This window comes from Tamandua tetradactyla, chromosome 19 (assembly GCF_023851605.1).
Source record: "Tamandua tetradactyla isolate mTamTet1 chromosome 19, mTamTet1.pri, whole genome shotgun sequence".
In the NCBI taxonomy this organism is placed as follows: Eukaryota; Metazoa; Chordata; class Mammalia; order Pilosa; family Myrmecophagidae; genus Tamandua; species Tamandua tetradactyla.
The window spans coordinates 68,655,104-68,794,919 of NC_135345.1; the positions used below are offsets into that span (position 1 = coordinate 68,655,104).

Consider the following 139,816-nt stretch of genomic DNA (forward strand, 5'->3'; position numbering starts at 1 on the left):
TTTGTACATCTTCTTTTGCTAATTTGAAGGATTACTTTATATACTCTGGTTCTTAAACCATTATCAAATATGTGGTTTGCAAATATTTTCTCCAATTGTTTAAGTTGTCATTTCACTTTCATAGTAAAGTCCTTTGAGGTATGAAAGTCTGTAATTTTCATGAGGTTCTATTTTTTCCTTTGTTGCTTATGCTTTGGGTGCCCCAGCAATCCCACTACTTTATATAACCAAAAGAATTGAAACGGCACTCGAACGAGATATTTGTACACCACTGTTCTCAGAGGCATTATTCATAATTGCCAAGAGATGGAAGCAAACCATGTGTCTGTCAACCAATGAATGGATAAATAAAATGTGTTATATACATACAATGGAATATTATTCAGTTCTAAAAGGGAATGAAGTTCTGATCCATGCAACATGGATGAATCTCAAAGATGTGATGTTGAGCAAATTAAACTAAATACAAAAGGATAGATATTATAGGATCTCACTGATCTGATATAATTAGAATAAGCAAACTCACAGAATCAGAATCTAGAATATAATTACCAGGGGCTGGGGTGAAAGTCGGGAATGGGAAGTTAAGACTTAAAATGTACAGAGCTCCTATTTGGAATGATGGAAATTCTTTGGTAATGAATGGGGGTGAGGGTAACACAAGATTTTGAACTAATCAACAGAACTGAAATATATATCTGAATGTGATTAAAATGGAAAATGTTAGATTATATATATGATAACAGAATAAAATTATTTTCAAAAATCCACGGAATAACACTACATAAATAACTGAACTCTAAGTTAAACAATGGACTATAGTTAATAGTACAATTATAAAAATGTCCTTTCATCAATTGTAACAAATATTCCACACCAGTGCAAGGTTTAATAATAAGGTGGTATACTGGAATCCTGCATCTTGTGTGTAATTGTTCTGTAAAACCAGACCTTCTCTAATAAAGTCAAAAATGTTATTGAAAAGATAAGATCATGTACATAGAACAAAAACAGGAGAATAAAAAGCATAACTATTAAAATTAAAAGATAAAAATTGATAAGATGAGGTAGCAACATGATATAAAAATACTATGCAAAAAATCAGCACCAGTAACTGCTAATCAGAGAATAATGTATCAGTCACAATAACAATAAAATCTATTGTTCTATAGAACAATTAAAGTTCTATAGAATCAGAACTTTACTTAAGAAAAGCTTCACAAAACTTTACCTAAGAAATGTAAACGTTATTAAATAAAATAGATTTTCAAAGATAAAATAAGTGAAAAGATATGAATGAATTGACGGGTAAGAAAATTTTTTTTCATTCAATCACTTATTCAACAATTATTTATTGGGTTTTGCCAAGTGTCAGACATTCATCTAGATTATGGTATTATAGAACTAAAAAAGAAAACAAAACAAAAGTCCTTGCCCTTAGACAGCATATATATTTACATGATGTTTATAATTGAATTATATATATCTCAATTTCCTCCAAATTAGTCTATACTTTCTATAACAGATTCAGTCAAAATATTATGAGTTGTGAGGAATTTATCAAGGGGCCTTAATGCTGCAGTTTGTATTTTAAGTTAATGGTGCCCCTTGGACTTGCGCAATGTGGCAGTCCTAATTTGGCAAATTTTAAAATTAATACAGAAGAATGAAATTTTAAAACTAGCTGCAATCAATGTGAAAGAGAAAAACAAATATTCAACCAGATATTAATATACTTTACAAAGCCATAATAATTAAGGTATGGTTGTAGTAGTAGAAAAGGAAGCCAGATTGGATGGTCTAGAAACAAATCTATGTATACAACGAAATCTATGTATATAAACAGGTCTATGTATATACAACTGTTTAGAACACACCCGCTTTATACCTATGTGATCTACAATTATAATAATCCAGGTAATACAAAATATTGACAAGGAGGTAAGGTTATAAATTAGTGGAACCATTTTGGAGTACCTTTTGGTAGAATCTAGTGAAATTAAGTATATGTTTATGTATAGCAGATTCTGCTTTTGGCTTTAATCTCAGAGAAACATACATACGTGAACAGAAGAAGATGGGTACATATATGTTCATTGTAATGTTATTTGTAATAACAATGAATTGTAAGCCTCTAAATATCCATCTAGGCAAAAGAATGAAAAGTTCTTTATTTATATGATTGATTGAATGCTAAATTACATTTGTCAATGTGGATGGATCTTAGAAAAATTCATAAAACAATGAATGTCAGGAGTAGAATGAAAGATATATAAAAACAATGTATAAATGCTTTAAGTAAACACAATACATATATAAAACATACATTATAAACACAGTGTATGATGTGTTTATATAAAAATAAAAATATAGAAGATAGGTGTACAAGGAAGGTAGACGTAAGTAAGAAATGGTACTGGTGACAGGATTAAAAAAATTCAAAGAATAAATAAAACTAAAGTTCATAACATTCATGAATCCTTGCTGAGTGATGTTTTGGATTCCAAAGATGGATTTCACATTGGAGGACGCACACAATGCAGAAGCAAAATAAAACGAAGCCAAAACTAAAAGGCATAGAATGCCAGCTTACTTAAGTCCCCCATCACCTTCTGTAACAAATGGAATAAAGAAAAAATATCGATGGAGCCCCTGGATTTTCAAAAACATGCAATTGGAGAATTCAAGTCATTCTTATCTTGGTAATACAGAGCTGTAGGGCTCCCAGCTGGCATTTCAATGACATTTATCACAATGAAGATTTTATTGAAGGTAAGAACCATGTCTTAATTTAGTTGATATCACCATAATTGCCATATGCTTCTTATGCATAAGATATTGTTCTAGAAGTGCTGCAGCTATGGGATAAAAGGAAGGGCAGAAAAGATGTCTGCTAAAGTGTATTATATAATGTCCAAATTAACTCCATACATGCAATGTCCTCATCATGCTCAGAGATATTAAATAACTTGCCCAATATCACACAGTTAGTAAATGAATTGAAAATGAGAAACTGGGATAGTGGATAATTTGGACAAATTGTAAAATAGGATCAGAGGAATAAATTCCTAGCAATATTCTACTCATACAATAACAAAAATATGAATGATGTGGAAACATGGAAATATGATTTTGAATGGGGACCAAAGATACATTTAGACCAACAAGTAAAGAAAAGCTATGAATTATAGGAACAACATGTTACTTATACTGAGTGACCTATTTTGTTCCACCTCTAATGAAAACGGTTTGATCCCACTTGCTTATACCCAAACTATCATCTCCTGCAAATTCTTATAAAAGACCCACAGACTGGTTTCTTTCTAAGTCAGGCAGCAACACTGCTCTAAAATCTTGATCCAAGCTTTGAGGTCGCTGTGATGACCTTGTTTGGACAGTAGTATTACATTATCAATCAGCACACATGACAATTGTTTAATTTATCATCTAATTGCTTAAGTAAGCGACCCACAATTGGGATGAATAATCTAGAAATGTGTTATTATTTTTAGCTTTCCTTCAGTAATTTGGAAACAGGATTTATTGTTGAATACATGAACACCCTTTGAGAATGAGCAGCCAGTTCAACTTTAAGCATAAGCAGACTCTAGGGCAGCATTTTCATTTTTTGAACAGAAAATAGAAAATTTTATTCTCATTGCCAGGACTGCATAGGGCCACAGGAAGAAATGTGAGGCTTACCGTTCTCCAATAAAAGAGAAATGAATATAACCACAAACCAACAACAACATCAGCCACCCATTCAATACTCCAATAATGACTGATATGAAAAAGGAAGTTTTACTCTTCTGGGATTGTCCAGAATGGAACTTGACAGTAACAGCATTATGACATCAGCCATAATCATCAATGCTGCTGCACATCTCTTAAATAGCTCTATGCACATGGCCTCAAGAGTTTGCACAGAGAGTCTGCATCATATATTAAATGTTTCTTTTCTCATTAACTCCCTGAAAGAGGTTCATTAGAATAAGAATTAAAAGTTTATTTTAAATTACTTATCCATAATACATAACTCACCTTGATGTCCTTAAAAGGTTTAATTATTCTAAGTCAGGATTTATCAGTTTTACTTTTTAAAATATATTTTCATTGGAATAGTTGTAGGTCTATAGAAAAATAATGCAGAAAATACACCACTCATGCACAGTTTTCCTGATTATTAATATTTATCATAGTGTGGTAATTTTGTTACAATTGATGAAACATTGTTATAATTATACTATTAACTATAGTCCATAGACAATGTTAAAGTTCACTGCTTGCACTATACAGTCTTACGGTATTTTTTGTTGTTTAATTCTAATCATCTATATACAACCTAAAATTTTCCCTTTTAACCACATTCAACTATATAATTCAATGCTGTTCATTACATTCACAATGTTGCATTACCAACACCACCGCCCATTACCCAAACTTTTTCCCATCACCCCAAACAGAAACTCTGTACCACTTAGGCATTAAAACCCTATTTCTTACCCCTACTCCAAATCCTGGTAAGTTGTATCCTAGTTTCTGACTCCATGAATTTTCTTATTCTAATTATTTTACGTCAACAAGATCATACAATATTTTCCCTTTTGTGTCTGGCTTTTCAATCAACATAATGTGTTCAAGGTTCATCTATGTTGTTGTATTTATGAGACATTTTTTCTTTTATGGCTAAATAATATTCCATCACATGTATAGACCACATTTTGCTTATCCATTCAGCTATTGATGGGCACTTGGGTTACTTCTACTATTGGCAGTTGTGAATAACGCCCCTATGAATATCAGTGTAAAGACGTGTGTCCTTGCTTTCAATCCATATGGAAATATACCTGGAAGGTAGAATTGCCAAATTATATGGCAATTCTATACTTAACTTTGTGAAGAAGCAGCAAACTATTTTCCACAGTTGCTGTACCAAATACAATTAAAAAGCAGTGAATATGAATTCTTATTTTTCCATATCCTCTCCAACATTACCTACTATTCTTTAATAGTCATTCTGCTGTGTGTGAAATGGTACCTCATTGTGATTTTGATTTGCATCTCCCTAATGGTTAGTATCTTTTCATGTGATTATTGACCATTTGTATATCTTCTTTGGACAAATGTCTATTCAAGTCTTTGCCCATATTTTAATTGGGTTGTTATAGTTCTGGTTTTTGTATTTAGGTCTTTGATCCATTTTGAGTAGATTTTGGCATGTGCTGTGAAGTAGCGTCACCCTCATTCTTTTGCATATGGATTATTCAGTTTTTCCAGCACTATTTATTGAAGACACTATTCTTTCCCAATTGAGTGGATTTGGCAGCCTTCTCAAAAATCAGTTGGCCATAGATACATGGCTCTGAGTAATAGTCCTTTATTTCACATGAATTAATCATAGCCAATTCTCATATTTTAAAAAAATCTATCATATATTCTTTTGGGGGGTATTTAAAAAATATTTTTATTGAGAAATATCCACACAATACAGTCCAACCATATTATATAATTAGTGGTTCACAACATCATCACAAAGTTGTGTATTCTTCACCATGATCATTTTTAGAACATTTGCCTCACTCCAGAAAAAGTAATAAAAAGAAAAAGAGAGTTCATGCATCCGATAACCCTTATCCCTCCCTCTCACTGACCCACAGTATTCCAATCCCCCCAATGTTTACCCTTTTTCTCCCCCTATTATTTAGTTACTAATTTTTTTTACATTTTTTTGCTCACATGTCCTACTCTGGATTAAAGGAGCATCAGGCACAAGGTTTTCACAGTCACACAGCCACGTTGTAAAATCTATATAGTTATATAGTCTCCTTCAAGAATCGAGGCTACTGGGACACAGTTCAACAGTTTCAGATACTTCAGTCTAGCCACTTCAACACACCATAAGCTAAAAAGGAATATCTACCTGATGCATAAAAATAACCTCCAGGATAACTTCTTTTTTTTTTTTTTTTTTTAACATGGGCAGGCACCAGGAATCGAATCTGGGTCCTCTGGCATGGCAGGCAAGCATTCTTGCCTGCTGAGCCACCGTGGCCTGCCCCAGGATAACTTCTTGACTCTATTTGAAATCTCTCAGCCACTGAGACTGTATTTTGTCTCATTTCTCTCTTCCTTTTTTGTCAAGAAGGCTTTCTCATTCCACTATCATATATTCTAAGAATTGGCATGTGACAGGAAATTTTATGGGTTAAAAATTATATTTTATTTAAATTCTTCAGAAAATGTTTCATAATAAGATCCCATTTTATAAAATATAATAAATAATAATGTATTTCTAAGTATGAATGCGCATATGTTAAGTATGTGTGTGTGTGCATCTATTAATTCATCCTAGTAAATAATTTCTCCCTCAGTTACTTCATTCACATTCTCTTGTGGATTTATGTAGGACCAAATTGTAGTTCAAATCTCTATATAAGGACAAGGGAAGAAGAACTAATAGGTAAGAATTTGTATTGGTAAAATTGCCCACAAGCTTGTTACAAAGCTACAGTAGTCAAAACAGCTTGGTCCTGGCACAAATACAGATATATAGACCAGATTGAGGATTCATAAGTAAGCCCTCACATCTGAGATACATATTTCTGTTAAACTCAGGGCAAACTAACAAAAATGCTACTTTTTAAGTAAAAGAATATTTAAAATGTCAAAGGAATATTAATATGAAAGGCAAAATAGCTGAGAAGGTCTGTAACATGGTAAAGAATCTAAGTAATCTCTAAACTAGAGACAAGAAAGACTTAAAGAAAGTAGAAAGAAAGAGAAATCACTATACAAAATGCTTTCCAGTGTTGGAAATGGCTATGTAGTCCAAAATCTGAACTTGAAATTGTGTAGATGTCAGTCATTTTGGTAATAAAATATATTTGTCCTAGGCATTCTATATATCTTAGGAGATATCTGGTACCTCTTCTCTTATCAATTTCGTCATTTTGGGTTTTTGTTGGTGTTTCTTAGAAATAATCATAATTACATATAGCAAAATGTATAGGTGAAGTGAGGGGCCAAAGTCAATCCCTGAGGCTTATCCTAAGTATACAGTAATGGTAACAATAATAATAATAACTGACATTGTTCGATTATTCTAAGCACATTCATTAGCTTATATAGTCCTTATAACACTGCTTTGAGGTATGACTATCCTCATCTTACAGATAAGAAAATTGAGGCACAAAGAGATTAAATCGCTTGCCCCGTGATGCTCAGAACAAATAGGAGCCAGTACTAATCCTGAGGCCAGCTCTAACTGCATACAACTAAACAAAGAAATTGGCTCACTCCTTGCAGCAAGGTGAATGGAGAACCATGGGAAAGTAAAAGGGAGGCTTGGTTTTCAATTTCCCACTTGTAGCTGAGGAATCTGAGGATCAGAGAGCATAGATGATTTGTTCTATCATACCAGAATCAGGACTTAATCTTGTTTTCTAATCTAGATCCTATGCTCTTTCTCTATTTCAAGATGAATTTCTATTTTTTGAAAAAGGAGCACGTCTTTAATGCTTACCTTTGTTCAAGAAATTCCAAGAAGAAGGGTAGAATTATTTTATTTGTTGGTATTATATTTTCTCTTTCATTCTTGGTAACATGCTCCATTCTAACTTTAACCAATCTGATGCATGTAAAATAGTATCTCAGTGTTCTGCCAATTTCCATTACTTGCATTACAATTCGATATACTAATTAGTCAATCAGACCACCAATTCTCTGAATTGCTAACTCACATCCTTTGCCTATTTACCCATTTTATTTCCTACCTTTTTCTTGTTATTTTTAAATAATTCACTTTATATTATAAAAATTAATCTATTATTGGTTTTAGAAAATGCAAATATTATCTCCCAAACGCATATTTACACATTTATTGTCTTAGAATTTATGTTTTTGGAGTCTTACTAAAAAGTTTCCTCCCCTAAGTTATAGCATATTCCCTAGGTTTTCTTCTTTCAGCAGTACTTAACATTTCACAATAATGCCTCTAATGCATCAGGAGCCTACTGCTGAACTGGTAAAATAGAAATTAGCTCTTTTTTTCACTCTATTTAAAAGTTAGAGTTTTCCAATGCCATTGTTCTAGCTTTCTAGCTGCTGGAATGCAACACACAAGAGATGGATTGGCTTTTAATAAAAGGAGATTTATTTAGTTAAAAATGTATAGTTCTTCAGAGCAAAGGCAGCTAACATTCAACTGAGGTTCTTTCTTACATGGGAAGACACAGGGTAATCTCTGCTGGCCTTCTCTCCAGGCTTCTGGGTTCCAAAAACTTTCCCCAGGGTGATTCCTTTCTGCATCTCCAAAGGCCTGGGCTGAGCTACAAGTACTGAGATGAAGTATGCTGAGCTTCTTGGGTTGTGCTACGTTGAGCGCTCTCATTTAAGCATCCAACCAATTACATCAAACATCATTTATTGCAGCAGGTACACCTCCTAGCCAACTGCGGATATAATCAGCAACAGATGAGGTTCACATGCCATTGGCTCATGTCTACAGCAATAGAACTAGGCACATTCACCTGGCCAAGTTGACACCTGAACCTAACTACCACAGCCATCAACTAAACTGTCCCTTTCCATTGCTTTGTGGGCCGTTTTTGTTTTGTATTGGGTGTACTGAGGAGGACTCTATAATGGTAAAAGGTTTGGAAATAGGAGCAATTTTTCATTGAAACTCTAGATATGGTTATTGAATCATACATAAAGGACATGAATTAGCCTATGTTCCCCTTTCATTGTTTGGGATCCAAATTTTACTTAAGTTACTAAAACTACATTTTATCTCATGATGTCTAATTAGTACTTACCTGTCCCTCTGTTCAATTTCATATACTTCTTTAAACCTCCAAGCTTCTTCTACTTCATTGTTAGCATTTCTCCTTTGAAAACAGTATTCTGCCCAGCCTCTCCTTCAGGGTTTCCTAAAACCCTATACATTTCTTGGAAGAATTGGCAGCTAAACTTGTTCTATCTATGCAAGTTAAGGATCTTACTGAATGAATTTGTGAGAGTCTGTTTTTAAGAACTGCACAATGTGACAGTCAAAAATATTACAGAGCATATATAATAATATACAGGTAATTGTGATGGTTAGGTTCAGGTGTCAGCTTGGCCAAGTGATTATGCCCAGTTGTCTGGACAGTCAAGCACTGGCCTGACCATTGTTGCAAGCATGTTTCATGGCTGGATGATAAACCAGAGGGCTGTGGGGTATTAAATTATTAGTCAGTTTAATTGCATCTGTGGCTGATTATATCGGCAATCAACTAAGGCAAGTCTTCCACTGATGAGATAATCCAATCAGTCGAAGGCTTATGAAGAAGAAGAGAGAATTTTTCACTGCTTCTTCAGTCAGTGAGACTCTTTTGTGGAGTTCATCCAGTCCCTTCAGAGTTGCCAGCTTCACAGCCTGCCCTATGGGTTTTGGACTCTTCCATTCCCACGGTTGTGTGAGACACTTTATAAATTTCGTATTTACAGATACCTACTGTTGATTCTGTGTCTCTAGAGAACTCTGATTAATACAGTAATCAAATCTCACTCTTCAAGAAATAAATTAATTATTGCAAGAAATTAGTAACCAAAGCCTACATCCTCCATAAACAGCATTGGGCAAATCATTTAAGGCTTTGTATACAAATGTGTATGTGCTTAAATATATGGGTTTATGTGTGCTTATGTGTGAAAGAAAGACAAATCATGTACATTAATGGAAATCTAGGAGTGTTACACCATATGCTTCTTCCACCTAAAAATTCTGGTATCAGTCAGTAGAAGAAATCAGAACCTAAAATGCATAGAGTTAATTCTGCATAAGAAAAATAAATCCTAGATTTTCATTGTTTATCTATCCTGCTTTGCTCACTACAGGATCTCTCCAGAGACCATTCTCAGCTCAAATTATATATACATATATATATATCAATTAGCACTCATAAAAGAGATTGCTTCTAGAATTCCTCTTGCAACGGCATATTTTTTTCTTCTTGTAATTTGAGTAAACTCAGGCTAGAAGCAAATCTGATTTTTCCATTATATATTACCACTTCATAAGTTACTATAGAAAAAAAAATAGTCTTTGCCAGTATTTTCCCCATAATGCAAACCTGCTTCATTTAAAGCTAATTCAGCTATATATAAGAATCACTTAAATAGGAAAAACACTTTTTGGTAGAGTTTTCTAAGCTCAAATCCTACTATCTGTCAATGCCTTCTACCATCACAGCTTGTGCTAAAAATAACCCACTAGAAAGTAGGTATGAAGTTCCTTGACCTAATTTTTAAAAGTTTAATGAATATCATAGATTTATCAAATGGAAGGTTGTAAGACAGTCTAGAAATTAAATGGGTTTTCCTTGATTGGGGATTATATTATATGAAATCAGCATACATTGATGCGTATCTTTCCCACTAGGCTATAAACTCATTTAAGGCCTGGCCTATGGGCCACCCTACTTCACGTCCTCAGTGCCTGCCTAACATGTTATAGGCACTCAATAAATTAAACCGTTACTGAATTCAATAAGTAACATTGATCAGATGCTTTGTCAGTTTGATATTCTACTGATGATTTAAAATATGAGCATAACAAATTAATTATTTCTTATTAAAAGGAAGGTAGTCTGAAGATAGTGTTTCTTAAAATGCAGATTCCATGGAAGGGGGATAAATTTTTTTTTTTAATTGTTGCAAGTCACATGTGTGCTGGTTTGAAAGGATGCATGTCCCCTGGAAAAGCCATATTTTAATCAAAATCTCATTTTGTGAAGGCAGAATAATTCCTATTATGTTTGAATGTGTAATTCGATCAACTCCCTGGAGATGTAACCCAATCAAGAGCAGTTGTTAAACTGGATTAGGTGGAGACATGTCTCCACCCATTTCGGTGGGTCTTGATTAGTTTACTGGAATCCTATAACAAAGGAAACAATTTGGAGAATGCGGGAGATTCAGAGAGAGCAGAGAATGCTGCAGCACCACGAAGCAGAAAGTCCATCATTCAGTGACTTTTGGAGATGAAGGAAAGCACCTCCCGGGGAGCTTCATGAAACAGGAAGCCAGGAGAAAAAGCTGGCAGATGACGCTGTGTTCACGATGTGCCCTTCCACTTGAGAGAGAAACCCTGAACTTCATTGGCCTTCTTGAACGGAGGTATCTTTCTCTGGATGCCTTTGATTGGACATTTCTATAGACTTGCTTTAATTGGGACATTTTCTTGGCCTTAGAAGTGTAAACTAGCAACTTATTAAATTTCCTTTTTAAAAGCCATTCTGTTTCTGGTATATTGTGTTCTGGCAGCTAGCAAACTAGAACATGTTATGCTAATCACTGCATCTACTCAACTTTGAATTTCTTTAGTCTGGAGGTGAGTGCTAAATGCCTAATCCATAAGAACATAAAATTTACTTCAGTAAAAATATAAGAAAGGTGATAGTCTTAATTTCTTAGTAATTCATCTTTAAAGTAGTTTAAAAAATATTTTTGTAGAAATTGAGAGGGGATGATGCAAAAAGAAAATAATACGCATTTCTTGGGCAGACTATTTGTACCCAAAATTATTCCGGTAGGAATTAAGTCTGTTTCCTACCATTGCTAATGTGCTCCTAAGTTTTTTTATTACTAGCTGGAATGCTGGAACATCTTGATTATTTTTGGAAGTGGTCTGCTTCATTAGTCTCAAAAAAAATAGCACAATAACTAGCACAAGAAAGCAGGTCAACAAGCATTTATTGAATGAGTGATTAAAATAAGATCAAAATTTCCAAAGCTCTTATCTTCTAGCAGGGTGTCCTCACTATATCTGGACTCCTATTTTCCAAATAGAGAACAAAATGGGGGGTATAGATGAGTAAGAAGATGGAACACCCTGTCCCCCAAATTATGACAACTCTCTCCTGCTTTCTTTTAGCAAATTACATCTAGAAAGTTTCCTCAAGGCTCAGAATAGTTAAAGGCCTAATTGAAGATATTGCTATATAAAAGTAATTCTTATATTGGTGAAAGCATACTGACTGCCAACGAGTATTCAAAGATTACAAATGGGCAACTTCCTTTAAACTTTCAAACTCATGCCTTACATGGACACAGAGGTCTTAGTTCCCTTGTACATTAGAATCAAAACATAACTGACTCAGAAAGTTTGTATAGCTTCCTGATGGCATAGGCAGTATAGTAAATGTTATTTGGAAGCCTATAACATTTCAGTGATTTGTGAAACTGCAGGGAGGAATTGGGATATATAGTCTTTATAACTATGGGAAATTACAAAGTATGAGGCCAGGGCAAGGAGAAGCAAAAGAAAAAAGAAAATTCAAGAGTCAGACAAATTGCCTACAAAAAGTGATTTTTTTAAACAGAGAGCTTTTGAACATCAAGATTTAGATACAGAAAGTCCTCTTAAAGTGCTGAAAAATATATCACCTTGCAATTGACCAAATCAATTATTAAGCTGTCACCTATGTGCCACAAACCGACAGAGGGTATTTTTATCTAGAAGCACTAACATAGATTTTATGGATGAAGCATTTGTCTAACTAATCCACTGTTTCACCTAGAGAAAGAAAGAAAATGGGTTTCGTCAGAGAATGTAAACTAGGTAAAACAAGGTTTAAAATGGAATTTGCACCTCCCCAAATTAAATATAACATTTCCTCCCTGTAAAATATAAGCAAATATATAACTGTGTGAACAGTCTGAGATCTACTGGCTGTCAATGTCATTTCAGTCATTCTGTCAATGTATGCTCTTTTTTTTTTTTAACCTCAAACTGATCTGAGGGGTTTTCTAATTTCAGTCACCAGTTAGTCTGCTCATTCAGGCATCCTTCTTCCATACACAAATTCTTCTTATTACAAGGTCACTTTCACCTAACATCTCTGCCTTCTATTTGGATGTGAAATATCCAGGTGTTCTGGATTATTAAAACATACAAACAGCTTATCCTGCTTGAGAAAGATTATATTCATTTTTCATGGGGTTTTACATCTCATAATAAGCTATTTGTGTGATGATCCATTTTCATTTTTAATTAGGATGTCCTCTGAATTTCCTTTTGCTACTGCAGACAAAAAAAATAATCAAGAATTATCTTTGTGAGCTCAGAAACAATTAGACTGCAATTCCTATAGGGGTGTTATCAAATCAAGAAAATCTGGAATTGGTTGTTTGGTGCTATCATTATCAAAGACAAACTTTCACTCTAAATGTAAAATATGTCTGATAAGCCCCGTTACATAAAGTTAAAATAGTGTATTTTATAAAGAAAATGAATCCCTGAATGCCCTGCTCTGGGTATCTTGTATCAACATAAAAGGGTGTCTGTTATCAACGAGTGATTATGATAAGTCCTGTCTTAGAAGGGAGCAAATCCTGAGAAGTAATTGGATTTGCTAAATCCAGCCTTGCTTTGGCTTTGGTTCTGGCACCTGCAACAGAAAGGACAGCTGTTCTGGACACCCACCAAGTAAATACTATTAAGTCCATTAACACAAACCTTTTGGCTATGATCAAGTGAAATATCAGTTTAATCCATTACATGTCTTTTGTCGAGGGATACAGTCTTACCCTGCTACTCTAGAGAGAGTGGAGGGTGGGATTTGGCAAGTCAACAAAATATTTTTTTAGCCTTTAACAGCCATGAGTTTTATTTATGATCCAAGTGGAATGTCATGATAATGATATGATAATGATACCTAGGATGGATAAACACCTCAAAGCGAAGGAGCTCAGAGGGCTCTGCTGATATTTATCTATTTAATCCTCACCACATGCTTGGAAAGCAGTCATGTGACATTGTTCCTGGTTTACAAATGAGAAAATAGGACAGAGTGATTAGCCTGTGATTACTAAATAAGCTAATTTGGAGAAAATAATATACCAATAACTCAATGCAGTGCTGTGATTAAAATAGCAATTGTCACACTTTTGAGACTTTTAGTTTAAAAAAAGCTATATATGTAACTGAAATATTACTACTTGGTAATTGTGGGAGATTGCTTAGGGAGCATTAATCAATTAGAATCAGCTAACTAATATTCAAGATAATGGCAAATGTGGATGTGTTATATCTTCAAAAGATCTATAAATCCCCTCTGTTCCACAAATATTGACCAATGTTTTTGAACCAAATTCGACTGAATCAAAGTAAGAAATATGCCAACAAGTTAGAAGACCTTTTGGGCATTACCCCAAAAGAATTCACTACCACAAATATACACAACTTGTTTCACTCTTACTGTTAAGCCCATACTTGGAATAAGACCATGATTTGTTCATACTATATAAAAAATAAAATAATTTGGCATATGGTCTCTGATCTTAAGATTTTTATATCTCAACTTAAGGAAAAGTGACCACATAGATTTAGCTCTGAGAAATCAAATATCAAAAGTGTCATGGCCTCAATTCTATGAATCAACCTTTCCTTGTCCCTGTAGGGTCAATTGAACATTCAGTAACAGCCATTAGAGCAAATCAACTGAACAGTCAACATGATACTGACAGCCTTTGAAATGATTTCACCAATTGTAAACTAAGAAACTTCTGGGTAGTTTTCTGGAGAGTTGTGTTTGTTCTTTCCTTTTAAAGCAATGAGGATATTTTAGTTTTGCCTTTTTATAGCCAGCCCATCTCTCTAACAAGCCCACAAAATAAGCAGGGAGAGTAGAAATGGGTTGACATTCAGAAAAAGGACTTTGATCACTATCCAAAAGCCAAATGGCCCACAATTTGACTTCGTTGGGGGCCTTTGCTCCTGAGAAAAAGACGGTAAACGAAAGATGAAATGCAAAAGAAGATGTAGTATCTGGCAAAAGGCCAGTGACTAATTCATCTTTTTGAAGACTATTTTTAGTTTCTATACTTTGAAGTTCTAGATACCCAGGACTGTCACTCTGGGTACATTTCAATCATAGAAAAAGAACTCTAGTTTTATAATTGTTAGTTAGATCAATCATTTTAGCCTGCTAACACCATTCAAATATATGTACATCATTTTTCATATGCCAGGCATTTTGTTAGGCACTTTTACATTCCTGATTTATTTCAATCTCACAACAAAGCTTGTTCTTTTCATAAGGTAAGCTTTCAATGAATGTTAGTAGAATAAATAAACAAGAGAGATAGATGTTATTACCTCTATTATGCAGATAAGGAAACTGAGGAGAGCTAATGTGATTTGTTTGGTGTCACACTACTATTATATGTCCAGGTTGGTGTTCAAATCCTGACTCTCCTACAAGTACAGAATTTTGTTCTACCATACAACTATCTACTGAAACAAGCAACTAGTTATAAAAGGTGCTTTTATTTAAAGTAACTCTGAGACTTCCTGGGATGTTACCTGAGTGTCAATCCTGAGCCCCTAACCATTATACATAGGAAATAAGTGCAATGCAACCTCATAAAGACATAACTAAGTCCCAGAAAAGGAGTTTAAGTTAATTTATTCTCTTATCTTCTTTCTTCCTTTTAAAATAGATATTTGTTCAATTGCATTAAACCTTAGGAGGACAAAGAAGATGATATCTATTCCCCACCCTCCACCTCCATGGCCATTAAAATACCACTAGTGCTTCATGCCTCCTCTTGTAAAGATCTGGAAATATAACCGCTTTCTACAGCTAACCTCCAAAGCAGGCTGGCAAACTGGAGAACTACTTTTAAAAGTCACCAAAGCAAATGCATAAAGAAAAAGACTGCAGATGTAGGAAGGAGAAAAAAGACCTACAAAAGTGAATTAGGGAGTGAAGTCATCAAGATGGTACCATGAGACATCCCTACAAATGTTACCCCTTAGAGACAGCTAAATAAAAGGGGAGATTAAGCTGTCTAGGAAATCTAGAGGATTATTGAGACTAGAGAACAACTCTAAAAATGCTGAATTGTGGGGACAAAGCACACCACCTTAAAAAGGTAGGATAGCAGAGAGGTAGATTTGTCTGTCTGGATCCTGCCCCATGATCGAATCCACAGAGTTTAAGAGGTACAAAGCAACAGTTCTCCAACCTTGGCACCTTCTGCTATGGTTGCTGACCACAAAGTCACCCTTAGCAGTGGCTTAGAGCTCCACACATAATCAGACATAGGAATCTGAGGCCACATAGGTCCATGGTAGGGTCCTAATGGTTGGTGTACACTACCATTCAAACCAGTCCCCAGAAACCAGAGCAAAGCAATCCACAACAGAACATTGGGCAAGCTGTGCACACTCCCAGCCCAGAGCCTAATTGCTGACGTACCTAACATAAAAAAATTGTGTGCCTTTGAATGTTGACCCCATATGGCTCCATGCGTTAGGATCCCCTAATGGAGAAGTTACCAGATGCAGAAAGTGGAAACTGAGCTGCTGTATAGTAGTTCAGCCTCACGGATCAGAGCTGGAGTGAAAGTGTGACACAGAACAAAGGAAAGGAGTTGAACAAATCATAACCACCAGGAGGAAATATTGTATTAAAACAAAGAGAACAACCCAGGATTCTCAGAGAAGGGAGAGAGGAAACCATTCTTCCCTATAGGGAAAAAATCACACATACTGGGGTAATGATAAACATTACTGCACATACCGAGGGTAAGAAAAAAAAAGACCTGAAAAGCCAAACTGTTAGCCCCAGGCTGCTCTAACTGTTCTATATAGCCTGAACCAAGCATTGAAGAAGAGCCTTAATATGTAGCCAATCCACACTAAAACTTTAGGCAAGAAAGAATAACTGACTGCCAGAGTTAGTTCATCAAAGTGATCAAATGCCCAGCCATCAACAAAAGATCATGAGTCAGACTAGGGTAGCAGGAAGAGATGCCAGAAAGCAAGAGAACAAATGAAACCAATGGAGGAAGCACAGACATTGGAGCAACCAATCAAAGACGTTCAGCTAAATCTCCTAAAACAGTTCAATGAGCTAAAGGAAAATATGGATATAGAAGTAAAGGGTTTCAAGAAGACTAGGCTTGAACAAAAAGAAGAATTAGAAAACTTTATAAGGACCATAACAGCACTTTCAGAGATGAAAAACAGAATAATAAAGAGCAAAAATGTGCCTGAGGCATTTGGCAACAGATTTGAGTAAGGATAAAAAAGAACCAGTGAACTAGAAGAAAGGACAAGCAAAATAATTTGGTCTGAAAAGCAGATTTAGAGAAAATAAGGAGAAAAAGTGAACAGAGCCTAAAGGAAATGTGAAACAACGTGAAATATACCAAATATACCTTATGGGAATACCAGAAGGAGAAGAGAAAGAGAAAGGGGCAGAAAGGATATTTTGGAAAATAATTCCCAAATCTGATAAAAGGTAAGAATATATAAGCCCAGAAAGCACAACTTCAAATGGGATAAACCCTAATAAAACTATTCCAAAATATATACTAATCAAAATGTCAAATGACAAAGATAAAGAGAAGATTCTGAAAGCAACAAGAGAAAAGTAATTCAACACAAAGGATCCTCAATATGGCTAAGAACCAATTTCTCATCAGACACCACAGAGGCAGAAGGCAGTATGACATACTTAAGATACTGAAAGAGAAAAACTGCCAACCAAGAATTCTATATCCAGTAAAACTGTTCATGAAAGTTGAGATAAAGTTTAAGACATTCACAAGTAAACAAAAACTGAGATAGTTTACCAACAAGATACCTTCTCTAAAAGAGATGCTAAATTCTTCAGATTGAAAGGAAAGGAGACAGTAGCTTGGAGCAGTGTCAAAAAATGAAAATCTTAGTAAAGGTAACTACATGAGTAAATCCAAAACCCAGTAGTATGATATCTTTGGTATATCATTCTACTCTTTATTTGTTATATGATCTAGAATATAATTGAATATGAACTAATCATATTTATCTATTACAGATAGGCAAATAAAAAGGTAATAAGTGAGAAAAACAATACAAAGAAGGGAAATACAAGGGTATAGGGGCAGAAATTATGTGTGTTATGGAAGTTAAGTTGGTAACACTTTGCACTAATATTTTACAGACATAGGTTGTCAAATAGAAACTGCAAGATAACCAAAAAGAAAGTATTTAAAATAAGTACAAAAATGGAAATCAGAATGAGATCAATCAGTTACATAACAAAAGATTAACTGTAAACAAAATAAGGCCACAATTAAGAAAATGAGGGGCAAAAAATGATATGACATATAAGTAACAAAGGACAAAATGGCAGAAGTAAATTCAGCCATATCAGTAATTACAATGAATATAAATGAAGTAAACTCTCCAATCAAAAGATACATATTGGCAGAATGGATGCATAGCATGATTCAACCAGACATTGTTTACAAGAGACTCACCTTAAAGCCAAAGACACAAATAGGAGGAAACTGAAAGGATCAAAAAAATATTCCATGCAAATAGTTACAAAAGAAACCCAGGATAACTATATTAACACCATAAAAAATAGACTTTAACTCAAAAACTGTTATAAGAGGCAAAGAAGGACACCATATCTTAATAGGAGGGTTGATCCGCCAGGAAAGTATAAAAATCATAAGCATTTATGCACCTACTCACATTGCCTTAAAATAGAAGAGGCAAATAGACAAAAATGAAAGAAAAACTAGACACCTTTCTGTAATAATAGCTGGACACTTTAGTTCACCATTTTCTTTCATGGATAGAACATCTAGACAGACGATCAATAAGGAAGTGGAGAATGTGAAAAATACTATAAATAAACTAGACTTAACAGACTTATGAAGCACACCGCACCTCAAAACAACTGAATATACTTTTTTCTCAAGTGAACATGGATCATTCTCCAATGTAAACAACATTTTGGGTCATAAAAAAAATCTCAAAACTTTTAAAAAGACTGAAATTATACAAAGCATCTTTTAGACAAAAATGCAATGAAGCTACAAATCAATGACAGAAGGAGAACTGGAAAATTCACAAATATAAGGAAGTCAAAACACACTCAACTAACCATATTTCAGGAAGAAAACATACAGTTAATCAGGAAATATCTTGAGGCAAATGAGAATAAAAACTGCATACCAAAACTATGGGTCTTAGTGAAATCAGTGCTAAAAGGAAAATTTGTGTTTCTAGATGCTGACATTAAGAAAAAAAAGATCTCAAATCAGAGACCTAACCTCAAAATTGGAGGAACCACAAAAAGAAAGTGAACTAAATCCAAAGCAACAGAAAGAAGGAAATAACAAAGATTAGAGTGGAGATAAATGAGCCAGAAAATTTTAAAAATAGAATCAACAAAACCAAAATTTAGTTCTTTTAAAAGATCAACTAAATTGACAAAACTTTATCTAAAGTGACATATAAAATAGAAGACACAAATAACTGAAATCAGAAATGAAAGGGTGGCCACAACTACCAATTCCACAGATATATAGAGAATTATGGAGGATACCATGAACAATTTGTTCCAATAAATTAGATAACCTAGATGAAATGGACAAATCCCTAAAAGCACACAGACTGCCGATACTGACTCACAAAGAAATAGTTCTCAACAACCCAATAAAAAATAAGGAGATTGAATTAGTAATCAAAAATCTTCCAAGAAAGTAATTCCTAGGAATTTCACTAATGAATTCACTTGTGAATTTTTCCAAACATCCAAAGAATTAACACCAACCCTGCTCAAATTTCTGAAAAATTAAAGAGGACGTAACACTTCTGTGCTGGTTTGAAAGGAAGTATGCCCCCTAAGAAAAGCCATGTTTTAATATAAATCCCATTTCATAAAGGTAGAATAATCTCTATTCAATACTGTATGTTTGAAACTGTAATGAGATCATCTCCCTGGGTGATGTGATTTAGTCAAGAGTGGTTGTTAAATTGGATTAGGTGATGACATGTCTCCACCCCGTTTGGGTGGGTCTTGACTGGTTTATTGGAGTTCTATAAAACAGGAAATATTTTGGAGAATGAGAGATTCAGAGAGAGCAGAACGATGTAGCCCTGAGATGCCAAGAGTCCATGAGCCAGCAACCTTTAGAGATGAAGAAGGAAAATGCCTCCCGGGGAACTTCATGAAACCAGAAACCAGGAGAGAAAGCTAGCAGATGACGCTGTACTCAACATGTGCCCCTCCAGCCAAGAGAGAAGCCCTTGACTGTGTTTGCCATGTACCTTCTCACTTGAGAGAGAAACCCTGAACTTCATCAGCCTTCTCGAACCAAGGTATCTTTCCCTGGATGGCTTTGATCGGACATTTCTATAGACTTGTTTTAATTGGGACATTTTCTCAGCCTTAGAACTGTAAACTAGCAACTCATTAAATTCCCCTTGTTAGAAGCCATTCCGTTTCTGGTATATTGCATTCCAGCAGCTAGCAAACTAGAACAACTTCCTAATTCATACTATAAGACCAACATCACCCTAATATCAAAGCCAGATAAAGATGTCAAAAGCAAAGAAAATTACAGACCAATATCCCTTATGAAATTAGATAAAAATCCTCAACAAAATACTAGCAATAGCACATTAAAAAATTATAAGCCATGACCAAGTGGAACGCATCCCAGGAATGTAAGGGTGGATCAACATAAGGAAATCAATTAATGTAATACACAACATTAAAAGTACAAAGGAAAAAAAAAACACCATATTAAAAGTGCAAAGGAAAAAAGTCAGCACAGGAAAGACATTTGTCAAAATATGACCCTTCTTGATAAAAATGCTCAGAAAATGATGAAGAGAAGAAAACTTCCTCAACATGACAAAGGGCAAATATGAAAAACACATTGCTAACATCACATTCAATTGTTAAAGACTGAAAATCCTCCCCCTAAGATTAGAAACAAGACAAGGATGTCGACTATAATAAGCAGTGATATTCAAAAATGTATTGGAAGTTCTAGTCAGAATAATTAGGCAAGAAAAAGAAGTAAGACATTTAAAACGGGAAGAAGTAGAACTACCCTATTCACAGATAGCATGATCCTATATATAGATAATCCTGAAATATACACAGCAAATGTCCTAAAACTAATAAATGAGTTCAACAAAGTAGTGGGGTAGAAGATCTTTGTGCAAAACTCAGTAGTGTGTCTTTACACTAGTAATGAATAGTTTGAAAAAGAAATAAATAAGAGTGTTTTATTTACAATAGCAACTAAAAGAATCAAATATTGAAGAATAAATCTAAGCAAGGATGCATAGGATTTGACCAAGGAAAACTGAAAAATATTGCTGAAAGAAATTTTAAAAGACCTAATTAAACACAGGGACATTCTGTGTTCATGAACTGGAACCCTAAACAATGTTAAGATATCAATTCTACCCAAAACTATTTACAGATGCAATGCAATGCCAGTCAATGTTCCAACAGCCTTCTTTGCAGAAATGAAAAAGCCAGTCATCAAATTTATGTGGAAGGATTAGGGGCTTCAAATAGCCAAAACCATCTTGAAAAAGAAAAAGAAAGCTGGAGAACTCACACATCCCAATTTTAAAACTTATTACAAATCATCTGTAATAAAAAACACCATGGTATTGGCACAAGGACACACATATATACCAATGAAATCTAATTGAGAGTTCAGAAATAAACCCTCATACCTGTGGCCAATGATTTTTGACAAAGATGCCAATGTCACTAGATAGAGAAAGAATAATTTCTTCAATAAATAGTGCTTGGAGAACTGGAAAGTTATATGCAAAAGAATGATGATGGATTCCTACCTTACACTTGTGCAAAAATTAAAATGCATTTAAAAAGTTAAAATGAATTAAAGACCTAAATATAAGAACCAAAGTTCTAAAACTCCTAAAAGAAAACATAGGGAAACATCTCTAGGACCTAGTGTTAGACAATGGTTTGTTAGGGTTACACCAAAAACACAAGGAACAAAAGAAAAGGCAGATTAAAATTAAAATTAAAACTGTCATGTATCAAAAATTTTCATCAAAGAAGTAAAAACAGCTTACAATATGGAGAAAATACTTAGAAAATATATCTGATCTGGACTTAATATCCAGAATATATAAAGAATGCCCAAACTCAACCACAAAAAAGACAACCCAGTTTAAAAATGGGTGAAAGGCTTGAATAAAAATGACTCCAAAGAAAATATATAAATCACCAATAACACATGAAAAGATATTTAATGGCATTGGTCATCAGGAAAATGCAAATCTAAACCACAATTAGATAACATTTCACACCAACTAGAATGGCTACTATAAAAAACAAACAGGAAATTAGTGTTATTTTAGAGAAATGGGAACTAGGAACACTCAGTCACTTTTGGTGGGAATGTAAAATAGTGCAGCTGCACTTCTAGGTACACACCCAAAAGAATTGAAAGCAGGGATTGGAACAGCTATTTGCACACCAATTCTCATAGCAGCATTATTCACAACTAACAAAAGATGGAAGCAATATGTGGACATTATTCAGTCTTACAAAAGAATGAAGTTCTGACATATGCAACAACATGGATGCAACTTGAAGACATAATGTTGAGTGAAATAAGCCAGACACAAAAGGACGAATATTATATTACCTTACTTATATGAAATAAGCAAAATATGCAAATTCATACTTGCAGAATATAGAATGCAAGTTACCAGTGTGAGGGTGATGGGGAGTTAATATATTAATTGTTCAGGGTGATGGAAAAGTTTGACAATGGATAATGGTGATGGAGCACAGCTCTGTGAAAGTAATTAACACCACTGAATTGTGTATTTGAATGTGGATATAATGGGAAATTTTAGATTGTATATAAGTGACCAAGAAGAAAAATCATAGAACTGCACAATACAAAGAGTGAACTTTTACTTAAACCATGACCTGTAGTTAATAGCATAATAATTATACTATTGTTTCATCAATTGTAACACAGTTACCACACTAGTGCAAGATATTAATAGGGAAAACTGAGTGTTTGGGAAAGGTATATTGGGACTCTGTAATTCCTGCAGGATTTTCTGTAAACCTACAACTGCTTTACTAAAAAATTTTAAATGTGTATATTCATACAATATTTTAAGAAGTGAATGAGGAATGTTTGTTTTGCTTTAAACCACTACCAATGGGACATCTCTTTCAGAAATGGTCTTTTAAAAATCAAAATAAAAAATTTGAGTGGGAGACAATGCAGAATGTTTAAGACTTGGCATGAGCACTTATTTTATCAACACACCATATGCAAGTGATTACAAATGCAAACCTCAGTACATTTTGCTTTTTGCTAGTGAAACAATTAATTTAAAAATACACAAATTTGGGCCAGGGTGGCTCAGCAGGCCAGAACGCTTGCCAGCCATGCCAGAGGACCCGGGTTCATTTCCCGGTGCCTGCCCATGTGGAAAAAAAAAATACACAAATTTTACAATACATTGAACTGAAAAAGATACCTGTGGCGGTTTGTAGCTGTTAGGTACCCCAGAAAAGGTGATGTTCTTTCAATCCATTCCTGTGAATGCAGACATGTTGTGGGTGGGACCTTTTGACTAGGTGATTTTGATTGAGTCATAACCATCTCATTCAAGGTGGTCTTCATCCTCTGACTGGAGCCCTTTATAAGAGGACAAAACTCATACAGAAGCTAAGAGATGAAATTAAGAGAAGCTTATAGAGAAGAGTCCCAGAGAAGCTAAGAGAGAAGTCATAGAAACTCAGAGAGGAAGCCACTGAAGCCAGAAGTGAAAGTAACAAAACCTAGAGTGAAGGACCGACAGATGCCAGTCATACGCCTTCCCACATGAAAGAGGTCCTGGATGCCAGCAGCTTGTCTTCAATGTCCAGTTATCATCGTGTTGATGCCTTTAATTAGATATTTTCATGGCCTAAGAACTGTACATTGTAAGTTAATAAATCCCCACCGTTAAAGGGCAAACCATTTCTGGCATATTGCATTTCTACAGTTTTAGCAAACCAAAAAAATAACAAATATGGATTTTGAATAAATACGATGATCTGCTTTTACATGGTTATAGACTCACTATACATGACCACTAAATAATGTTAATATAATGGATACAGAAACATTACTAGTTGAATAAATCTATGTTCAATCTCTCATTATTTTATGCAACAAATTTATGCTCAGTCTCTTACTTCTTTTGGTACAATACAGTATTGACATGACAGCATCATATGTAATGTGAAAAATCTCCATGAACTAATGCTACAGCCCTGGAAGCTGGTCAGAGCTCCACAGCAATGTCTTCATGTCCGTAAGTAGACCCCTTGGGTATAAGAGTCTTCACTTTTAATAGACCTCTCAGTGCCAACCAAGGACCCAACAGAATATCAGAACTAAATCTTTACAAGCTCTTTTAATGTCCCAGAGAACAACAGAGGAAAGGGTAATGTGACATTGATATGCATTATTATACCGTGCATTTTATTTTATTTAACATTTCTTATTTTGAAATATGTATACAAAAAAGTGACAAATTTCAAAGTGTATTTTAACAAGTAATTTTAGAACAAATTTCAAAATATGGTATGGGTTACAATTTCACCATTTCAGGTTTTTCTTTCTAGCTGCTCTAAGACACTGGAGACTAAAAAGAAATATCAGTATAATGATTCAGTATTCATACTCATTTGTTAAATCCTATGTTCTCTGGTATAACTCCTTCTCCTTTAATCCTTCACTCACTCTTTAGGGATATTTGGGCAATGGCCATTCTAAATTCTTCATGTTGAAAAAGGGTGCCAACATTATTGGGTAGGGGGATGCAACTGGTTGGTACTTTTGGAGAGACTGGTAACTCTGGGTTTCAGAGCTTATCTGGCCTAGGAACTATCTGGAGGTTATAAGTTTCTGAATAACAAACAAAAAAAATTGTTTTTCAGAACTTAAATATGTCATACCACCGCCTTCCACCTCCACGATTCCTGTTGTGTAGTCTGAACTTAATCTTATGTTGCTTCCCTTATGTGTAGTGAATCTTCTCTTGCTGCTTTTAATATTTTTCTGCTTATTTTAAGCATTTAATTAGCATGTGTCTTGGAGTGGATCTATTTGGATTTATTCTATTTGGAGTTCATTGGACATCTTTGATTTGCATATTTATATCTTTTATAAGGGTTGGGATGTTTTCCCCAATTATCTCCTCAAATAATCCTGCTAGATTTTTACTCTTCTTATCCTTCTGGGATACCAGTAATTCTTATATTTCTGTGCTTCATGTTTTCCATCATTCCCCCGAGATCAAATTCAATTTTTTCTATCTTTTCCACCATTTGCTCTTTTTCGAGTCTAATTCAGGCGCACTGCCCTCTAGTTCACGTATTCATTTTTCTGTCTCTTCAAATCTGCTATTGTGTTTCCCTAGTATATTTTTAATTTGATCTAATATCTTTAATTTCTGTAAGGTCTACTATTTTTCTATTTATTCTTCAAATTCTTCTGTATGCTCTTCTAGTGTCTTCTTGATATCTTTTATGTCTTCAGCCAACCCATTGAACATATTTAGGAAACTTTTATAGACATCTTTGATTAGTTGTTACAAATTCTGTGTCTCCTCTGGTGTTTTAATTTGGTCATTTAGCTGGGCCATGTTTTCTGGCATGTCCATGTGCTGTATGATTTTCTGCTGCCTTCTAGGTATTTGATTATCTTGACAGGGTTATTTGAAAGTTGATACCCTCACTCATGTAGGACTTTGTAGTTGGTTGGGTTTGCATTGAAGGTCTCCACTTTCACTTGGTTTGTCAGTAATTCCCCCCCGCCCCCAAACCAAGGCCAGAGCCTCATACTGGAGGCTCAACTCTAACTGGCTGTCTGTGAAAGCTATGCAGAAAGGCAGTTTGCCAGATTGTACTTTCCACGCCTTCCCAGCAGATGGTGCTCCTACACTCAGGCCTGACTTTTCCCGACTAAGAGAGCCAGCAGAACCCAACCAGGTGCAAAGCCAGTCGCGGCTGCAAGTCTTTGTACATGCTGAAAGCTGCCAACCCCGGGCTGGGGCTGGGTAGTATGCACCTCAGTGGAAAATCTGCTTTTGGGAACAATGGATCTGGTGGTCCCCAGGCCCCCACAAATAACTTTAGGCTGTGGGACTGAGTACTTCAACTACTGCTGCCCACAGCCAGCCCTAGAGTGCCTGGAGGTGTGGTGTGGCTCACTCCTGTGTCCCTGCTTCTCCACCCATGCATGCTATGAATGCTGTGTCCCTGCTTCTCCACCCATGCATGCTATGAATGCTCCAGAGGTTGGAGCAGGACCCAGGGAGTCTCTTCCCTTGACCAATTGTCATATCAGATCAGTTCCATGTCCCCTCTCCTCCCAAGGGGAGAACCCCTCAGTCTCAACCAAAACCAGGCATCCACAGCAGCCTTCTTCAGGAATAAGAAATAGGCACTATGCTCCACAAGGTCTCTGTGCATAGGTAAACAAAGTCTGTTGACTTCTGGGTTCCCCACAAGAGCTCTGGCTGCAGAGCTGAGAGGGAAATTCTCTCAATCTGGTATGGTGGTAGGAGTGAGGGAATACAGTGCTCCTTTGGCACCTGCTCCAGGTTGCATATTGCAGCCTGTACCAGGTGCAGATAAACTCAATCCATCCTCTTGATCATAATTTCTCCACTTTTTCATCCAGGTCCTCCCTGTAGAAGATAGAAGTCCCTCTCTAGTCACTCGCTCCAAGCTACTGCAGTCCCAGACATTTTCTGCTCCTTCTCTCCCTTTTCCACAAGGCAGGTGAACTCAGCCTCTCCTGTTCTGCCATCTTCTGTACCATGCATTTTAAATTTTCTCTAAACAGAATCCTTGCTTAAAGCTGAAAACAGCTATTCAACCTTGCATAGCTAGTTCCATTATGAAAATTTCTCACTCCAAATTTTCTCCCTCTTCTTCACATCAGAGGAATGCTTGGGCAAACCCTTGCAGAGTGGGACCCTGATGCACTTTCTCTCACCTGGCCCACATAGAGCTTATATTTATATTATATTTACTCCTTCATCTTGTTTATTTGGGTACATGCATGTTCAGCCCAGTTAAATATGACCTAAAGCATCACCTCTCCTTCTGACTGTCAATGTCTTTTCTTCTGTTCCACTCAGCATTTCATCGATCACCTTCTAAGTAGCATACTTCTGGGAACACAATATCCCTGACTGCAGATCTGCCTCAATCCCACTCCCATCCCTCCACTCTGTTCATATTCCAGTCATATTTTAACATTTTCATTTTTAATCTTCCATTTATTCAGTAAATATTTGTTGAAAACCCATCAGATTGCAGACACAGTTTTAAGTACATGGGAAACAGAAGTAAACCAGAAAGACCCAGCACTCATAGTTTTCATTTTAGAGGGCACAGAGGGTACACCACTATTTAGTTTCCTAGGCTGCTTAAAGCACTAGCAAGAAATGGGTAGGCTTAAGCAATGGGAATTTATTTGCTTACATTTAGAGTTTGAGAAAAGTGTACAAATCAAAGCATCATCAAGGCAATGCTTTCTTCCTAAAAACCAGCTGCTGGTGGTCCTTGGCTGCTCTGCCACATGGTAAGGCACATGATGGCATCTGCTGGTCTTTTCTTTCTTTTCTAGGTTTCATTGATTACATCTTCTTGCTTCCATGGCTTTTTCTTTCTGTGTGTTTATTACATTTATAAAGGAATCCAGTAGTCAGATTAAGACCCTTCCTGAATGAGGTGGGTCACCCATCAACTGAAGTAGCCCCATCAAAACATCCTACTTACAGTGGGTTTTCACCCATGGATTTGGATTAGATTTAAGAACATGTTTTTCTGGTAAACACATGGCTTCAAATCTCTACAACAAATAAAAATAATGCATAACACAATTTAAAAGTTGGTGCTAAGAATAAAATGAAAAGTTAAATGGGGGTACGGAAGAATCTTTTAGATAGGATAGTCAGGTAACACCTCTCTGGTAAGTGAAAGAGAGAGTTCTATAATAGCAATGAGTGAAGAGCTGGTCCAGTAAGTATTCCAGGGACAAGGCAGAGTGTGTGAAAATGTCATTAAGCAAAGATCAGCATGGAGTGTCTGAAGGACAAGAATGCCAGTATAGCTAAAACAGATGGAAGAGTGACAGAAATGAGGTTGGAGACATAGATGGGAGCCAGATCATTTAAGATATTACAGGAATAATTAGGAGATTAGAATTTATTCTGAAAATAATGGAAAGAAATGTGGTTACAATAATCACTCCAGCTGTTATGTGGAGAAAAGACTGAAGTGGCAACAAAAATGAAAGCCACAAGACTAGTTTGGAGGCTCTTGAAGAGGTATAAATGGGAGGTTACAATTTGGAGACAGAAATGAAAGCTTACTCCTAAATTTTGACCTTGAAACTACATGAATCCTGATACCACTTACTGATATTGAAATTATAAAAGTTTAATTTGGGAGCCATCAACAGAGACATTGTATCTAAAGTTATGGACTGAATGATATTACCTAGGAATGAGTCTAGGCGAAGAAGAAAAGAATGCCAAGGGCTGAACTATGGCACTCCACATTCAGAGACTGGTAACAGGAGAAAAAGTCACCAAAGATGATGAGGAATGGCTGACAGAGCTCCAGAAAGAAAACCTAGGTGAATATGCTCCTATGTATTCTGTGGAAAAAAGGTTTCAACCAAACATATTGTGTTGAGAATTTATACAAGAAGATAACAGAAAATGGATCAAACCACAAGTATTCTATTGAGAACTTACAGAGGAAAATAACAGAAAATGAATCAGTGGAATTGAGAAGATAGAAGTCAGTGGTTACTTCCATTTTTAGTGGCATTTTAATGGAGCAATGGATACACAAGATTAACTGGGATGGCTTAAAAAGAATTTAAGGTGAAGTAGAAAGCATGTAAAGAAGACTCTTTAAAGGAGTTTTGTTCTGAGAGACCAGAGAAATATAGAAACAGATGAAGAAAGATGATGGGTCAAAAAGAGTCAAAGATAGAGAATAAAGCTCTTGATTGGGGAAGAGCTGATAAAATCCCGTGCCTAAGTGGAGAGGCTTGCCACATGCAATAGCAGAGAGTTCATTGAACCCAATAGGAGTAAAGTTATGGTCTATATAGGTTCACGTGTAGGTACATTTTAGGTATTTATTGGATGGAAGATGAAGTAGTTCTCTTTTGACTGAAGAGAGAACAGATGAAATCTGAGGTCTGAAGAGAGAGTGAGTATGAATAAATTATTACAGAGAATGATAAAGCAAAATTACATTTTAAGATATAATAAAAGTCACTTTTTTTGGTTTCTCGTGGAACTTAATTCCCATTTGCAATGTTGTTTGCATGGATAATTATTTCAGATAATGCAAATTTTAATACAGCACACATTTCCAGGAAATATAACCCTGGTGTTATTAAAATAAGTGGAATAGTCCCTTGTCACAGAACTAATAATACTACAATAATTAAATTTTGCTAACAAAGTCCACCAAATAGCTCATTGTCTCCTATTAAGACAGTTTTTATATTCAATCTCTTCTTTATTAAGAAACTAAAACTAATACCCTATTAACCATATTTGGTTTCTATTTTGGATGAAGAATGTCCTAATTTTTCTAACAAAAAGCAGTTTCTTCATAGGAAATAAATTGGCAAAGAAAGATGCCAATAAGGTAAAAAAAAGATGGTATTGTCACTGTATTTTCTGGAAAGCACATTCAATTTGAGTGATAGAGAACAAAGTACCTTGTGTGGCTTTTCCTGAAAGCTTTAATTAAAAGAATCAGATATACATATGAAAGTTCAATTTATGTTTAGAAAGTTACTACTTCTTTTTAAATATTATAATAATATAACTTTATCAATAAATAAAAACAAAATGAACTCAACATAGAATATTTCATAAATAGATGTAGATGTTTTGTGATGGTTATATTATAATCTCATTTATTTAGAAGCTATCTGTTCTAGTTTGCTAGCTGCCGGAATGCAACACACCAGAGACGGATTGGCTTTTAATAAAAGGGGATTTATTTTGTTGGTTCTTCAGAGGAAAGGCAGCTAACTTTCCACTGAGGCTCTTTTCTTACGTGGAAGGCACAGGATGGTCTCTGCTGGTCTTCTCTCCAGGCCCCTGGGTTCCAACAACTTTCCCCGGGGTGATTTCTTTCTCCACCTCCAAGGGCCCGGGCTGAGCTGCAAGTGCTGAGATGAGGAATGCCAAGCTGCTAGCAGTGCTACGTTGCAATCTCTCATTTAAGCACAAGCCAATTAAGTTAAACGTCACTCATTGCAGCAGACACGCCTCCTAGCCGACTGCGGATGTAATTAGCAACAAATGAGATTCACCTACAATTGGCTCATGTCCACAGCAACAGAACTAGGTGCTTTCACCTGGCCAAGTTGACAACTGAATCTAACTACCACACTATCTTATTCATAACTCTAGTTTAGTCATTTCCTATAAATGCTATTGTTCTATTCTTTTTGTATTTTCATAATGTGCTTTAGTTCCTGTGCCAGTTTGAAAGGATGTATGCACCTTAGAAAAGCCATGTTTTAATTCTAATCCCATTTTGTAAAGGCAACCATTCTTCTAATCTCCATTCAGTACTGTATGCTGGAAACTTTAATTAGATTATCTCCATGGAGATGTGACTCACTCAAGAGTGGGTGTTGAACTTGATTTGACACATCTCCACCCATTCCATGTGGGTCTTGATTACTTCACTGGAGTATAAAAGGGGAAACATTTTGGAGAAAGCTGGAGATTCAGAGAGAGCAGAGAAGAAAGACACAGCCATGAGAAAGCCACAACAGAGAACACCACAGAACCATGAAGTAGAGAGTCCGCTAGCCAGTGACTTTTGGAGATGAAGAAGGAAAATGCCTCCCAGGGAGCTGGAGAGGATGCTAGCAGATGATGCCTTGTTCACCAGGTTTTTCTCTTCCAACTGAGAAAAACCCTAATCATGTTTCCCATGTGCCTTTCCACTTGAGAAAGAAACACTGAACTTCATCGGCCTTCTTGAATCAAGGTGTCTTTCCCTGGATGCCTTAGATTGGACATTTTTATAGACTTGCTCTAATTGGAACATTTCCACAGCCTAAAAACTGTTAGCTTGCAACTTATTAAATTCCCCTGTTTAAAAGCCACTCCATTTCTGGTATATTGCATGCTGTCAGCTAGCAAACTAGAACAGTTCCTAATAAAGTACCACATTAGGCGGCTTAAAATAACAAAACTTTATGGTCTCACAGTTCTGGAGTCTTGAAGGTGGATATTACTGTGTCATCAGGACCATGCTCAATCTAAAGTTAGTGAGGGAGAATTTTTCCTTTCTTCTTCTAACTTCTGGAATTTGCCAGCAATCCTTGGCATTCTTTGGGTTGTAGATACATATCAGCCTCTGTCTCTACACCCCCTTCTTTCTAGTCTCCATCGTCACACAGAGATCCCCTGTGTTGCTGTGTTTCATCTCCACTTCTTATAATGCTAGCTGTCATGTTGAATTTGGGTCCCTCCAATCCTGTTTGGCCTATTTAATAACATCTTCAAAGACCCTATTTCCAAAGAAAGTCATGTTCGCAGGACAGAGAGTGAGAACTGTAACACATCTTTTGTGTGAAACAATTCAGTCCTTAAAACTATGGAATTGCTTGAACTAGGAAATGTCTAAGTAAACTCTAGATTATATGTATATTTGGAATATGAAAAATTTAGCTTAATCCATAAATTACAACTGAGACTCTTAAGGGCAAACAGTTGCTGCTGCTCCAATTCCTTGGGTGGCAAACTCAGAGACAATGAATTATTAGGATGTGCCACAGATATTAGTACCTATAGGGGAAGGAAGCTTTACTGCTAATAAAGAGCAAAACCAAAATTTGAGCATCTATCTAACTCCAAAATAGTCTCTTCATTACATAAATAAATTTCTAAAAAAAGTTACAATTTCAAATGTCTAGAAAAGTCACAGAGATAAAAATGAATGAGACAGAGTACTCATAATTACAAAGCATTTAGAGTTTTGAATACTGGAGACTTTGGTGAATTGGAGAAAGGGGACAATTAATACCCAATTTCCATCAAATATTACCATTTGCCTATGTGAATTTGATATGGCCAGATACATTTCAACAGATGTCAACAATCCCTGGTGTTGTGTCAATTTCTCTAATGTTTTAATTTTTAAAAATAAATAAATGATGTCCTATGAGTAAAAAAAAATATATATCCAGCCCAAGATTCAGCAACTTCTGGACTAGAAAGGGTTTGTTTTTTTGTATCAATCTATTCTTGATTAAATTGGTAGAATTATAGCCCTAAAGCAAAAATGTTGCAAATCTACTTGTATGCATGACAACAGAATGAAGGCAAAAGGAAAAGAGGACAGACGGAGCTTCCATGGTAAATCTGGAGTGAAAACAAAACCACTGAGGAGAACTCAAGCAAGTAACATTAATAGTCAAGCAGCATAAACATAGATTAACTTGGCTAAAAGTGAGGACTGAGTGACCATTAGTTTGGAGCATAATGAAAACTGGATAGGTAATGTCTTGGGTTGGAAGACTCTCAGTTTCTATCAACAAAGATTATTGTCCATAAGGAGGAAAAAGATTCAAAAATAGACCAGGCCACATGAAGATTTGGTAGCTTTGAATATGGCCCCAGAAATTGGTAGTAATAAGGCTGGGTTGATTCCCTTTGCATTAAAATAATGAGGCGGAGCAAATCTTGGAGCTGTTGTCACTTGGAAATTTCACTGAATAATCTGACATAGGAGGAAAGCCTTAGTTTTGAAGTGAGATGAATATCAGACTGGTCAACCTAACTTTCAGGGTAGTTAGAGGGTTAAAAACAAGTGTGTGAAAAGCTGTTTGAATGAAGTTTGAATATAGGATAGCCCTTGGGCAAAATTGAGTAAGTGACATGATAAGTGGGAAAAAGAAACAGCATCCTGAGCCAGAGCAGAAGGCTAAAATATTTCTACCAATTCCTACCTCAAGACCTGAAATGATAAATTCTAATCATTAGCATCAAAAAAGTCTAAGCATTATTGGAAAGGAAAACAAAAGTTAAGCTGGTTATAATGTTAGCAGAGGTTAGTGCAAATTATCTGTTAATTATCCTCTGCTACAAACTGTGAGGAGCTTCCAGAAAGGATGAGACAAGAATCAGATACATTCTAAATGAGCAAGATGGTAAAAAGAAGTAGGATTTTTTCTCCAGCAAAAGATCCTAACCATTTTAAATAAATTGAGGACATTCTAAAAACATGAGGACATTAGGGAGCATGGGTTTGGTGATTGGATAAACAGAAGTTAAAAATTGAATGAAGTCAGGGCACTAGCATCCAACTTTTCATATTTACCACATTGCTCAGGTCTCCTCTAAATCAAATAATCCCTTTCAATGGCCATACCCAGTAGAGTCAAAGAATGCACGAATCACCCAGAAAGATTTCATTACTTTTATGTTCTACTTCTAAACAATGTGTTGAAGTATAATGGAGAGAGCCTTGCACTGAATATGAGGATTCCTAGATTCTACTTTCTAGAGACTATTCACTGGTCGTGCGACCTTGATTCTCACTTGACCCTCAGTATCTTTCTCTGTCAAATGGAGATAAGTATAGCTTGTCTTTCTTACAGAGTTATCAATGAGGACTTATTAACTAATAAGCTCAATGTCCACACGGATTGATTATTGGGATACTTATCTCCCTTGAATTATAAAATTGGTGAAATATGCTCAGAAACTTATTTTTTAAATATGGACTAAATCATTGACCAAATTATAGACAGTGGGGAAATTCGGGCAGAAGTTGGCCAAAACAGAATCCAAATTGGGTCAGCCAAGAGTATAATAACAGCAAAAAAACAATTAGAAACAACTGTCAGGGTCACAGTGCAACTAAAATTTAAATAGGCATAGATTCACATAATCCCCAAAGCACTGTATCACAAACATTTACCTAAACAATGAATAAAAATTATTCATTCCTCATAGTTTCCCATTTCATTCCTGGAGGAATTTTTCCAAGCAATTCAAAGTCTTGCCCAATCCTTCATCAGAGTAGCAGGGAAAGAACTGAGATATTTTTTGAATGTGAAGAATTGCTCCACAGGAGGCTACTTGCTTAAAACTTGAATTTAAGCTCACTGTACATTAATTTCTGCACCTTGCCAGCTCTCAAACTGCCTTTAGAAAATAACTCATGGCAATAATATCCAACCACATTCAATGATGCTGCTTCAGGGACACATCAGCATCTAGAAATGGCATATGATCCTGTCATCTATCTTTTAATCTAAATATTTTTTCTCTACAACAATGAAAAGGTAAATGTAAGGCTGATAAATGAGACTGTCTGTGTAGTTCATTGTCATGACCTTGGCAGTGTTAAATTTCTAGGCGTATTTAACCTGAATAAATAGTCCAACAGTGTCTGAAACTCTAGATCTAAGCTTTGTAAATTATAGATCAGCACCAACAAGGGACCAAAGAAATTTCCCTGAGCTTAACCTTTTTTCCAACTACAAATATGCACACACAAACACATATACATATTTGCATGTATTATCTTTGCATATACATTTACCTTTACTTATATAATATGTAGTTTGTACCTTTCATTAGGACAAAAATATTTCTATGGAATGAATCAGATTGTTATTTAAAATCAGGTTGCATTTTAATTTATGTAGTGGCACAAGATGAGACAGGATCTCCTTAGCTACCTAGAACTGTAAAATATAAGAAGTTGCTCCTAACTCTTTCAATGGATTGGCAATGGTTTCCAAATGGTTTCCTGGAATCTGAAGTATACCCACCCAGATATCTGGTCCATGTCCCCTTTCCAAATGGCCCTTTTCTTAACTAGTTGTCAATTAAAGTGTAAGTCAAATATATAGTTAAGGTACATCCCTCACAGAAGTTATTTACATTTTGATTAGAAATGCTCCTAGCTTGAAAAGATTTTTCACCCTTGGGAATAAATATGTAACAGCACAAATCTGAGACAGACAGGTATTTTCAGCAGGAAAAGTACTGAAACAGATCTATTTCCCTCTTACATCGTGCCTTTTTGGCTGCCACCCACTCACAGTATCAGTCTTGCTTTTATGAATGCCACTTGGAAATTTACCTGGAAGGTTTAGTATTCCAATCAATTTTTCCTTCTACTTTTCTTATTTACTTCCTTCAACAAATATTTCTTGAGAATGCCGAATATTTAATCACATGTATCAGGGTTTAGATGATGTGTATGCACTTAAGAAACAATCAGAACAGGCTGACTTTAAGCCCTTTGAAAATCGTGACAGAAACAGAAAATTAGATGCCAAACCTTTCCTCTCTGAGAGTTTCCCAAATATCACTGACCTGAAGCTGGAATTTTGCAGCTCTCTTTGAAGCCACTGCTGGCTGTTTTGCTCCTGCAGCCTTCTCCAGCTGCCGTCACATCTGTCTGAGATCATAGCCGGTTGGCTACTTTAATACCTTGGTATCTGTTATGTTAACTCCTGCTGGAACCTGGCACCTCAACTCTTCTGTCAGCTCAGATCATCATCATTTCCATCCAGGCTGACCTCAGTCTCCACCAGTTTCTCTTGTGTGGACTCTGTTAGATGCCACCTCAGGCAGCAGTCAGTTACACACTACTCCCCATGGCTATGGGAATAGGTTTACAAGCTGCTAAGCTCAGTCATATTTTATCAAAGCCTTTGATCTCTGGTTTGATGTTTGCCAAGATCTGTGACAAACAGGTCTCTGCTCACATGGCAGCTGATGCGTACTAACTCAGTTCCCCCTTTTCTTCTGGCTTTGAGCTTCTGCCACCTATATATCAATGCTGTCTAATACAAAGTGAAAGGTCATAATAGAAATAGACACTGTGTAATAGAGGACATGTTTTCATTCATCCTATGGGCTCATTCCAAAGCCCCACACTTTTGTAAGGATTTGTTTTGTACCTGCTGAATGGCACCATTAGATAATTTCCCATCCATTCCTTTTTGGCTTGGAACATGTAAGTTTTAGAGGGATCATGAGGTATAGCTCTATATGTGATACACACTAAATTTATTAAATAAACATTCAACATTTTAGACCTACATCATAATTCATTGAACTTCAGCATGAAATGACAAAGAGTCTTGCTTTTTGAATGGCCTTAAAAAGATTGATTCTTTCTAAAGGAATAATTGAAAAATTGTGATGAAGAAAATTCTGAAAACTGAGGAGTAGTTAAAGAAACTGGACATGTAGGATAAAATGAAATCATTCAGAAGCGTAAAAGCCTGACATGGGTAAGGATTGTGAACTTGACTCTTTAGGGAATGGGAAGCTCATGTGGAATTTAAGAGTAGGAAGGGAAATGCCAGTACCACAGAAAGGATCATTTGAACAGCGGCAGTAGGCAGAAATGGAACAGATGGACTGCTTAGAGGAAAAGTGTTTCAATGAAAAGAATCATTCAGGTAAGGACTAGGGCAGTGCTGAGGGGAGAGGGAAAAAAGCTGCAAATATAAAATGAAGCCCTGAGATTTACCAATCGATGCCACAAGTAAAGGGCAGAAATATATAAAGCATCACTGAGGCTTGAGGTTTAGAGAACAGAGAGGACTAAAACATGAAGCTGTGCCTCCTGTGAAATGTTATTGGAGATAATTGCAGTGGGGAGGGCACGGACTAGAAAAGAAATAGCAGCTTATCCTGTGCTCCAAATATCATGCAGCCTAACTATCATCAGGCCTTAACAGACAAATCAGGAAAGGACCAAGAGGCATTCCAAATTCAGAAAATCTACAACTTCAAATACATAACGAAAATGTTGACTTAAGTTTGATCAAAGCAAACAAGCATATTAGGCAACAGAATAGGGTGAGTAAGGGATCATATTAAAGATTTGGCCACTAATTGACTCAGCTTTTCATTTTTTTTATTTTGCAATAATATAATGTGCCATAAAAAATAATTGGGAAGGAGAGCAGGATGCATCAAGACATTCTAAACCCAATTAGTCAAAGCGTTGGGTAACCTGGGATTTCATGTCATCTCGGTAATGAACCAGCTATGGAACGCTTGGTTTCTTTAGCATCACTTCACCTGGTTCTCCTTCTACTTCTGTGGCTATTCCTCCTCAGTCTAACACATTCCACTAATAGATAATCTTCTTGACTCTCATCACTACCTGAAAGTAGCTTTTTTTTCTTAATTATTTATTTTCTCACTCTCTATTCTTGGATGTACGCTCCATGAGAGAAGGTATACTGGGTTGAATATTGTCCCTTCAAAACTCAAGTCCACCTGGAACTTCAAAATGTGACCTTATTTAGAAATAGGGTCTTTGTAGATGTAAGTAGTTAAGATGAAGTCAAACTAGATTTGAGTAGTAGATGATTGCCATGTGAAAACGAAGGCAGAGATTGGAGTTATGTTGCCTCAATCAAAGGAAAACTTGAAACCACCAGAAGATTGGAAGATGCAAGGAAGTATTCTAACCTAGAATCTTTGGTCCTACTGTCAACTTCATTAAGGACTTGTCACCTACAGGTCTCTGAGAGATTAAATTTTTGTTGTTTTAAGCTACCCAGTTTGTGATAATTTCTTACAGCAGCCCTAGGAACTAATACAGGAGGGTTTGTTGTATTTTGTATGTTCACCACTCTATCCACAGCACCTAGAAAAGTGCTTGGCACATAGTAGATGCCCAATAAATATTTATTACTTACTAAGTCTGGATTTCATTTCCCATACCTGTAAGTTAAAAGGTTATATTAGATGAGCCTCAAATTTCTTTCCAGCTCTATCATTTATTTTAAATAAAATTGAGTCACGTAATTGGAAAGATTTAATCACTGGACTCCCAAATTAATGCAATGAAGCATTTAAAAAGAGTTTACTAAATAAACAAAATGATACACAAGCTGCTCCTTTGCACACATGCAAAGATGTAGCCACCATAGATTTTGGCATGCTGCTCTTCCGTATGCAAACGGGAAGTTTGATTTGCCTCCCATTAATCTAATCTCTTCTAGTTCTCCTGAGTAAATGTCACCTCAGACAATGAAAGCTGACAGCCAGGTTATACACAAACACTGCCTTATATTCATTGTTTACAGTGAGCATCTATTTTAATCAGTCTATGCCCATACCATGTGGGTTGTTAAATATTTGACTCACACACCTCTTACTCTCCTCTACCCAAAGGTTTTCTATCAGGAAATCTAATCATGGCAGGCCAGATCCTTTTCAGATATTCAAATTTCCATTGCTTGTGTTGTCTCTTGACTTTTTTTCTGGCTCATGAGCTACAGTGAAATATTTAAGCATTTCAGTTCCTAGGAGTTTCAAATAAGGGTCTCAGATAAGGACTTTCGATTAAAACTATACTAAGCAATACTGCCTTTAGCCAATTTATTGTTCTAAATCAATGACAGAAAGTGTGCAAGTGGAATATTGCTTATATCTGTGTGTAGCCTGCTAAACATAATAAAAACAGCACATGGTGTTTCCTAAAATTTGTTTGATTTCATGATTTGGTTTAGATTTTGTGCGTTCCCATTTTGTTTTGTGTTCTTCTAAAATGAATTTTGATGAGGCTGTTCTGACTCCTGGAAATACTTTCCTCAATTATTACAAAGTCGGTGTGTAACCTGTGTAAGTCGGAGCTGCAGCTGAGAAGCATTTGAGAACGTAACTGTTGAGGCCCAGGACCCAGGTACCCAGCCCCTACCCCGCCCCAATAAGATACTGTACCTGGTGACCTGCAATGACTCAGACAGGAATTAAAGGTCGTCAGACCTCGTCAGGGGGTGGGGTGGAGGAATGTACAGATGGTATTGTAAACAAAGCATCACAACTCCCCTCCCTTGATCACTGTTGATATCAAACCTCCAAACTCCTATGTCATGAGACACTGCTGAAACTCTATTTTCACACCCTTGTCCTAAATCCTTTAAGCCCTTGCACTCCTTCTCCGCCTTGTGATGCATTAATTTCCTTTTCCTGACCAGCCACCATTGCGAAGAATCTTCTCCTGTTTGTTAGTCCCAATAAAATTCATGTCTAACATCGTGCCTGATGTGTCCTTTCATCTTTGGGCTTCAGTGACCCAAGCTCCCCTAGTGGTGAGCTGGAACAGTGACTTAAAGACTTTATTGTGACCAATTATTTATGTTTATCTTGGTATTATAAGGAAGCCCTTGGTATCATATGGATCTCTGCCATATCAAGAACTGCTTTGTCTTTAGAAAGTTCAAATGATGTTGTTGCACAATAGGTCATGTTTGTGATCTGTTTTCAGTCTCCTCAGAAGATACTAGTAATAAATAAAATCTAACTAGAACAGAAAAAGATTGATCAATACTTAGGCCCAGCATTTCAGTACAGCAATGATCAGCCTTATAATTATTTTAAAGTGTTAGAAAAATTTGTATTAATTTTATTACAATAATTTAGCCATTAATTAGTGTTCAGTGGCCACTTTTTAACCTCCCTAAAAACCTCATTATCTGTAAAACTCTGTTTCACAATAAAATTTCCTATTAAATATGTGAATTTATTAAAATAAAAAATGAATACATAATAGATAAAATAACAGAAACTGTTGACCTTTTAAAATAAAGCTTAATGATTTAAGTTCTCAGCACATTATTTCTGTTAAAGTTCTGAAAAATGTTGAATATATTTTCAAAATCTCTCCTAAAACATAATTTCATTTGATGCTATTTCCTGATGAACAAGAGAAATGTAAAGACATCTACTTCTACTGTAATCTTTTTTGTGCATGGTAAATTGTGAGTTTCTTGAGAGAATGGCTTGTGCTGTACTGTTTTCTGTATTCCCACAATGGACAGTAATTTGCGCAGGTTGGACACTCAATTAGAATGAAAGTAAGAACTTCCCAATACTCTCCTTTTGCTTATGAAAAATCAAGTTGCTTTAGTTAAGTTTTTTTCAGCCTAACATCCAAGAGATATTAGTTAAACAAATCCATTTCTCAAAATGGATATTCATATTCCTAATAACGGAATTCTTGCCATTATAAGAAACAACTTCAGAAATTTCAAGAGCAAACTGCATCAAGACCAAACACTTGGATTCGGCAAGTTCTCTGCTTGGTCTGAAAAAGTTTCCTTAAATTAAAAAAAAATAACCCATTGAGAAGCCCCCGCATCAACAATTCACCTAGTACCTTCTCTGTTTGGAGACAGATCAAGCTATACCTCAGGACATCTGCAGACAAATGTTGAAATCTTGACTGCGTTATAGATCCAACAGGTTCCTCTATCATGAAGCCTGAACAAAGGCTGCTCTCAGTTCTCATTTTAGTGTTCATTTTACAACGTTAAGTGAATAAAGCAGGATACATGACAAATAAAATATATCATTTGAACTCAGTTTGTGAAACCAAACGTGTGTATTTATATGCATGGCATTCTGGAAAGATATGTGCCAATTTGTGAAGAATAATTATTTCTACATGGAAAGAATAGCAATAATTTTAATTTTTATATTTGTGTTTTTCTATATTTTCTTTAAAAATTAAATGAACATATGCCTTTCATAAAAATTAAAATGCATGTACAAATCATCTGTAATTTGATAGCTAACTAAAATAAGTGTGTTATATGCATATCTATATTTGCATAATCTATATAATAAGTTTGAAGAAAATACTTCCAAAATAACAAATCATGTTCTAGAACTCTTTTCCAAGCACTTTACAGTAAATCTCAGCCCGAAAATAGCCTCCATAACTCTAGTCTACATTATAGCCTTATCAGGTAAGCATTTATTACCCTAATTTACAGATAAAACTAATGTCTTGCCCAATTTCAAACACATATTAATGGAAAAAGTCATTTTAAAAATCCAAAAACTTTGTCTTCCAAATCCTTCCCTCCCTCTTCTCTAGGACCTGTTATCCATTACACTGTTGGGTGTTCATCACTTGAATGAAACAAAACCCCAAAATGATTTCAAACAGCAATTTCACCTGTCACTTTTCCTACCGCTTATTTTAACATTTTGCTCATCTCCTATAGAGGCTTTACTTTTAGGATTATGGACTATTCAATTTACCAATTTACCAATTTACTCCTTCCCCAGCAATCCCACTCCTACATGTTTACCCAAGATAAATAAAAAAGTAAGACCACCCAAAGACTTGTACATGAGTATTCATAGCCGCTTTATAAATGATAGCCAAAATCTGAAAATAATCCAAATTTCCGTACACTGATGATTGTGATATAACCACACAATGGAATACTTCTCAATAATTAAAAGGAACAAAATACTGGTAAATGCAGCAAAAGGCTAAATCTCAAAAACATTATGCTTATACCTGACACTGAAGATTATAAACTGCATGATTCCACAGGAAACTAGGGAAATCTGTGGGGAGATAGAAATGTTCTATATCTTGATTGTAGATATCTTGAATGTGGTCTATCTTGATCATTATATAATGATAGTTACATAAATGTGTACATTTGTCAGGGGTCATCAAACACTACACTTGAAATGAGAAAATTTATTGAGTAAAAATTATACCTTAATAAAACTGATGAAAATTTCGTAAGCTAACTGATTTAGATTATGATGCATGGAGTTACAACCTAGAAAAAGAAAATTTCAATCCATATCTCCAAAAAGAAGTGTAAGCCTGCATTTTATAACCCAAATTAACATTAATAAAGATCAACAGTAACCTGATTTTTTTAACTTGAAGAGATTGAAAAAGGAAACACACAGTACTGGTACACAAAGAAAAGTATACTCTCTACAGCATAACCAAATATCACACAACAAGTTCATACTTAAACATCACAAAGTAGCAAAATAAGATTAGATTTCATTTGAATGCATTTAAATTACATATTACTGTAAGATTTATCTGAAACAGAAATTTATCATTAAAAAATCACTGAAAATAAAAGCATATATTTCTGATGATAATGGAGATTTTTTAACTACTAGTTACATCATCACTGCCTGATGTAAAATCTATTTTGGGGCAAGGGAGGAAGTGGCTATTCTTTATGGCTGGCTATTATTACTAAGTCTACCAATTAAATAAGCATCTATAAATAACTACTTGAGGAAGCACACGAAAAGAAGTCTTTGGTTTATTAGATTTAAATGTTATTAAGGTGCTAATGATGGTGGATGTTAATGGTCACTGATAAGAAGAGATCTGGAACACCCTTTATTCAATTTCAAGCACCTCATTACTAGAAATTTGCAGACTTCTATAAAAAGCAGTCAGAACCTCTGAGAGCTAAAGTGACTCATTCATATGAAAAAGCTAAAAAGAACATGGAGGAAGACACACAATTCAATAATTTGGCTTCAGAATATTGAAAACCAGGACTTTGTGGAGGTGGGGGTAAACCTAGGATCTCTTTACACATGAATGACTTTGCATTAAATGATGCTCAGGGTTCCTGGGTATGGTTAAAACAGATAATCTAACAAAGGTAGGATTGTCCATTCTGGATAACATGGAGACAGAACAACAAAGTAATTACGTCTTGGTAGGTTCATTCTTCAATTTTATACATACAAAAAAAATCCATTTTAACACTTCAATCAGAGATAACGTGATGTATAAGAAACTAGTTAATGCTAAATGCATTCAGAAGTGGCTAATATGCAAAGCAGAATGCTAAATTCTACATTCACAATAAGAAGGAGATTTTTGGAGATTTTCCAAAACATTGAAAAATCCAGGGAACGCTTCTCCTGGATTAAAAGAACAGCATGAAAACCGGATTCATAATCAAATGACTAGGTAGAAAATAAAGTTAGAACAAAGGTAGTAAGATTGTACTTTGTTAAACTAAAGATAACCTGACCTGAATTGTAATGAGTCAGGTTACAATTAGTTCCATCCATTAGCCATTGATTCTTGTTAGCTTCAGTTAAGGTCACTTTCTCACCTTGGCTCTAGTTGTTGAGATAAAGGGCTTACTCTGGGACATATAATCACCTATTCAAATACCACATTGAGCAAGGATATCCTTTAACCAATAAAACATTCCTTATTAACATGTGATCTCCATCTTCAGTAGCATAATATATTGTTTACTATCAGGTAGCTATACACAGACTTGAGTGAGACTTTAAAATAGTGGTTACATAATTTCTAGGAAGGACTAATAAAAATGGAGTAGATTTACTTTTTAATGAAACAACTTCCCCAGTTTATTTCTGTATAGAGTAATTAAGTAATTTATTCTTCCAACTCTGCTACATGTCAAGGCACTGAGGATTTTACAGTAAACACACAGAAGTGGTTCTTGCCTTCATAGAACATTCTGCATCTAATAGAACTTATAGAGCCTACATTTGTTAAAACAGTATCTCTATAAAGTTTTTCCAGTTAGTGAATTTCTCTGAATACCTGACATAGATCATGTGGTTAGTCAAACATGCAAGTCTCACAAAATTGGTGAGAATTCCCAAGGAAATGAGAATTGTATGTTGTGATTTTATATATGGGTGTTTAAAGAACATGCAAATTAATTGTCTGCTTGATTATTTTCTTGCCATATGGAAAAATAATTACCCAATGATTGTGTATTGCCAGTAGCAGAAATTTCTTTGAAATGGATATTAGTCGTTCTTAACCATGTCTTAGAGCCAAACATTTTGATAGGAATACTTCTGTGAAATGATGATAAAAGTCAATGGGGAAATAAAAATTTATAATTAAATTCTACTTTACATATCTCTCAAATATATATCTTAAACATAGAACACACTTCAAATATAGTCGTAATGATAAAAGCAAAAGAGAAAAGACTGAAAAGGTAGGAATAAAAATCATATGAAAAAGACAAACATGGAAGTAAGACAAGTGACAAGAAGAGGCATGATTATTAGTAGTTGAGAGGAGGAGATATGGTTTCCATTCAGTGTCACCAACATTTAGCTAGATCCCCTAGGTGCAAGGCACTGTGCTAGGTTGGAAAGAAATACCAAATTAGAAATAGCTGTGCTTCCCAGGGTTGCACAGTTTCGTAGGGATTTATCTTCTTACCCTAATTTCTTGGAGTATCTGAATTCTAAATAAGAATCTGGCCCTCCCTGCATATTACTGGATTGTTTGAGAGCTAATGAGAGGTTTAAGAGGTGAAATTAAAACACTTACAAGAGTCCTCCTTTGGTCCAAAGCGCTTGCACAGTGATAGAGCTTTTACTTTGCATTTTCATGGCAATATCTCTTTGGTTTGTTTATGAGTTTGTCTCATCAGTAAGAAGAATCTTATTGTGCCACCCACCAAGTATGCACTTGCTAATCACTGTTAATTGCCTACATTTGAGATCAGCAGGCTGTTCACTGAGTACAGCAATAGGCACTTAACTCATTGGCACTGAGACTTCCTGTGTGCCCATTTCCACTAATGGATCATTTGTCCCGGAAATCAGAAGTCTCAGCATCAATCACATAAACCAGACTCAGGAGGTGGAAATGTTTACCTTCCTCTTCATCTCCAGAGGGAGGGTAATGCAGACAGGCACATACATCTGGTCAGAAGGTCAGCAACATTGGTCTTCTTCATTCCACCAACAGAGTTTAAGAAAAGGGAATGCCCAGAGCCAACGCAAATGATTCCGAAGCAGAGAGATGATAGAAGACAGAATCTTTCACTCTCTTCCTTTTGTTTTCAGACTCTTTGTCAACATGTCACAGCACTACCGGAAAAGTCAAAGGATGCCTCCAGAGATTTTTGAAGTGATAGGGCTTCTTCATAAACTGCCTCAAAAACTGCTTCCTCTTCGGAGGGCACTATCATCGTAAATATGGCAACAAAAATCACAGTGCTAAGAGAGCAACCATTAACAACCCATGACCCTGATACAGAAGTGAGGAAATGTTACAGGAATGAGGAAATGTTGTCTTCATGACCAATAGCTGTGCTTAGGCATCTTCCTCCAGAAATCAGAAGAGATACAATTGAACCCATGGTTGATAATGTAATTTATATTTCTGTAAAGTCCAGGAATAGGTGTCTAATACTGACTCCCTTTCAAGAAGGACATTTTCTGGGAGTTTCTTAGATTTCATGTACACAGTTAACAGTATAGCCTTATAGCCTATAATCCCAAGCCTTTCTATTGCCACCTCCCATGATTATTGTCTATTATTAAAGCTTCTTATTTCAAGGGAGGCAGTAACTCTTACAACACAGTATGCTGTGTTCAGAGGTTACAAAATTTTAAAGCAGATTCCTTAAAAGTAACTCCCATTTTGCTGTTTTCTAAATCAATAAGCCAGCTGACAAGAATCCCCACTCAAACTGGCTTCAGTTTCGGCTTACAAAAATAGGTTATCTATTTTTATAGGTTTCATATCTTTATATTTCTTCTCCCTTTCTTCCTCAATTTATCCCATTTGATCAATATGCAGGAGTTTCTCTCCGTCCAACTTTTGCCACAAACCCCTCCGTATCCCAGCCTGTCCCCTATTCCTACTTACAGTTTCCATGATTTCCAAATGTATTTATTTCACCACCTAAGCTCTCACTCTGTACGCCTCTTGCCCCAATCATTTAGGTTTGCGTTTATATCAACTTTAAACATTTCTGTATCCAGTCTACTTCTTATAATTGGACCTGAAATATTACTCTCTCTTTTTGAATTCTGTTCTTCTGTTCTTAAACTAAATAATGTGGAACTGTTCTAAATCCCTATACTTAGAATCCTTCCTCCAAGATAAAGTCCTCCAAGATTATTTCTAGGTTCCATTCTTCTGTTTTCTCAATTCCAGGTAGCTGGGAGCTTTGAAACCAAACTCTTGCATGGTTGCAGGGTTACAGAAAAGAAAAAGGATTCCTTTATAAAATGAGGTTGTAGTGCCTAAAAAAAACATCTCATAGACAGTATGCTCTATAAGGGTTTCTGTTTTCTTTTTGTAGGCTTCAGATTTGTAAGAAATCAGTTTGTGTCTCATTATTTTTGATGAAGTATGAGTAATTCTGCCTTTATTTTGTTTTAATTCCCTTCAACTTTACAACCTCAATATACCATCTAATCCTTTTCTCATATCTAAGCACCCAAACTTGAGGTTTAAATTTATGCAAATAGTAAATACGTGTGATTCTGCTCACATTTTCCACTAAACATTATGCCTTTTAGGTCAATTTATATTGATACCTGTAGATATAGTTCCTTCCTTTTAATTGCTATATACTACTATAATCTTTGTGTGTATAACAATGCTGTTTAATTAATGGGCTTTTCTAAATCTTCACCATTACAAATGGTGCTGTGATATATATCCATATCCAGGCTTATTTGGGTCCTCATCTGAAAATTTCTCTGGGATTTATACCAAGGAGTAGTTCTTCCAGGTAGTGGGATAGGTGCAAGTTAATTTCACTAAATATTCACATGGGTTCTCTGGATGGTTGCTCCACTATCCTTTCCCTCCAGTAACGAATGAGACCTTCTATTTCTTCATCTAGTCCCTAGCTCTGGATACTACTGACTTTTTTAGTTCTGCCTTTCTTACGTGTGTACAAAATAATGTCTTGTCTTAGTTTTTAACTCTCTTGTTACTGGTAGTGTTGACCACTTCCCCAGATATTTATTAGTATTAAAGTTTTTCCTGTGAATTGTCCATTCATGCCTTCTGTTCACTTTTATATTCTTCTCGATTTGCAGGAGTTTTCTTTATGCTTTTAAACTATTGATACTGTTTCATTTACATGTTTTACAAACATAATCTTCCAGTTATTTTCCTTCTCTTTCCTGTTGCACTTTACTATAAGCTGTGAGGAGAAACCAGGCTGCACAAATTTGGAGATCTCTTCTGCTAAATATTCAAACTCATGGCTTTTAAAATCTGCCTTCCAGCCAAAGCCACTAGTCAACTTTGCCAGATTATCTGCCATTTTAAAACCAGGTTCATCTTCCTTCCAGTCTGTAATAACACAGGTCTTGTTTCTGTCTAAGGACTTAGCAGAAGTGTCTTTAGAGTCCACGTTCCTACCAACAGTCTCTTCAAAGCATTCCAGGCCTTCTCTATCAAGCTTCTCACAACTCCTCCTGAATCTTCCCCTTATCCATTTAAAAAGTCATTCCAACATGTTTGGTATTTGCAAGCAACAGGAGCACCCCACTCTTCAGTACCAAAATCTGTTCTAGTTTGCTAGCTGCTGGAATGCAATATACCAGAAACAAAATGGCTTTTAAAAAGGGGAATTTATTAAGTTGCTAGTTTTCAGTTCTAAGGTTGAGAAAATATTCTATTTAAAACATGCTCATAGAAATGTCCAATCTAAGGCATCCAGGGAAAGATACCTTGGTTCAAGAAGGCCGATGACATACAATATCTTTCTCTCAGCTGGAAGGGCACATGGCAAACATGGCAGCATCTGCTGGCTTTCTCATGGCTCTATCAAAAAAGGACTCTCTGTTTCCTCTTTTAAAGGATTCTAGAAAGCAGCTCTACCTTCAATGGGTGGAAACACACCTCCATGGAAATCATCTAATCAGATCAAGAGTTACCACCCACAATTGGGTGGGTCACATCTCCATGAGAGCAATCAAATGATCCCACTCAACAATATATAATGAGGATTAAAGGACATGGCTTTTGTGGGGTCCACCATAGATTCAAACCAGCACATTCCACCCTTTGGACCCCCAAAAAGACATGCTCTTTCCAAATGCAAAATACATTAATTCCATAACAATATCAGAAAGACTTAAACCATTTCAATAACAATACAAATAAAACACAAAGTTAGAAACAGTATAAAATCTCAAGTCAGTTATAGGCATGGTCTGTCCTGAGGCAAAATTCTCCCCTGGCTCTGGACCTGTAAAACTCAGAACACGTTATTTACTGCCAACATATAAAAGAGAAATGTTCACAGGATACATATACCCATTTCCATAGGAAGGAAGGAACACAGGGGTCACTGGACCCATATAGTTTCGAAAACCCGGAGGGCAAAGTCCATTGGATTTCAAAATCTGAGAGTCATTTATCTTTGGGGCTTTAGAAAGCAGCAGTTCCGCCCTTTCAAAAGGCCTATGTAGAGACCTGCCTCTCTCCAAATGCAACCTTGGAGGATATTGGGAGACCACCTTTTCCTTGGTTCCACCCTCTCCAAGTATCAGGGCTGCACCCAAGCCCTCTGCCATCTCAGGGGCACACTCTCAACCCCTCTATGTGGTGACAGCCAGGCTCTCCTCAAACCCCAAGGAATGTGCTTCACCCCCTCCAAGGCCTGAGGCTGCACGACTCTTCCACGCAAGAGGTGGAAGGCCCATCCTCTGCCTTTGGGGCAAACTTACCTTCTCCACAGGCTTGGGTGGGTCCGCACTCCTGGCCCAAGGCTTCCTGACTTCAGACCTCAGCCTCCATTGTGTTTTGCCTCTGAAGTTATTTTTCCTCCAATGTGTCCCTTCTCTGAACCCCCCAGTCCAGACTGGCAGTGACTCTGTTTATAGAGGTCCCACAGCACTCTCGTTGGCTTTCTATGCAGTAGTCTTGGATCATGCCCATCAGACATAAGGACTTTCCACAAATCCTTCCTGGATAACTCCATGTTCAATCCTGGCTTTCTCTGAAATGGCTGACTGGTTCCATATTTGGTTAAATCCATACACAGGGCACTATTTTCTAGGGTCTCCCTTTCTGGAGGCCCAGAATTTTCTAGAACTTCAATTTCTGGTTTCTTTGTACCCAAGAGTTCAGTTTTAAGCTTATCTCTTTTTCTGTCAATTTCACTATAAGCTGTGAGGAGAAACAAGGCTGCACTTTCCACATTTTAAGAGTTCAATCAAGATTTGTGTTAACTTTTATTGAAAGTTTTGGTAAAATTCATCAATGAAGCCATTGGGTTCTGGGCTTTGCTTTGTCCAGAATTTCTGATTACAAATTCAATATCTTTACCTGATGTTGGTCTGCTGAGAACTTCTATTCCCTCTAGAGTTAGTGTAGGTAATTTGTGTGTTTCCAGGAATTTCTTTATTGATATTCTGTCTAGATATTCTATCCATTATTGAAAATGGTATAATAAAGTCTCTTACTATTGATATAAAACTGTCTATCCCTTCAAATCTGTCAATATTTGCTTCTTATATTTGGGGTTCTGTCAGTATCTGCATATATTTATAGTTATTTTTTCTTATTGAATTGACCCCTTTATTTAGTGTCCTTCTTCATCCCTCATAACAATTTTTAAATTAAAGTCTCTTTTATCTTATATAATATAAGCTACCCAAATCTATTTTTGTTACTGTTTGCATGGTATATTTTTTCCATCCTTTTTGTCTGTGTATAAAGTAAGTCTTTTGGAAATAGCATAAGTTGGGTCCAATTTTTATCCATTCCTCCAATCTCTGTATTTTGACTGGAGAGCTTAATCAATTTACATGTAAAATGGCTAGTGCTACGGTGTGCTAGTGGCTCAGTGGAAGAATGCTCACCTGGCATACGGGAAACCCAGGTTCAATTCCTGGCCCATACAACCAAAAAAATTTAAAAAAATAACTACTGATTATGCAGGAATTTCTTCTGCCATTTTGCTATTTGGTCTTTTGTATCCCTCAATTCTTCCATTAATGCCTACTTTCATATTCATTAGATTTTTGTGGAACTCCATTTTGAGTCCCTTCTCATTTTTTTCTGTATATATTTTTTCAGATTTTTTCTTTGTGGTTACCATAGGTCTTAAGTTTAATATTCTAAATCTATAACAGTCAAATTTGATTTGAGGTAAACTTAACTTCAATAGTGTATAAAAAACTGTTCCTACACCCACCATTGCCATACTTTTTTTTGTACTTGTTACAAATTATATCATAATACATTGCATGTCTAAAACCATACATTTATCTTTACTTTTTATGCCCTTACATTTTAGCACCTATAAAATGTAAGTACAGAGTTACATGCCAAAAATTCAAGACAATAGTACTGGAATTTATAATTGCTCATATAGTTACCTTAACCACAGATTTTATTTCTTTATGCTGCTTTGACCTACTGTCTAATGTCCATCCCTTTCAGGCTGAATAACTCCCTTTAGCATTGCTTGTAAGGTAGGTATAATGGTAAAAATTTTCCTTCAGCTTTTGTTTATCTGGAATTGTCTTCATCTCTCCCTCTTTTGAAAAAATTCTTACCTGACATAAAATTCTTGGTTAACAATTGTTTTCTTTCAGCACTTTAAATATTTTTTCCCACTGCCTTCCTTCTGTGGTTTCTGATGAGAAGTCAACACAATCAAATGTAAGGATGCCATAAGAGACAAAGAAGGATGCTGCATATTAATAAAAGAGACTATTCACTATGAAGAAATAATCATAAATGCTATGCTCCCAATCAAGGAGTACCAAAGTACATGAGGTAAACATTGGCAAAACTGAAGGGAGCACTATATTATACAACAATAATAGTGGGAGACTTCAATGTAACACTCTCCTCTATAGATAGAACAACCAGACAGAGAACCGAAAAGAGAACATAAACAATGTGATAAAGAAATTAGAACTGATAGACATATTTAGATTATTATATCCCATGGATATAGATTCTGCTCCAGTGCTTATGGAATGTTCTCCAAGACAGATCTTACACTGAGACACAAAACATGTCTTAACAAATTTTAAAAGATTGTAATTATTCAAAGCACTTTCTTTGTCCACAATGGAATGAAGTTGAAAATTAATAACCACCAAAGAACCAGAACTTTCACAAATGGTTGGAGATTAAACAACATTCTTAAATAATCAGTGGGTCAGATAAGAAGCTAGAGAAATTGGCAAATATCTGGATATGAATGAAAATGAGAATACAACATATCAGAACTTATGGGGTACTACAAAGGCAAAACTGAGAGGGAAATTTATTGTCCCCAATGCCTTTATTTAAAAAGAAAGAGCAAAAATTGAGCCTTAACTACTTACCTGGCAGAACTATAGAAAGAACAGCAAACTAATAAACAACCAGAACTGTCTTGAGAAGAAATAGAAAATCTCAGCAAACCAATTACAAGTAAAGAGATTCAATCAGTTATCAAAAATTTTCCGACAAAGAAAAGCCAAGGGCCAGTTGGCTTCACAGGGGAATTTTATCAAACATTCCAAAAGAATTAATACAAATCCTGCTCAAACGTCTTCCAAAAAATTGAAGAAAAAGGAACATTACTTAACTCATTTTATGTAATATCACTCTAATGCCAAAACTGGAAAAAGACATTTCAAGAAAGGAAAACTGTAGATCAACCTCCCTAATGAACATAGATGCAAAAATTCCCAATAAAATCCAACAACACATTAAAGGAATTATACACCACAACCAAGTAAGGTTTATATCAGGAATACAGGGTGGTTCAACACAAGAAAATCAGTCAATGTAATGCAAAACATTAAGAAATAGAAAAGGAAAATCACATGATTATCTCAATTGATGTTGAAAAAGCATTCAGCAAAATTCAGCATTGCTTTCTGATAAAAGCATTTCAAAAGGTGGGAATTAAGGGAAACTTCCTCAATATCATAAATGACATGTGTGAAAAACCCATAGCCAGCATCATACTTAATGGTGATAGATCAAAAGCCTTCCCCCTAAGATCAATAATGAGAGAAGGATGCTCATTGTCACCACTATTATATAACATTGCACTGAAAGTTTGGTGGTTATTAATTTTCAACTTCATTCCATAGAGTGATCAGGAAGGAGAAAGGAATAAAAGGCATCCAATTCAGAAAGGAAGAAGTAAAACTTTCGTCATTTGCAGATGACATGATCTTGTACTTGGAAAATCCTAGAAAATCTATAACAGAACTTCTTGAGCTAATACGGAATTTCAGCAAGTGGTAGGATATAAGATTAATGTACAAAAATCAGTAATATGTCTATACAAAAGTGATGACCTAACTAAGGAGACAATTAAGAAAAAATTTCATTCAAAATAGCAACTAAAAGAATCAAGTGGCTAGGAATAAACTGAGCCTGAGATGTTAAGGACCTGTACACATAAAATTGCAAAACATTGCTAGAAGAAATGAAAGATCTAAATAAATGGAAAAATATTCCTTTCTCATGGATAGGAAGGTTAAACATAGTTAAGATGTTAATTCTACCCAAACTAATCTACAGATTCAATGCAATACCAAACAATATTCCAACAACCTACTTTGATGACTTGGAAAAGCTAATTGTCAAATTTATCTGGAACAGAAAGAGATCCCAAATAGCTAAAAATATCCTAAGAATTAAAAAAAGAGCAAAGTTAATCAGATGATTAACACATCCTGACTTCAAAGCTTATTATAACACCACAGTGGTCAAAACAGCATATACTGGCAAAAAGATAGAAATAGTGACCAATGGAATCAAATCAAGAGTGTAAAGATAGACCACTAAATCTATTGTCAGTTGATCTTTGATAAGGCTCCCAAATCCACTGAACTGGACAGAATAGTGTTTTCAACAAATGGACATGGAAGAACTGGATATCAATAGCCAAAAGAACAAAAGATCCCACCTTACACCCTATACAATAATTAATTCAAAATGAATCAGAGACCTAAATGTAAGACACAGTACCAGAAAACTTTCAGAACAAGATGTAGGGAAACATCTTCAAAACATAGTTATAGAAGGTAATTCTTAAACTTTATATCTAAAGCATGAGCAATGAAAAAAAAAGTTAATTGGGAACTCCTTAAAATCAAAAACTTTTGTGCCTCAAAAGACTTTGTGAAAAAGATGAAGAGGCAACCAACTCAATGAGAGGAAATATTTGGAAACCGCATATTGGGCAAAGGTTTGGTATCCTGTGTAACTAAAAAAATTATACAACTCAGAAACAAAAGAATGAGCAACCCAACCATAAAATGGGCAAAGGATATGAATAGACATCTTTCCAAAGAACAAATATGAATGGTTGAAAAAGCACATGAAAACATGCTCATCTTCATTAACTATAAGGGAAATACAAGCTAAGACTACAATGAGCTATCACCTCATGCTTATGAGAACAGCTGCTTTTAAACAAACAGAAAACTACAAATGTTGGAGAGGATATGGAGAAACTGGAACACTTAATCATTGCTGGTGGGAATGTATAATGGTACAGCCAGCCACTATGGAAGACAGTTTGTTTACTCAGTGTGTTAGTTAGATTCACTTGTCAACTTGGCCAGGTGAGCATACCTAATCTTGTTGCTGCGGACATAAGCCAATGGTACGTGAACCTCATCTGTTGCTAATTACATCTGCGGTCAGCTAGGGGGCATGTCTGCTGCAATGAGTGACCTTTGACTTAATTGGCTGGTGCTTAAATGAGAGATCACAACATAGCACAGCTAAGCAGCTCGGCATTCCTCATCTCAGCACTTGCAGCTCAGCCCAGGCCTTTGGAGATGCAGAAAGAAGTCATCCCCGGGAAAGTTGTTGGAACCCAGGGGCCTGGAGAGAAGACAAGCAGAGACCATCCTGTGCCTTCCACGTAAGAAAGAACCTCAGTGGAAAGTTAGCTAGCTGCCTTTCCTCTGAAGAACCAACAAAATAAATCCCCTTTTATTAAAAGCCAATCCATCTCTGGTGTGTTGCATTCCGGCAGCTAGCAAACTAGAACACTCAGAAAAAAATTAAGTTGCCCTGAAACCTGGCAATACCAACACTCGGTATATACCAAGAAGAGTTGAAACATGAACAGACATTGTCACACCACTGTTTATAGTGGTACTATTTACAACTGCCAAAAAATGGAAACAATCAAAGTGTTCATCAGCAGATAAGTGGATAAACAAAATGTGGTATATACATATATACACACAATGGAATATTATGCCACAGTAAGATGAAATGAGGTGCTTCTTTTGTTGCTCTGATGTGGCCTCACTCTTTCTAAACCCAGCTCTGCAAGTGAAATGATTCCCCTTCCCCCTACATGGGGCATGACATCCAGGGGTGAAAGTCTCCCTGGTGACGTTGGAGATGACTCCCAGGGATGAATCTGACCCTGGCATCATGGGATCAACAATTCCATCCTGACCAAAAAGGGGAAAAGAAGTGCAACTAATAAAGCATCAGCGGCAGAGGGAGTTCAAATAGAGTCAGAGGCTACTCTGGAAGTTGCTCTTACCCAAGCTTCAGTTAGATATTGGTACTTAACAAATCTTGCCAACCCCCAACCAGGACCACATCAGCCAATCCTAAAGAACACCTAGTGCAATATATAAGATTCCATAAGGGTCCTATGCACTAGAGTAACTTTCCTGCAACCTACAACCTCCAGAAGGGTCCCTGGACCAGATAAATCCTGAAACCTAGAGGACCCAGCCTTTCCAGAACATCAGCTAGTTTCATCTCCCTACCACATGTTGGTGACAGACCCTTCCAACATGAAAAAGTTAGAATGGCCATATCCCAAACACCCCTAAAGAGAAGCATGGAAAGATCAAAGGTGATGGTGGAGTTATATAGAGAAGATAGGATTTAACAAATAAATATGAATGCTGAATCATTAAATTGATATCTGTTTTAGTCTCCAGTATCTCAGAGCAGCTAGAAGTAAAAACCTTAAATTGTGGAATTGTAACTGATGTCAAACTCTGAAATATGCTGTAAAACTAATTGTGGTGCTGTACTTTGAAATGTATTGCTTTTTTGTATATATATGTTATGTTTCACAAAAAAAGAGAAGGACAAAAATCAATTCTGATGATAAAAGTATTTATGCCTCCTAACCTCCTATATTCTGGAGCAGCTAGAAGGAAACACCTGTGAGGATTGTGTGGTAGCCCATGACAAACTCTAGGATCTTTCCTGTTAACTACTTGTTGAAAAGTTCTTTGGAAACTATTGCTTTTTTATTTCTTTGCTTTGTATATATGTTATACTACACAAGTAAAAAAAAAAAAGAACATGGCATTTTGAAACAACTTCAAATCAGCACAGCATCTCAGAAATTTCAAAGAATGAAGCCCTAATGTCCATTGCGGGTTTGAATAATACACGCTGACACATATATACCCTATGTCCCTATTCCTGTTCCCTCATTCTTGCATCCTTATAGTGCCACCCAAATAAATAAACCTAATCACTGCCACAGACTCTGCTTTTGGAAGAGCCCAAACTAATTTATTCAGGATGAAACAGAGAAATATGTGGTGGTGATGAGAGGAGAAGAGCAGATACTCTTTAAACCAAAAAGAGGTTTGCATGCCATGCTAAAAGTTTGAATTTTATAATTTGAGTAGATTGAAATACAAGTGTTCAATGAGACAGAGGGGTAAGGGGTATGGCATGCATGAGTTTTTTCTTTTTTCTTTTTTATTTCTTATGCTGGAGAGATGCAAATATTCAAAAAAATGATCATGGTGATGAATACACAACTATGTGATGATACTGTGAGCCACTGGTTGTAACCATGTTAAGAATGCTTACATGTTTACAATATGTTTATTGTTGTTTACAATAAAAATATTTTTTTAAAAAAGATGAAATGAGGTTCTGAAACATAATATGGATGAAACTTGAGGACATAATACTGTGTGAAGTAAGTGAGACACAAAATGATAGCTACTGTATGATTTCACTATTGTGACTCTGATAAAGATAAACTCAGAGGTTTACAATGTAAAATATATAGGACCTAGAGGTACACAAAAGCTAGAGATGCGTGAAAGGTTACTCACTGAGGCTGAACTTAAATGTAAGGGAACGGACTGAAGTAAAGGTAGTTCATTAATGGGGTTATAAGTAACATTGCTATACTGAAAGTGAATAGGATTGAAAAAGGTTGTATAGAGTCATGTATCCCACTGACTAACTCTACAATTTTAAAAAAGTTCTGGCATGAACTACTTCAACAGTTTAATTTTGTAAAAAGACTCAACAATAGAGGGACATAGGGAGAAAACTAACACTGCATGCTATGGTCTATAGTTAACAGGAAGACCTCAAAGTTACCACAGCAGTACCAGGGGCAAATAACTGGGAGGAAGGAAGGGGAATGTGATAAAGGGAAGTTCAGATTTGGTATTTGGTGAGGCTGTGTTGATTCTTTGCCTCTTTGGACCAATGAAATTGTCTACAATTTAGAGTGCTGATGATTGCACAACTAAGTGAGGATGCTGAAAGATATAGATTTTTTGTTTTGAACATTATCCATGATGCCCAATAGATGGAGGGGGCCAAAGGGTACAAAGACTGAGAAGCAGAATGGTGAACTATGATGTGCACACATAATGGAATATTGTGTGGCTACAAAAGGGAATGAAGTCATGAGGCATGCAATGAAGTGATGAACTTTGGGGACACTGTGTTGTATAAAATAAGCCAGAAACAAAAGAACAAATATGGTATGGTGTCTTTTAGAAAATACTTATAAGAAAACTGGAGCCTAGATTGTAACCTCTTATAGTAGTCACACTTAGTCCAGAGTTGTAAGTGTATTTCTAGATTCTGAGATGTTACACTATATGCATATCACATGGTATTTTCCTAAAACTTTGGGGACCTCTGTGACAGCTAAGTCTCAGAGCTAAAGTTCTGCAGCTCTGAAAATCAGACTTTGATATACAACAACTGTTAAAGTAACTGAAAAAGAGGTCAGGCATCAATTAGAGAGAAAAACGAAGTTGATTTAGTTGGGACTAAGGTAAATCATAATACAGGGGAAAAGATGATAGTGTATATATTCTAGAGCTTCTCCTATTGTATGAGGCCAAAGGCAGAGAGGTTTATTTTGTCTAGGACCTAACTCTTCCATACACACACCCTAAATCAACCTGCCTAGATGGCTCATTTAAACAATCTAAACATAGGGAGCCCAGAACAGGAATGGGTCCTTATAATTCTGTATAGCTTTATGTAATACCTGGATACATCTTAGAAAATGGTGAGGTGGTAATTAAAAACTGTTGGGAGAGTCCCTTGTGGGACTAGAGAAAAAATATGGAACTACTAAACTTTTCCACCTGGGAAACCCCTAGTACTCTCTCAAACATTAGGAACTCCCCAAAAAATAGGCCAAGCCCTTGACTTTGAGGCTTGCCCTTTCAAAACTTATTTTTGTAGTGGAACAGCTAAGACTACTTATAGTTATGCCTAAGAGTGGCTTTCAAGAAACCTCCTTTGTTATTCAAACGTTATCTCTCTCTTTCTAAGCCCAACTCTACAAGGAAAATCACTGCCCTTCCCCCTTCACCGGACATGACATTCAAGGGTGACAGTCTCCCTGAGAGCATGGATGTGACTCCCAGGGATGATCCTGGCCCTGGCACTGTGGGATGGAGAATGCTTTCCAGACGAAAAGGAGGGGAAAATGTAACAAAATAAGGTTCAAATGGAGTGGAGAGGCTATCTGGAGGCTACTCTAATGCAAGCATAGGCTAAATAGTGCTCATTGCCACAGTTTGCCAAACCCCAACCAACATCATTCCTGTTAACCCTAAAGAACACCCAGGGATCTCTCTGAGATTCTACAAAATTTTGCTTTTCAGAAATCTAAAACCTTCAGATTGTTCCTAGGCCAGATCAGTCTTAAAATCCAGAGGTGCCAGTCTCTCCAAGAACATCAACCAGTTCCACCCCCATTTCTACACTGTTGACACCCCTTTTCAATATGAAAAAGATAGAAATGGGCATCGCCCCTAAAGACTGGGGGAAGGAGCAAAGAGAAGAGGAGTTATAACAGAGAAGTTAGGATTTAACAAATGCATTTGTCAACTGCATCATTATATTGTTATTTCTTTGTAGTATCCAGTGTCTTGGAGAAGTTAGAAGGAAAAACCAGAAATTGTGGAACTGTAACCCATATCAAACTTTGAAATCTGTTCTATAATTACCAGTTAAGATGTACTTTAAAATTTATTGCTTTTTTTTGATATTTGTTATATCTCACAATAATTTTTTTTTATTCTACAGGAATGGGGGGGGGGAGAATAATTTAGTTTAAACAGATGCTAATTGATTCCTGGCTTGAACTTCCTTCACATTTTTGTTTTAACATGCTGTACCAATTTCTGATAGTGGGAGTCCACCTTTTCTTTGAACAGTTTAGCCACAGAGTGGGTGAAAATAAATCTTAGTTAAATAGAGTAGTTACTTTTTATTTGCTAAGGGTTAGCCAAGACATGTGGGTAGTTTAGATTGCCTGTTTTATTAAATAAAATTATATGAGTTCTATTTGTGGCCCAAGCACTTCCCAACAACAACAACAAAATTCAACACATGGTGCTGCAATAATGGGATAGTCACATGGAAAAAAGTATGAAATGTGACCCCTACCATACGGCATACAAAAAAAGCTAAATGAATTTACATGAGATGTATGTATTAATCGTGTTAGGTTGCATTTGTGTAGCATTTTGTACCTTATAAAGTGCTTTAAAAAAAGTAATGATGACAATGTAGTTTGGGATATATAATGTACAAACGTATAATTTGTAACAAGCACACAAAAAAGTGGGGGTACAGAGGGGTATAGGAGCAATGTATATTTATGCTACCGAATTTAATTTGTTATCGAATGAAAAATGATTGTTATATATATAAAAGAAAATCTTCAAGAAAAAAAGTTATCATACTATTGGGGATGATTTCTGGATTCCCTTTTAACTATGTGTGATGATTTGATTACAGTAGTTTATAAAGCTTTCTAGTTTTGTAGAAGTTTTAAATGTTCTAAGTTTAGTTATAATTTACATAGTCTCCCTTATTGCCTAAAAGGTGTTCATATTAATTTTTCAAATTCCTTAAAGTGCTTTGATTTTTAATGGGTTTCATTTTAAACAATTTTGTTTCCACTAGTCTATCACACATCTACACTGTCATTAAGTAACTCATCTTTCCAGAAGGGGAAAGCAGAAAGAAGAACCAAATTAGAGTAAAGCAGAAGACAAAAAAGTACATTAACATTTTTATGCCCAACAGGAAAGTCAGTTGGAAGAACACTAGATAAGGTGATAAATTGTAGAACCCAGAAAGTCAGCACAGCAACATTTTAGTTAATTAGGCATATCATTCTAGTAAGTGTTTCCTGGGGATTTGTAGAGAAAGGAAGTTTGTCTTCAAGATTTCTTCTTTATCAACCACCGTCTGAATTCCTTTCTCTTTCTCCTTATACAATTTAAGTAGTTAGTATTTTTCTCCTCAATCCAAATCCTGTTGGTTTAGATGCTGAAGATATTGCTTCATCTGTTGGGGAGAGTTGGAGTGAACATGATTACAATTATGTTTACCATCAAAACAAGCGAGGAGGGCAGTATGATGGTGGCTCAGTTGCAGAATTCTTGCCTGCCATGCCAGAGACCTGGGTTCGATTCCCAGTGCCTGTCTATGCAAAAAAAAGTGAGGAAAAAAGGGTAAAACACGTAGTTAATGATATGTGTATTTAAGAATTCTGGTAAGAGCAAAAAAATATGAGATGTCTTTAAAATGTTCATTTAAAATGTACCCCTCTCTAGGCATCTCTGATTGCCCCTCAAATTTACTAGTGGAACATTTTCAAACTATAGAAATAATTCTATAAAAATAATTTTATGGAAAAATTCTCTTTGATTATTCAGAAGGGTTAGGGCAGAGTCTATGGATATATAAGCTTTTCAAAACTCCACAGATGATAGCAACATAAAACTAAGGTGAAAAACTACTACTAATCATGTTTCTTGAAGGGAACATATGTGTCATTCTTGAGCCCAACTACATAGGCAACTCTTGAGCACATCAGTATTACCCTATCGAGCTGTCCGGTATACCGCTGAACTCTCTCAATGAGAGTGAACTCACTTTCTGAGGCAACCTATTCCAATTTAACAATGAAGAGTGCTAGAAATTCCTCCAAAATCAGGCTCATTGCAACTTCTAGAAATCAGTTCTGTTTCTTTCCAGTGAAACTACTTAAAACAAATCCAATCCACTTCACCCAAAATGGCCTTTCAACTATTTCAAGTAGATTTCCCACTGAAATATCCTTTCCCAGGCTGAACCCTCTCATCTCCTCAACCCTTCTCTCTGGTGCAAAGTTTCCAATCCTTTTCACCAGTCCTGTTCCTGCCCTCTGAACCAGCTGTGATTTGCTTATATCTGCTCTTAAAAGCATCCCTGGAGTAGATGAAATCCTTTATATAAAATCTTCTCAAAACCCAGGAGATCAAAATTATTTCCTCACTCTGGATACTACACTTCAATAAATACATTTAAAAATTTTATTAGTACTACTATTTGTGGCACCCATGTCACATTGTTGGCTCAAGTTTAACTGGAGTAGCCTAAAATTCCTACTTCACTAAGCCAGTTTCCACAAATTTATACTTGCTTCTCACTTTTGGCACCAAGAAAAAGATGTTCCATTTGTTACTAGCTCTATCTATCCAATTAGATTTGATCTTTCATTACAACTTCGATCTTCAATTCCCTCATCATTAGTAGGCACTGTTTCTCTCTGCTTCTGGGCCATCTCTGTATTCATCCAAGTCACTGATGAAAGTGTTCAGGAAGATCAAGGCAAGGATAGAGCTCTGTCACTGACAACAGAGACTCCCCTCCAGGCTGACATGTGTTCACTGGTTGAGCAGTGCTGATTAGTGTCCTTTAATCATTTTTCTTCCACAACTAGCTAATTCCTATAACTACAGCCCCAGATGACCCCTTAATTTAACCTTGCAGAGGACCCCACTAATCCATGCCTAGACTCCTGACCCACAGAAGCTGCACATCCAAATCATTCAACAAACTTAATAAATATACATGTTTCAAAATCACACATCAGAGTATTTTGAAAAAAAGCCTCATAGGGAATTTTCATGTTCATCCCTGATTGAAAGTTCCTGACCTAAAGTAGCACTAATTTAAATATAAGACATGTTAAATTATCTAAGACTAGGCATTTGTGGTGATTTGGAGTTCTAAATACCCCAGAAACACATGTTCTTAAATTTCTATTCCTGTGGGTGTGAACTCACTATAAGTAGGACTTTCTGATGAGGTTGTTTCAGTTAAACTGTGGCCCACCTCCATCTGGATGGGTCTTAATCCTATTATTGGAGCCCTTTATAAGTGGAATGAAATTTAAACATAGGGAGAGAGAGTCAGAGGGAAAAGTCAGAAGCTGAATATCATCAGAACCCGGAGAAGAAGTGATAGACCAGGAGATGTCACCGTGTGCTTTCCCATGTTACTAGCTAAAGACCAAGAACCACCAGCAGCCAACACCAGAACACCACAGTCTTTGGGAGAAAACACTGCCTTGATGATACCTTGATTTGAATTTTTTCCTAACCTCGGAACCATGAGCAAATAAATTCCCATTGTTTAACCAGACCCATTTCATGGTATTTGCTTGAAGAATCTAGGAAACAAAAACAGCATCTCTTTCATATTGTCAGAGAACTATGGCAGAGTCAGAATTTACTTTTCATTTTATATTCTCATACCTTTATCTGTATCCTATTCACAGACTTCTCCTTTGTCTTCAAGCATTCATAAAGCCTCATCTATAACGAGTGTGATTTGTCAAGTCTGCTCAGTATTTCTGTTCCACTCACCCTTTCCTAATCATATCTAGCCATGGTCCTGCCATTTTATTATTCACTTACTCCCACGCTTTATGATTTTTACTTCATAAAACCATTCACTAAGCTAGTCATAAGCCCTTATAATCCACAAGATATTATGATCATCATGATCTTTTCCTCATTAAAGCAGCGCAGTCCTAGCTGATAATAAGGAAGGATCAGGGGCAAAGATAAAGAACAGGGGTGTATTGCTGCCTTTGACCTACCTTGTTTGGGGCTAGTACATGCCTTCCCGGCCCCACCAGTGGAATGCCATATATGGAAGCAGAAATGCCATTAATCCCAGGGATTCCCTGCTCCCTAGAGTTTATTTAATAGCTCACATCACTCCTCCAGCCCCTGTGCATGTAATGATTGGAGAATACTTTGTTTTACATTGTCAAACTCATCAAAGAATAAGTAGGCCAGAGACTATTTGGGTTGTCAGTCTTCCAGTCATATGGAACTGTAAAGACTATAAAAACAAGACTTTTTGAAGGTGCTGGGCCAGGGATCAGTATCTTCAGAACTCTTCCCCCAACATTTGAGGTCTCTGTTATCCTGTTTTGGAGGATCTCTAGAGTTTCTTGGGGCTTGTAGGGCTCTGGCAGTCCTGGCAGTCCACTGAACCATTTTGAATACAATATTCCTGTTAAAACAATTTCTTTTTTAGGTTAAAACAGTAATAAATCTCTTCTTCTTATAGGTATAAATGGTTGAAATTTTTGCTTTTGTTTTTGCTCATAACACATGGTTTGGAATGGAAGCTGTAAATCAAATCTAAAATTGTAACCTGATTCCTTCCACAGACAGAAATCAGGAGAGAACCCAGAGCCTAATGAATGAATAGAGGAGGCGGGAGAGATACTAATTCCAGAAATGTCTGGGGAGTGTATGCAGGGTGTGATTTATTCAACCAATTGTACATTCAAGTCTTGCTTTTCCCTAAAGACTTCCTCTGCAAGTTGTATTGAAGTGTGTCAATCAGTATTCCACTGGCAGTCATGGCCCCACATTTTTTGCCTATTTTGTTCTCACTTATCTTAAGAATTTTGGTTTCCTAGGGCCATCTGTGACCTCTTGGTCTTGATTCCAGAATCACCTCTCTTATCTAAGATTATAGATTTTGAGTGCATCTAGGTCATCCCTGCTTATGGTATAATATCCTTGCCTCTGGCATGCACCTGACTTTCTTGTAAAACAATCCTTTCTGTATCTTCTCTTAAGTCCCCTTTATATGCCCCCATTTTTAAACACATTCATGCCATGCATGTTAACTCCTTCTCAACACCTCATCTCATACCCTTCAACAAGCACTCTGTGAAAGCCTCTTTCTTATCTGGAAGCAAGGGGCTCAGAAATTACACCGAGGAAAGTTTCAGTGATAGCAGTGTCTATCGTTGCAGTGAACAGCATCCACTGCTCAAGCTGATATCTGTTCTCTGATACCCTGAAAGAGATAAGTTGTTCTATTAACAAACAGGGCAGGCTGTGTCCTCCTGGCTAAGTCCACAATGAACTGTATTTCCACTAATTAAATTCTGCTCCCTCAATTGGGAGAACTAGAGCTTGGACTTGAGGCTTACTTCTAAACATAAAGTCTTTCTTTCCCTTTAAACCCACGAGGGAGCTGGCTTCACAACAAAATTTTCTTCCTCAGGATTCTGGATTCTTTCTGCTCTGAATCCATTTTGTTTTCCCTCTCTGACCCGAGCTTATATGTGCCCCAAAATGTTGACTGGACCCTAAGTAACACAACATTACATTTTCCGAGAAATTTCTAAATTTTCCTTCAAATAGCCCTTTGGAAAAACTTCTAACTGTCCTCTATCTCTCCATTATCACTGTGAAGAGAAAACTGCTTTATGCCACTAAATAGCTTAAAAAATAATTTCTTATTGAAAACAGAGTCACATATAGCCACACGCAACATATTTAAGAGCAGCAGATTAGATAAAACACATAAAATAATTTTCCATTAGGTAAACGTATAACAGATATTATTTCTATATAAAACTATGTGATTTAACAGGGCAAACAAAGCCTTCTTGTCAAAGGCCAAGGACAAATTAAAGTATAAACAATGTAATGATGAAATCTCAGTGCCAACAGAATAGCCATGAGTACATGCACTGCTGTCCTGTCCATTGACACAGTATCTACTGAAAAACCAGCAGGCAGTAAGAATAAGAAGGGGGAAAAAAAGGATTAGCATCCCTTGGTTCCTCTTCTCTATCCTTCAAGTGACCCCAAGAGTCATATCATTTATAGCATTTCCATACAGATAAGACTGCCCCTGCTCCATGAATGTGGCATACATGGAAAAAGTTTGAGATCCGTACCCTAATAGCAAAAGAAATCCAATTATGTATTAGCAATTTTAATGCCTTTCCAAGATTGAAGTAGCTCACTAAACCTCAGACAGTAAAGATCCAGGGAGCATGTTTATTTATTTATACCATGCCTCCTTCCAAACAGGATTTGAGGCAGCTCAGTGAGCATGTTAATAATGTTTATTCTCAAGACCCTATTTACTGTGTGGTGCTGCAGTAGATATTACTACTCCTATTTGCTCTTAGAAAATCCAGTTTTTTGGAAGGCTATTTATTTGTTGGTTTGTTTGTTTGTTGGCATATGGAATTTTCTGAGCCAGAAGGAAACTTAAGGTCTGACTTCCTCTATACCCTTCGGATAGGAAGTAAGGGAAAGAAAGAACCCAAATACTGGGGCGAAGCCAACTCACAGGGTTCTAGGGTCCCCCGACTAGCATTTATATTGGAAAGGACAGTGGCCAGGGAAAGTCCTGGTCTGGAAATTGGGACTTTGAGCATCATTGAATGCTTACATTCCAGTTATCAGTTCCTGTTTGTTGGGTTATTACAATGTTATTCTTAATTTTTATTATTAGAGCACTATGGAATTTGGAAACCTCAGCTGTCTGAAAATGAACGTTTCTCATCTGGGTGAGGATGTGGTTCAAGAGAGAAATAATCTTGATGAAAGTTCTCTGGGTATCAGGTTAAGCACTTTATAAATAAAGAGCTCTGCAAGATTAGAGTCATTGTTTCCATTTTGTAGATGAGGAAACTGATGGAGATGGAGGGAGTTAATTTGTTAAAGGTAAGGCAGCTAGCTTAAAGAAGAGCCTGGATCTATTTCGGGCTTGCAGATGTCTTATTTAGCACATAGTAAGCACACAGCTGTTTGCTTACAAGAATGACTCAAAAATATAAAAATAGCCCATCCAAACAGATATTGATTCAGTGCCTACTATGTGAAGCTCGATGAATCAACATAGAATAAATTTTAAACTAAAATTAGAATGAGTCTGTAAATCAGCTTTAATCTATGAGAATGAAATTAGGCCAGCAGAGAGGCCATAAAATCAGCCTATTAGAATATATCCCATAAGGGGAAGAGCAGGCAGGAAAAATGAGGTAAAGGAATGATGAGATAGTGTAATTTTAAAATTGGCTCCTGAGCTGAAATACTTTTAAGATTTTCACTGCAAAAATACCCAGTCATCAGGAATATGCCATTTTTAAAAGACATTCTCATTTTCACTTGGGTCAGTGCATAAATAATAATACACATTTCAAACTGCATGACTGTTCATTAAACCATTGACCACTTCCAGTCTATTGAGTACATAAGTATTTTTTAAATTACTTTAATACATATTTACCCAATAGACCGGAAAAATTCCTTTGGTACATGATGTGCATTTTAAAAGCTGCCTACATAAGAAGTTATCCAATCTAAGCCGGAGTCTGCTGCCAACTACATAATGTGCATTTTAAAGAACAACCTAATTATGTGCTCACCCAGGAGAACAAAGTTAATACTGAGGGTCAATAATTATTACCTTCTTTTACTACCTTTTATTATTCTTTCCTGTCAAATAAAATGGGACAAAAAAAGTTTATATCTTCCCTCTCTATTTTCTCTTCACAGCTAATGTCCTAACACCTTTCCCACCCCCACCTTCAAAAACTGAAGCAGAAGAAAGGAAAGAAAGAAAGAAGGGGAAGGGGTGGGGGTGGGACAAGGAAGGGAAGGAAGAAGGGAGAGAGAAAGAAAAAGAAAATAAAAGTATAGGCAATTAAATTTAAGTGTCTGGTTTATAGCAAATGCGGAAAGTAAAAAATCCATCCTTGAATGTATATTATCTGTCTAATAATAGCTGAACATATATACTCCTTAGTTCCAAATTCTTTCTAGTTGTTCTGTTAAATTTACATTTATAGATATATGATTGCCTTTCCTCTCTCTTCTTGGCAGTATGTGATGACAAAGTTTCCTTTCTCCACATGCAGGATGTAGGGGTTTCTTAGTTGAAAATACATTCTTGTTCTTCCAAATACAAAATTCTGAAACATTGTATTTTCAGCAGAAGGAAGGACTCACTCCCCTCACTTTACCCCCATTATCAGTGGTGATATCACCCCATATATGAGGCTACCTGGCAGACCAAGGGGGCAATGTTCACGGCTTCTCCATGGGGACAACTTCCTCCGTTAATTCCTGGTGATGTATTACCATCCATTTAGTGCTAATGAACACACTCAAAATGGAAATGCCACTTGGTATTTAAGTATGAGATGCCAGCTCATCAAGAAACAGTGTGTTACAGTCGTAAGAATACAAAAGACTGCTGTGTACATGACTCATGTATTATCCTCTATCACTCCCAACTGTGATAGCAGACTTGCAGTGGTATTTTTTGTTTTTAAGAATCCATTTTGAACAGAGATTTATTTCCTTTTCTACAACCCCCCTCCATTGTCAAATCAATTACATTCCATCTACCCAAAAAATTGCAGAAATCTTTCACAAATTCTGAGTTTCAAAAATTGTCAGCCTCCTATTCTAAATGTATTTATTTCAATCAGTCTAGTGAGATTGAATTCAGGTTTGCTAAGGATAGATAAAAATACCAGAGTCAAGTTTTTTAAAATAATCATCCAGTGACTTACCATTTGTCCTTTTTACCTTTCATTTAATAAATCACTGTTTCATACCTGAATATTATACCAGAGAGTCAAAAGCTGGTGAGAATTTCTTAAATACACTTGGTAATTTTATAGTGGAGGGGAGAAGTCTTAGAGGAAGCTAGGTAGACTATGATTAAAGGAAAGTTTATTAACTCTCTGCACATTTATTGAAATATAATTAAAATCAAAAATTATTTCAAATACTAAAAATTTATGTCTAAATCCCCTCATATTGTTCTAATGAATTGAATGACTCAATTTAGCATACCATGTTTCTCACCCTGTAGTTGATATGAAATACAAGAATAATTTGAAGTATTTGTAAACACAAAATCACTATTTCTATTGAAGGTATGGATATAGTTATATGTATAAATACTGATTCATGGCAAAGAATTAGATGAAATTAAAATAAAACAAACACTATCATTAAGCTAAATTAGTAATGTTCTTTTACTACCACCTCATTACATAGTTGGTTTGTTTTAGACATATCACCTTCCTTGAGTAGGCAGAACTCTATTAGTCAATCAGGTTCATTTTTGATTCAGTAATAGTTTCATGACACAGACTAAAAGTTAGAACAAAATGGGAGAAAATTTTAAAGCCTCCAGGCTGTTTGATGTGTTTATTATTTTGACAGCTTCTTGAGAAATGCACTAGTTGGTTTGAGGATATGCTCTCCTTTTAATCTAATAATTTTAAGATAAATTTTTGACATAATTGGATTTAGTTTGACAAAACACACCTAAATCTAGCTGCATGAATTTCTTCTGTTGCCATCTAAGTTGAATCGGTAATGGGGAAATATGTCTTTTAATTCACTTAAACATACTATTTCTCCACTTTCTTTTCTTTGACAGTCATCATCCTTAGATCGAGCTTACTGCAGTATAACCAAAAACATCCCTAGGGCAGAATATGGCCTCTCTCATGACAGTGCTGGAAATTCATCATTCAAAAAGGCAACCAGAATTAGAGAAGATTAAGGGTCCACCAACTTTTGTTGCCAAAACCTTGCGCGCATGCTCATGCGTGTGTGTGTGTGTGTGTGTAGAGTCAGAGAGGGGAGAGAGAAAGAACATGAAAGCACAAGACTGTCTTTAAAAGCTGCCCTTTTTCTTCCAAGTTGAGTTTTCCTTATTTAACAAATAAATATACTACCAGTTAAATTTGAATTTCAGATAAGCAATGACATTTTTGTATAAATATGTCCCACGCAGCAACTGGGGCATACTTTACACTAAAAAAGTATTTGTTGTTTATCTAAAATTCTAATTTAACTGGGCATCCTGTACTTTATCTGGCAACGTTAGCTTCAATGTTCTCATTAATGTAATATTCATTTGATTTTATGCATAAAATGTATCTTGGTGGGTGGGCTTAAGCTGCAATTATTCTAAAATTGGCCCAAGTTTAGCAAATATTTTCCCTTTAACTGAAAAAAAATTTCAAACAATGAAGGCATCTCAAAATGAAAAATCAAAGTCAGATGGAAGAGCAGGATCTCAATTAGTGTCACAGGGATTTCTAAAGCACAAAATGTTCTCTTCCAGACATACTGAGTTCTCATTCCTTTTCTAGCAGATTGGCCCATGATGTGTCTTTGGGCTTTTTTTTTTCCTGCTTTCCTTGGGTTTACTTTTATCTTTTTAAGAATTCCATTTTGATTTATCTATAGTGTTTTTTAGTGTATCTGTATAGATCTTTTAGTAGTTGCTCTATGTATTATATTGTACATACATAACATCACAATCTACTGGTGTCAACATCTTACCTGTGTTGATCTTAATTCCCTTTAGATTCCTTTCTCCTCCTGCATTTATAATATATTTGTCCTAAGCATTTCTTCTACATACTTTCAGACACCAAATCACACATTGTTATGATTCAATCATCAATTTAGAAAACTCAAGAAGAAAAAAGCCTACCATATTTATCAGTATTTTTTTTTCTTGACATGGGCAGGCTCCAGGAATTAAACCTGGATCTCTGGAATGGCAGGCGAGAATTCTGCCACTGATCCACCATTGCACCACCCCATCCCTATTTTCACTCTTTCCATTGTTCTTTCTTGATTTATGATATTCCAAAATACCTTCTTTTATGTTTTTCTTTCCTTTTCAAGTTTCCTTTACTCATTTAGGGTAGGGCTTTAGTGGCAAATTCTCTTAGTTTTCCTTCATCTGAGAATGTAATTTCCCCTTCATTCCTATGGGATATTTCTTCAAATATAGAATCTTGGGTTTTATTATTACGTGTCTCGGCATAGATTTCTTTGGGTTTTTCCCATCTAGGGTTCACTCAATTTCTTGAATCTGTAGGTTCATGTCTTTTGCCAAATTGGAGGAATTTTCAGCCATTATTTCTTTGAATACGTTTCTGGTTTCACACTCTTTCTCTTTTCCTTCTGGGGTGCCAATGACATGAATACTCTGGTACAGTGCCATGGGTTCTTAAGGTTCCTCTCACTTTTTCTCTCTTCTTCAACTTGGGTAACATGTTGGATAATGTTTTATCTTCATGTTCACTGATTCTTATTATATCCCAGCAGGGATGAAATTCCTGGCTCCCCATTCAGCCTTCTCTGACACCATTCTGGTGGGGAGGAGGAACCCCTTTACAACTGGGCAGGCATGATTGTTTAGGATCTCCATTCCATGTTTGCTGATCTTGGCAGGGATGGGATCAGTTTTTTGTATGGTGTTTAGCTGAGGTAGGGGAGTTGTTACCTTAAAGTCTCCTGTCTTTCTTGGTTCTTAGGCAGGTTTTTGTTGGGACTTTATTTTATGGTGTCCATTGGTGGCATTCTGGGTGGTTGTCTTCTTCAGCACCAAGTTTGAGACATATAAAGCAAAAAGAGAATCCACATAATGCATCACCACGTCATTCCTTGGCTCCTGAGGTCCTAATCAGTCTCCTTTCTTCTCTCCACATTTCAGAGTCTCCTTCTACTTCTGCCACTCATAATATACAGGGTTTGTAATATATGAAGCAGAAAAAATAGGGTGAAGTGTTTCTATTCCATCTTATTTCAGAACCGAAAGACAGTGAGATATTTTAAATTAAATGACATTTCATTTATCCTTAATTCTTTCCTTTTTCTGCCTTCCATAGCAGTTTTTCCACACTTGTGCATTGTCTTTAAGCCTATCATACTACCCAAGACTCCATTATTCACTAAGAGCAAATGCTGTCCACTACTGCATGAAGAAAATGAAGAGACTCAGACATGAACCCATTCAACTTCTCATCCTCTATCTACAAATTATACTTACATCTATTTTTACCTACTTTTCTTCAGTCTTAGAAGAAATGTCTCTTTCTATGTATACTCTAGATATCATCCTTACCCATTAATTTCGATATGATGTTCTATCACATATCCCTCTTTCTTAAACTCCAAAAATATCACTTTCATTTCTACTCTTCATCCAGTATATATACTATGATAGTTAGGCTTTGGGTCAACTAGGCCAGGTAATATTGCCCAGTTGTTTGGTCAAGCAAGCATTGGCTTAATCATTACTGTGAGGACATTTCATGGACTTAAATCATCATTAAGTTGATTGCATTTAAGGTCGTTTACATCTATAACCAACTTGGGGGATTGCCTTCATCAATGAGAGACATTTCATCCAGTTAGCTGAAGCCTTTAAAAGGAGAAGTGATGATTCCTTTAGTCAGAGGAGGGAATTTTCATCTCTATTTCAGCCAGCCAGCTTCTCTTGGGGAAGTCATTGAAAACCTTATCAGCGTTCCCAATGCACAGCCTGTCCTGCAGAATTTGGGCTCATATATTCCCACAATTCCATGAGATACTTTTATAAATCTCATAATATTTACAGATATCTTCTGTTAGTTCTGTTTCCTTAGAGAAGTCTGACTTATAAACATACTCATCTCTCCAGTAAAATAGTCCTGCTTCTCTTTTAGCTTCAGCCTTATCAATCATCTTCTTTTCACAACTAAGAGTAGGCAGCAATGAAGACAACCCTTCTTCATCTTCCTATCACTCTCTGTACATAGTCTCAGGGAAGTAAAGAGAAGCCCATCCACCCATCTTATTCCAAAATAATGTTCCTGAATTTCAATAATTATATAATAATTATTATATCTAAATTTTCTGAGATCTGTCCTATAAACTCCTTTTTCATGCACATCTATGCTTCAACACTTTACACTCTCATTTCTGCCTTATCAAACCTATATAAGTAATAAATATCTTCTTGTTCCTATATGAAAAGTATACCTTTCAGCCCTTTTTTTATTTATACTTTCTGAAATTACTGATGTGATAGAACACTGTAGTTCCACATTCAGAAAATCCTCCCTTTTGTTCCCTGTATTTTATTTGTTTGTTGGGTTGGTTGGTTGGTTGTTTTCTTGGGTATACATGTTTTTTTTATAAAGAAAATATTTTTTATTGTTCTGCCTAGTCAACATTCCTTTTTTGTCATGACTGCCCACACCTGAAATATGTATGTTCCTTCACATTCTACATATTTCCCTGGTACTCTCCTCCGTAAAATAATTTCAACCTCAAACTTTCTCTCCAATCCAAAGCTAACTCCTGAGTTTCTTCCTAACACCTTTACCTGACTATTTCCCCAAATTCAAAGAAATTAATAAGCAAACTCCTCATTTTCAAAACATAAACCTGCTCTTCCCTTTTATTTTTTTTTTTCAGGAAATGAATCTCCTTAGTTACTCAAATTAGGAACACCTAGCAGAATGCCATTGTAGATTAAAGACCTTTTACTTATATGATATTTCTCATATTTGAATTTGTTGTGTTAATTTTTATTCATTACATGATACAGTGATTTCATCTTTGATTTCCTACAACATGGTTATTGAATAAAATTGAATTTATCTAGGAAAATACTGATAACAAAAATCTTCATTTGGAATTAAATAGATTATTCCCATCTGCACTGATTTGTGTCTGCATGTCCACTATTCTATCTAAACCTCCTTGGACATAATAAGTGCTGAGTAAATATTTATTGAATGAAAAAATAAAGGTGGATTTGAGCAGAGGCTGTATTTTTTCACAAGTAATTTAATACTACAAGAATGCCCTGTGCATTGGTTATCTATTGCTGTATAACCAATTACTCTGAAACTTTGAGACTTAAAGCAACTATACTTATTATTTCATAGAGTCTGTGCTTCAGGAATCTGGATGCAGATTAGCCAAGTTCACTGGTTCTGGATGTCTGACAAGGCTGTAGTCATCTCAAGGCTTGACTCAGAAAAATCAGATTTCTATCTCCCTCACATGCTTGTTGGCAGTATTCAATTCATTGCAGGTTGCTGGATTAAGACTTCAGTTTCTCATAAGTTCCTGGCCAGAGACCATCTTCATATTCTTTTTTGTTTTTGTTTATTTGATTGCTTGCCACATGGGCTCTCCACAGAGCACCTCACAACATGACAGCTTGCTTCACTGGCACAAACAAGAGGTCAAGAGAGAGTGCCAGCAAGAGAGTACTAACAGGATGAAAGTCACAGTATTTTATAACCTAATCACAGAAGTGACATCGTCACTTTTACCATATTACCTGCCATAGAAGCAACTCACTGGTTTCAACCCACACTCAGGGTGAGGGGATTACATGAAGGCATGAATACCAGGAGTCAGGAACCCTTGGTGGCCATGTCACAAGCCACATGCTACACCATGCATGGTTACTCTTCTAGGAAATAGGAAGCCTTCGCGAGCAGAAACACTGGGCTTACGACAACAAATGTAACTACACTTGTAGCACTATCCAACCATAAGAGGAAACAGACACTCTTATCAACCACCACTACAGAGTAAACAACATTTTCCTTTAGGGACAAAAAAGAAACCTTCCTACTCTCTCCACTGCATCCAAAATGTCTTCAGTAATTAGTACACTTTAAACCCTGTGGCTCACATCCAGACTTTTCCCTCACTTTGCACAGTCCAGCCATCTATATCATATGATACTAGACTCTTTTGTCAATTAGATCAGTCTGAATTTCAGCTGGACTCAAAGGTGAGGACCTGATGTAGATGCAAAGGTCAATAATCTGTTTGGCCATAATTTCCTCAGGCAAATGACCTATTGACTAACTCACAGGTAAATTTCCATCAGCAGTTTCAAGTTCCACATAACATCAAAGGACATTAAATCTATCCACTTCTGAATTGCTTAGTATCCAATTAGAAGATGCAGAATTTAGAAACTTAATTAGATGAATGGTGCAGTTGTGGAAGTCAACTCTCATATTACCAGTTTAGTAGAATTTGGACAACACATTAAGTCTGGGAATTACTAGAATATAATATGGGAATTTGAAGTGGTGAGAGGATTCTGGCTGGTCATAGTTGATTAAAAGTACTTTGCTAAAAGATTCATAGGTTTCCATACATAACTTCTACCAAAAAAAAAAAAAAAGCTTATTGCATGTCTAGGACTTACTATGGTCTATTCATTGCTTTCCAGTCATATTCCTAAATCAAAAATTCACCAGAAAATGAGAACAAAGAAGGTTTTGAGTTTTAATTGGAAGAAAGTGAATTTGAGATGGCTGATTGTGAAGTTGCCTTTGAGCATTTCTGGAATTCATGCTTGTGAATTTTCTTACTGCTGACAGGATGCCTAATACTGACAACTGGAATTATTTCAAGAAATATCATGCAATCAGGTTTAATTCTTTTTTCTAGACCTGTAAGTGTGGCAGTATTTAATCCTTTTGTACACAGTTCTTGGCATGAAATTTATAGGTTTCTAGCCTCAGATTCAGGGTCTCTTCAAGGAAAGGAGAATGATGGGAACCCAAAAGCAGTTCATTATGTCTGTAAAACATATGTGAAAAGAAAGCCTGGAAGAAATGAGGAAAGAGAAGTACATTTTCCAGACTCCAAAATAGAGAAGGAGGGTGAATGCATTGGGATTCAAAGGCTGTGACTTGACCCCAATCTCATATGGCAGCCTTATAATGGGAAAGGTTCTGGCTAGAGAATTATAATCCTATCTCTGCCTCCATCTTGACATGTGATCTTGGAGCTAGGTGTTCTCATTTGCAAAATAGGAGCACTGAAGTGCTTGATCTATACAGGCCTTTCTAGCTATAAAATTCTCTGCTCTGACCTGATAGGGGAGACACAATCAAATTGTGAAGTAGGAAAAATCTCTGGCTTACCACCTCTACATTTCCTTTCACTTAGCATATACCCTCAAGAATTCTCTCCAACCCTCAGATTGTATCCTGGGTGAATATTGGCATACCTGGGAGAGACAAAGTGTCTGCTAATTAACGTTATATAGTGGACTAATGTAACACAGTTGTTAGCTGATGATAGCTAAACTAGTGACCCTTTCCACAAGTAATAGCATTTTAAACACAAAAGATTCTGAAAGACTAAAGTATCGTGACCCAAAAGATTAAAATTAAAATGATAAAGTGATGTGAAGTAGAGTTAATCTTTTAAGCATAAGTACTCATCTACTCTGCTTATTCATAAAGCTGTCCTGGTTGATGTGTCTAGGTGAGAAGTTCAAGGTAGAAAGAGTTGGGAGAATTGCCATAGTGTAGTTGTTATTATCATAGACTTTGAAATTTGAGAGACTTGGATGTAAGTCCCTTTAGCTGTTTAACTTTGGGCAAGGTACTAACCTGTCTGATTTTATGTTTCTTCACTTACAAAGTGGATTTAATAATTCCCATATCACAGAATTATTTTAAGGATTAAAAAAGACAGTATATCTGCACATAGTAAGCATGCAGCAACTACTGATTACCATAATGATGAATTCCAGTTTAAGAATAAAATCATCTTATTTTCACTCTCGTACAGACACCTATAAAATATTTGCTGTTTTATAAAATAATTTTGTAATATAAGACTTATTACTATGAAATGACACTAATTCAGCAAAAGAAAGTCAGCCTGATTATTTTATAGTTACCATTTAAATTATAGATTGATTGAACACTGCTTTATTTGTGAAATCAAACCTTTCTGCTTTCAATGGATACCTTGCAGTCCCTCATTATTGATGGATGACTTCCCTAAGTCTTAAATTGCTGCCCTATTTATATAATCTTTAAATGAAAAAACTTGATTTAATTGAAATAGAAAAAGAACTACCCCATGCTATGAATCAAATAAGTACAATGAGAAATTAATCCAAAACAGAAGATCTCTGGGTCTGCATACCTCATTAACCCTTGGAACATCTATCTTCTGACTACTCAGTATGTACTATTGTAACCCTACTTTACTATTTAAATGTTTTCACATTCTATTCAAATCTATAGCTTTTGCTTTTAAAGACCAAGTGTGCAAGACAGAGGGGCAATAGAGTTCTGTCCACCAGCAGACAGAGGCCAGAAGGAAATGAAACAGAGGGCAGTCGACATGTTCAAATTTACACTTCCCTCTTCCCTCCAGCCTTCCATCTGCAGGAATTCAGAAGAATTCCCAAGTGTTAGGAGTAAGATTAATTTTCTGCCCTCCACAATTCTTACCCAGTTACCCAGTGTCTGCTGAAAATATCAAGATTTTGCAACTCCAGTTAAAGACTGCCATCTGTTCCTCTTAACACTGACAGTGTTGACACCAACATCTGCCTTTGGACCATCAAATCTAACTTCCTGATGACTTAACATTACTTATGTCCTCTTCACAGGAATTCCAGGACCTCTTGATCATCCTTCTCCCTAAATTTAGTTCTTATTTCCCTGAGAAAATGAGTCAGTTTAGTTCTTATTAACTGGAGAAAATAAGAGTCAGAAGACAACTTTCACAGTTATATCATTTTACCTATCCATCTATTAACCCATTTTCTCTGTGTTCTTATTAATATGAATTAACTACATGTTTCTACCTAAGGCTTACTCCTCTACTTTGTGATAGATATCATTGTCTCTTGCCTACTTGAGAGCATTGCTCCAGCTGATCTCCTCTCTCTCGCATTATCTATGTTATTTTTTCCAGTGGCTTTTTTCCATCACCACACAAAAATGCTATTATGCCTTCTATTGAAACAAGCAAAAATTGTCCCTTGGTGCCAGTAAAAGACTATTATCTCTCCTTTCCATTATAATAAACATCTAAAAAGAGCTTTCTGTGCCTAATTTCTCTAGTTCCTCTCTCCATATTTTCTGTTAAATATATCCTTATAAGGCTTTTGCCTCTTTCACCCCACTGAAACTCCTCTGATTCTTCCATTGTCAACATGACTTATTCATTAGTAAATCCAATAGTCACCTCAATTTTCATCCTACTTAACCTATTAGCAGCATTTCACACAGTTGATCATTTACTCCTCATTGATCTATATTTTTATTTGGTGTGCCAGTTCAAAACCATTATGTGCTCAGAAAAGCCATGCTTTAATCCTGATCCAATCTCATGGGACTAGACCTATTGTTTATGGAGGAAACCTTTGATTAGATTGCTTCCATGGAGACTGATTCACTCAATTGTGAGTGTGATCTTTTGATTGGATTGTTTTCATGGAGATATGACACACCCAACTGTGGGTGTGACTTTTGACAAGATGGAAATGTGATGCTACCCATTTAAGGTATGTCTTGATTAGTTTATTAGAGTCTTTAAAAGGGAAAATATTTTAGAGAAAGTTTAGAAGTAACAGAGCTAACAGACACCCAGAAAATGCCCCCCAGGGAAGCTGTTTGAAACCAGAAGCCAAAGGATTATCAGTTGCCAGCCACATGCTTTTCCAGTTGACAGAGATGTTCTGGATTTATTGACCTTTCTTGAGTCAGGGTATCTTTCCCTAGATGCCTTAGATTGGACATTTTTATGGCCCTAGAACTGTAAACTTGTAACTTACTAAATTCCCTTTTTTAAGAGCTGTTCCACTTCTGGTATATTTCTTACTGGCAGCATTAACAAACCAAAACACATGGTTTCTAAAATGCCACGCTCACCTGATACTCTCATAACTCACCAACTACTTCTTTCAGTCTGTGTACTAGTTTTTCTTCCCTTTCCAATCTAATAACAATGAAGTAACCCAGAGCTCAGTCTTTGGACCTCACTTATTTTCTCTTCACATCCTCTTCTTTGGTGATCTCATTTGATCCCAAGGTTTTAAATACTGCCTTTATTCAGTTAACTCTCAAATTTAATCTCCAGCTAAGTCTTCACCTCTCAACTCCAAACATCTGCATCCAACTGTCACTCAGTGTCTCCAGAGGCATGACTAATAGGCATCTCAAATGTCATGTATCTTAACCAAACTCCCAAATTTTCCTTTTTCCAAAATCTTCCATTACAGTCTTACTCTGTGAACAGCAACTTCATTCTTACCATTGTTCAAGCCAAAAACATTTGAGTCACCCTTGACTCCTCTTTCACACACATCCTACATGATCTCTATCCAACAACAACCAACTCTAACAACCCAGCATAACTCTATCTTCAAAATATATCCAGAATCAAATCTTATTACTGCCATTCTGGCTTGAGACACCAGTATGTCTTGCCTAGATTATTGCAGTAGCCTTCTAACTGGCCTTCCTGTTTTTGCCATTAAATATTTTCTGTGTGTTCTGAGCACTGCAACCACAAGTATCCTATGAAAACCTGTAGGTCAGATCATATCACTCTTGGTGCTCCAAAGTCACCAGTATCTTCTACCTCACTCACAGAAAGCCAACATTTGTACAGTAACCTACAAGGTCCTACAGCATCTAGCTTCCTTTAATTCTCATCTCATATAAACTTGCCCCTTATGTACCATCCCTTATAGGAATTTTGTTCCTCCTCAGACTTTCCAGGTGTGCTTCCACATCAAGGGTATTTGCACTTCCAAATGCAGTCTGGAATGTTCTTCCCCCAAATATTCACAGAGCTCACTCCCTTATTGCTTTATATATAGTCTTTTTCAGGTGTTATCTTCTCAGAAAGGCTTTCCCTGATCATATTTACAAACAAAAACCCCAGACCTGACCCTCTACCACTTTCCATGCATTGTTTTATCCATTGCACTTTCACATAGTGAAATAGTAACATACTATTTTCATTATTTTATTAACTATCTTTCCATATTATGATGGAAGCTTCATGAGGCTAAGAATTTCCATTTTTTTCATTCACTGTTATCACAGTATGCTTGACCAAAAAACACATTGCTAGTAAATGAATAGGGGATTTACAGCCTTACTCTACACTATTTTACTAGAGCAAACCTTCACAGCAGAAAATAAAAATTCCACCTGTACTAGTTAGGAGACACAAAATATTTGTCAATAAACAGAACCACTCTTGTTTATTACTTCTTCAACAAAGGAGACTTTGTAACTCTGGAAAACATGGGGCATCCAGTAAGAGGTTATTAGGAGGAACTTATTATGGAGTCTTGCTTGTGTTAGCTGATTTGGGGAAGGATTCATAGAAGTATGGTTTTACTCTGGCATGGATGTTGTCAGAAAGAGATGGCAATTCCATTATTAGGTCTATTAATTGTTCTTTTCTAGGATGTATGAGGAATGGAGTGGGGCTAATGCTGTACTTTATAAAGATGCAACAGTCATGTATATTAACAGTCACACATATTAGGGGTTGCCTGGTTATTTTGTGGTTTGTGCAGTGAACAGTGTTCTTGTTTGTGGCTGCAATCAGCCATGATTATAAAAATGATTACATATTTTTGTAGCGCTCTATTGCAGTCACAGAATAACTTTGTATTCAGTATTCTTTGGAATCACTTTTACCAAGTAAGAGAACACCATCACCTATCTATTAAAGCCAGGGCAGCTTAAAACCAACAGCAGTCATGGGTTTTTTATCATGCTTTATTTTTCTCATGCTAGTGATTTAAACAATTTAGAACTTCAACTCTCGAACTGTGCAGCTAGTCAACTTGGTTGTGCAACTTTGGAGTGAGATAAATACATTAACATTTAATTAATTCATTTATTTAATTTGTTCAGTAAATAGTTATTAAAACATTTAAAAACAAATTTGTAGAGAGTGATAGTCATAAACTATGAAAAATTAGTGGATTCCTACAACTCATCTGCGGATGGGAGAATAAATTCTTGGCAAATTTATTGATAAAGCCTTATCCAGAATCCATGAAAAATGCCACTATTGGTCATCATACTCTTCTCCCCTGAGCAGTTGAGTTGGCTCCCATGGTAATGGAATTTTTATTCAATTGTTTCCTTCACAATCAACACTGAAGCAAACATAGATATAAACCTCTTACAACTTCATTCATTCAAATATTTTCTGAACACCTTCTATGTTCTGTGCCCAGAACTGGGATACAATGACTGACAGGACAGAGAAGGACCCTGTTCTCATGGAATTTCTCTCTAGAATACTTCAAAATCCTTTTCAACACAGCCCTTCAGGCAGCAACTAATATTAAATCCAAATCAGCATATGCTATTGACTGGAAGGCTTCTTTCATATATCTAGAGCAAAAAATGCCCACAAATGATGTTTTATGCCTTTCTGAGTGTTTCAGGTAGAATGTTTATCTTTATTACCTTAACTACCTTGAGAATTGATTCTCATTTTAAGTTCAAAATTACTTTGGAAAAATGTCCCCATTAAAATGATAAAGAGATGTGCTGTTGCTAACTCTTAACTTCCCACTAGTGATGCCAATCATTATTACAAATGATTGCTGGTTTGCCTGAAACCAATCAGTAGCTAATTTTATCTCTCAACCCACCTATTTTTCTGGATGACACAGTGAGACAGTGTTCAGGGATCATTTTAAATGATCTTTTTTCTAGTTCTTTGAGCACAAAGAAACTGCTGAAGTGTTCTTGGTCAGGGAGATAGCTCTATATAACACTCTACATACATAGAAATGTGAATTTCTATTTCTTGGCTTGGTTTCTAGCGTTGGATGGCTGACCTATCAAAGACAGTGCAATAACTGTCAAAGGGCAGCATAACAACAAAACACTAAAAATCTGCAATTGCCAAATCTCTGCTAGGACATAAAGTACTTCTATTATAATAAATCTCCCATTTGATTAGAATAATATATCCCCTCTTGTTTAAGTGACAGATTAGGAGAACTGTTAATTTTGCTTTTGACAAACTACATGCACTGAAGGAGAAAAAGTTCTCCAAGTACTAAGCTCTTGACTAAGCTGTGAATTTTTAAAAGTTGGGCCAAACCCAGTGAAACAATTTGTTGCCCTTAATCTTCACCAATTCCTTTTCCAAATCATTCAATAAAAATGAAGAAATAAAGCTCAAAGTGACTATTTCTTATTCAAGGCCACAGAAAATGTCTTACATGAACAGCTGCTTGATATTTTCCCCTTTGTTTGTTTATTAAACTCCCCAAAGCCACCTTCCCATGGACAGACCTCAGAAAGAGTTTGTACTCATATCTTCAGAAAAGAAAGGATTCAACAAGATAGTAACAGATTTTTGTTGCCAAGTGTCATTTAAATCCGTAAACTGTAGATAACCCAAGAAATTTTAATGCCTGAACTAGTGGTAAAAGAAGAAAATCAAGGATTCTTTTCTTTGATTGTATAAAAAAATCAAGTAAAAAAGGAATAAGAATCATAAGAGTTGTCAGATGCTGAGGGATTCATGTTTACATAATTATTTCTTTAAATGTTTCAATTATGAACTTGATTTTTAAATGGTACTTAGTAGTTTAGGTGTACTTGATTCTTCTAAAGACTAGTCTATTTGTAGATCACTTACAATTGAATAAAAAGATTTGTTCCCTTAGTTATAAGCAAGCTGCATTGTTCAGATCTCAAATTTGTAAATTTAAATGAAAATAATTATTACATCCCCAAACTTGAAAGAGTTCAAGGGGAAAAATGTCGGTTAGAAGAAGAATGGGCAATGAGATTACAAAAAGCATTAGAGTTTGAATTTTAAAATTGAAAAGTTCTTATATGGTCAGGAAATAGAAAACATAGTCAATTTTAATATTAGTATAATAGTGATAGCTAACATCTTTTAATGCTTATTATGTGCCAAGCTGCATTCTGAGAACCTTATATATGTTATCTAGTCATAGAATTAACTCATTTAATCCCTACAACAACCCCAGGAGATAGACACTGCTTTGTTTACATTTTAGAAATGAAAAAATTGGAGGCACAAACAAGTTAAAAAACTCCCCAGAGTTACACTGAGAGTATGTGGTGGTCAGAATTTGAAAATGGAATTTATACTTAACCTCTCAACATTCTGTCTCCTCTATTAAAACTGGGAAAATAAGATCTTTCCTGTAGGATTGTTGTGAGAATTATAGATAATGTATACAAAGTATAAAGACAATAGCACAGTGACTAGCTCTGACATTAAATAAATGAGGGGGTTCAGTATATGGAAGCAATAATTATGCTGCAACTGCTACACCTCCAGAGTAAAATTTGGTAAAAGGAATCTGAAAACACCTTTCTAAATGAAAGTGCTACATTATTCAATCTCTCAATTTGTATTTTGATTGACAATACCATGTTTAAGAGCCCATCATCACACATATGAAAATTAGTCTTTTCTGTCTACAGAGAAAAACAAATTGTGGTTTAGTCTTCGTTGTTTTCTTAGCTTAGCAGCTGTATTGTGCCAGCCTGTTTCAATATACACACAGTGCTTTTCCAAGTCAAAAGTGTGAAGACTTTTAAGTCACTGGATATTTATTTGTCCAAGATTCTAACCTTCTCTTCCCTTAAGCCTTGCAGAGCTGCAGTGTGAAGCAATCTTTAAACCCCAGGCCTGCTGACTGGCATCCTCTGGTACACAGAAGAACCAGCAATAAGACTGCAGATAGGGGCTCCAAAAATGAAGTGGATGGATTGACACTCCAATGCCCCAAAATACCTTCACAGCATGTATAGCTGAGTGGGGGCTCTGTTGAATTTGTATTCTGGAAAACAAGCTAAAAGGTCAACAGCATGCATATTTGTAATGGATTTGTTATTCACTAATCAATGAGAGGAAAGCTTTCTTCCTTTGTAGCAACTTCTCAAACTTCTCTGGAGAGAACCTGCAGCCAGACTTAGAAAACTCTTACAAATCACACTTACCATAAAAGGTGGGCAGAGTAATTTACAATTTCTATACCAAGATTAAGATTCAATATCAAAGTAGTTAACTTTTTATATTCATTAAAGGAAGTAAACCTATGATGGGTAACTGGATTAGATAAAAGAATACTTGTTTTGAAACCACACTGTAGTACAAATCCTTCCACTAGCAATTTATTTATTTACATATATATATTTATGTATTCCTTCTATACTTGTAAACTACTGGTGTAGCATGTCAGTTTCACAGGTTGGCAATAATTGACAAACACCTTTATCAGAATACAATCTTTCTTATATAAAAGTTGTCTTACAACTCCAGTCCCCAATTCTATGGACTTAAAACATTTCAGTCATGTTATTTAGGGCTACTTATTTCTGAAAACACTTGAACTCTTGTTTGCATGATTCATACAGATGACTAGAAAAATATATTAATAACAAAATGAACAAAAGTTTCATTTTTGATATGTAGAATCAGAGCTACTCAATAGACCTATCCATTTGGCTTATCAGGGTGTTATTTGATAAGATTCCTTTCCATAATTCATACTCTTATCAGTGAATCCTCCTGATTCTAAACATGCATCTGTACCAGACGAGGGAGTGGAAATGCTGGACCACACAGATTCTGTTTTGGTTTGCTAAAGCCTCCAAAATGCAATATACTTGAAATGGGTTTGCTTTTACAATGGAGACTTACTAACTTACAGTTCACAGCTCTTAGGTTGTGAAAATGTCCAACTCAAGACATCCACAAGATGTCTTCAGAGCTCAGGCTGCCAGCATCTGGGGCTTCTTGTCTCATGGCAAGGTACATGGTGACGTCTACTGGTCCTTCGCTTCCGAGTTTTGTTGAATTCAGCTTCTGTCTTCCATGGCTCCCTCTCTCAGCTTCTCTGTTCTTCTTCTCTGTGAGCTTCCCTTAATTTCATCTGTTGGCTTCTGTGTGTATTTCATCCTCTTATAAAGGACTCCGGTAAGTGGATTAAACCCCACCTTGAATGAGGTAGGTCACATCTGAATTGAAATAACCTAATCAAAAAGTCCCACCTCTAATAGATTATACCCACAGGGAAGGATTAAAAAAACATGATTTTTCTGGGGTACATAACAACTTCAAACCACCACAGCTTCTCTACCTCAGTTCACTCCACGCTGTCTGCTGTGGTCATTACATGATCTCCCTTTCTCAGTCAACCCACTCTCATAAACCTTTACAATTCCACATTTGGAGATTATTTTTCATTGATCATATTTCTAATTTTATGAATCCTAACAACAGAGAATAAAATCCCTTAATGTTTTTCAGCACATAGTCCAAGCCACACTCCTACTTTCAGGAACTCTGCTCACATTCATGATTGATGGCTTTTTGCAAAGTTTAATCACCAAAATTGGCACTTCCAAACCTGACCTCAGTCCCCTGCTCACTTCTCATATCCTCAGATACCACCTCAGTTAACACCCACAGACATTACACTTAACATTCAATAAATGTCCATTGAATTAAATTGGGTTTTATCCTTTTCCTTATTTTTGTTTCAGCAGTTTGAGGTTGTAACTGAATTGAAATTTAAACGAGTTTTAGTTTCAGAGATGAGCAGCTTAAAAATTAGTTGATGGTGTAATTAACAACAAATTTGAGTCATAGAGAAAAAATTAGTTGGGTAGGTAGGAGGTAAAGATGAAAAAGTGATAGAGAAAAAGCACCCAGTTAAGACAAAACTGACACTGAAGTAACTCTTAGGCAAGATTTATAAACTCAAGCAAATATTTATTTTAAATGTTCAGCTTGTAGACATGTGTAGAAAAATGGGACTTAAAAAGCAAACCCTCTGCTCTTTCTCATCTCTTCCATTTCCAAGTTAGCAGGCAAAGAACAGTATCCAAAATCATGAAGCAACTCATCTACTAGAACAGCCAGGTGCACAGAAGTGAGCACAAGATGTGCAATTAATCATGCACAGTTTTCCAGAGTTGAATACAGCACAATGAACTTCCAACAAATCTAAAAATTGTGTTGTATACCAGAATATATTAAGGAAATTATCCACAGACTCTAACATTTTCATTAAAATATAATGCAAAATGCCAGTCCTAGATTCTGCTTCTGGGGAAAAATATTTTCTATGGTATCCTGATAAAATTTTTAAAACGAAGGAAAGACCTATGTTAAGAAGCTAATAAGGTAATATCAATATATTCCACATTAAACCTAGAGCAGCAATGTTTCCTGTTTTCTATTAGGGGAACTGAATCTACGATAAATCACACAAGAAGCTTCTAGAACTCCTACAAGCCATAATGAACCTAAAGTAGAAATACAAGATTATGAATAATAAACAAACTTCAGAATAAATGTGATGCACAGCAGAGCAAAACCCCCTTGGCATCAAAATTATCCACCAAGCACCACGTTTCTGATTGGGGAACTGCAGTGTCTGTCAGAGCAGCATGTTGTATAGATATAAGTCACAGAATAATTGTGTTGAAGTATAGTCAGAGGCCCACTGTGCACCTCAGAATTGTGGAAGGAACCTCGGATAGCATCTTTAATGACTATTTAAATGAAGGTAGGATGATTAATGATATGATGTCTCAATTTTAAAGTACCGAATATGAAACCAAAGCTACATACCTTCCCTTACCGTGCAGACTGAGCAAAAATCTCTCATTATAATATACTCCCATAAATCACACATGATTGCATGGTGTAAACAGCATAGATCTTCCTTCAATTCTGTTTGTGTGTATGTGCACGCATATGTGTCATTGTGAAATGGGGCAGATACCTACCTTATAAATTCCTTTAAAGTAAAAGTACCTAGTGTCAAAACTTCTTGATAATACATTTTCTAATCAGAAATAAATCTACTATGCAAAGCTAATACAATACCTACCAGAGATTACTTATTCAATAAATATTTGTAAAAGAAAAGTAGAAACAGACAAGATAAAAGGACAGGGAAAGATGATCATTAAGATTGTGATATGAGCCACTTCAGGGCCTCATCCTACCAAAGAAGTTTTAAATAACAAACAAGAGCTGGCAGAACCCATCTGTCTCCAAGTTTCAGAAAAGTTAAAAGGTTGTATAACAGGGAAAATGCTGGATTAAGAAACAGGCAATTTAGAAATGATAGGATCGCATGTTGCTCTGACTGGCCCCTCCTCCATCCTAACACTAGCTTGGCACAGAGCCAGCCAGTGCTCTAAGTGGGTCCCTGGTCCCAGTTCTAGAGGGAGAAGTGTAAGCCTTGTACACTTACTGGGAGCAAATATGTCTGTGCCAATCTGTCTGATGGCAGCCTGAAAGACTGAACCAGGATACACTCACAGGCTCACCATACAAGAACTTACCATGTATGTTCAAGATAGCACACTGAACACTCCTACAGAATGCTGTGGGAAAACGATTAAATTGTAGCTGCTTGGGGAAAGGTTTGCTGGCTTGAAAAAATACAACACAGTGCCCAAGGGAAATGGGGAATTTCAGATTTATGTAAATGGGGGAATTCTAGGGCCACATGGACATGCTCAGAACAAGATGTATATTCAGAAAAAAACAAGGAGAACCCTCCACTTGTGCCTTAGGCTATTTTCTAAACTTATCATTAAGACAGCTAAATACTGAAGGAGAACACTCACACAGACCAATCTGCAAAAACTTAGAAAAATGGGGATTTTTTTCTTTTTCTTTTTCTTTATTTTTGTTTTCAGTGAGCTCTTGGCATTCAAGGGAATATCCTGAATCAAGGATGACTCACAGACATTGAGTCATCTGTTCCTAAATTGACTGGATACAAATTTAAGGAACAGATAACTCAATGTCTAAGTTTAAGAGAAAACACACTAAAACTCAAGATTTCAAAGTTGGAGCAAATAAAAGTTTATAAAACATACAGAGATAGAAGTAAATGATAGGGAGTATGAGGGTAGTTTAGTGGTAGAATTCTCGCCCATGATGTGGGAGACCTGGGTTCAATTCCCAGCCCATGCACCTCCCCAAAAACAAACAAATCAACAAAAATTCAGCAAAATGGTGCTGCAATAATGGGATACTTACATGGAAAAAGAATGAAATGTGACCCCTGCCTTACAGCACACACACACACACAAACACACACACAAAATTCCGTGGGAAAAGAAAATGATAGTATGTGAAAAGGATCAGGATACCAGGCACAAAACTCTTTTAAAATCATCCTCAATCTGCTCAAAAAGCTAAAGGAAAATGTGAAAAAAAGAACTAAAGGAAATTAAGAAAACAATAGATGAATACAAAGAGAATATCAGTAAAAGACATAGGAATCCTGAAAAAGAGCAAAACAAAGCTGAAACAACAGTAACAGAATTTTTTTTTAATTCCCTACAAGGGTTCAACAGAGTATTTGAGCTGGCAGAAGAAAGAATCAATGAACTTAAAGATAAGACCATCGAATTTATTTAGTCTAAGGCACAAAAAGAAAAAAGAATGAAAAAGTGAACAGAGCTTGAGAGATATGTGAGACATCACCAAGCATACTAACATATGCATTTTAGGAGTCTCAGAAGAAGAAGAGAGAAGGGGGCAAAAAGAATATTCAAAGAAATAAAGACTGAAAACTTCCAAAATTTAAAGAAAAACACAAATAAGTCCATCAGAAAAGCTCAAAAAAACTCCATAGAGGATAAGCCCAAACAGACTTACACCAAGACCTAAGATAATCAAACTGTTGAATGCCAACATTCTGAAAGCTGCAAGAGAGAAGCAATGTGTCATGTACACAGGAGCCTCAATTAGAGTAAATGCCAATTTCTTACAGGAAACCATGGAGGTTAGCAGGCAGCAGGATGACATTTTTTAAAGGGCCAAAAGCAAAATTTGCTAGCTAAGAATTCTATATATGACAAAACTGTCTTTCAAAACTGAAGGAGATTCCCTGATAAAAAATAGTTGAGGAAGTTGGTCACTATTAGATAAGTCCTACAAGAAATGCCAAAGGGAGTTCTTGTTGGAAGTAAGGACACTAGACAATAGATGAAAGTCATAAGAAATAATGATTTTGGTGAAAGTAATGACATGGGTAAACATGAATACCAGCACTATTATATTTTTGGTCTGATACCCCTTTTTACTTCTACAGGATCTAAAATGCAAATACAGAAAAGTAATGATAAAATTGATGGTTTGAACTTTAAATGTATAGTTTATGTGTTATTTGTAATTTGCAGAAATAGCTACATAAAGGTGGAGGGATGGAGGGTATATGAGCACATTGTGTATATGAGTACATTGTGTAGGTGTATACTATTGAAGTTAAGTTGGTTTCAACACTGTGCCAGTTTGAAGCTATTATGTACCCCAGAAAAGCCACATCCTTTAATCCTCATTCAGTATGGCTGGGTGGGACTTTTTTTTATTGTTTGCATAAAGATGTGACTCACCCAATTGTGGGTGGTCACTTTTGATTAGATGGTTTCAATGGAGATGTGTCTCCACCCATTCAAGGTGAGGTTGTTTACTGGAGCCCTTTAAGAGAGAACCATTTTGGAAAAAGCTTTTAAACCATCAGAATCAAAAGGGCAACCAAAACAAACAGAGCCCACACAGCCAGAGATCTTTGGAGATGAAGAAGGAAAATGCCCCCAGGGGAGCTTCATGAAAAAGAAGCTGAGTGAGAAAGCTAGTAGATGTCACCATGTGCCCTCCCAGCTGAGAAACCCTGAATTTCAACAGCCTTTTTTGAGTGAAGGTAACTTCTTGTTGTTGCCTTGATTTGGACATTTGCATGGCCTTAGGCCTGTAAACTTGCAACTTAATAAATTCTCCTTTTTAAAAGCCAATCTGTTTCTGGTATATCACATTCTGGCACCTTTTACAAACTAGAACAAACACAAAATGAGATTGTTACAGATTTCAGATATTACATTTAAACTCCGTGATAGCCACAAAGAAAATTGGGAGAAAAAATATGCACAGAAGGAAAGGAGAAGTTTTTCTAAATGTTTCACTACAAAAATGGGCAAAGGACATGAATTGACATTCTCCAAAGAGGATGTACTTATGGCCAATGAGCTCCTGAGAAGATGCTCAATATCATTGGCCATTTGGGAAATGCAAATCAAAACTCCAGTGAGATGTCTCATATCCACCAGAATGGCTATGGTTCAAAAAACAGAAGTGACAAGTGATGTCAACAATTCTGAGAAATGGGTACTGTGCTGGTTTGAGAGTATTATGTCCCTCAGAAAAGCCATATTTTAATCATGATCCGATCTTCTGGGGGCAGCCATTTCTTTCCATCCTAATTAAATATTATAGGTTGGAAACTTTTGAGTAGATTATCTCCATGGAGATATGGCATGCCCTAATTGTGGGTGTGACATTTGATTAGATGGAGATGTGCCTTCATCCATTCCAGGTGGGTCTTGGTTACTTTACTAGAATCTTTTAAAAGAGGAAACATTTTGAAGAGAGTCATAAACAACAGAGCTGACAAACTTCAGAGCAGAGCTAACAGAGATGCCAATACTTGGAGAACAGGCACACAGATGTTTGAAAATGCTTGGAGCCCAGAAAGTGTTGCCACGAGATATTAAGAATCCAGAACCTGGAGAGAGCCCAAGGAAGCCAAGACATGAAAGCCAGTCCTGGAGAAGCCAAGTGAGGAACCACCACAGGAAACGAGGCTGAAAGCAATAGAGTTCAGGAGCAAGTGACCAGCAGATGCCAGTCACATGACTACCCAGCTGACAGAGATTTTCCCAATCCATCAACCTTCCTTGAATTAAGATATCTCTTCCTGGATGCCCTAGTTTGAACATTTTTATGGGCTTAGAACTCTAAACTTGTAACTTATTAAATTTCCCTTTTAAAAGCCATTCCAATTCTAGTAATGCATTCTGGCAGTTTATAGACTAACACAGGAACAGAAGTGCATTTTTAGTACGAATATGAAATGACACAGCTGCTGTAAAAAAACAGTTTGGCATTTCCTCAGGAAGTTGGACATGGAAAAACCATATGACCTGGCAATCCTACTTCTAGATGTATATCAAAAAGAATTGAAAGCAGGGATTAAGACAGATATTTGTACACCAATGTTCAAAGCAGCATTATTCACAGTAGCCAGGTTTAAGGGCAACTCAAAGGTCCACTGGCAGGTGAATGTATAAACAGGATGTGGTATATACATACATTGCCATACTGTTCAGCCCTAAAGAGGAGTGAGATTCTGATGCATGCTGCCAAGTAGATGAAACTTAAAGACAGCATGTTGAGTGAAAAACTCAGACACAGGAACAGATATTGTATGATTACCTTTATATGAAATAGCTGAAGTAGAAGTAGAGACAGAAAGTAAAATGCAGGTTGTCAGAGTGGGACAGGGGTGTGAAGGGGGAGTTAAGGCATAATGGATGCAGAGTTGCTCTTTGAGATGATGGGAGAATTCAGGTAGTGGATAGTGAGGATGGTACACCATTGTGAATGTGATTAATCCCACTGAATTGCATGTTTATGGTTGAGGTGAAGAAGTTCATGTCTTATATATGTTTCCACATAAGAGGGAGAGAGAGAGAGAGATTAAAGAGACAATAAAAAATAAATCAATCAATAAATAAAAAGCAATACATTATACCAAACTGGATCTAATAATGGAAAAGAAAATGCCTACAAAAACATTATTGGGGCATATGAAAAATTTGGAATATAGACTGTACATTTAATATTAATGTTAAGTTTCTTGAACTTGATAACTGTACTTAAGGTGGTTACATAAGTGATTATACTCATTCTCAGAAAATGGAAGTATTAAGTTTGTGTTCAAGGAGCATGATGTATACATCCCACTTTCAAATGTTTACAAATACATCAAGATGGAAAGATAGATGGCTAGATGGATGGATAGACAGATAGAATGAAATGACAAATGTGGATAAACATTAAAATTCAATGGCTCCAGCTCAGGGTTATGGTGGTCTTCTCTATATGGGTTTTGAATTATTTTTGCAAATTAAATTGAGATTTATATTATTTGAAAATAAAAAGTTAAAAATATAAAAGTACAGTAAGGACAGAAATATGGAGGAAGAAAAAGGAGAGGAAAGAAAATCTCTCAGGAATGTTTCCAAATCACTCTGGATAGTAGTCTTTGTGTCTGTTTCACATGGAATAGTAGCACAAGTGTGTTGGTGGAAATGCCATAGTAAACACCTCATAGTCTCCTGGTAGAATATGTGAAGATCCGACAGACCTCCTAAATGGTCAGTGGCTGAACTAGAACTGAATTCCAAGAATCCTAACTCCTAACTACTTCTGATACTTAAGTGGAAGTTCATGTAGACTTGATCACTATACACTGTCCAACCCCTACCCAGGAGCCTCGCCAGTTTGATGTGGTATCAGAGGGCAAGGTAACAGATACCAGTTCAAATTGTTTCCGTTAGACAGCTGTGTCAGTTGATTTCAGATCTAAAAAACAACTGAAGTTTTTCTCTCTCTCCACTTTATTTCCTCAATTTTTTCTTTGGCAGTTTACGAAATTTTCTAAATGCACAGACTTTAGTCTCATGGGTAGGAGACATTTACATATCCTTGTAGATATTTTACTAACATGCCTTGCATCCTTCTCAGCTTTTCCATTCACTGAAAACCATAATGTTATCCCCAATCAGCATGTCTCTTTAATATGTTGAACTTTTAAGGTTACAAAGTAGTAGGTTAAAGTGGATATTGAAAAAAACTAATGTCACAAGTTATTTGACGTTATTATTCTAATGGCTTTTTAAACAATGAAATTACTTTTGACCAAAGCATATTGAAAATGTGTTCAGTTTAGAAACCATTTGATTTTCACATACTCAATATTTTAACATTTAACAATGTGACAGCCTCAAAATGGCACATTGTCATAGTTAAAAAATCACTCTAGAAATTCTGAACTACTAACCTAAGTGAGGGGTGGACCATATGCAATTATCTTTGGAATTGTAGGGCAATGTTGATTCTCAAGGACTTTAGATGACAATATCTTGATCATATGACCCTTATAATGATTACACAATTTTTTTTTAGAATGTAAACTTCCCATGAAATGTATTTCAGTTAAACCACAATGTAACATCTAAATTCCAGTTCCTTAATATTTTGTCATCTTACATAAGTCAGGTCTTTTTATTTTCAGATGTCTGTCTGTCCCTTCAAAGTGAAATTTGCCATCATACCTTGTTCTTCATGAATACAAAGCTGAAACTTACCCAGGGTCTTTGGGAAGGAGAGAAAATAAATTCCTTTAGGATGCAAGATCGATGACTCAAGGAAACTCAAAGGAGGAGAAAGGTCTAAATAGAATGTAAAAGAGAAAAATTAAGGTAGAAATAAGCATGATGAAAGTGAAAGATGAAATTTGAAAATAATAACATTCAAATAAATAGACGTTAGTAAGTTAAAAGTATATATCCATAAGTGAATTAGAAGACAGAGTAGAAGCAAAGACAAGGAAATTATCAGAAAAAACCACTGCTGAGCTAGGACTTGTGTCATTTCTGCAGATTACACTGAGCATTTTCTTTAATTCCCACCCTAACCTCTATCCATTAAAGCATGTGACAGTTACCTACACATTCCTCTTACCTATCCCACTGGACAAATTTGAGAAGCCACAAGACTTCCGGTAAATCGATTTGGCAAACTGATGGCCAGCAAATCTGTTCATGCTTACAGTACCTGTATTCTTCACCAACACCCATCCAACCATCTGTATCCCATACATTCATTCTATTCCGACAGGGATTTGTCTTCTATGACCCAATCTTTCAGTGCTTCTGTACAAATCCACCCACTATGCACCCCAGAACTTGCATTCCATGATTAATTAAAACTCCAACATCTTTCACCTCTCCAATAAACTTTCCTTTTATTAAAATTTTTAACTGAAATTTTGCTTGTCATTTGCAGTAGTCATTACCAATTCTCATTGATAGTTTTTATTTCTTTCTCCTTTCCTAATATATATGTATGGATACCTCCTTAAAGTTAGACATGGCCATGTAACTTTCTTGGTCCAATGAAAGGTGCAATGATGTTTCACTTTAGAGCATAAGAACTTAAAAGCCAGTGTGTCATTCTCTATGCTGTCTTCCTTTGGTGTGATGCTTTGCAGGCTTCTCTTGATATGAAGGTAATACGACATGAAAGTACATGAGTATGTTGTGCTATCCCATAGAGAGCAGCTATGCTGGAGAGCCAAACAATCTTGTGGTGACTTTTCTGTGTGAAGTTTTTTTATGTAAACTCCTGAGATCTAGATGCTATTTGTTTTGGCAGCGTAGACTAGTCTATCCTAATATACTCCTGAAGATCATACCATTTAACTGTACCAATTCCTGGATCTTCTTTGCTGGCATAATCTGCAGTCATCTTGGATGATGTTAGTGTTCATGCTGATGATCAGTCTATTAACCTATCCAAGTCAGTTATTTTACCATATCACCTACAATGACCTCCCCACACCATTTCAGCCACACATTCCATAAGCTTACATGTGTATTTTCATACGTGTATCAGTCTCTCATCTGAAATACTGGATTCACTCATCTCATTTCTTGAACTCTTTTATCCCCGGCTCTCCTCCCAATTCACTCAATTATTCCCTACTATACCAATTCTTTGATCTCATTAAGACTTCAAGGATACTGACATGTCTAGCATATTTATTATAATGACTTTTGATACCATAGATTTTTTTGCCTAATGATTATGCACCCTTTTATCAGTATTCCCCATGCCCTTACCATTTTTTACTTTCCTTCCCTATCTCCAACAAAATCCTACTTTAGATGAACAAAAGTGTCTGCCTTCCCCGGAGCTTCATCTTGTAAATATCTTACAAAAGAAAAAATTGATCCCACTATAAATTTGTACTCAGTAATAGCAATTGTATTTTCTTACACTACTTGCAAATAGTAATAGCTCTTCTTAATCCACTTTATAATCTTCACAAAAGTTACTCATTATCCTGAAACCTCAACTTGATGCATTCTTGATGCATTCCTGCCTCATTCCTTCAAAAGAAGAAAGAAATATTAAGAATAGAATCCCTTTGAATTCAAGGCACAAAATCTAAAAGGTTTCCAGCATCTATAATCATTCTTTTCTTTGCCCTTTGTTCTTGAATTTCTCTACCCTTCCCTGTATCTTCAAACTCTCCATTTTCTAACTCCTTCCCACTAGCATTTAGCCATGATCATGATTCTTCCATATTTTATATTTCCCCAGCCACTAACACTATCCCTCATAGTTTTCTCTAAAATACTTTCATTGTGCTCAACAATGACTTACCTAATACTGAAATACAGTGGATTTATGTACATTCCTTTTTTTCATTGTCTAACAGCATCTTTATAGATGTTATCATGGTCTCCTTGCCTTCTGTTGCCCTGCACATTCCCAATTTTTCCCTTAAAATTCTTGACTGCTTCTTCTTACCCTCATTCACAGAATCTTCTTCTACCTTCAGCTCCTTGGCTGCCAGTGTATATTTATATTTCACCCTTCATTCAACATCTCTTCTCAATCCCATTACTCTATTTTATTTGCCACATTTTAATTTTAAATCTTTCAGTAACATCATTTGCATTCTCTTCAAATCTTCCATTGGTCTTACTTGGGGAAGAAACTGTTGGGTTTATAGTTGAGACACTGCTACTGGATGGTAGTGGCAGACACAGATATGTGGATATACTGTCTTAGCAGAAATGAGAGGTAAGATTCAAAGTAATTAACCTCATAAATTCAACATTTATGTAACTGCAAGCATCATATTCTGTCAGAGTTATAATTTATATTTTTATGTCTCAAAATTCATTTATTGCTTAAATTTAATGAACTTTTTTTTCAACTTTTTAAAAATGATATTGTGGCAACACACATATACCACAAAATTTTTCATTTTAACTATTTTTGAGTGTACAATTCAGTGGCATTTATTACAATCACAGTGTTGTGGAATCATCACCATCATCCATTACAAAACTTTTGTCATTATCCCAGGCAGAAATGCTGTCCCCAGTAAACAATAATACCCAGTCACCCTGCTGCCCAGCCCTATTAACCTCTAGTCTACATTCTGTCTCTATAAATTTGCCTAATCTAAATATTTCACAGTAGTGGAATCACAGTTTTTGTCCTTTTGGGTCTGGCTTATTTTACATAGCATAATATTTTCAAGGTTCATCCATGCTGTGGCATACATCAGAACTTCATTCCTTTTTATGCTGAGTAACTCGTTGTGTGTATGTACCTGTTATCCACTCACTTGTTGTTAGACACATAGGTTGCTTCCCTTCTTGGCAATTGTGAATAGTGCTGCTAATGACACCTATAGATGTAGGTGTCTATAAACATTGGTGTGCAAATATCTATTTGGAGTATCTGCTTTTAATTCTTTTGGGTATACACTTAGGAGTGAAATTTTTCAGTCATATGGTAATTTTATGTTAACTTATTGAGGAACAGAAAACTGTCTTCCATCATGGCTGCGCTATTTTGCATTTCTACCAGCATTGCACAAGGGGTCCATTTCTTCACATCCTCACCAGCTCTTGCTATGTTTTGAATTTTCAAATAATAGCCATCTAAGTGAATGTGAAATATTATCTCATTGTGGATTTGATTTGCATTTTTCTCTAATGACTAATGACTATGTTTTCATTTTTTGACTATTTAGTCAATTTGAACTTTTCTGAAAATGTAATCTTGGAAACGAAAACTATAAAGGTGAATAAAGGATGAAAATTACTCATTTTCTCAAAAAATGTTTGATAGCCCTGCGGCAACTGTGGTGGCTGAGAATCCCGGAGTTCCGCAGCAGGCAGGGAGCATTGACACAAGGACATAAGACTACATATCAGCATCATTCTACTCATGTGCCAGTTTTGAAAGTATTATGTACCCTAGAAAAGCCATGTTTTAATCCTGATTCAATCTTGTGGGAACAGCTGTTTCTTTTAATCCCTATTCAGCACTGTAGGCTGGAGACTTGATTAGATTATCTCCACAAAGATGTGACACCCCCAATTGTGGGTATTAACTTTCGATTAGATGGAGATGTGACTCCACCCATTCCAGGTGGGTCTTGATTAGATTACTAGTCTTTAAGAGTGGAAACATTTTGGAGAAATGCAAGAACCGACAGAGCATACAGAAATGGCAGAAGCCTCAGAACCAAGAGAGAGCAGATGGAGATGCTATGGAAAACAGTTGCTTCAGAGAACAGAGACGCAGATGTCTGGAGATGCTTGGATTCCAGCACACATTGCCATGAGATGTTAAGCAATCCAGAACCTGGAAAGAGTCAAGGGAAGCCAAGAAATGAAAGCCAGCCCCATAGGAGCAAAGTAAGGAACTCCCACATGAACAGAGGCTGAAAGCAATGGAGCGCAGGAGCAAGGGACCAGCAGATGCTAGCCACGACTACCTAGCTGGCAGAGGTGTTCTAGACCCATTGGCCTTTTGTGAGTGAAGGTAACCTGTTGCTGATGCTTTAATTTGGACACCTTCACTTCCTCAGAACTGTAAACTGGTACCTTATTAACTTTCCCTTTATAAAAGCCATTCCAGTTCTGGTTTATTGCATTCTGGCCGTTTACAAACTAACACAACTCAAAAGAAGTTTCTCATAAGTAGATCTGTTTTAAAACGAAAGAGACTGCCTCAAGAGTTATGGGAAGAGTTTCATGCAGAAACTTGGAAATTTTTTCTCCAGTTCAACACAGTAAGCAACATACATGTGCCCACTACATGACTAGGGATGCTAAGATTCTGTAATTGTATGAGTTTTATCATTTCTTCAATTAAAACTGTTTCCCACCCAAAAAAAAAAAAAAAAAGTTTGATAAATCTGTATTGAATCTGTTCATTAAATGCCATATGTAAAAAAAATCAGTTTTCTACCAAGTGGCACAGATGTAGGTGTCTTTTAAAAAATTATTTTACAGGGCAGGCCATGGTGGCTCAGTGGCAGAGTTCTTGCCTGCCATGCTGGAGACCTGGGTTCGATTCCCCATGCCTGTCCATGCCAAAAAAAAATTCTTTTACAAAAAAAAATTAATTTATTTGTCATCCATACATTTATCCAGGCTTAGCCCCTCATTAAAATATGAAATATGCTGAATGATAGAAACTGTTAGGCTTTAAATTAACTTCTTTGAGTTCAAAAGTTTAAGCAACTGAATTATTTTATAATATCATTAGAAATAGTTTTTGAAAGAAAAATGACTTTTTCTCCTTATGAATGAAATATTATATATTATATAATTCTCATAAAGTACATCAGTATCAAAGGCTTAAATGATTTACATAAACTTTTTGAAAAGTTCTAATGCTTTTTTCTTTAATTTTGAGATGTAGTTAATAAGCAGTACAATTCACACGTCCAAAGTGTATAATTCAATGTTTTTTTCCCCTATATTCACAAGGTTTTGCAACCATTAGCACAATCTAGTTTTACAACAGTTTTTGAATCTTAAAAAAAAAAAAAACTGTATCCATTAGCTATCACTCCTCTTTCCTTTCCATTCCATTCCCAGCCCTAGGCAGCCACTAATCCGCCTTCAATGCAATCATAGAACATGTGGGTTTTTTGACTGGCTTCTTTCACATAACATAATATTTTCAAGTTTTATCCATGTTATGACATATGTCAACACCTTATTTCTTTTTATTGTTAAATAATACTCCATTGTATGAATATACCATATTTTATTTCTCCATACATCAGTGAATGGACATTTGGGTAGTTTCCATCTTTTAACTATAATGAATAATCCTGCTATGAACACTCGCATATGTGTTTTTTGTGAACACATTTTCATTTCTCTAGCTTAGAAACCTGAAAATGGAACTGCTGGGCCATTTGGGAACTCTAGGTTTATCATTTAGAGGAACTGCCAGTTTTCCCAAGAGGCTGCACCATTTTACATTTCCACCAGCAGTGTATCTGGGTTTCAATTTCTCCACGTCCTCACCATACTTATTATTTTCTCTCTTCTTTATCATAGCCATCTATTGAATGTGAACTGGTATCTCATTAGGGTTTTATTTCCCTAGTGACTAATGACGCTAAGCATCATTTCTTGTGCTTATTGGTCATTCTTTGAAGAAATGTCTATTCAGATCCTGTGCTCACTTTAACTTGATTTATTGAATGTTTTATTATTGAGTTACGAGCTATATATTCTAGACATGAGTCCCTTAGCATATATACAATTTTCAAATATTTTCCTCCATACATTTTTGGGTATTGTCTTTTCACTTACTTGATAGTATCATTTGCAATAAAAGTTTTCTTTCAACACTTGTGGTTTTAGTGTAATATATCAGAAACCATTGCCTAACTCTAGGTCATGAACATTTACTGTTATATTTTCTCCTAGGAGTTGTATAGTTTTAGCTCTATGATTGGTCTTTGATACATTTTGTATTAATTTTTGTGTATGGCTGCAAGATAGAGGACCAACTTCATTCTTCTGCATGTGAATGCACATTTCCCCAGCACCATTCCACTGATCTGTATGTCTGTCCTTTTGATGTACATTATCTTGATTTCTGTAGTTTATGGCAAGTTTTTAAATCAGGAAGTGTGAGTCTTACAATTTTATTCTTTTTCAAGATTCTTTTAGCTATTCAGGGCATCTTGTATTTTAAAAAGAATTTTAAGATCAGATTAGAATAGGGTTTATGCCTTGAGTGAAGGTCAGGTAGTAAAAGGGAGACTGAATCCTCTCAGTGCACCTACTTGGCAGAGCTTCTGCATGGGGTTTGGAAGGAGATAAAAATAGCAGCTTGCCTCCCTAGGGATGGAACTGTGGTACCAGACTGGGATCTTGGGGAAGAACAAGTCCCTATCTTTCTGACTGTTCACAAGTGAGGTAGCACTCCTGCAACAAAGTTGGTGGGAAAGAGTGTAAGGGAGTGAGTTGTAGCTTTAATGCCACATAATCTTTTGTACTTACTGAGATTTTCTTGAGCTACTATTGCTGCATTTTTGTATGACTCTGGGGCAATTTCCAAAAACTTTAACTGATTGGGTTTTTATTTAATTATTTTCATCAATAAATTGTTGTTTTGATAGGGAAGCAGTTCACAAATCTCTTATTTTGGAGGTCCCATTCTCCCTTTAAACAACCTTAAAAACATTTACTTGATTATTATAAAATTACTGTGAGTTCAGAAGCAGCAGATATTATTTCTATTTTTAAAATGATATGAAACAGGTTAAATATAGAAAGCTTATGCCTGGAAATAGAATATATGTCTCCCAACAATTACTCTATATTCATCAGCTCAAGTGACCTCTGTGTTGGAATCAGTCTAGATAGAGCATTCAATGAATTTAATTTGCCTTCTAAAATGCACTGTGACTCCAAGAACCTGTGTCTTTGTTCTGTCATGGCAATCTTCATGAGCCTTGCAAACACAGCCAGGCCTAGCCAGGTAACAATTTTGTCAAATGTTAATAAGATGTGCCACATAACCATTTTTAGCAGGTCTCCTCCAAAGTGAAAAATATGCCAGAAACAGATAAATTGTTAGCAGCTGATCAAATGGAAAATGTAGGCAGATTTTTGTAATGTTCCTTCTGTTAGTTATAGGCTATACAATTTAAAAACAACCATAAAAACCACAGATGCATACAAATGGACTACTCATAGTGCAACTAGCCATTTGGAAAAAAATATAAGGTCAATCAAAAACAAAATTGTGATGTAGGCAAATTTTTATTCTTATATGCCTTTACCACCAGTGCTAATGGCAACTCCATTTCTAGGGCTTTAAGTGTCTAATGATTTTTCAATCATCTCCACTATCTCAATACTTGCTTCACAGGGATTCCCATCTTAATATGGTATACAAATAAGTTGTCTATATATTTATTAAGTCTTGAGTTAATATGGTGCCCAAATAAGTTGTCTAAATATTACTAAATCTTGAATTAAAAGACTATAATTTCACCTGTGCAATGCTAGGCATCCTCTAGAGAGTAAGAAAATAATTTTGGAAAGCAGTGAAGCTGTGTTCCCTGACACCCTGAAATCACTCATTTCTGAATGGTTTTTTACTCTGCTTACACATAAGGCTAATTCTACAAGAAATATACTATAATGCCTACAAAATTGAATCATTCTCTTGAATTTACAACTTCAACCCCTCTATCAGTCATTGTGACAGCATTTCACAGCAGTAGAACAGGAGAAACTGAAAGCAAAGACAACTGGTTTTCCCAACAGTCAGTAGTGATTACAGCTCTGTACATCAGTGTTTAGACTACAATGAAGTGTGTATTATCTCCATCAAAATGTAAGATCAGACTCACTGTTCTTTGTCATGTGGGGGAAGCCTGGAAGAAAGCACATGACACCAGTCTTTTTTTACTGAAAAGTAAAATTCAAGGCCTGAAATGAAAGTTCAAGGATTCAGAATCCAATTCATCCTACAATTAAATATTAGAGGACACTCACATTTTTTATTTTACTTTTTAAAATATAAGATCTATCTAAGGATACAGAAGAAAAGGAACATGCCTGTTGCCTCTAACTTTGTTTTGATCTTTGGTCATTTTTCTAGTTTGCTAAGTGGTCAAAATGCAGATATCGTGAAATGGGTCAGCTTTCAACAATGGGAATTTATTAATTTATAAGCTTACAATTTTGAGATTGATAAAAATGCCCAAATCAAGGTATTTTTAGGGAATGCTTTCTCCTTGAAGATCCTGGACTCCTCTATCACATAGCAAGGCACATGGCAACAGCTGCTGGTCTTTCCCTTCCCTTCCAGAGAAGAGTAAGGCTCACCCTAAGCCCTGCCTTAACTGAAGTAACTTAATCAAAAGGTTCTACTTCAATACATATACACTCACAGAAATGGATTAGCTTTAAAAATATGATTTCTGGAGTATATACAGTTTTAAGCCATCACAGTCATGATCAGTATCTGATTGGAAACATTGAGACGCAATAGAAAGCTGTCTTCCCTTAGATTAAATGCTTCCAGAGGGAAAAACTAAAATGCTAACAGAATCCTTTTCCAAACCTATCTGTCTGATTATGTAAGTCTCAGAAAAGCTAGAGGACAGAAATGCAAACCGTAATGTCATAAATGGAGACCATGATTTCATCTAAGTCAGTCCCATTACATATCCACCCCAAGACTTTGCCCTAAGAAAGCATGGCTGTCTTTTAGAGGTCAAAGATCTTTTTATCTTAAAAGTTCTGTTGATGTATTTTAATAGCAATGCAGGATAATTAGCTGACCATACATTGTACATGCCTATCTGGTTTTTTTAAGTTATGGCAATAAATGACCAATTTGATATTTTACACATTTTCATAATTTCATTCAATTAATATTTTATCTAGGCTATGGTGCAGTGAGGATTAAAGGAAATAGATATGTTTGGCACTTGGAAGATCTTTCCTTTTTGGAATCTTATTGAGTCAACCTGGAGTCATTTACATAGAGCTCATCCAATAGTAGCAGTGGTGCATTATTGTCAATGACCCTGAACAAGAGAAATCAACAAAATGATATAAAGATAACATGAGAAGACTTGTTTGTGTGGACACATATAAGTGATTACATCTCAAGGATTACAAAGAATAGCCAGGGAATATTTTCTGGGGATGGGTGAGGTTTGGCAGTTACTATGTAAAGGCGACAAGCAGAGAAAGTTGAATATAAATTCAATTCAACATCATGACATTCAAACAAACTGGTGAGGCCAGGACACTGCAGTGTCATTTTATAGCCATACAGGATAGTAGTGGCACCAGTCAGCATGAAATTTCATAGTATGGTTTCGTAGAAGGAGTCCTTACCTGGGAACCAGAGATAGGACCAAAACCTAGCTTTGAGCTTGAATAACATAAATGAGCCCAATTAAATTAGAAAATATAGACTAAAAATGTCAAGATTGAATGAGTAGAATGGGACTTAGACTTACTTCTAAAAAGCTCACAATAAATAAAGGCAAGCAAATATAATAAACAATGGAGAAGGGAATAATTAAAGCTTCTTGAATGAGGTAAGAAACACTACAAGAGAGAGGTAATATTGAAACTTGGTATTATTCCTTGTAAAATAACTGGAAGTTTGCCAGAGAAAACTAGGATGGGGGTGGAGGGAGGGTCAGGGAGATACTGTCAAGTAGACTCCACAGTTGCAAAAAAATAATTAACAAGAAGGCATGAGACATTTTCATGGACTATCGTGTGTTCCATTATGGCTAGAGCACAAACAGGATGGGCAGGTTTGCAAAATAAGAAAGCCCGTAGGTATAAAAAAGAGATGAGACTAGAAAAATGAGCTAGCATTATTGAAGGAATTTGACTACTAAGAATTTTTTTAACATTAAAGGATTGGTAATGAGGGGAAATTAGAGACTTAATCAAACAAGATATTATCATAGTACAGATACTTAGGTAGTAGAATCAGGAATGAATTGTAAACAATATAGAAAGACACTAAAAGACCAATTAGAAGGCTATTACCAGAGTTCAAATGAGAGATGAGGAAGTCTCTAAATGGTTAGTGGCAGTGGAAATGAAAAAGAGAAGATAGATTTAAATATGCTTATAAATTAGAATTTATAAGATATCATGGCCCATTGGTGGATTTTAAGATAAATTCAATGAGATTCTGAGATACTCTGCATAAGAAACTAGAAATATAGTAATTCTTGCCAAAAGAGGAAGGACTGAAGAGAAAACAAATGGAGATGTGTCAGGAGAAAAAAGATTAGTTTAGTTCCCATTGGATTTGAAATGGTGTATGACATTAAGATAGATAGGTACATAGGCAATTGGTATCATACTATGGAACTTAAAATTCTGGGCTACACATGTGGAAACAGGCAAGGGCATAAATTTATTTAAGTCATCAACAGAGTTGATGTCATTAGAGCAAAGGCTGTGAGGGTAAAATAATTGGAAGTTGACTATGGATCAAGCCCTGAAAGATATCAAAGTTTAGTAGATAGACATACACCCACATGTGCCAGGCACTATTCTGTCTAGGATATATAACAGTGAACAAGACAGACAGATTCATTGTAGGAATTGGTTACATAACCATGTGGATTGATAAGTGTGAATTCCATTGGGCAGACAGCAAGTTGGAAACTCTAATTAAGGTTTCAATTAACTCCCCAGAAGCTGGTTGGATGAAGTAGAAATAGAAATACTGCTTTCTTCTTGGTGAAATAATCGGTTCTCCCATTAAGACCTTTAACTGATTGGATGAGAATTCTTTTATTGCTGAAGGCAATCTCCTTTGTTGATTGTAGATGTAGTCAGCCATAGATGCAATGAATTAATGGTTTACATCCACAATGTATTGCCATGGTAGCAGCCAGGCCAGTGCTTGCTTGAACAAACAACTGGACAACATCACCTAGCCAAGCTGACATGTAAAATTAACTATCACAGTTCACACCTTGTCAACTTGTTACCCATAGCATCACCTTAAACCATACTTAATCTCTAGATAAAGATAATAACATAGTCATATTTCATCTAACATAATTCAACTTTTCTACATACAACTGGAAATGCATTAACTTTTCCTGAAAAGAGGATGCAAATCCCTGGGTAATGTTCATCCTTAAACTTGATATCCTATAACTTAAATACTATGACACAAAGTTGATACAATTTATGTTATATGATAAGTGTATGATAATGTAGAAAATAAAACAAAGATATTTGCTTTTGTATATATACAAACATATTCATAACAAAACAAGGAAAAAATATTTTTTCTTGTACCTTATTTCTGCAACTGATAGCTTGTATTTATGACACCTTCTTCCACTACCCATCCCATATTTCCTTGACCTTTAGTAAGCACCTCAGCTGATCTTGGTTCTTTTCCTGATTGGGTGTTCTAGGCTTTTGTTCCTGAAGGGTTTGTGCCATTAATAGCATTGCTTGGATAGGGCTCCTGCAATTTTCCATTGACTTTAATCGCATGACTTGGTAGCACTAAGTGGCAACATAAGGGATCTCTGTATTCCATTCATATCCATCCTTACTTCCATTGTGTAATAATTTCCACTTGGTAATCAGGATAAATTACCCCAACCAGTAGAGTAACTCCCCTCTTTGGCTATTAATTCAGAGGTATGAAGAACACAAAATAGCCAGGTAGCCATCAACTTCCAGTCAATGAAATCATTGTTATGTCTCCTGGAGAAAGCCCTCCTTCTTTTGGACTTAAGACCTGTAGACCAGCAAATTAAGATCATGTGGACAGGAAATAAACATTTTTCTACTGGATCACTATGGTTAGTAAGTGTTGCTGCTCCCGTTTTCATCCCTTGATTTCTGAACCCATCAATCCTGGCTGTGGGAGAAACAACACCATAGAGTCAATGCTAATTTAGAGCATATACAGTTTGATGAAACTTTATATTCCTTCCACCATTATCCCATGCACCTACTTTCCATTCACACATATATTCCCCTGATTTCTGCCAATATACATTGGAAAAAACAAGCAGTTCTTTGGAGTTCAGTACAATCCCTCATGGGTTGCACTTTGTACCTCACCAGTTGGAGCCTATTGGAACTTCAGTCTAGTTATAGATATGGAAGAAAATAAGGGTGTTGAGGTTAGGTCATGAGAGGAATTAACAATGTCTTACAAATCAACCTCCTCAGGGCATTCCATTACAGTTTCATTTGGTGAAATGGAGCTAATCTCTTCAAACAGAGGTATAAGGGCTCTTTCCTGAGAGGAGGCAGTTACAGGTTTATAAGGCACAGCAGGATTAATCTCTTCAGGTGGAGGAAAGAGGACTGATTGCTCAGGGCAGACTATTGCCAGTTTATCCAGCAAATAAGACTCAGCAGAATCTAGTTTCAACATCCCCACTGTCATCATTATCAACTCATATGTTCCCATTCCAATTTTTAGGATCCCATTCCTTCCCAATTAAGAACTTCACTTTAACAGCAGATACCCTGCATGGTTGGGAATTCATATGCAATTTAACCACCTAAACAATGACTCTCTGGGTATGTTTTTCAGAAATCTCAAATCTGAGTCTACCAGAAGTAAGAGTTTCTTTCAGGGGACACATAGAACCTTTCATGTTCTTCATGCATGAAATTTGAACTGGGAATTTGAAGCCTTGAGTTCATCACTTACTTTAAGAACTGTGTACAGATTATTTAGGAAGAACCAGCCAATATCCTTATATTTTTATCTCCAAAACACTCTGTTAAGGCATCAAGTACACTGTCACCTAGAGCCTTGCCTCTTATAAACATTTGAGAAGCAATATCTAATAGTGACATTTATGTATCTCAATCACCAATTCACACCATGAACTACCAGCAGCATCTTGATTATTGGAAATAGAGTGATTAGTAACTTTAATCTAATCATATTGGAGAACAAATTCCAAAATCCCAGAACCAACTCAGAAATCTCAGCCTTAATATTCTGTTTCTCAAGAACCACACCTGATACCAAAATCTATATTGGTAGATTGGTAGAACTGGTAGAATATATATCAATATTATGACATTTATTATAGGAATTGGCTCACATGACCATGAGGATTGGAAAGTCAGAATTCCATAAAACAGGTCACAAGTAGGGAACTATGATGAAGGTTCTGATGAATTCCCCAGGAGAAGTTGGTTGGATGAAGTAAACTTCCTTACACTTCCTGACTGCTGAAATCAGTAGTTCTCCCTATAAGTTTTCAATTCATTGGATAAGACTTTTCTTTTTGCTGAAGGTAACCCCCTTTGTTTATTGATGATGTAATCAGCCATAGATGCAATCAACTGACTCAGTGATTTATGTCATATCTGAAGTATCCTCACAGTAATGATTGGGCCAGTGCTTGCTTGACCAAACAACTGGACACCACAATCTCACCAAGTTTATACATGAGGTTAACCATCACAAGTACATGAAGAAAAATACATTAAGAGAATAGAGAATAATATATAACAGGAGGAGAGATGGGAAAATTCTCTGAGGAGGTGATATCTAAGTAACCAAAGCTCTAAAAAGTATGTATGATGGGGAAATAATACTATGTTCCATCTAACAGACTCTCAACTTTTAGTGTAAAAGTTAGTTGGTGATAGAGGTGATGTCATCAGCATACAACATATAGCACCCCTAAAATTTAAAGTACAAAAGGATTTCCTTAGAACTCTCCATACCAAGAATGGAGAAATGCTAAATTAAAAAAAAGAAAAATATCAGGTAGGAAATTTCCATTTCAAACATGACATCCCTCCCTCTCCCTCTCAGTTGGTTCCACAAAGATTGGGAGTTTCTCAGAGGCAATGGCCTAGGTCCTTTCCACCCTGGACACAGACTATAGAGCTCCACACACAGCGAGTCAGAACCCAATGCATTTACAGTCACATTGACCCACATCCACAGACATTCATATGGAACAGAAGCTGTTGTGAAGTGCTGCATGCAAAAGGGCTCCTGGAGTAGGGTGGGGGAGAAACAAAGGGAGACTACCGTTGAATGGTTGGCAAGAACTGTTGTGCACTCACTAAATCCAGTTTCTGTTGGCTAGAACACCTAAACAAAAAATAGGCTTTTCCGGAGTGATACGCCTTTCTGGACTAACCTTATCTGGCTCCCCAAGGGGAAGGGAGGATACCCTAACAAGGAATAAACCAGAGGCAAGAAACCCTGACAGAAAAAAAAGGAGAGGTTAAACTGAACTGCTGTAAGATCAGAGGGATCTCAGAAATAAAAAGTTTAAGGAAAATGGGACACTGAGTGAAGGATAAAATTTAAACAATTCACATGACCAGGGTGGGGGAGATGAAGTCTGCCCCAAAACACACAGAACAGATGAAGATTCTTAGAAATAGAATAGAGAAAGGGAAGTTTTCTCCTGTAAGTCAAACAATCACACAATAAGTGCAATCTTAAAAGTTGGACTGCATATGAAAAGCAAGAATCAGATGAAGGCAAGTTTAGAAAATCTGAACAGTTAAACATGGGTTATTCTAAACATCTAGAATAAGTTGGATCAAGCATGAAAGAAAAGCCTTAATACGAAACCAATCAGCAATAAAACTCTAAGTAAGATGGATAAACCGAATTTCAGAGTTAACTTATCAAGATAATCAAATGCTTAAACTTCAGCAAAAAAATTGAAAGTCATACTAAGAAACAAGAAGACTTAGTCAAGGGAATGAATAAAAACATCAGGGGAGACTCAGAATTTGGAAAAACTAGTCAAAGAAATTCAAACAAATCTCATAAGATCATAAGAGGATACTATGAACAACTGTGGCCCAGCATACTAGACAACCTAAATGAAATGGAAGACCTCATCATATCAATTACAAGTAAAGAGATTGAATCAGTAACTAAATACAACCCAACAAAGAAAAGCCCAGGACCAAATGGTTTCACAGGAAAATTCTACCAGTCATTCCAAAATAATGAATACCAATCCTGCTCAAACTCTTCTAGTAATTTGAAGAAGGACACTCTCTAATTCATACTACAAGGCTAACGTCACCCTCATATGAAAGCCAAATAAAGATAAGAAAAGCCACAAGAAAAGAAAACTATAGACTAATATCTCTTATGAATATAGATGCAAAAATCTTCAACAAAACACTAGCAACTGAACCTAACAGTATACTAAAAGAAGTGTACACCATGATCAAAGGGATTTATCCTTGGAATGCAAGATTGGTTCAACATAAGAAAATAAATTAATGTAATACAATTAATAATAGAATGAAGCGGGGGAAAAGGCCACATGTCCATCTCAACTGATTCAGAAAAGACATTTACAAAATGCAGTTTGTTTGATAAAAACTCTTAGACCTCTAGGAATAGAAAAAAAATTCCTCAATATGATAAAGGGCATATATGAAAAGCATATAGCTATCACGATATTTAATATTGCATGAGCTCTCTAATATGAACTTACTATTTTAAGAAAATGCATAGAGTTAAAATTTAGAATATAGGTTATCAGGAGGTAGAGAATGGGAAACTGGGGCTTAATTTTACAGATTTCCCATTTAGGTTGATTTTAAGGGTTTGGAAATGGATGAGAGTAGTGGTAGCACATTGTGACTATAGTTAGCAGTGCTGAAATATGTACATAAGTGTTGGTGAAGGGGGAAGTTTTGCGTTGTGTATGTTACTAGAATGAAAGTTAGGAGATAAAACATGTGACTGTATCAAACAGTGAACCCTGTTGTGGATGATGGACTGCAGTTAATATTACAAGTGTAAGAATATTTTTTCATGAATTATAGCAAGTGTACAACAGTAATTCAAGGTGTTAATAGTAGGGTGGTATATGGGGGAAAACATGTAATGTAATCTATGGACAATAGTTAACAATACTATTTTGATGTTCTTTCATCAATTGTAAAAAAGGTGCAATACTAATGCAAAATGTCAAAAACATGGGGGTATATAAGAATGCTGTATTTTTTTAAATGAGTTTTCTGTAGACCTATGACTTCTCTTATGGAAACAATGATAATAGTAATAGGACATATTCCACAGGCCTGTGTTTGAGATATTTTAAATGAGGTAATTCACATAAATTGTCTCACACAGCACCTAGAACACAGCTTCTCTCAATATATGCTATTACTGTTAACAAGAAAAAGTAAAATTATGAGAAAGTGCTATCATCAATTGTAACAAATGTTCCACACAATGCAAGGTGTTGGTGGTGAGTGTGCTATAGGAATCCTGTATTTTTTGTATGATTTTTCTGTAAATCCACAATCTCTTTAATAAAAAAATTAATTAAAATTTAATCAAAATTGTTAATCGCAATGAGGTGTCATTGTACAAGTAGAATTCTTTCTTACATTTTATGAAATATATTTAATATATATCTTAACATTTAGCACAAGAACTCCTTTAAGAAAGGCTAGTACTATTTAAAACATACACTATATCCACTATGGGGTAAGAGGAAGCCAATGGTTTGAGAAGAGAGGAGGCAGCCTGGATAATAAAGGAAGGAAAGGGGGATGAAGCAGGGTAGAGAACTAAAGGGAGAAAGTACCTTCTTACGTTATGGCTGTAAAGCCATGTAGAATTTGGAGAACAGATCTAGAAGAATTTGTCTACTGCATAGATTTGGTAAGCATGAGGAATGACCGAGTCCTGTTTACTATGAGTGAAATTTAATATTTCCAATATAGAACATTTTAATTTTCTTAGCCAAGCATACTTGGATTCCAGTGTTCTCCATTTTACTTGTTTGTACCACATACCATTAATTGTGTTCAAGTTCAAATCCTTGGAGTCATCTTGTTTATTCACAAGCTTTAGTACCTCTCATCTAATTCCTCCATAACTTTGTCTTGCTTCTTATTTCAATTATGTCTCTGTTTAATGTCACCTCATGCATGTTCAGAAGTTAGACTCCATATTACAATTAAAAACATGGTAGCTTTTTTAATCCAATAATGTTTGCAGGTAATATTAATACAGTAAATTCATGAGTTTCTTTTACTTGTGAAATTCTGTGTTGCTAAATATTATTAGCAAAATCATATTTATGTCTCACAAGCTAAACACCACAGTGATTTTGTGGCAAATCAATCATGAAGTTGAAACCTTCCATAGTGCCTCTTCAGGAATGTCCTCTTATTAGATAATGGAAACATGAATGAGAATATTCTATAGATCAATTGAACCATCAGACAGAACAAAAAACACATTACAAAATCAAGCTAAGCACACTATTCTTCCTACACCTGGCATCCAATTACATAAAAAAATTCATGATCAATCAATATTTAATTTCATATCTGATTGGCTGGCTAACAAAATCATGTTTAAAGAAAAATCATTTAAGTAGTTAGAAAAGTCACCCAAATCTGACAGTCATATTTCAATTCCTTTGTTTAATAAGCAATGAAATGTCAGATAGAAATATGGGCATCCATCTTAATCTTATCAAGAAAAGAAAATTGTCAGTTTGGAAATATATTTTTCACATACCACCTATTTGAGAAAATACTTAAAGTTTCAATGGGCTTCTGTATGTAAGGAAATGATTCCCTTGTAAATACTGAACAGCAGTTACCTGAACTCTACTGCATGTTATGTGCGAATAAAATATTTACCATATATTTTACAGCTACAAGCTCAGTAGTTTTTAATCTGTGAACTTCATATTATAATAGTAATCCTTCCTTGTATACATTTCTAAAATGCTGCCTGTTCTAGTTTGCTAGCTGCCAGAATGCAATATACCAGAAATGGGAAGGTTTTTAAAAACAGAAATCTAATAAGTTGCAAGTTTACAGTTCTAAGGCCTAGAAAATATCCCAATTAAAACAAATCTATAGAAATGTTAAATCTAAGGTATCCAGGGAAAGATACCTGGATTCAAGAAGGCTGATGAAGTTCAGGGTTTATCTCTCAAGTGGAAAGGCACAGGATGAACACAGCATCATCTGCTAGATTTCTCTCCTGGCTTCCTGTTTCATGAAGCTACCCAGGAGGCATTATCCCTCTTCATTTCCAAAGGTCACTGGCTGGTGAACTCTGCTTCTCATGGCCATGTCATTCTTTCCTCCCTCTGAATCTTCTAAATGTTTCCTCTTCTATAGGACTCCAGAAAACTAATCAAGACCCACTTAATCCATTTAACAACCACTCTTGAGGGAGTCACATATCCAGGGAGATGATCTAATTACAGTTTCAAACATACAGTACTGAACAGAGATTAGAAGAAATGGCTGCCTTTGTGTAATGGGATTTAGATTAAAACATGGCTTTTCTAGTGTACATACATCCTTTCAAACCAGCACACTACCTAATTAATATGGTTATATGACCACTTGTGTCATAAGTATTGTTTTAAGATTAAAATGATTTCTTAGAGAGAATAACTATAATGCTAAAGCTAATGGGAATTGAGGAGATTTAGTGATACTCAATCTAGCTTAAAATAAAGTTGCTGTCCTGTCCTTTCCTATAGTTTATGTCTCTGACAGCAAACATAATTAAAGCTATGGTGAGAGAAATCATCAGTGATTCTGAGTCAGTGAAACTTGACAACTAAGAAAAGAATGCAAAGCTTTTTATATCCCAAGTACTGATTCTACCCACAGTTCTCTTTCTCTTCTGTGTCATTCTTAACAGCAGATATAAATACAGAACAAACATGAATCAACAGGAAAGACCTGGGGGACAGAGAACAACTTAAGAAATTTTTTGATGTATTATAGTTGACACACAGGCAATCACCAAAAAGCATTATTTCCTTCACAGCTCTGAGCTGCTGGTGTTCACTTCACCCTTCTAGTCAGTTCACAATTTAGTTTTAGTTTAGTCCATTTCCTACTAAATCACAGAAATCCTCTATCAATTCTCTGCTGTTTGGCTTTACCAGGAAAGGGTTGATATGAAGATGTTGGTACAATAAAAAGAGACTGTTACAAACTTCAGTCATCATTAGTAAATATGTTGTTTTAATGTCCTAGGAGGTCATTTTGATCCAAACCCACTCTTGCTGGCATGTTCCTAATTGACTGGCATCACCTTCTTGTATGCCAGAGATACAGACTCTGTAAAGGAATTGAAGATCATTATCAACATGAATTCAGGCTGTGGTGTTACTATTCAATGTTTAAAATATGCATTTTTGAAACTGCCATAAATATTGTGGTTTTATTGAAACTGACTTTGGCTGGCTGCACTGCATTGGTAGTCTTTTAAAAAGCAATCCAGAAAAAAATCAGTATGAATCTACTTCTGCTGTTGAGATCAGAAGTAAGGAATTGGCTAATGCTTTCTTTAGAGCACCTGGCAAGACCAGTATGTTTGCCATTCTCAATTTGATGAAATGCCTAAATATAATTAATCTGTAATAACACACCACCCTGCTAACTTTTAGACTAACCATTCTTCATTAAGACACATTATGAAAAGCTATACAATTTCTATGTAAACAAATGAAAAGAAATGAAATTATGCCAATTTTTTAATTTTCCTTTTTGAAAGATATGCTATTTTTGCTATTAGCATATAATCCAAAATTTTCTCTATTAGCATGTAAGTCCAAAATTTACCCTCTATATCTCAATTCAGACAATGATTTGTTTTATTTTCTTTGATTTGTTATATTATGGTTGTGCTTATCTCTATATTAAATCGCAGTATGATGGATAGATGGAATGAAGATTTGACTTCTAGACTAGAATCATTCACTTCCTTATCATGAAACCTTGCATAAATCACTTATTTGTGTTTTATTTTCTTTATTTCTAAAATGCAATCACAGTCTGTATTCACATAGAATATAAAACTATAGAATCACATAGAACTATAGATCACATAGAATATAAGACTATAAATGCTAGACCAATGTAAGGTATTTACACTGAGGTAAATTATATGTGAATGGACATGTGCTTACATGTGCATTTTTATAGGAAACATATATGTTAGTAAAAGGAGCATTACAGCAAGAAAACTCACTGACCACCAAAGAGTCATGCTTCAAAAGGCAATGTCAAGTGATCTGGAAAATAGCCTAGACAGAAATCTTACTTCTCAGCCCCATTGCATTTATAAGGAAAAGGAAAGTGTGTCACTTCTGCAAAGAAGTATTTAATTTATCTGGTATGCTTTTTCCACTTTCTCTTTCCTTCCTGTGGCAAATTGGGAAGTTATATGTGGCGGATGGTTAGATTTCGTGAAGAAGATGGATGTTGCCTGGAGATTGGCCCAAAAAGGAATATTTATATTGAATTTTGTGTGAGAAACTATTTTTGTGTTGGGCAACCAAGATTTTTGGATTATTTATTACAGCAGCTGGAATTCATTATTCTGAATAATACAGGTATATTTTGTTGTGCAAGCATTGAGCAAAAAAAGGAAAAGCACTGTATTATACAGTGTATTAGTTAGGGTTCTCTAGAGAAACAAAATCAACAGGAAACACTTGCAAATATAAAATGTATAAGTGTCTCACATAATTGTGGGAATGCACAGTCCAAAATCCACAGGGCAGGCTGTGAAGCTAAGGATTTCAATGGAGGATCTAGATGAACTCCACAGGAGAGTCTCCCCAACCAAAACAAGAATAGAGCCTGTCTCTTCTGAATCCTCCTTAAAAGGCATTCAGTGATTAGATTAAGCATCACTCTTTGCAGCAGACACTCCCCTTGGCTGATTACAAATGGAATCAGCTGTGGATGCAGCTGGCGTGATCATGATTTAATTCTATGAAATGCCCTCATCGCAACAGAAAGGACAGCACTTGCCCAGCCAGACAGACAGGTACCACCGCTTGGCCAAGTTGACAATGAAGCTGACCATGACAGTCCACCCCTTGTCAACTTGGCAACTATACATATCACCTTAAACCATACTTAATTTCTAAATAAAAATATAATTAAACACATTTTTCTTTCACTTAACAATAATCAACTGTCCTGTATATAACTGGAAACACATTAAGTTTCTCCAGAATAGGGTGCAAGTCCTTGGGTAATATTCATTCTTAAACTTGATATTTTACAACTTAAATAGTATAACATAAACAAAACGGCATTACAGTCCTCACTTCTGTAACTGATCACGTTTGTAGTTCATATTAATCACTACCTTCTTCCACTACCCATTCCATGTTCCCTTTACCCTCAGCAAGCACTTCAGCTGGCCATGGTTCTTTGCCTGGTGGGGTGACCCAAACCTTCATTCCTGAAGTTTCAGAACCATTAGTAGTCCTGCCGGGATTGGGTTCTTGCAGTTTTCCATTGATTTTAGTCACAGGGGATGGTAGTACTAAAAGCCCTAGGGAATCTCCTATATTCCAAGAAAACTCTTTTTTACCTCCATTGTGTAGTTGTAGTACTATTTCCCCCTGATAATCAGAGTCAGTCACCTCAGACAATAATGTAATCCCCTTCTTGACTTGTAGATCCAGGGGCATGAGTAGCCCAAAGTGACCAGGTGGCAGTCATAAATTCCAGTTCAATGGAATCATTGTTGTTTCTCCTGGTGGAAGCATTCCGTTTTGGAACTAAAACCTGTAATCAGGGTCACAGGGACAGGAAGCAAAAATTTTCCTAGTGGATCACTAGGGGTAATAGTGAGTGGTACCACTCCCATTTCTACCCCGTGGTTCCTGGACCCATGGATCCTCACTATGGGAGAAACAGCACCATACAGTGGACTCTGATTCAGAGCATATACAGCTTCCTGGAGAACATTACCCTAGCCTATCAAGGTATTGCCACATAGTTGGCACCATAATTGAGTTTTCAAAAGGCCATTCCACCATTCTATCAATCCATCTATCAATGCTTCTGGATGATGGAGAACATGGTAAGACCAGAGAATTCCATGAGCATGTGCCCATTCCTGCACTTAATTTGCTGTGAAGTGTGTTCCTTGATCAGAAGCAATACTGTGTGGAATAGCATGAGGATGCATAAGGCATTCTGTAAGCCCATGGATGGTACTTCTGACAGACGCATTGTATGCAGGGAAAGCAAACCCATACCAAGAGTATGTGTCTATTCCAGTTATACTTTCTGGAACTGGGGAAATAACTACAGAATGGGCCCAGAAGCCCATTAGACCCACTGTGAGATGGACCTGAGCTAAAACTCCATTGATCACCTGGCCTTCATAAGCCCCCACTCTGACTGATGGACAAGAGTTATGTTTTGGGTCCCCTGGAATTAATGTCACTTCTGAACCAGTGTCTAATAATCCCCAAAGTATCTGATCATTTCCTTTTCCCCAGTGCACAGTTACCCTGGTAAAAGGCTGTTGGTCTCTTTAGGGAAGGCTTGGAGGAAGATTAACAGTATAAATTAGTGGCAGTGTAACAGGGTTCTTCTCCAAAGGGACCTGGCCCCCCCTTCATTCAAGGGGCTTTGGGTCTGTAAACTGTCTTGAGTCTGGAAATTGATTAAGAGGCCATGACTCTGTGTTTTTGTAATTCAGGATAGACTTCTGTTCACTTGAGTTAGAACTCTTTGGTTTATACAGGTCAAACAAGAATTTAGTAGACTGCCCTTCTATTGTATTTTTAGGTACCCCATGCTTTACTAGCCATTGCCACAAATCTCAGTGAATCAGATTATTTTGACTCCTCCTTTAAGCTTGCTGTCTATTATAATAGCCATGTCTACCCTGTCTTTGGTGATTAAGTGTTGCCACCTGGCTTCTGCCAACTCAGGATCTGGTCATCCCCATTGTGTTTAAGGATTCCAGCTCATTGACAGCAGTTCCCGCAATAATATCTGACCTACAGAGAAGTGCAACTACAGAGCTCTTCAGGGATGATGGCGCTAGTCTCACAAATTTATTTCTTACTGTCTGGTAAAAGGGGCATCCTCCAGACATCCCTGGGATGTAAGAGTAGACTTTGCATGATAAATCCATTCTAACATTCTAATCTCTCCAAGTCTACATTATACCAGGGCAGTTCTCGCATTTCAACCTCAGGTAATATTGGCCACCTTTTGATCCATGTTTCAACCAACCATCTAAACAAATTGTTAGTCCCTTTTCTAACCCCTCAAGCTATAACATTGAATGCAGAATCTCTGCTTAGTGCACCCATATCAATAAATTCAGTCTAATCCAGCCTTATATTCCTCCCACCATTATCCCACACTCTTAAAATCCATTGCCACAAATATTCCCCTGATTTCTGGCTATATATATTGGAAAACTCACACAGTTCTTTTGGAGTATAACATACCTCCTTATGTGTGATACTTTGTACCTCACCTTTAGGGGTCTGTTGGGACTTTAGTCTAGTTATAGGTCTAGAAGAAATGAGGGGTAGTGGGGGTAGGTCATGAAAAGAATTAGGAGTATCCAAGCCATTTGCTTCAGGGTATTCATTTGCAGTTTCATCTGGTGAAGCAGGATTAATCACTCTAGGGCTAATCCCTTTAGGAGGAATTGGATGGCCAACTCCTCAAGGCAGGCTGAAGGTGAGATGGCTATGACCTCAGGGAAGACTATTACAGGGTTATCTAGAGAAGACTCAGTATGACCTAGGGTTTCAACCTCACCCCCAGCATCATTATCGATCCATATATCACTGTTCCATTTTTCAGGGTCCCACTCCTGTCCAATCAATGCCCTCACTTTGACGGCAGATAACATGCAGCATTGAGATTTCAGTTTATGTTGTGAAGTTGCTGCTCTAACAATAAGATCCTGAGTCTGATTTCAGAGATCTCAAGTCTACAGCTACAGTAAATAAGATTTTCCTTCAGGATACTCATAGAAACTTCTACATCTATCAGATGGCACTTGAACTTCTCGTTTGAAGCCTAAAGCCCATCCCTTTCACTCCTTAATGTAGCCAGTGTATCTAACAACAACAAGTCAACATCTCTATACCTCTTATTTCCACAAAACTCTGTGAAGGTGTGGAAAATGTTATCCCCCAGAGCCTGGCTTTGTGAAAGTGAAGCATTAAGAGAATTGAATGGTGATATTTTGACTATGTCTTTTGCCAACTCACTCCATGGATTGGGGGTGTCATTCTGATTATGGGAATCAGAGTTCTTAGTGCCTTTTAGTCCAATCAGAGTAGAAAACCATTCATTAAAAACCCATTTTTTGGATTCTGTTTCTTAAGAACCACTTCTGGTACCAAGTCGTAGTAGTTAGGGTTCTCTAGAGAAACAGAATCAACAGAAAACACTCACAAATATAAAATTTATAAAAGTGCCTCACATAACCATGGGTATGCAGAGTCCAAAACCCACAGGACAGGCTGTGAAGCCAATGATTCCAAAGGAGGGTCTGGATAAGCTTCACAGGAGGGGCTCACTGGCTGCAGCAGGAAGAGAGACTGTTTCTTCTGAATCCTCCTTAAAAGGCTTCCCATGATTAGATTAAGCATCACTCATTGCCAAAGACACTTCCCTTGACTGATTACAAATGGAATTTGTAATGCAGCTGATGTGATCATGATTTAATTCTATGAAATGTCCTCATTGCAACAGACAGGCCAGCATTTGCCCAACCAGACAAACAGGTACCACCACTTGGCCAAGTTGACACAGAAACCTGACCATGCCATATGGGGTGCAAAACATAAAAGCATAGTTCAACTACAGATGTATATTTGGTGGTCTTTTGTTGTTAGACATACTTTTTATCCTCAGGAAATACAGAAAATGGCAAAAATGATTTCTAAGATTATTCATTTGATTCTCGGTCATACTGATCTTCAGAAAAATGAAACCAACTTTGCTCTAAACAACATAATGAAACTCTCTGACTAGCAGCAACATTGTCTGTATTTAGTTGCTGGGTTTTTTTGTTTTTTGTTTTATTTTATTTGTCTCCATTTTCAGTTTGGAATGTTTCCAGATGTAAAAGTTTTTATTTTAATATTTAATCTTTTTCTTTTATTGATAAATCAGTAATAAAGTAAATAGAGAATTGAGATTTTTATTTTGGTGAACAAGTTTTGAATTTCTTTTTTCCTACAAAAGACTGAGAACATTATTCTCCAGAAAATGCTGAGTTGGCAAACTTGAAAGGAGATGATTGGGAGCAAGTTAAAAAGGGTTTGAGAGATAATGAATTTAGGCTCCAAATAAATACATATTAATTTTTTTTTCGAACAAATACCATTCCTGATTTTTTCCAGTTTTTGTATAGAAATTTATTTTCCACATCTGAAATGCTTACATGTACATATTAGATATATTTTATTCTTTTTATAAAAAGTCTTCACTTTCATGTGGGAGACCTGTGTTAGATTCTCAGACCAGGCATCAAAAAAAAAAAGCTTCTAAGTTCTTATATCTTATATCCTTGAGGAGTGTCATTAAACACTCCTTGTGAACTCATAGATAATTGGTTTCAGGACAATTGGAAAGTCATTTGGGTAAAGATAAAATTGGAGCTGTACCTCACATCCTACACTAGGACAAATCTCAAAAGCATTAGATATATAATGTAAAAACATAACATTGTACACGAACTATAAGAAAACATGTATAAATGCTTTTTCAATCTTGCATTACAGAAGTCTTCCCAACTACCTCAATATCCAGTAGCAATTCAAGAAAAAGAATAACCAGTTGACTAACAATTTAAAATTATTCTTCATGCATAAACACCAAGTCAAAATGTCAATTACAAACTTGGAGAAATTATTTACAACTAATATCAGAGTGAGCAGGAGAAGAGGCTAGCTTAACTAATATAGCAGAGACCCTAAAACCCCAGGATAAAAAGACAACCCACAGTAATATGGGAAAAGGAGATGAACAGGGCATTTAAAATGACCCTGAAATAAAAATGAACAATGTCCTTTCATCAAATAAATTTGAAATATAAAATAATGATATAATATTGCTCACCTCTCAGATTAGTAAGTACTAAAAGTTTGATAATAAAATCTATTGGGAATAACATTCAAAATAGGAGCATTCATAAATACCTGATGGGAATGCAAAATGGCTCCTCACCTTGGAGAAGTATTTGCCAATGTATAGAAAAATGCAGATGTCTTTACTCTTTAACATGTCTTCTTCAAGAACTCTATTACAAAGTTATTCTTAGAAATATATGAAATGATCTATGAACAAAGTTATTTATTGTGAAATTATTTGTAGTAGCAGAAGTTTAGAAACAACCAGAATATCCATTGTGATGGCTGTAATTTCTGGTGTCAACTTGAACAGCTATTGATACCTAGTTCTCTGGTCAGGCAAGCCCTGGCTTAATGTTGGTATGTTAAATCATCAGTCAGTTGATTGCAGCTGTAGCTGGTTACATCTGTAAACAAATAAGGACCTCTCTCCTATGAATGAGATGACCTAATCAGTTTTCAATCAGTTGAAGAATTTTAAAGAAGAGAGAATCTTCACTGCTTCTTCATACAGTGAGGCTCAACCGTGGAGTTCATCAAGACCACTCTTTGGAATTGTCAGCTTCACAGCACGCCCTATGTATTTTGGACTCTCACATTTCCTCAGTTGCATAAGACACCTTTATAAATTCCATATTTACAGATATCTCATGTTGGTTCTGCTTCTCTAGAGAACCTGACTTACATAGCTTGCTACCAAGAGTGAGGTGATTCTTCAGAAACGAATCCTCAAAAAGGTTTTTACAGTTGGCTTTCTACTCTGATTAGACTCAAAGGCACTAATGGCTCTGTTTCCAATAGTCAAGATGGCACTGGCAGTCCATGGGGTGAGTTGGTGATAGAGATAAGCAAAATATCACCATCTGATTCTGCTAAGTGTATGCTTATATGAGGCAAGGCTCTGAGTGAGAGTGCTTTGACACCTTGACAGAGTTTTGTGGAATTAAGAGATATAATGATGTTGGCTGGCTGTTTTTAGGTATGCTGGATACCATTACCAGGGAAAAGGATGAGCTAAAGGCTTCAAACTTGCAACTCAAACATGGTATGAAAGATGTAAAACTTTCCATGTGTTTTCCAAAAGAAAATTTTATTTTCTGTGGTAGCAGACTTGAGATCACTGAAAACCAGACACCTCATTGTGCAAGTAGCAGATTTACAATGTAAACTAAAATCTCAAACTTTCAGGATGTCTGCTGTTAACATAAAAGCTTTGATTGGGTAAGAATGGGATCCTGAAACATAGGGACATATGGCTTGATAATATTGGCAGTGAGGACAGGGAAACCCTGGAATCTGCTGAGTCTTTGCTAAAAAGAATTATAATGATTTGTCCTGAGAAAACAGCAACACCACTTCTACCGTGCCCTGAGGATAGAGCTTCCCAGCCACCAGTCGGCCCAGAGGAGGCTACCATCCAATTTCCACCTAAAGAAATTAGCTCTTCACTGCCTGCTAACCCTGTAACCACCTCTCATGGGAAACAGCCCTCACTGCTCTGCCTGAAGCGATTAATCCTGTTTCACCAGGTGAAACTGCAACAGAATGCTCTGAGACAACTGGCTTGAAAGACTCTTCTAATTCTTTTCATGACCCACCACCATAACCCCTTTTTTCTTCAAGATTTCTTAAAGTCCCAATAGGCCCTGAAAAGTGAAGTGCAAAGTATGATCCATGAGGAAGTATGCTACACTTGAAAGGAATTGCATGCATTTTCCAATCTATACAAACATAAATCAGGAGAATATGTATGGGAATGGATATTAAGGATATGGGATAATGGTGGAAGGAATATAAAGATGGATCAAGCTTAATTTATTGATATAGGCCCATTAAGCAGAGCTTCTGCATTCAGTGTTGCAGCTCAAGAGGTTAGAAAGGGTATTAGCAATGTATTTGGGTGGGGTTGGCAGAAATATGGATCAAAAGGTGGCTAACATTATCTGAGGTCAAAATGCCACAATTGCCCTGGCATAATGCAGAATGAAAGGATCCAGAGACCTAGACAGATTGGAATATTAGAGTGGATATATCAAGGAAATAGTGTTACACTACTGGAATGTACAGAGGACACATCTTTCACCAAAACTTTTTACACACAAATTTGTTGAGACTAGCTCCACATCCACGATGAGCTCTATAATTGCCCTTCTCTAGGTCTGTTATTACTGTGGAAACCGTTGTCACTGAGTTGGAATCCTTAAACATAATGGGAATGATTGGATCTTGAGTTGGCAGAAACCATGTGGCAACAGTTAATTATCATAGACAAGGTGGGCATGGCCACCATAATGACAACAGTCTAAAAGCAGCAGTCAAAATAATCTGACATGCAGAGACATGTGGCAATGGCTAGTAGATCATGTGGCACCTCTAAGTTAAATAGTTGGGAAGTCTACTAAATTCTTGTTTGAACAGTTTAAGTAGAAGAATTCTAGTTCAAATGAACACAAGTCTAACTTGAATTACAAAAACAGAGTCACAGCCGCTTAATCAATTTCTAGACATGAGACAGTTTACAGACTCAGGGCCCCTTGAATGAGAAGAGGACAGGGTACCCTTGGGACAAGATCCTAATACATTGTCCAAAATTTATACTGTTAACATTCCTCACAGTCACTCCTAATGATTACTGTGCATTGGGAAAATGAAATGATTATTGGGGGAATTATTAGTATGTGCAAAGAAGCGACACTATTTCCAAGAAACATGAAATATCACTCTTGTCTACCAGTCAGAACAGAGGCTTATGGAGGTCAGGTGATAAGAGGAATTTTACCTTAGGTCCTTCTCAAAGTGGGTCCAGTAGGTCCCCAGATCCATTCTGTGGTCATTTACCCAGTTCCAAAATGCATAATCGGAATTAACATACTCAGCAACTGGCAGAATCCCCGCATTGGTTCTCTGACTCACATAATGAGGGTTATTACAGTAGGAAAGGTCAAGTAGAAGCCACTAGAATGGACCTTACTTAGTAAAACAATGAATCAGAAGAAATACCAGGTTACTGGAAGGATTGCAGAGTCTTGAAGGATGCATGGGGTGGTGATTCCACCATATCCCGATTCAACTCTCCTATTTGACCTGTGCAGAAAACAGATGGGTCTCGGAGGATGAAAGTGGATTATCATAAACTTAACCAAGTTTGCAGCTGCTGTTCCAGATGTGTTATCATTGCTTGAGCAAATCGACACATTGCCTGTTACCTGGTATGCAGCTTTTAATCTGGCAAATGCTTTTTCTCGATAGCTGCCACTAAGGACCACCAGAAACAGTTTACAATAAGCTGGCAAGACTAGCAGTATACCTTTGCCATCCTGCCTTAGGGATATATGGACTCTCCAGCCCTATGTTACTACCTTGTCCACAAGGAACTTGATCATTTCTCTCTTCCATAAGACATCATACTGGTCCATTATACTGTTGATATCATGTTGATTGGACCTAGTGAGCAAGAAGCAACAACTACTCTAGACTTATTGATAAGGCATTTGCATTTCAGGGGATGGGAGATCAATCCAACAAAAGTACAGGTGCCCTTCACCTCAGTGAAATTTCTAGGTGTCCAGTGGTATGGGTCATTTTGAGATATACCTTCTAAGATGGAGGACAAGCTGTTGCATATGGCCCCTCCTATGAACAAAAAGGAAGCACAATGCCTAGTTGAAGTCTTTGGATTTGGGAAACAACATATTCCTAATTTTAGTGTGCTACTCTGGCCCATTTACCTAGTGACCAGAAAAACTGACTGTTTTAGTGGGTACCTGAACAAGAGAAAGCTCTGCAACAGGTCTTGGCTTGTACAAGCTTCTCTAGCACTTGGGCCATATGATCCAGCAGATCTGATGATGCTGGATGTGTCAGCGGCAAATAGAGATGCTTTCTGGATCCTTTTTAAGGCCCCTATAGGAGAATTACAACATAGGTCCTTAGGATTATGGAGTAAAGCCTTACCACCCACTGCAGATAACTACTCTCCTTTTGAGAAACAGCTTTTAGCTTGCTATTGGGTCTTTATAGAGGCCATGTAGGTTAACCATGGGCCACCAAGTTACCATGACACCTGAGTTGTGGGTCATGAGCTGAGTGTTGTCTGATCCCACCAAACCATAAAACTGAGGCATGCACAGCAGCACTCTATCATGAAATGGAAATGATATATTAGAGATAGGGCTTGAGCTGGTCCCGAAGGCACAAATAAGCTACTAGAGGAAGTGGCCCAAATGGCTATGGCCTCCACACTGACACATTACTTTCTTTTTCCCAGCCAAGAGCTATGGTCTCCTGGGGAGTTCCTTACAAGCAGTTGACTGAGTAAGAGAAAATTTGGGTATGGTTTAGAGATAGTTCTGCATGATATGCAGATATCACCTGGAAATGCATAAGTGCAGCAATAGAGCCCCTTTCTGGGACTGTAGATTGTATTGGCTGGGGTGACTGAAAGGACAGTGATGGAGAGAAATATTCCCAGTGGGTGGACTTTCCAACAGTGCACCTGGTTGTTCATTTTGCTTGGAAGCAGAACTGGCCAGAGGTGTGTGTGCATACTGACTCATGGGCTGTTGTTAATGGTTTGGCTGCATGGTCAGGGTCTTGGAAGCATGATTGGGAAATTGATGACAAAGAGGTCTGCAGAAGACCTATATGTATAAACCTTTCTGAGTGAGCAAAACCATGAAAATATTTTTGTCCCATGTGAATGCTCACCAGACAGTGACTTCAGCAGAGGAAGGTTTTAATAATCAGGTGGATATGATGGCCCATTCTGTTGTTACAAGTCATCCCTCTTTCCCCAATGTGGTAGTTGGATTCAGTTGTCAACTTGGCCAGGTGAAGGCACCCAGTTCTGTTGCTGTGGACATGAGCTAATGGTACATGAATCTCATTTGTTGCTGATTACATCTGCAGTTGGCTAGGAGGTGTGCCTGCTGCAATGAATGATGTTTGATTTAATTGGCTGATGCTTAAATGAGAGAGCTCAACATAGCACAGACAAAGCAGCTCAGCATACCTTATCTCAGCACTTGTAGCTCAGCCCAGGCCTTTGGAGATGCAGAAAGGAATCACCCCAGGGAAAGTTGTTGGAAACCAGAGACCTGGAGAGAAGGCCAGCAGAGATCACCTCCTTTTATTAAAAGCCAATCCATCTCTGGTGTGTTGTATTCTGGCAGCTAGCAAACTAGAACACCCAGGTACTCCTGCCATTGACCAACGGACTCAAAAAATATAGGCATGGTGGTGTGGATGGAAATTATGCATGCGTTCAGCAACATGGACTTCTATTCACCAAGACTGGCCTGGACACAGTGAGTACTGACTAGCCAATCTGCCAGCAGCAAAGACCCACACTCAATCCCTGATATGGCACCATTCTCCAAGGTGATCTGCTGCATGATGGCAGCTTGATTATAGTGGACTATTTTTACCATGGAAGGGGCAGTTATTTGTTCTAACTAGAATAGACACGTACTTCAGATATGGGTTTGCCTTCCCTGCAGGCAATACATCCACCAAAACTTCCATTCATGGACTTAAAGAATGTCTTATTCACCATCATGGTGTTCCACAAAGCATTGCTTCTGATCAAGAAACCTACTTCACAGTAAATAAAGTGTGGGAAAGGGCACATGCTCATAGAATTCTCTAGTCTTGCCATATTTCCCATCATCCAGAGGCAGCTGGGTAGATAGAATAGTGGAATGGCCTTTTGAGACCCAATTACAGCACCAACTAGTGGCAATACCTTACAGGGCTGGGAAAATGTTCTCCTGGAGGCTGTGTATGCTCTAAATCAACATCCACTCTGTAGTGCTGTTCTATCATAGCCACGACTCATGGATCCAGAAATCAATGGGTGAAATAGGAGTAGCACCACTCATTTTTTGCTTCCTGTCCCTAAAACCTTAAGATTTGCTGTTCTACTGGTTTTAGTTCCAAAAGGAGGAATGCTCCTACCAGGAGACACAATAATGATTCCCTTGAACTGGAAGTTAAGACTGCCACAGGCCACTTTGGGCTTCTCATACCTTAGAATCAACCTGCAAGGAAGGGGCTCACTGTTCTTTCTGGGGTGATTGATCCTGATTATCAAGGGGAAACTGGACTAAAACTACGCAATGGAGATAAAGAAGAGTTTTCCTGGAATATAGGAGATCCCCTGGGGCATCTCTTAGTATTTTCGTGCCCTGTGATTAAAGTCAATGGAAAACTGCAACAACCCAATCCAGGTAGGACTACCAATGGCCCAGAAACTTTAGGGATGAAAGTTTGGGTCACCCCACCAGGCAAAGAACCATGACCAGTTAAAGTGTTTGTTTAGGATAAAGGAACATGGAATGGGTAGTGGAAAAAGGTAGTGATAAATATGAACTATGACCATGTAATCAGTCACAAAAATGAGGTCTGTGATGGTGTATATATTTTCTTCCTGTTTTGTTATGAGTATGTTTGCATTTGTACATAAAGCAAATATCTCATTTTCTTGTAATCATATGTCATAAGTTGTATTGTTCATGTTATAATATTTAAGTTATAAGATATCAAGTTTAAGAGTGAATGTTACCTAAGGACTTACCCTATTCTGGAGAGATTTAATGTGTCTCCAGTTGTTAGCAGGACAGTTAGGTGAAGCATATATCTGTTATTGTGTTCTGTTTAAAAATTAAGCATGTTACAAGGTGATGTTTATAGTTGCTAAGTTGACAAGGGGTGGACTGTAATGGTTAGGTTCTGGTGTCAACTTTGGTGATGATGCCCAGTTCTCTGGATCAGGCAAGAACTGGCCTCACTGCTACTGCAAGAATGTTTCATGGCTGGTTGATAAACCAGAATGCTGGTTTACTAAATCATCAGTCAGTTGACTGCAGCTGTGGTTGAGTACATCTATAAGACCCATCTCCTGCAAATAATATAATCTAATCAGCTGAATTTGATCTAATCAGTTGAAGAATTTATTTTCAGGGTTAGTGTAGAGAGAGAGACCACACCTGACCAACTAAATCTGGGGATGACTCTTAGATATGCTTAAAAGTAAGCTTAGCCTCTCCTTTGCAAGAATAAGTTTCATAAGGGCAAACTCCAAGATAAAGGGCTTGGCTTATTAAATTGGGAATCCCTAATGTTTGTAAGAATACCAGGAATCCCCTAGTGCCAAATTTTAACATTTCCAAACTTTCCTCCAGTCCTTCAAGGGGACTTTGTAAATACATTTTTACTTTCTTCCCGGATTAATCTTGAAAGTACTGGGGCATTACATTAACCTGTACAAAATAATGAGATCTCATTCTTTATTCAAGGTTTCATGTAATTATGTTGTTTAAATAAGCTGACCATATAGGTTAAATTATATAGTGTGCTACAGAAAATATAAATTTTATACCAAATGAACATCGGTATAATCTTCCTTCAGTCTTTGAAGTTCTAAGACACAGTTAATATCAACCTTTACCATGTATTCTGATTTACCTTAATCCTTACCAGATCAGCTCCATTTATATCTTTATTTGAAGGTAATCTCTTTTTCATGCTTCTTTAACAGTTGTTTTACAGGATAACTCTGACTTTCAGAGCTGCAGAAATCAAACTGAGTCTCAGGTGTCACATAGATATTCAAAGATCCAAGGAACTACTGGGGTTATACACAAAGAGCTCACATCTCAGAATTTAGAAATACCAGCTACAACTCAAGAATAGATGTGACTCCTGTAAGAGCTTACAATCTAGAAACCCTTACAGTAGGCCTTATTCAACATTCTGTATTCCTTACTTCTTGATTGCTCAATCTCTGCCCATGTTCTATCCCCTAATAAACTAGCTCTCAAATTCAATCCTCAGTGAATGCACATTAGAGTTAATCCTTATTGGTGAAGCATTACAATATTTGTCTTTTTGTATCTGATTTATATCACTCAATATACTGTCCTCAGAGTTCATTCACCTAGTTTCCTGCCTCACAACTTCATTCTTTCTTGCAGCCACTCAATATTCCATTGTAGGTATACATCACAGTTTGTCTATCCATCCATCAGTAGATGTACCCTTAAGCCACTTCCATCCATTGCAAATCGTGAATGCTGCCACTATAAACACCAGTGTACAAATGTTCATTCCTGTTCCCACTTTCTGTTCTTCCAAGTATATATCAAATAATAGCTTGAAGGATCATATGGAAACCCTATACTTAACCTCCTTGGAACCACCACACTGCCCTGCAAAGGGGCAGCACTGTTCTAGTTTCCTACCGACAGTGAACAGCAATATCTGTTTCTCCACATCTTCCCTAGCACCTGTATACACCATCACAGACCTTGTTTTTACTTTTTTAAACAGTTTTATTCACACACCATACAATCCACCCTAAGTGAACAATCAATGGCTTCCAGTATAGACACATAGGTATGCATTTACCACTACAATTTGTATGAGAAAAGTTCCATTCCTACTGCAAAGAAAGAAGAGGAAAAACTTAAAAATGTAAAATTAAGAATTAAAAAACTAATAAAAAGAAAAAATTAAAAGGAGAAAGGACAACAGCAAGAATCCCATACTCCTCATTATATCTCCCTCTTATCGACATTGAACTTTGGTATATGGCCTTTGTTACATTAACATTACACTAACTTGCATTGATTGCATTTTTTCCATTTATCATCCCATTTTCAACACCTTATTCTGATTACATTCATTTTTCTTCCTCATGTAGAAAGTTGCTTGTATTTGCACACTTAATCATCATCATTATCTATGGTAGGTTTCTGTGTTATACAGTCCCAGTTTTTATCCTCTGTCTTTCCTTCTGATGTCATAAATGCCCCTGGCCTTCCCCTTTCAAACATATTCACACTCACCTTTGTTCACTATATTATTTACAATATTGTGTTACCATTAGATGGTATTGTCCTATCCGTTTCTAGATCTTTACAGTCAATCCTGCTGAGCATTCTGTACTCCTTCAGTATCAAATGCACAATCTCTGCCCTCTTTCTATATCCTGATAACTTGTGTTCTTAACTTTAAGTCTCAGAATTTGCTCATTATAGTTTATATTAGTGAAACTATCCAGTATATGCCCTTTTGTTTCTAGCTAGTTTTGTTCAACATAATGTCCTCTAGGTTCATCCAGATTGTGACATGTGTTTTGACTGTACTCTGTTTTACAACTGCATAATATTCTGTCATAGACATATACTTCAGTTTGCCCACTCATCTGTTGATGGACATTTTGTCTGTTTCCATCTCTTGACAATCATGATTAATGCTTTATAAATTCTCAGTGGCAAAATTCTTGCCTGCTGTGCTAGAGATCTGGGTTTGATTCCTGGTTTCTGCCCACATGAAGAAACAAAATATCAATATATAAATATCTGTTCCTGTCCTTGCCTTCAACTCCTCTGAATATAAACCTAATAATGGGATTGCTGGATCATACAGCAATTCTATTCTTAGCTTCTTGAGGAACCACCAAACTTCCTTTCAGAGCAGTTCAAGATTCTGCATTCCACCAACAGCGAATAAGTGTGCCTCTTTCTTCACATCCTCTCCAGCATTTTTAGTTTTCTGTTTTTTTAATAATACCATTCTAGTAAGTGTGAAATGATATCTCATTGTGGTTTTAATTTGCATTTCCTTAATAGCCAGTAAAGTTGAACATCTTTTCATATGTTTTTGAGCCGTTTGTATTTCCTTTTGGAAAAGTGTCCATGCTTTTTGTTATTTTTTTAATTGGGTTGTCTTTTGTTGTTGAGTTTTAGGATACCTTTATACAATCTGGATATTAAAGCTTTATCTAATACATTTTCAAAAATTGTCTCCCATGGCATAGGCTGCCTTTTTACTTTTCTGACAAAGTCCTTTGATATGCAAAAGAATCCAATTTTGAGGAGATTCCATTTATCTTCTTCCATTGCTCATGCTTTGCATGTAAGATCTAGGAAACCACCTTCTATCACAAAATCTTTTAAGATATTCCTCTACATTTTCTTCTAAAAGTTTTATGTCTTAATATTTAGGTCTTTGATATATTCTAAGTTCATTCTTGTATAGTGTGTGAGATAGGGGTCCTCTTTTATTCTTTTGAATATGGATAGCCAGTTCTCCAAGTAACATTTGTTGAAGAGATTGTTCTATCTCAGTTGATTCAATGTGACCACCTTATCAAAGATCAATTGTTCATAGATGAGAGGGTCTATTTCTAAACACTCTATTTGATTCCATAGGTCAGTATACCTATCTTTATTCTAGTGCCATAGTGTTTTGACCACTGTAGTTTTGTAATATGTTTTAAAGTCAGGTAATGTGAGACCTTCCATTTCATTTTTCTTTCTCAAGATATTTTTAGGTATTTGAGGCACCCTACCCTTCCAAATAATTTTATTATTGATTTTTCTATTTGTGCAAAGTAAGTGTTGAGATTTTAATTGGTATTGCATTGAATCTATAAATCAATTTGGATAGAAATGCCATCTTAACTATATTTAATCCATGAATATGGCGCATCCTTCCATTTAGTTAGCTCTTCCTTGATATCCTTTTAGCGATATGTTGTGCTTTTCTGAGTATAAATCTTTTATGTCTTGGTTGAATTTATTCTTAATATTTTATTCCTTTGGTTTCTAATTTAAATGGAATTCTTTTTCTTGTTTTCCTCCTCAGATTGCTCATTACTCTGGTATAGAAGCATTACTGATTTTGGCATGTTGATTTGTATCTGCCACTTTGCTCTATTAATTTATTAGTTTTAGTAGCTTTACTATAGATTTCTCAGGATTTTCTGCATATGGGATCATGTTATCTACAAATAGTGAAAGTTTTACTTATTCTTTTCCAACTTGGATGTCTTTAATTTCTTCTTCTTGCCTAATTACTCTAGCTAGAGCTTTCAGCACTATGTTGAATAACAATGGGATGAGTGGACATCCTTGTCTTGTTCCTAATCTTAGAAGAAAAGCATTCAGTCTTTCCCCATTATGATGTTAGCTGGGGTTCTTCATATAGTCTGTGCTGGTTTGAAAGGATGTATGCCCCCTAGAAAAGCCATGTTTTAATCTAAATCCCATTACATAAAGGCAGCCATTTCTTCTAATCAGTATTCAGTACTGTATGATTGAAACTACAATTAGATCATCTCCCTAGAGCTATGACTCAATCAAGAGCGGTTGTTAAACTGGATTAGGTGACAACATGTCTCTGCCCATTCGGGTGGGTCTTGATTGGTTTACCAGAGTCCTATAAAATAGGAAACATTTTGGAGAATGAGTGGTTCAGAGAGAGCAGGGAAGAATGACAGCCACAAAAGCAGAAAGCCCACAAGTCAGCGACCTTTAGAGATGAAGAAGGAAAATGCCTACTGGGAAGCTTCATTAAACAGGAAGCCAGGAGACAAAGCTAGAAGATGACACCTTGCTAGCCATGTACCCTTCCAGACAAGAGAGAAACTGTGACTGTGATCACCATGTGCCTTCTCACCTGAGAGAGATGAAGGCCCTGAACTTCATTGGCCTTCTTGAACCAAAGTATCTTTCCCTGGATGCCTTTGATTGGACATTTCTATAGACTTGTTGTAATTGGGACATTTTCTTGGCCTTAGAATTGTAAACTAGCAACTTTATTAAATTCCCCTTTTAAAAGCCATTCCATTTCTGGTATATTACATTCTGGCAGCTAGCAAACTAGAACATAGTCTCTTTATCATGTCAAGGAAGTGTCTTTCTATTCTGATCCTTTGAAATGTTTTCACCAAGAAGTGATTTTTGATTTTGTCAAATGCCTATTCTGCAAATCAATCGAGATGTTCATTTACTTTTCCCCCTTGATTTATTGATGTGGGTGTTATATTAATTGATTTTCTTGTGTTGAACCAGCCTTGCATACCTGGTATAAATCTCACTTGGTCATGGTGCATAATTCTTTTAACATGCTGCTAAACTTGATTTGTGAGTGTTTTGTTGAGGATTTTTGCATCTATATTCATGAAAGAGATTGGCTGTGATTTTCTTTTCTTGTAGTATCTTTGTCTGTCTTTGGTATTAAGGTGAGGTTGGCTTCAAATAATGTTAGGTAGCTTCTTCTCCTCTTCCATTTTTTGAAGAGTTTGAGAAAGATTGGTTCTAATTCTTTCATGAATACTTGGTAGAATCCACTTGTGAAGCCATCTGGTCCTGGGCTTTTCTTTTCTGGGGACATTTTTGATGATTCATTCAATCTACTGTGAATGATTTGTTGTGGTCTCCTATTTCTTCTCAGTCATGCTTGTTGTTCATACTTTACTAGGAAGCTGTCCATTTCATCTAAGTTTTCTAGTTTGTTGCTCATAGTATCCTCTCATTATACCCTTTACTTCTGTGGTGGTCAGTAGTTATGTCCTACCTTCTATTTATGTTTCTATTTATTTGCACACTCTCTCTCCATTTTTTTTGTCAGTTCTAGCTAAGGGTACATCGATTTTATTGATTTTCTCAAAAGACCAACTTTGATTCTCTCTATTGTTTTCATGTTCTCAATTCCATTTATTTCTGCTTCAATTTTTTAAATTTTTTTATTGTATAAAATAACATATATACAAAGTAAAGAAATAAAAAAGCAGTAGTCTTCAAAGCACTCTTCAAAAAGTAGTTACAGGATAGAACCCAGAGTATGTCATGGGCTACAATATGATGCTCTCAGGTTTTTCCTTCTAGCTGCTCCAGAATATAGGAGGCTTTAGGGCTTAAATACTTTTTTATTATCACAATCGACTTTTTTCCTTCTTTTTTTGTGAACAGTCAGTAACATATATACAAAAAAGCTATACATTTCAAAGCACAGCACCACAATTAGTTGTAGAACATGTTTCAGACTTTGACATGGGTTGCCAATTTTACAATTTTAGATTTTTACTTCTAGCTGCTCTAAAATACTGGAGACTAAAAGCGATATCAATTTAATGATTCAGCATTCATAATCATTTGTTAAGTCCTATCTTCTATGTATATTTCCACCATCACCTTTGATCTTTCCATACCTCTCTTTGGAATTGTTTGGGCTATGGCAATTCCAAGTTTTTGATATTGGAAGGGTCTGTCACTAATATGGGGTAGGGAGATGGAACTATCTGATGTTCTGGTTTCAGGACTTATCTGGACCAGGAACACATCTAGAGGTTGTAGGTTTCTAGAAAGTTACTCTAGTGCATGGAACCCTTGTGGAATTATATATTGCCCTAGGTGTTCTTTAGGATTGGCTGGAATGGTCCTGGTTGGGGGTTGGCAAGTTATGATAGGTAGCAAGGTCTACCTGCAGCTTTCATAAGGGCGACCTCCAGAGTAACCTCACGACTCTATTTGAATGCTTTCTGCCCCTGATACTTTATTAGTTACACTTCTTTTCCCCTTTCTGGTCAGGATGGAATTGTTGGTTCTACAGTGCCAGGTCTGAATTCATCCCTGGGAGTCATCTAACACATTGCCAGGGAGACTTTCACCCCTGGATGTCATGTCCCATGTAGGGGGGAGGGCAATGCTTTAACTTGCAGAGTTGGGCTCAGAGAGATTGAGGCCACATCTGAGCAACAATAGAGATTTTCCAAAAGTAACTCTTAGGCATGCCTATAGGTAATCTAAGCTTCTCTGCTACCTACATTATCTTCACAAGAGTAAGCCTCATGATTGAGGGCATGGCCTATTGATTTGGGTATCCCTAAGGTCTGACATAGTATCAGGGGATTCCCTGATGGTAAGGTTTAAGTTCCATAGTGTTTCTCCCTTCCCTTAGGGGACTTTGCCAGAACTTTTTTATTTTCTGCTTAATATACCCAGGATATTTCCAGGTGTTACAATAACCTATACAGGATTAAAGGACCTCTTTTTTATTCTGTGATTCCTGTGTTTCAGCTGTTCAAATGAGCTATACAAATAGATTCAATTAGATTATGCATCACATAAAATTCCAGTTCCAGATCAAATAAACCTTTTCTTCATTGCTCTCAAAGAGTATCTTTGGTTCTAAAATATAAACACTGTCTTCCTTACCCCTATGTCCTGTATTACTTTAACCCCAACCTGTTTGACTTTGTTCTTATCTCCATATAAGAACATTATATAAGGTTATATATAAGTTTCTTATCTCTATATAAGAACATTATATAAAGTTATATATATATATATAACAGCCTCTCAAAATCCGGAAATAATAATCACCACTCTGGACTCAATGTGTCTGCTCTAAAAGCTTATAGTCTAGGACACTGTTTTCTCATAAGCATTTTCTAAAGTTGACCGTATCATTGTCATTTTTTTCATTTCTGGCTTACTTTGTCTCACCAAATGCCCCACGTGTTCATTCACAGCATTGCATGCCTCATGGCATTGCTTCTTTTTGCAGCAGCACAAACTTCATTTATAAGTATACACCATTGTTAGCCAATCTACATCTCTGTCAGTGCATCCTTCAGCCACCTGCATTCATCGGGCATCATGTAGAGGGCCTAAAGTTCACAGTTCATCAGCATTCTCAATTTTAGATAATTTCATTGTTCCCAAGAGACAGAAAATGAATAAACACACCCTCATCAAACAGAAAAGCAAAACATCCTCTTAACTCTTGTCCCTCACCCCATTATTTATCTCTACTGTTGCTGTGGTAGTACTGACGGTTTCCTTTTGAACATAACTCAGAGCATGCAATAACAGATTTCCCCCTGTACACTGGACTTAAACACTCCTCAGACAAGAATCATATCTTTGAAGTAATTCTTATGAGAACTAATTCATATTTCTAGTGTGAGTCAATGAGACACATAGGTTTATAAAACCCCTTTCAATCTTGGTCACCTTCAATATTGTAATATTATTTCTAGACCCACTAGAGAATCAGCTTTGTTCCTCATTACATTGGAGTTCAACCTCATTAGCTAATGGTTCACCTATCTCTAGCTTTTATGTATCTCTAAGTCCCCTATATTCTGTATTAGAAGCCTCTGATTATATCTTTATGCATCATAAAAGTGGAATCATACAGTATCTGTCATTTAGTGTCTGGCTGATTTCACTCGGCATTATGTCCTCAAGGCTCATCCATCTTGTCATCTGCTTCTTGATGCTGCATAATATTCCATTATATGTATATACCACATTTTGTTGATTCACTCATCTGTTGATGGGCATTTGGTTTGTTTCCATCTTTTGGCCATTGTGGATAATGCTATTATGAACTTCGGTGTGCAAATGTCTGTTTGCATCACTGTTTTCAGCTATTCTGGGTATATACCAAGTAGTGCTATTGCTGGGTCATTGAGCAACTCAATATTTAGTTTCCTAAGGAACCACCGAACAGTATTCCATAATGGCTGCACAATTACACATTCCCACCAGCAGTGCATAAGTGTCACAGTTTCTCCGCATCCTCTCCAAAATTTATAGCTTGCTGTTTGTTTAACAGCAGCCACTTATACTTATATATAACTTATACATAACACTTATAAGTGTGAGGTGTTATCTCATTGTAGTCTTGACCTGCATTTCCCTTATAGCCAGTGAAAATGAGCATCTATTCATGTGCTTTTGAGCCATAGTACTTAAACCCATTTTACAATTGGATTGTTCATTCTTTTGTTGTTGGGTTGTATGATTTCTTTGTATATGCAAGAAATCAAACCTTTATCTGATATGCGATTTCCAAATATTTTCTTCCATTGAGTTGGCTGCCTCTTCACTATTTTGGCAAAGTCTTTTGAGGTGCATAAGCATTAGTTTTGAGGGGTTCCCATTTATCTATTTTTTTCTTTCATTGCTTGTACTTTGGGTGTAAAGTTTAGGAAGCTACCTCTTATTTTAGGTCTTGAAGATGTTTCCCTACATTTTCTTCTAGAACCTCTATGGTGCTAGTTCTTATGTTTAGGTGTTTGACCCACTTTGAGTTAATTTTGGGATAGGTGTAAGACAGGGATCCTCTTTCATTCTCTTGGCTATTGATATCCAGTTCCTCCATGCCCATTTATTGAAAAGACTACTGTGTCCCAGTTCAGAGGACTTGGGTACCTTGTCGAAACTCAGTTGGCTATAGAATTGGTGGTCTATTTCTGCACTCTCAGTTCAATTCCATTGGTCAATGCTTCTGTCTTTGTGCCAGTACCATGCTGTTTTGACCACTGTGGCTTTATAATGGGTTTTAAAGCCAGGGAGTGTTAATCCTCCCACTTCTTCTTTTTTTAGGATGTTTTTAGCTATTTGGAATGTCTTTCCCTTCCAGATGAATTTAGTAGTTAGCTTTTCCAAATCTTCAAAGTAGGTTGTTGGAATTTTGATTGGTACTGTGTTGAATATGTAGATCAATTTGAGGAGAATTGACATCCTAACTACATTGAGCCTTCCTATCCATAAGCAGAGAATGTCTTTCCACCTATTTAGATCTCCTCTGATTCATTTTAGCAATGTTATGTAGTTTTCTGTGCTCAAGTCCTTTATGTCCCTAGTTAAGTTCATTCCTAAGTATTTTATTCTTTTGGTAGCTATTTTGAATGGAATTTTTTCCTTAACTGACTCCTCAGCTAGAAATGTTACTGGTTTTTGCACATTAATTTTATATCCTGCCACCTTGCTGAATTTGTTTATTAGCTCTAGTGCCTTTGCTGCAGATTTCTCAGGATATTCCAACTATAGTATCATGTCATCTGCAAATCATGAGAGTTTCACTTCTTCCTTTCCAATTTAGATGTCTTTTCTTTCTTTGTCCTCCTGATTGCTCTAGCTAGAATTTCTAGCACAATGTTGAATAATAGTGGTGACAGTGGTCATCCTTGCCTTGTATCTGATCTTAGGGGAAAGGTTTTAATCTCTGTCTATGGAGTATGAGGCTGGCTATTGTTTTTTCATATATTCCCTTAATCATATTGAGGTAGTTACCTTCGATTACTATCTTTTGGAGTGTTTTTATCAGAAAAAGATGCTGAATTTTGTTGAATGCTTTTTCATCATCAGTCGAGATGACATTGTGATTTTTCCTTTTGAGTTGTTGATGTGCTGTATTACATTAATTGATTTTCTTGTGTTGAACTATCCTTGCATTTCTTGTATAAACCTCACTTGGTCATGGTGTATAATTCTTTTAATATGCTGTTGGATTCAATTTGCCAATATTTTAGTGAGAATTTTTGCATTTATATTCATTAGGGAGATTAGCCTGTAGTTTTCCTTTCTTATAGCATCTTCACCCAGTTTGGGTATTAAAATGATGTTAGCTTCATAAAATGAGTTAAGTAGAGTTCCTTTTTCCTCAATTTTTTGGAAAAGTTTAAGCAGGATTGGTGTTAGTTCTCTCCGGAATGTTTGATAAAATTCCCCTGTGAAGCCCTCTGGCCCTGAGCTTTTCTTTGTACGAAGATTTTTTATGATTGATTGAATCTCTTTACTTGTGATTGGTTCGTTGAGATATTTTATTCTTTCCTGAGCCACTGTAGCTTGTTTGTGTGTCTCCAGGAATTTGTCCATTTCATCTAAGTTGTCTAGTTTGTTGGCATATAGTTGTTGATAGTATCCTCTTATGATTTCTTTTCTTTCTTCAGGTAATGCACATGTTCTCATTTCTGATTTTATTTGCTTCCTCTCTTTCTCTCTCAATCTCTCTCTCTCTCTCTCTCTCTCTCTCTCTCTCTCTCTCTCTCTCTCTCTCTCTCTCTCTCTCTCTCTCTCTCTCTTTCTTTTTTTTTATCAGTCTTTCTAGTGGCCCATTAATTTTATTGATTTTTCTCAAAGAACCAACTTTTGATTTTATTGATTCTTTCTCTTGTTCTTTTGTTCTCACATTCATTTATCTCTGCTTTAATCTTTGTTATTTCTCTTCTCCTATTTGCGTTGGGGTTAGTTTGCTGTTCTTTCTCAAGTTCCTCCAGGTTTGCTGTTAAGTCCTTGATTTTTACTCTTTCTTGTTTTTTAATATAGGCATTTAAGGCAATAAATTTCCCTCTCAGCACAGCCTTTACTGCATTCCATAAATTCTGATAAGTTGTATTGTCATTTTCTTTCATCTCCAGATAGCTACTGATTTCTCTAGCAATTCCTTCTTTGACCCACTGGTTGTTTGAGAGTGTGTTATTTAATTTCCATATATTTGCTAATGTTCTCATTCTTTGGTGGTTATTCAGATCTAGCTTCATACCATCGTGATTAGAGAAAGTGCTTTGAATAATTTCAATATTTTTAAATTTAGAAAGACCTGTTTTGTGCAGCAACAGATAAATGAATGTGAGAACAAAAGAACAAGAGAAAGAATCAATAAAATCAAAAGTTGGTTCTTTGAGAAAAATCAATAAAATTAATGGGCCACTAGAAAGACTGATAAAAAAAAAGAAAGAGAGAGAGAGAGAGAGAGAGAGAGAGAGAGAGAGAGAGAGAGAGAGAGAGAGATTGAGAGAGAAAGAGAGGAAGCAAATAAAATCAGAAATGAGAACATGTGCATTACCTGAAGAAAGAAAAGAAATCATAAGAGGATACTATCAACAACTATATGCCAACAAACTAGACAACTTAGATGAAATGGACAAATTCCTGGAGACACACAAACAAGCTACAGTGGCTCAGGAAAGAATAAAATATCTCAACGAACCAATCACAAGTAAAGAGATTCAATCAATCATAAAAAATCTTCGTACAAAGAAAAGCTCAGGGCCAGAGGGCTTCACAGGGGAATTTTATCAAACATTCCGGAGAGAACTAACACCAATCCTGCTTAAACTTTTCCAAAAAATTGAGGAAAAAGGAACTCTACTTAACTCATTTTATGAAGCTAACATCATTTATGATCAAACTGGAAAATGTTTCATGAGCACTGGAGAAGAATGTACAACCTTGCATTTTGGAGTGCAATGACCTATATATGTCTATTAGGTCGTATTCATTTATCAAGTTATTTAAATTCTCTATTTCTTTGTTGCTCTTTTGTCTGGTTGTTCTATCTATAGAGGAAAGTGGTGTAGTGAAGTCTCCTACTATTATTGTTGAAACATCCATCACTCCCTTCAGTTTTGCCAATGTCTGTCTCATGTACTTTGGAGATCCTTGATTGGAAGCATAAACATTTATGATTGTTATATCTTCTTGGTGAATGACCCTTCAATTAGTATATAGTGTCCTTCTTTGTCTCTTATGATATCTTTACATTTAAAATCTATTTTGTCCAATATTAGTATAGATACTCCTGTTTTCTTTTGGTTACAACTAGTGTGGAAAATCTTTGTTCATCCTTTTATTTTCAATCTATTTGTATGTTTGTGTCTAAGATGAGTCTCTTGTAAGTAGCATATAGCTGGATTGTGTTTCTTAATCCATTCTGCCAATCTGTATCTTTTAATTGGTAAGTTTAGTCCATTAACATTCAAAGTTATTACTGAAAATGCATTTCTTAATTCCACCATCTTTTTGTTTTTTTGTACCTTATTTGTCAGATCTATATATTCTTTCCCTCTTTTTATTTGCATTATTTAAATTACCCTTAGTGGTATTCTTCAATTCTGTGCCCTCCTCCAGCCCTCTCTCTCCTGTCTTTTTTTTTCAGCTGGCAGAACTCCTTCTAATATTTCTTGTAGGGCCAATCTCTTGTTGGCAAATTCTTCCAGGACTTCTTTGTTTGTGAAAACTTTAATATCTCCCTCAATCTTGAAGGACAATTTGACTGGGTACACAATTCTTGACTGGAAGTCTTTCTTTTTCAGGATCTTGAATATATCATACCATTGCCTTCCTGCCTCCAGGGTGCTAATTAAGTAGTCTGAACTCAGTCGTATTTGATTTCCCTTCTATGTAGTAGATTGTTTTTCTCTTGCTGCTTTCAGGATTTTCTGCTTCTTTTCAACATTTGACAGAATGATTAGTTTGTGCCTTTGGGAAGGTTTAATTGGATTTATTCTGTTTTGAGCTCTTTGCAGTTTTTTGGCTTGTATATTTATGTCCTTTATGAAGGTTGGGTGTTTTCCCCCATTATATCCTCAACTACTCTTCTTAGTCCTTTACTCCTTGCTTCTTCTTCTGGGATACCAGTGATTTTTATATTTAAGCACTTTGTTTTGTCTATCATTTCCCTGAGTTCCCACTCAATTTTTTCCATCTTTTTTGCCATTTGGTGTTTTTTGGGGGGAGGTGTATGGTCCGGAAAATGAACCATATGCTGTTTTGAGTCTTCAAAGTCAATTATCCTGTCCTCTATGTCAGTTATTCTTTCTTCTGTCTCTTAAAATCTGGTGCTGTGTGTCTCTAGTATGTTTTTTATTTGGTCAACAGAGTCTTTAATCTCTGTGATGTCTATTATTTTTCTATTTATTCTTTCAAATTCCTCTTTGTGCTCTTTTACTGTCTTCTTGATCTCCTTTATGTCATTTATTATCCCTCTTATTTTATTAAGCAGAGTTATATGAACATCTTTGATTAGTTGTTCCAGTGTCTGTGTCTCCTCTGGTGTTTTAATTTGGTCATTAGGCATGGTTATATCTGACTGCATTGTGATATGCAAAGTGATCCACTGTCTTCATCACATATAAATATCTGGATTAATTTACTTTGGGATTGATTTCTTTCAGTAGTCTAAGGCCTTGTGTTTGTGGGATGGTTGTACAGCAGGAAGCAGAGCACAAGGTGGAGCACTCAGTACAGTGATTTGTTTCAGTGCAGGTATTGGCACAGGTTGGGGATGTTATGCTGGTGCTTCTGAATGTTGGCACCCAGAAGCCAGGGAGGATATAACTGTGTGGGAGCACAGGTCTGGGGGGCATAAGCCTGGTGTGAGCTGGTCTAAGGTAAGGGGCCCTTTGTGCACATTCGTAGAGTTGTGGCAGCAGGTAGGCATTAGGCCTTTGTGGATGGGGGCAGATGTGAGCCAGCTGCACAGGTCAGCACTTTCTCAGAGCTGGGAAGTGAGGCTGAGGGCTGTAGGCATGCGTGGTTCTAAGACTGCTGTAAAGTGCAGTTCCCAGAGCTGAATGACATGATTGGGGGTCCATGTGTGTTCATGGGCCTGGGAGTGCCATAAATGGATGTGCTGAGCTCAGGGAGGTTGGGGTGTGGCTGTGCAACACTATGGACAGGGGAGGGGGGTGTAGCCTAAGTTTGGAGGTTAGTGCTTGCAACTTTTATGCACTGGCAACAGCCTACAGGGAACAGGGAAGGGGTGGTAGTGCTCAGGAGTGGTGCAAGAGATGCAAGTTGGGCTGCACTTGGGGTGGGGGTGGGGGGCAGGTATGTGCACTGGGGGCTAGTAGGGTGGGGGTTCCTGGAGCATGGGGAATAGGAGCAGATGATGGGGTTCAGGTATGTGGGGTGTGGGGTGAATTACAAGTCATGGGGCTGTGCTAGTGAGGGTAGAGTGCCCAAAGAGTAGCCCAGCTTACTTCCTAGTCACTTGTTTCCATCTGTGCACTCCTGTGGGCTCTGCTCCTCTGTGCCTGGTTCCAGATTTCTGCTTCTCAGTTCCTTGGTCTTTGCAACCAGGGCTGCCACGTGGTGTAGAAGGCTCTCCCAGGTCACCCGCACTCCCGAATTGCTGCCTCAGTCACCCTCCTGCCCCTTCTCTAACTTTTCTGTGGAGTGTTGGTTAGCTGATGGCTGGGAGTAAGCAGCCGTACTGAGTCAAGTACACAGCACACAGTCACGAAGAAACGACTCAGGAGACAACCCTCAGAGGTGAGTGGAAGGCGTCTGCTTTATTGAGGAAGTGCCCAAGATTATATAGGCTGAGAGCATGCAGGGACACATGTCAGAAGGGGATTGGTGGCCGTTGTTGCTAGGGTGCAGGACAGATTTAAGGTTAGCGCTTTTGGCATGAAACACCGCCAGTTCCGGGAAGAAAGCTGGTCGCAGGTGAGGCCATTTTGTGTTGCCTTGCATCAGCCACACAGCCATGTTTGGCAAGATCTTATGAGCAGGGCTAATCTCAAGCTACTCTAGTCAGCCATCTTCCCAGAAGTCTCTTTCTGCTCTAATCTTTATTATTTCTTTCCTTCTGCTTGCTTTGGGGTTGGTTCGCTCCTCTTTCTTTGATTACTCCAAGTAAGCAGTTAAGACTTCGATTTTACACTTTCTTCTTCTCTAATATAGGTGTTTAGGGCAATGAATTACCCTCCCAGACCATCTTTGCTGCATCCCATAAGTTTTGATATGTTGTATTCTCATTTTAATTTTCCTCAAGATATTTACTGATTTCTCTTATAATTTCTTCCTTGACCAAGAAAGGAAGGTTGTTTAAGAGTGTATTATTGAGCCTCCATATATTTGAGAATTTTCCAGTCATCCACTTGTTACTGATTTCCAACTTCACTCCATTATGATCAGAGGAAATTTCTTATATAATTTTGATCTTTGTAAATTTATTGAGACTTGTTTTCTGACCCAATATGTGGTTAGTACCCATCTCTCTGTGCCCCTTTTCCAGAGGCATAACTGTTTTCCAGTATTCTGAGTTCAACCAACTCGAAAAGCCTGTGTTTTTTTGCTGCGTGTGTGTGTGTTTTCATCAGCCCTGCCTTTGGGGTTCACTCTGGGTTTATTTGTGCTCAGAGTTTGTATTCAGCAGCCCAAATTTGTGAATTAAATCCACAACTGTATCTTACTTGATCTCTCCTTATCTTGCTCCTAGTAGATACTGCTACTTTTTCCCATAGGGAAAAATCTCCAAAACAGTTTGCTGGGCCAGTCAGGGAGGGAAGCCAGCCTCCTCAGTTTGGGAGACTTTAGACTGTACTTACAATTCTGCACTGTTTTCTCAGCCCTTCCACTCATTCCAGAATAGTGTATAATGTATGTCCAATCATGGAAGTCCCCCAAACAAGTTTTGATTTTTGAATCATGTAATTGTTTTATATATTCAGAAATAAGATAAAAATTAAACTAATCACTAAGAATGGAGAGCAGCTAAAATGAGTGAACCTAATCATATATCAAGCTGCTGACACAATCATACTGAAAACATTTTTTCAGTGACCCTATAATATATTTTGAATGAAATCCTTAGGCAGA

At 36.4% G+C, this 139,816-nt stretch overlaps 1 long non-coding RNA gene across 1 annotated transcript; it reads left to right on the forward strand.

The window, feature by feature from the left end:
* The first annotated feature begins 1,204 nt into the window (after positions 1–1,204).
* LOC143663666 (uncharacterized) lies at positions 1,205–81,304 on the forward strand. The gene is made up of 3 exons (XR_013166105.1): positions 1,205–1,308; positions 24,058–24,157; positions 81,089–81,304. It is a non-coding gene; the product is annotated as an uncharacterized LOC143663666 (long non-coding RNA).
* The last annotated feature ends 58,512 nt before the right edge of the window (positions 81,305–139,816 follow it).